Source organism: Betta splendens, chromosome 9 (assembly GCF_900634795.4).
Source record: "Betta splendens chromosome 9, fBetSpl5.4, whole genome shotgun sequence".
NCBI classification, from domain to species: Eukaryota; Metazoa; Chordata; class Actinopteri; order Anabantiformes; family Osphronemidae; genus Betta; species Betta splendens.
The window spans coordinates 8,287,204-8,414,668 of record NC_040889.2 but is presented as its reverse complement, the minus strand read 5'-3'; the positions used below and the strand labels follow the sequence as shown (position 1 = coordinate 8,414,668).

The 127,465-nt window shown below is 46.4% G+C and overlaps 11 protein-coding genes and 3 long non-coding RNA genes across 39 annotated transcripts in view; 9 read left to right on the top strand and 5 right to left on the bottom strand.

Annotated features, from left to right (window-relative positions):
- Positions 1–6,360: 6,360 nt before the first annotated feature.
- LOC129604641 (cilia- and flagella-associated protein 251-like) lies at positions 6,361–21,840 on the top strand. Its single transcript, XM_055511957.1, has 6 exons — positions 6,361–6,402; positions 6,449–6,532; positions 6,743–7,517; positions 9,673–10,296; positions 15,293–15,518; positions 20,516–21,840. Exons 1-3 carry the CDS (start codon positions 6,361–6,363, stop codon positions 7,469–7,471), a joined length of 855 nt encoding a protein of 284 aa, XP_055367932.1. The 3' UTR covers positions 7,472–7,517; positions 9,673–10,296; positions 15,293–15,518; positions 20,516–21,840.
- LOC129604638 (cilia- and flagella-associated protein 251-like) lies at positions 15,594–21,840 on the top strand. The gene is made up of 4 exons (XM_055511950.1): positions 15,594–15,692; positions 16,906–16,989; positions 17,188–17,962; positions 20,118–21,840. The coding sequence occupies exons 1-3, from the start codon at positions 15,594–15,596 to the stop codon at positions 17,914–17,916; spliced, it is 912 nt and encodes a 303-aa protein (XP_055367925.1). The 3' UTR covers positions 17,917–17,962; positions 20,118–21,840.
- Positions 21,841–30,921: 9,081 nt separating this feature from the next.
- LOC114861948 (uncharacterized) lies at positions 30,922–31,367 on the bottom strand. The gene is made up of 2 exons (XR_003786902.2): positions 31,255–31,367; positions 30,922–31,158 (listed from the first exon to the last, which is right to left on the bottom strand). It is a non-coding gene; the product is annotated as an uncharacterized LOC114861948 (long non-coding RNA).
- Positions 31,096–34,274, top strand: LOC114862458 (uncharacterized). Of its 3 annotated transcripts, XR_003786971.3 has the most exons (7): positions 31,096–31,230; positions 31,329–31,405; positions 31,585–31,698; positions 31,782–32,383; positions 32,506–32,621; positions 32,772–32,976; positions 33,744–34,274. It is a non-coding gene; the product is annotated as an uncharacterized LOC114862458 (long non-coding RNA). The 3 variants fall into 3 exon arrangements; XR_008695501.1 differs by having other exon boundaries at positions 31,585–32,383; XR_003786972.3 differs by having other exon boundaries at positions 31,585–32,383; positions 32,772–33,159.
- Positions 32,639–34,783, bottom strand: LOC114862459 (uncharacterized). 2 transcript variants are annotated; one of them, XR_003786973.3, is made up of 3 exons: positions 34,668–34,783; positions 34,520–34,555; positions 32,639–34,181 (listed from the first exon to the last, which is right to left on the bottom strand). It is a non-coding gene; the product is annotated as an uncharacterized LOC114862459 (long non-coding RNA). The 2 variants fall into 2 exon arrangements; XR_008695502.1 differs by having other exon boundaries at positions 34,627–34,741.
- On the top strand, positions 34,782–39,903 carry prdm4 (PR domain containing 4). Of its 2 annotated transcripts, XM_029162774.3 has the most exons (12): positions 34,782–34,921; positions 35,142–35,212; positions 35,383–35,498; positions 35,583–35,771; positions 35,889–36,656; positions 36,759–36,908; positions 36,987–37,105; positions 37,193–37,278; positions 37,669–37,796; positions 37,893–38,456; positions 38,653–38,821; positions 38,939–39,903. In XM_029162774.3, the coding sequence occupies exons 3-12, from the start codon at positions 35,384–35,386 to the stop codon at positions 39,255–39,257; spliced, it is 2,607 nt and encodes an 868-aa protein (XP_029018607.1). In that variant the 5' UTR covers positions 34,782–34,921; positions 35,142–35,212; position 35,383; the 3' UTR covers positions 39,258–39,903. The 2 variants fall into 2 exon arrangements, with proteins under 2 accessions (XP_029018607.1, XP_029018606.1); XM_029162773.3 differs by lacking the exon at positions 35,142–35,212.
- Positions 39,904–40,047: 144 nt separating this feature from the next.
- On the top strand, positions 40,048–44,984 carry tmem209 (transmembrane protein 209). Its single transcript, XM_029162775.2, has 15 exons — positions 40,048–40,400; positions 40,713–40,872; positions 40,971–41,029; positions 41,177–41,308; positions 41,397–41,626; positions 41,727–41,928; positions 42,005–42,180; positions 42,311–42,382; positions 42,461–42,557; positions 42,751–42,876; positions 42,958–43,055; positions 43,502–43,616; positions 43,726–43,823; positions 43,920–43,993; positions 44,108–44,984. Exons 2-15 carry the CDS (start codon positions 40,733–40,735, stop codon positions 44,160–44,162), a joined length of 1,674 nt encoding a protein of 557 aa, XP_029018608.1. The 5' UTR covers positions 40,048–40,400; positions 40,713–40,732; the 3' UTR covers positions 44,163–44,984.
- A 724-nt stretch (positions 44,985–45,708) lies between these two features.
- Positions 45,709–71,771, top strand: ahcyl2b (adenosylhomocysteinase like 2b). 4 transcript variants are annotated; one of them, XM_029160269.3, is made up of 17 exons: positions 45,710–46,118; positions 61,308–61,419; positions 64,406–64,549; positions 64,713–64,813; positions 64,912–65,014; positions 65,245–65,339; positions 65,571–65,677; positions 66,041–66,157; positions 66,242–66,305; positions 66,484–66,572; positions 66,663–66,733; positions 67,224–67,318; positions 67,537–67,635; positions 68,359–68,427; positions 68,515–68,593; positions 69,120–69,240; positions 69,329–71,771. In XM_029160269.3, the coding sequence occupies exons 1-17, from the start codon at positions 45,783–45,785 to the stop codon at positions 69,333–69,335; spliced, it is 1,809 nt and encodes a 602-aa protein (XP_029016102.1). In that variant the 5' UTR covers positions 45,710–45,782; the 3' UTR covers positions 69,336–71,771. The 4 variants fall into 4 exon arrangements, with proteins under 4 accessions (XP_029016104.1, XP_029016102.1, XP_029016106.1 ...); XM_029160270.2 differs by having other exon boundaries at positions 45,712–46,118; positions 61,311–61,419; XM_029160271.3 differs by lacking the exon at positions 69,329–71,771 and having other exon boundaries at positions 45,709–46,118; positions 69,120–69,244.
- Positions 71,772–72,848: 1,077 nt separating this feature from the next.
- Positions 72,849–87,708, top strand: strip2 (striatin interacting protein 2). 3 transcript variants are annotated; one of them, XM_029160254.3, is made up of 22 exons: positions 72,849–73,009; positions 75,957–76,026; positions 76,698–76,772; positions 77,581–77,715; positions 77,835–77,955; positions 78,515–78,583; positions 79,155–79,261; positions 79,331–79,458; positions 79,538–79,726; positions 80,083–80,133; positions 81,513–81,745; positions 82,236–82,301; positions 82,378–82,441; positions 82,555–82,626; positions 82,719–82,793; positions 82,894–82,991; positions 83,305–83,431; positions 84,194–84,294; positions 84,499–84,565; positions 84,659–84,763; positions 84,878–85,082; positions 85,481–87,708. In XM_029160254.3, the coding sequence occupies exons 1-22, from the start codon at positions 72,989–72,991 to the stop codon at positions 85,729–85,731; spliced, it is 2,430 nt and encodes an 809-aa protein (XP_029016087.1). In that variant the 5' UTR covers positions 72,849–72,988; the 3' UTR covers positions 85,732–87,708. The 3 variants fall into 3 exon arrangements, with proteins under 3 accessions (XP_029016087.1, XP_029016085.1, XP_029016086.1); XM_029160252.3 differs by having other exon boundaries at positions 72,849–73,099; XM_029160253.3 differs by lacking the exon at positions 80,083–80,133 and having other exon boundaries at positions 72,850–73,099.
- A 314-nt stretch (positions 87,709–88,022) lies between these two features.
- On the bottom strand, positions 88,023–89,184 carry LOC114861268 (MORN repeat-containing protein 2-like). Its single transcript, XM_029160276.3, has 5 exons — positions 88,987–89,184; positions 88,760–88,810; positions 88,571–88,677; positions 88,355–88,491; positions 88,023–88,195 (listed from the first exon to the last, which is right to left on the bottom strand). Exons 1-5 carry the CDS (start codon positions 88,991–88,993, stop codon positions 88,093–88,095), a joined length of 405 nt encoding a protein of 134 aa, XP_029016109.1. The 5' UTR covers positions 88,994–89,184; the 3' UTR covers positions 88,023–88,092.
- A 141-nt stretch (positions 89,185–89,325) lies between these two features.
- dhx57 (DEAH (Asp-Glu-Ala-Asp/His) box polypeptide 57) lies at positions 89,326–97,047 on the top strand. The gene is made up of 25 exons (XM_055511183.1): positions 89,326–89,466; positions 90,032–90,063; positions 90,150–90,314; positions 90,395–90,682; positions 90,786–90,989; positions 91,143–92,014; positions 92,099–92,283; positions 92,366–92,487; positions 92,590–92,785; positions 92,863–92,987; positions 93,080–93,213; positions 93,285–93,339; positions 93,422–93,633; positions 93,727–93,837; positions 93,944–94,046; positions 94,139–94,312; positions 94,396–94,596; positions 94,710–94,986; positions 95,064–95,159; positions 95,240–95,323; positions 95,406–95,543; positions 95,685–95,759; positions 95,840–95,974; positions 96,042–96,242; positions 96,389–97,047. Exons 3-25 carry the CDS (start codon positions 90,154–90,156, stop codon positions 96,530–96,532), a joined length of 4,293 nt encoding a protein of 1,430 aa, XP_055367158.1. The 5' UTR covers positions 89,326–89,466; positions 90,032–90,063; positions 90,150–90,153; the 3' UTR covers positions 96,533–97,047.
- Positions 97,048–97,094: 47 nt separating this feature from the next.
- On the top strand, positions 97,095–98,218 carry LOC114861269 (small lysine-rich protein 1). The gene is made up of 3 exons (XM_029160278.3): positions 97,095–97,215; positions 97,296–97,335; positions 97,442–98,218. The coding sequence occupies exons 2-3, from the start codon at positions 97,333–97,335 to the stop codon at positions 97,688–97,690; spliced, it is 252 nt and encodes an 83-aa protein (XP_029016111.1). The 5' UTR covers positions 97,095–97,215; positions 97,296–97,332; the 3' UTR covers positions 97,691–98,218.
- stmp1 (short transmembrane mitochondrial protein 1) lies at positions 97,859–99,022 on the bottom strand. Its single transcript, XM_029160279.3, has 3 exons — positions 98,863–99,022; positions 98,568–98,621; positions 97,859–98,328 (listed from the first exon to the last, which is right to left on the bottom strand). The coding sequence occupies exons 1-3, from the start codon at positions 98,875–98,877 to the stop codon at positions 98,257–98,259; spliced, it is 141 nt and encodes a 46-aa protein (XP_029016112.1). The 5' UTR covers positions 98,878–99,022; the 3' UTR covers positions 97,859–98,256.
- A 2,722-nt stretch (positions 99,023–101,744) lies between these two features.
- The window catches only part of cald1a (caldesmon 1a), a 224,633-nt gene continuing 198,912 nt past the window's right edge, over positions 101,745–127,465 (bottom strand). For 11 of the 17 annotated variants that reach the window (XM_055511184.1, XM_055511187.1, XM_029160257.3 and 8 more), the window contains 15 exons: positions 118,808–118,893; positions 112,967–113,104; positions 111,542–111,947; positions 111,427–111,459; positions 111,133–111,342; positions 110,465–110,577; positions 109,412–109,676; positions 108,283–108,420; positions 106,243–106,286; positions 106,026–106,101; positions 105,698–105,838; positions 105,526–105,621; positions 104,521–104,589; positions 103,868–103,904; positions 101,745–103,074 (listed from right to left, as the gene is read on the bottom strand). In XM_055511184.1, the coding sequence (XP_055367159.1) occupies positions 103,061–103,074; positions 103,868–103,904; positions 104,521–104,589; positions 105,526–105,621; positions 105,698–105,838; positions 106,026–106,101; positions 106,243–106,286; positions 108,283–108,420; positions 109,412–109,676; positions 110,465–110,577; positions 111,133–111,342; positions 111,427–111,459; positions 111,542–111,947; positions 112,967–113,104; positions 118,808–118,893 (1,866 nt within the window). In that variant the 3' untranslated portion in view covers positions 101,745–103,060. Of the gene's footprint in view, positions 103,075–103,867; positions 103,905–104,324; positions 104,377–104,520; positions 104,590–105,525; positions 105,622–105,697; positions 105,839–106,025; positions 106,102–106,242; positions 106,287–107,306; positions 107,393–108,282; positions 108,421–109,411; positions 109,677–110,464; positions 110,578–111,132; positions 111,343–111,426; positions 111,460–111,541; positions 111,948–112,966; positions 113,105–113,285; positions 116,079–118,807; positions 118,894–119,516; positions 119,674–127,465 lie in introns of those variants that run through there. The other 6 variants (XR_008695499.1, XM_029160265.2, XM_055511192.1 and 3 more) reach the window with 6 other exon arrangements.

The window sequence follows — 127,465 nt, the reverse complement described above, 5'->3', positions numbered from 1 at the left end:
GAAAAACGTCAGCCCCATTAGAAAACAGAGTGAGTAAATACATCAGACAAATACTTGAAGGGCATTTTAGATGTCTTTACCGTTTCCATGGTGTCACCTTCTGCAGCTAAAAGGACAGAAAGACAAAATATTAAACTACTGTCAATTAAAATGTATAAAAAGTAAAATGAAAACTTATCCCGACTAAACATCTTTATTTGCTTACCTTGCGCTTTTTTTTAACTTAATCTATAGAAAAAATATATTAAAACAAATAAAGTGTCACGAGATACAGTAAGTGGAACTTAAAAGAACAAATAAGAGTTTTACGTGTCTCCTCACCTCCTTCTCCTCGTCTCCCGGTGCCCTCATCTCCTTCTCCTTGGAAAACTGAATGTGCAGAAAGATGATTAATTTGTAGGATCACGTTGAATTTCAATGTAATACAAACATTTATTTCTACTCAACTCCTTCTTTTGACATCTTTGAAATTGTCACACAATCAAAATCTTGTACTCACCTTTGTCCACTGGACTGACAGACATACTGGTCAGTGCATCAGTATCAGTGGCACTGCTCCCTGTGGTGTGGAGCATGATTAGAACAGCACACAACCATGTGTCCCCTCCATAACACATGACACTGCAGTCCATCCTGCTCTGCCACTGAGGAGCTTCAGTGGGAGATGACATGTGTCCCTGGTGCCACTGTGACTGAACTGACCTATCGCTGTGGAGGAAAACACAGTAATAAACAAGATAGTTACCCTGCCAGACGCTAGGGCAACTTGCATAGCGGGGTCGACGGCCCTGCCAGGCGCTGAACTCAGCCTCCAGGGTGAAAGAAAAGTCCATCCAACCGCCATGCTAAACTGTAAACGCAGGGCCCCAGGGCCAGACGCAACCTGGGACAAGAACTGCCCAGCCAGACGCAAAGGCTAGTTCTCGGGGAAAATATTAGCATTCAAACTTGTATTCATCCAGAAAAGAAAGAAAGAAAGGTCCCGGCGCCAGACGCTACCAGGGACAAGAACTGCCCAGCCAGACGCAGGGGCTAGTTCTCAGGGTTTGGATGAATATTTAAAATTATAAAAGAAAAGAAATCAAGAAAGAAAGAAAAAAGAAGACAGTAGGATAAACTGGTCCTGTCAGAAACAGAGGCCAGTTATCCGTGAATGAAGAGGTGGCTGCTGCCATCCAACAATGGGAAAGACCAAGTTTACTGTGTGACACAGTGTCTCACAGTACAACATGGTCTTTTAGGAGCAGCCCCCTCCTCATCACTGTCCTCCCTACCTCTCCTTAGTGACGTGCTGCTGCTGGGAGCCTCCTCGTCCCCCCTATCCGGTACGTCCTCGCTGGTCCCGTCCTCGCTGGTCCCGTCCTCGCTGGTCCCGTCCTCGCTGGTCCCGTCCTCGCTGGTCCCGTCCTCGCTGGTCCCGTGCACTACAGAGCCTGAGTCCTGAATAACAGGATACAGGGAAAGGCCAGCATCCGGAACACAGCGCAGCTCAGAAAGAGCCACAATAGGTGGAACCAGAGGGGAAGGAGGAGGAGGTGAAGGTGGAAAAGAAGAAGAAACAGGAGAGCCTGGAGGAGAAAGCGAAGGAGCAGGAGAGCAAGAAGGAACAAGAGAATAAGGAGGAGGGGGTGTGGAAGGAAAAGAAGAAGAAGGAGGAAGAGGAGAGCCTGGAGGAGAAAGAGAAGGAGCAGGACAGCAAGAAGGAACAAGAGAATAAGGAGGAGGGGGTGTGGAAGGAAAAGAAGAAGGAGGAGGAAGGGGAGAGCCTGGAGGAGAAAGAGAGGAAGCACAAGAGCCAGAAGGAAGGGGAGAGCCTGGAGGAGAAAGAGAAAGTGCAAAAGAGCCAGAAGGAACAGGAGAGCCTGGAGGAGAAAGAGAAGGAGCAAAAGAGCCAGAAGGAACGGGAGAGCCTGGAGGAGAAAGAGAAGGAGCAAAAGAGCCAGAAGGAAGGGGAGAGCCTGGAGGAGAAAGAGAAGGAGCAAAAGAGCCAGAAGGAAGGGGAGAGCCTGGAGGAGAAGGAGAGGAAGGACAAGAGCCAGAAGGAACGGGAGAGTGTGGAGGAGAAGAAGAAGGAAAAAGCTCACAGTAAAGAGGAAGTGGTGTTTCCCCCCAGCTTGGTGGAACCTCACAGTAAGAAGGGGGTGAGTCCAAGTGAGGCACCTGAATGTCAGAGGTGGGGGGGACAACTTCCTCAACGTGGGAAGTGGGTGGGTCAAAGCGAGGCCGCCGACGTCTAGGTGGAGGTCTAGGTGGACGACCAAGCACAGCAACTGTGTGTGAAGGGTAAGAGAACAGACATTTGTAGCTCACTTCATCATCTTCATTCAAACTACAACAGGAGGCCCGTAACATCAAGCATCTAAACTGCATTTAGGCTCACATTAGCTGCGCTAACCATCTAGTAGTCAGGTTTCTAGCATGTTTTCACATGACAGGTAATGCTGCACTCAGTACAACAGTAACAACAGTTTTTAGCTCTTTAAAAGAACAAGCTCAGATGTCTTGTTTCAACGAGACATCTTCTCTACACTTGTCTGACAAACACACACATTATAGCTCCAAGTGGAAAAGTGTAGCACTTGGTAAAAAAAGTCACGCTTAGCAAGCTAACGTTGGCACCTTGTTGCCATGGTGCTCAAGAAAAGGCGCCAGTCGCCATCTTTATTTTGATCAAATCTTAAACGATAATTGGGGAAACTTCTGCCCTCAAAGCAAAATATCAACGTTTCCACCTTTGCTACTATATTCATGTGCTGTTACACTTAGCAATTTGTATCAATAACCTTTAATTTAGTGTTTAAATCGTTGGGCATCACACTGTACACAGTCACTAAGACACTAGGAGGAGCAGCTTACCTTCCGCCACCGGCTGCCACCGCTGTCTCCGTCGGCGTCTCCAACGTTTAAAACGTCTCCAGAGCTTCCAAATGGCCCACGGCAAATGGCGCTCCATTGCTGCTGCAAAATATCCAAAATGTATCAAATGTGTTGTTTTGCTGTCGATGTCTCCAAGTCCTGAGACAAATGTGTAAAATCGCTTGGCTGCACTTCTTTTATTAACTTATCGCCGGTTACCATGGTTTTGGCGCGCGTGCACGGACGCGCGTGCGAACGCGAGGGTGACGCAGGCGTCGAACAGCGGCCAGGAAGTCTTCCATTACTGCCCGCAGTGGCGGCCGTCCATCAGAGGCAGCTAAGCGTTCTCTGCTAGCATAAACATAGTCAGAATTTGTTGTCCCCCGTTTTGCTTCGTGTCATGTATCCGCTTGGTTTCGCCGCTCCAAATGTAGTATGTTATTGTATAGTTTTATCCAAATATATTTCAGCAGGCTCAATGAAATGTGCCTGACGCATTGAGAATCGGCAGAGCACGCTGCTGTGCTCTGTACGTAAAGAGCAAAGGTCAGTTGCGATAACCAATGAGATCTCGGGTCTGCGACACCAATTCCAATTATACGGCATTGTTAGCTCCGATTGGTCAGAAACCAAGTCAATCTTTTTCTTAATTTCCTGTTTATTCCTGCAAATGTGTTTCCGTGGCTACTGTACCACGCACCGGCATTTTAACGTGGACTTAAATTTGAACTGAATGTTAATGGAAGGTGTTGAAATTGTTTAGGGCTGTTTTGACAAAGACGTTTTATCTGAGAGCGGTTTTATTGGAACTTCGCGGCCCTGGACAGCTGTGTTCGGATAGCGAACTATGTGTTTGGTGCTCAGAGTAAAAGAGTGCGGTCCAGTGAATCGCCATTCGTTCATCCGTCATTTATTTTTTAAATTTATCAATAATATAGCTAGAGCCCAAAAAACTCACTCACTATCAACGCTACTTTGTGTTGTCATTACAAGGTGTAATCATGGAAATCTGCAAAAGAAATATCTAATATACAATAAACTTCCCATCTAACAATGGTTGTGCACGTTCACTGTATAATGTAGGACTTGTTAGTAGTTGAAAGTGGCATCTAATGCTAAAAAACAGTATTAGTTGTCAACTTTGGTATTCAATAAAATGGCTTTGGTTCCTAACGCCAGACCGTCACTAGTATTTCCTTGTTCATTAGTTCATGCATACAGCATTTCAAGTCAGCGTCATGTGACTAACCTGCTGCACAGATGTGCCCAGAATCTCCTGATGTTACCGTCCAGTTGGGAGTAGCTCACAGAAATGCAACACGCTGACACAAGTCTGTACGGCCGACAGCCGTTTGCACCGTCCACTACCTGATGTAGGTTACATGTTACTAAAGCATATTTCAACAAAGTTTTTAAAGCATAGAGGTTCAGAGAGGTCAAACAAGTAGCGCTTGCGTTTCAAGAAGGTCTGTGATGAACATCTGCACATGGACATTGAAGGCTCTCCTGTGTGAAATCATCAGGCTGTGATAGTGTTTTACTTCTCCCACTGATCTTAGATCAGCTTGTCTCCTTTTCCTAGAGATGAAGTCAGGAACTGGAGATTGTCACGAACCAGTGTGGACGCAACATGCAGTTACTGTACATCATTATTGTTGCAGACTCCCTAATTATCACATGTATTCAATAAGTTGATGTATGTAGTAAAGTGAAGTAAGGAAGAAGTTCCTATGGACAAATAAACCACCTGATTAGTGTTACAACACAATTCTGATCTCGGTCTGTTATTTAGCGCTTCATGAAAGTGTTACGTCATAAGTAATAGGTCATTATTTTTACTGTTTTAACAAACATATTTAGAATCTCACAGTAAAACATGAAGAAATACAAATACAAATGATGTTTAACATGGAACGTATTTATTACAATTTGTTTCAAATTATTGATGAAAATCACTCGTCTCGACTGTCTTCTGTTTAGAGATGGAGGCCAACACCGCTGATTATGTGAAGAGTCTCCCAAACCCAGCAGCACAGAGAAAGCAGTGACAAAGACACTTCCTCTATGTGGTTAGGACTGGGAGGCTCCCCTCTGTCTGGACCGGAGGCTGGAGGGAGCAAAGAGCTGCAGGAAGCTAGAAGAAACATCACAAACAGATGTGTTGTTAACTTTGTGATGTGAAGCTTATCACCACTTTACTACTCAGGTAAATTACTGCTCAGGCGATTACTTATAGCATTGAGCCTCCATAGACACGGGTGACAACTTCTCCTATCGTCCTATGCGGTCCTATCGTCGTCTCAGTTGCCACAGTTCTCCAGCCTCCACAGCTGCACCTGTCACCACCAAAATGAAAACGTCAGCCCCATTAGAAAACAGAGTGAGTAAATACATCAGACAAATACTTGAAGGGCATTTTAGATGTCTTTACCGTTTCCATGGTGTCACCTTCTGCAGCTAAAAGGACAGAAAGACAAAATATTAAACTACTGTCAATTAAAATGTATAAAAAGTAAAATGAAAACTTATCCCGACTAAACATCTTTATTTGCTTACCTTGCGCTTTTTTTTAACTTAATCTATAGAAAAAATATATTAAAACAAATAAAGTGTCACGAGATACAGTAAGTGGAACTTAAAAGAACAAATAAGAGTTTTACGTGTCTCCTCACCTCCTTCTCCTCGTCTCCCGGTGCCCTCATCTCCTTCTCCTTGGAAAACTGAATGTGCAGAAAGATGATTAATTTGTAGGATCACGTTGAATTTCAATGTAATACAAACATTTATTTCTACTCAACTCCTTCTTTTGACATCTTTGAAATTGTCACACAATCAAAATCTTGTACTCACCTTTGTCCACTGGACTGACAGACATACTGGTCAGTGCATCAGTATCAGTGGCACTGCTCCCTGTGGTGTGGAGCATGATTAGAACAGCACACAACCATGTGTCCCCTCCATAACACATGACACTGCAGTCCATCCTGCTCTGCCACTGAGGAGCTTCAGTGGGAGATGACATGTGTCCCTGGTGCCACTGTGACTGAACTGACCTATCGCTGTGGAGGAAAACACAGTAATAAACAAGATAGTTACCCTGCCAGACGCTAGGGCAACTTGCATGGCGGGGTCGACGGCCCTGCCAGGCGCTGAACTCAGCCTCCAGGGTGAAAGAAAAGTCCATCCAACCGCCATGCTAAACTGTAAACGCAGGGCCCCAGGGCCAGACGCAACCTGGGACAAGAACTGCCCAGCCAGACGCAAAGGCTAGTTCTCGGGGAAAATATTAGCATTCAAACTTGTATTCATCCAGAAAAGAAAGAAAGAAAGGTCCCGGCGCCAGACGCTACCAGGGACAAGAACTGCCCAGCCAGACGCAGGGGCTAGTTCTCAGGGTTTGGATGAATATTTAAAATTATAAAAGAAAAGAAATCAAGAAAGAAAGAAAAAAGAAGACAGTAGGATAAACTGGTCCTGTCAGAAACAGAGGCCAGTTATCCGTGAATGAAGAGGTGGCTGCTGCCATCCAACAATGGGAAAGACCAAGTTTACTGTGTGACACAGTGTCTCACAGTACAACATGGTCTTTTAGGAGCAGCCCCCTCCTCATCACTGTCCTCCCTACCTCTCCTTAGTGACGTGCTGCTGCTGGGAGCCTCCTCGTCCCCCCTATCCGGTACGTCCTCGCTGGTCCCGTCCTCGCTGGTCGTCCCGCTGGTCCCGTCCTCGCTGGTCCCGTCCTCGCTGGTCCCGTCCTCGCTGGTCCCGTCCTCGCTGGTCCCGTCCTCGCTGGTCCCGTGCACTACAGAGCCTGAGTCCTGAATAACAGGATACAGGGAAAGGCCAGCATCCGGAACACAGCGCAGCTCAGAAAGAGCCACAATAGGTGGAACCAGAGGGGAAGGAGGAGGAGGTGAAGGTGGAAAAGAAGAAGAAACAGGAGAGCCTGGAGGAGAAAGCGAAGGAGCAGGAGAGCAAGAAGGAACAAGAGAATAAGGAGGAGGGGGTGTGGAAGGAAAAGAAGAAGAAGGAGGAAGAGGAGAGCCTGGAGGAGAAAGAGAAGGAGCAGGACAGCAAGAAGGAACAAGAGAATAAGGAGGAGGGGGTGTGGAAGGAAAAGAAGAAGGAGGAGGAAGGGGAGAGCCTGGAGGAGAAAGAGAGGAAGCACAAGAGCCAGAAGGAAGGGGAGAGCCTGGAGGAGAAAGAGAAAGTGCAAAAGAGCCAGAAGGAACAGGAGAGCCTGGAGGAGAAAGAGAAGGAGCAAAAGAGCCAGAAGGAACGGGAGAGCCTGGAGGAGAAAGAGAAGGAGCAAAAGAGCCAGAAGGAAGGGGAGAGCCTGGAGGAGAAAGAGAAGGAGCAAAAGAGCCAGAAGGAAGGGGAGAGCCTGGAGGAGAAGGAGAGGAAGGACAAGAGCCAGAAGGAACGGGAGAGTGTGGAGGAGAAGAAGAAGGAAAAAGCTCACAGTAAAGAGGAAGTGGTGTTTCCCCCCAGCTTGGTGGAACCTCACAGTAAGAAGGGGGTGAGTCCAAGTGAGGCACCTGAATGTCAGAGGTGGGGGGGACAACTTCCTCAACGTGGGAAGTGGGTGGGTCAAAGCGAGGCCGCCGACGTCTAGGTGGAGGTCTAGGTGGACGACCAAGCACAGCAACTGTGTGTGAAGGGTAAGAGAACAGACATTTGTAGCTCACTTCATCATCTTCATTCAAACTACAACAGGAGGCCCGTAACATCAAGCATCTAAACTGCATTTAGGCTCACATTAGCTGCGCTAACCATCTAGTAGTCAGGTTTCTAGCATGTTTTCACATGACAGGTAATGCTGCACTCAGTACAACAGTAACAACAGTTTTTAGCTCTTTAAAAGAACAAGCTCAGATGTCTTGTTTCAACGAGACATCTTCTCTACACTTGTCTGACAAACACACACATTATAGCTCCAAGTGGAAAAGTGTAGCACTTGGTAAAAAAAGTCACGCTTAGCAAGCTAACGTTGGCACCTTGTTGCCATGGTGCTCAAGAAAAGGCGCCAGTCGCCATCTTTATTTTGATCAAATCTTAAACGATAATTGGGGAAACTTCTGCCCTCAAAGCAAAATATCAACGTTTCCACCTTTGCTACTATATTCATGTGCTGTTACACTTAGCAATTTGTATCAATAACCTTTAATTTAGTGTTTAAATCGTTGGGCATCACACTGTACACAGTCACTAAGACACTAGGAGGAGCAGCTTACCTTCCGCCACCGGCTGCCACCGCTGTCTCCGTCGGCGTCTCCAACGTTTAAAACGTCTCCAGAGCTTCCAAATGGCCCACGGCAAATGGCGCTCCATTGCTGCTGCAAAATATCCAAAATGTATCAAATGTGTTGTTTTGCTGTCGATGTCTCCAAGTCCTGAGACAAATGTGTAAAATCGCTTGGCTGCACTTCTTTTATTAACTTATCGCCGGTTACCATGGTTTTGGCGCGCGTGCACGGACGCGCGTGCGAACGCGAGGGTGACGCAGGCGTCGAACAGCGGCCAGGAAGTCTTCCATTACTGCCCGCAGTGGCGGCCGTCCATCAGAGGCAGCTAAGCGTTCTCTGCTAGCATAAACATAGTCAGAATTTGTTGTCCCCCGTTTTGCTTCGTGTCATGTATCCGCTTGGTTTCGCCGCTCCAAATGTAGTATGTTATTGTATAGTTTTATCCAAATATATTTCAGCAGGCTCAATGAAATGTGCCTGACGCATTGAGAATCGGCAGAGCACGCTGCTGTGCTCTGTACGTAAAGAGCAAAGGTCAGTTGCGATAACCAATGAGATCTCGGGTCTGCGACACCAATTCCAATTATACGGCATTGTTAGCTCCGATTGGTCAGAAACCAAGTCAATCTTTTTCTTAATTTCCTGTTTATTCCTGCAAATGTGTTTCCGTGGCTACTGTACCACGCACCGGCATTTTAACGTGGACTTAAATTTGAACTGAATGTTAATGGAAGGTGTTGAAATTGTTTAGGGCTGTTTTGACAAAGACGTTTTATCTGAGAGCGGTTTTATTGGAACTTCGCGGCCCTGGACAGCTGTGTTCGGATAGCGAACTATGTGTTTGGTGCTCAGAGTAAAAGAGTGCGGTCCAGTGAATCGCCATTCGTTCATCCGTCATTTATTTTTTAAATTTATCAATAATATAGCTAGAGCCCAAAAAACTCACTCACTATCAACGCTACTTTGTGTTGTCATTACAAGGTGTAATCATGGAAATCTGCAAAAGAAATATCTAATATACAATAAACTTCCCATCTAACAATGGTTGTGCACGTTCACTGTATAATGTAGGACTTGTTAGTAGTTGAAAGTGGCATCTAATGCTAAAAAACAGTATTAGTTGTCAACTTTGGTATTCAATAAAATGGCTTTGGTTCCTAACGCCAGACCGTCACTAGTATTTCCTTGTTCATTAGTTCATGCATACAGCATTTCAAGTCAGCGTCATGTGACTAACCTGCTGCACAGATGTGCCCAGAATCTCCTGATGTTACCGTCCAGTTGGGAGTAGCTCACAGAAATGCAACACGCTGACACAAGTCTGTACGGCCGACAGCCGTTTGCACCGTCCACTACCTGATGTAGGTTACATGTTACTAAAGCATATTTCAACAAAGTTTTTAAAGCATAGAGGTTCAGAGAGGTCAAACAAGTAGCGCTTGCGTTTCAAGAAGGTCTGTGATGAACATCTGCACATGGACATTGAAGGCTCTCCTGTGTGAAATCATCAGGCTGTGATAGTGTTTTACTTCTCCCACTGATCTTAGATCAGCTTGTCTCCTTTTCCTAGAGATGAAGTCAGGAACTGGAGATTGTCACGAACCAGTGTGGACGCAACATGCAGTTACTGTACATCATTATTGTTGCAGACTCCCTAATTATCACATGTATTCAATAAGTTGATGTATGTAGTAAAGTGAAGTAAGGAAGAAGTTCCTATGGACAAATAAACCACCTGATTAGTGTTACAACACAATTCTGATCTCGGTCTGTTATTTAGCGCTTCATGAAAGTGTTACGTCATAAGTAATAGGTCATTATTTTTACTGTTTTAACAAACATATTTAGAATCTCACAGTAAAACATGAAGAAATACAAATACAAATGATGTTTAACATGGAACGTATTTATTACAATTTGTTTCAAATTATTGATGAAAATCACTCGTCTCGACTGTCTTCTGTTTAGAGATGGAGGCCAACACCGCTGATTATGTGAAGAGTCTCCCAAACCCAGCAGCACAGAGAAAGCAGTGACAAAGACACTTCCTCTATGTGGTTAGGACTGGGAGGCTCCCCTCTGTCTGGACCGGAGGCTGGAGGGAGCAAAGAGCTGCAGGAAGCTAGAAGAAACATCACAAACAGATGTGTTGTTAACTTTGTGATGTGAAGCTTATCACCACTTTACTACTCAGGTAAATTACTGCTCAGGCGATTACTTATAGCATTGAGCCTCCATAGACACGGGTGACAACTTCTCCTATCGTCCTATGCGGTCCTATCGTCGTCTCAGTTGCCACAGTTCTCCAGCCTCCACAGCTGCACCTGTCACCACCAAAATGAAAACGTCAGCCCCATTAGAAAACAGAGTGAGTAAATACATCAGACAAATACTTGAAGGGCATTTTAGATGTCTTTACCGTTTCCATGGTGTCACCTTCTGCAGCTAAAAGGACAGAAAGACAAAATATTAAACTACTGTCAATTAAAATGTATAAAAAGTAAAATGAAAACTTATCCCGACTAAACATCTTTATTTGCTTACCTTGCGCTTTTTTTTAACTTAATCTATAGAAAAAATATATTAAAACAAATAAAGTGTCACGAGATACAGTAAGTGGAACTTAAAAGAACAAATAAGAGTTTTACGTGTCTCCTCACCTCCTTCTCCTCGTCTCCCGGTGCCCTCATCTCCTTCTCCTTGGAAAACTGAATGTGCAGAAAGATGATTAATTTGTAGGATCACGTTGAATTTCAATGTAATACAAACATTTATTTCTACTCAACTCCTTCTTTTGACATCTTTGAAATTGTCACACAATCAAAATCTTGTACTCACCTTTGTCCACTGGACTGACAGACATACTGGTCGGTGCATCAGTATCAGTGGCACTGCTCCCTGTGGTGTGGAGCATGATTAGAACAGCACACAACCATGTGTCCCCTCCATAACACATGACACTGCAGTCCATCCTGCTCTGCCACTGAGGAGCTTCAGTGGGAGATGACATGTGTCCCTGGTGCCACTGTGACTGAACTGACCTATCGCTGTGGAGGAAAACACAGTAATAAACAAGATAGTTACCCTGCCAGACGCTAGGGCAACTTGCATGGCGGGGTCGACGGCCCTGCCAGGCGCTGAACTCAGCCTCCAGGGTGAAAGAAAAGTCCATCCAACCGCCATGCTAAACTGTAAACGCAGGGCCCCAGGGCCAGACGCAACCTGGGACAAGAACTGCCCAGCCAGACGCAAAGGCTAGTTCTCGGGGAAAATATTAGCATTCAAACTTGTATTCATCCAGAAAAGAAAGAAAGAAAGGTCCCGGCGCCAGACGCTACCAGGGACAAGAACTGCCCAGCCAGACGCAGGGGCTAGTTCTCAGGGTTTGGATGAATATTTAAAATTATAAAAGAAAAGAAATCAAGAAAGAAAGAAAAAAGAAGACAGTAGGATAAACTGGTCCTGTCAGAAACAGAGGCCAGTTATCCGTGAATGAAGAGGTGGCTGCTGCCATCCAACAATGGGAAAGACCAAGTTTACTGTGTGACACAGTGTCTCACAGTACAACATGGTCTTTTAGGAGCAGCCCCCTCCTCATCACTGTCCTCCCTACCTCTCCTTAGTGACGTGCTGCTGCTGGGAGCCTCCTCGTCCCCCCTATCCGGTACGTCCTCGCTGGTCCCGTCCTCGCTGGTCCCGTCCTCGCTGGTCCCGTCCTCGCTGGTCCCGTCCTCGCTGGTCCCGTCCTCGCTGGTCCCGTCCTCGCTGGTCCCGTGCACTACAGAGCCTGAGTCCTGAATAACAGGATACAGGGAAAGGCCAGCATCCGGAACACAGCGCAGCTCAGAAAGAGCCACAATAGGTGGAACCAGAGGGGAAGGAGGAGGAGGTGAAGGTGGAAAAGAAGAAGAAACAGGAGAGCCTGGAGGAGAAAGCGAAGGAGCAGGAGAGCAAGAAGGAACAAGAGAATAAGGAGGAGGGGGTGTGGAAGGAAAAGAAGAAGAAGGAGGAAGAGGAGAGCCTGGAGGAGAAAGAGAAGGAGCAGGACAGCAAGAAGGAACAAGAGAATAAGGAGGAGGGGGTGTGGAAGGAAAAGAAGAAGGAGGAGGAAGGGGAGAGCCTGGAGGAGAAAGAGAGGAAGCACAAGAGCCAGAAGGAAGGGGAGAGCCTGGAGGAGAAAGAGAAAGTGCAAAAGAGCCAGAAGGAACAGGAGAGCCTGGAGGAGAAAGAGAAGGAGCAAAAGAGCCAGAAGGAACGGGAGAGCCTGGAGGAGAAAGAGAAGGAGCAAAAGAGCCAGAAGGAAGGGGAGAGCCTGGAGGAGAAAGAGAAGGAGCAAAAGAGCCAGAAGGAAGGGGAGAGCCTGGAGGAGAAGGAGAGGAAGGACAAGAGCCAGAAGGAACGGGAGAGTGTGGAGGAGAAGAAGAAGGAAAAAGCTCACAGTAAAGAGGAAGTGGTGTTTCCCCCCAGCTTGGTGGAACCTCACAGTAAGAAGGGGGTGAGTCCAAGTGAGGCACCTGAATGTCAGAGGTGGGGGGGACAACTTCCTCAACGTGGGAAGTGGGTGGGTCAAAGCGAGGCCGCCGACGTCTAGGTGGAGGTCTAGGTGGACGACCAAGCACAGCAACTGTGTGTGAAGGGTAAGAGAACAGACATTTGTAGCTCACTTCATCATCTTCATTCAAACTACAACAGGAGGCCCGTAACATCAAGCATCTAAACTGCATTTAGGCTCACATTAGCTGCGCTAACCATCTAGTAGTCAGGTTTCTAGCATGTTTTCACATGACAGGTAATGCTGCACTCAGTACAACAGTAACAACAGTTTTTAGCTCTTTAAAAGAACAAGCTCAGATGTCTTGTTTCAACGAGACATCTTCTCTACACTTGTCTGACAAACACACACATTATAGCTCCAAGTGGAAAAGTGTAGCACTTGGTAAAAAAAGTCACGCTTAGCAAGCTAACGTTGGCACCTTGTTGCCATGGTGCTCAAGAAAAGGCGCCAGTCGCCATCTTTATTTTGATCAAATCTTAAACGATAATTGGGGAAACTTCTGCCCTCAAAGCAAAATATCAACGTTTCCACCTTTGCTACTATATTCATGTGCTGTTACACTTAGCAATTTGTATCAATAACCTTTAATTTAGTGTTTAAATCGTTGGGCATCACACTGTACACAGTCACTAAGACACTAGGAGGAGCAGCTTACCTTCCGCCACCGGCTGCCACCGCTGTCTCCGTCGGCGTCTCCAACGTTTAAAACGTCTCCAGAGCTTCCAAATGGCCCACGGCAAATGGCGCTCCATTGCTGCTGCAAAATATCCAAAATGTATCAAATGTGTTGTTTTGCTGTCGATGTCTCCAAGTCCTGAGACAAATGTGTAAAATCGCTTGGCTGCACTTCTTTTATTAACTTATCGCCGGTTACCATGGTTTTGGCGCGCGTGCACGGACGCGCGTGCGAACGCGAGGGTGACGCAGGCGTCGAACAGCGGCCAGGAAGTCTTCCATTACTGCCCGCAGTGGCGGCCGTCCATCAGAGGCAGCTAAGCGTTCTCTGCTAGCATAAACATAGTCAGAATTTGTTGTCCCCCGTTTTGCTTCGTGTCATGTATCCGCTTGGTTTCGCCGCTCCAAATGTAGTATGTTATTGTATAGTTTTATCCAAATATATTTCAGCAGGCTCAATGAAATGTGCCTGACGCATTGAGAATCGGCAGAGCACGCTGCTGTGCTCTGTACGTAAAGAGCAAAGGTCAGTTGCGATAACCAATGAGATCTCGGGTCTGCGACACCAATTCCAATTATACGGCATTGTTAGCTCCGATTGGTCAGAAACCAAGTCAATCTTTTTCTTAATTTCCTGTTTATTCCTGCAAATGTGTTTCCGTGGCTACTGTACCACGCACCGGCATTTTAACGTGGACTTAAATTTGAACTGAATGTTAATGGAAGGTGTTGAAATTGTTTAGGGCTGTTTTGACAAAGACGTTTTATCTGAGAGCGGTTTTATTGGAACTTCGCGGCCCTGGACAGCTGTGTTCGGATAGCGAACTATGTGTTTGGTGCTCAGAGTAAAAGAGTGCGGTCCAGTGAATCGCCATTCGTTCATCCGTCATTTATTTTTTAAATTTATCAATAATATAGCTAGAGCCCAAAAAACTCACTCACTATCAACGCTACTTTGTGTTGTCATTACAAGGTGTAATCATGGAAATCTGCAAAAGAAATATCTAATATACAATAAACTTCCCATCTAACAATGGTTGTGCACGTTCACTGTATAATGTAGGACTTGTTAGTAGTTGAAAGTGGCATCTAATGCTAAAAAACAGTATTAGTTGTCAACTTTGGTATTCAATAAAATGGCTTTGGTTCCTAACGCCAGACCGTCACTAGTATTTCCTTGTTCATTAGTTCATGCATACAGCATTTCAAGTCAGCGTCATGTGACTAACCTGCTGCACAGATGTGCCCAGAATCTCCTGATGTTACCGTCCAGTTGGGAGTAGCTCACAGAAATGCAACACGCTGACACAAGTCTGTACGGCCGACAGCCGTTTGCACCGTCCACTACCTGATGTAGGTTACATGTTACTAAAGCATATTTCAACAAAGTTTTTAAAGCATAGAGGTTCAGAGAGGTCAAACAAGTAGCGCTTGCGTTTCAAGAAGGTCTGTGATGAACATCTGCACATGGACATTGAAGGCTCTCCTGTGTGAAATCATCAGGCTGTGATAGTGTTTTACTTCTCCCACTGATCTTAGATCAGCTTGTCTCCTTTTCCTAGAGATGAAGTCAGGAACTGGAGATTGTCACGAACCAGTGTGGACGCAACATGCAGTTACTGTACATCATTATTGTTGCAGACTCCCTAATTATCACATGTATTCAATAAGTTGATGTATGTAGTAAAGTGAAGTAAGGAAGAAGTTCCTATGGACAAATAAACCACCTGATTAGTGTTACAACACAATTCTGATCTCGGTCTGTTATTTAGCGCTTCATGAAAGTGTTACGTCATAAGTAATAGGTCATTATTTTTACTGTTTTAACAAACATATTTAGAATCTCACAGTAAAACATGAAGAAATACAAATACAAATGATGTTTAACATGGAACGTATTTATTACAATTTGTTTCAAATTATTGATGAAAATCACTCGTCTCGACTGTCTTCTGTTTAGAGATGGAGGCCAACACCGCTGATTATGTGAAGAGTCTCCCAAACCCAGCAGCACAGAGAAAGCAGTGACAAAGACACTTCCTCTATGTGGTTAGGACTGGGAGGCTCCCCTCTGTCTGGACCGGAGGCTGGAGGGAGCAAAGAGCTGCAGGAAGCTAGAAGAAACATCACAAACAGATGTGTTGTTAACTTTGTGATGTGAAGCTTATCACCACTTTACTACTCAGGTAAATTACTGCTCAGGCGATTACTTATAGCATTGAGCCTCCATAGACACGGGTGACAACTTCTCCTATCGTCCTATGCGGTCCTATCGTCGTCTCAGTTGCCACAGTTCTCCAGCCTCCACAGCTGCACCTGTCACCACCAAAATGAAAACGTCAGCCCCATTAGAAAACAGAGTGAGTAAATACATCAGACAAATACTTGAAGGGCATTTTAGATGTCTTTACCGTTTCCATGGTGTCACCTTCTGCAGCTAAAAGGACAGAAAGACAAAATATTAAACTACTGTCAATTAAAATGTATAAAAAGTAAAATGAAAACTTATCCCGACTAAACATCTTTATTTGCTTACCTTGCGCTTTTTTTTAACTTAATCTATAGAAAAAATATATTAAAACAAATAAAGTGTCACGAGATACAGTAAGTGGAACTTAAAAGAACAAATAAGAGTTTTACGTGTCTCCTCACCTCCTTCTCCTCGTCTCCCGGTGCCCTCATCTCCTTCTCCTTGGAAAACTGAATGTGCAGAAAGATGATTAATTTGTAGGATCACGTTGAATTTCAATGTAATACAAACATTTATTTCTACTCAACTCCTTCTTTTGACATCTTTGAAATTGTCACACAATCAAAATCTTGTACTCACCTTTGTCCACTGGACTGACAGACATACTGGTCAGGTGCATCAGTATCAGTGGCACTGCTCCCTGTGGTGTGGAGCATGATTAGAACAGCACACAACCATGTGTCCCCTCCATAACACATGACACTGCAGTCCATCCTGCTCTGCCACTGAGGAGCTTCAGTGGGAGATGACATGTGTCCCTGGTGCCACTGTGACTGAACTGACCTATCGCTGTGGAGGAAAACACAGTAATAAACAAGATAGTTACCCTGCCAGACGCTAGGGCAACTTGCATGGCGGGGTCGACGGCCCTGCCAGGCGCTGAACTCAGCCTCCAGGGTGAAAGAAAAGTCCATCCAACCGCCATGCTAAACTGTAAACGCAGGGCCCCAGGGCCAGACGCAACCTGGGACAAGAACTGCCCAGCCAGACGCAAAGGCTAGTTCTCGGGGAAAATATTAGCATTCAAACTTGTATTCATCCAGAAAAGAAAGAAAGAAAGGTCCCGGCGCCAGACGCTACCAGGGACAAGAACTGCCCAGCCAGACGCAGGGGCTAGTTCTCAGGGTTTGGATGAATATTTAAAATTATAAAAGAAAAGAAATCAAGAAAGAAAGAAAAAAGAAGACAGTAGGATAAACTGGTCCTGTCAGAAACAGAGGCCAGTTATCCGTGAATGAAGAGGTGGCTGCTGCCATCCAACAATGGGAAAGACCAAGTTTACTGTGTGACACAGTGTCTCACAGTACAACATGGTCTTTTAGGAGCAGCCCCCTCCTCATCACTGTCCTCCCTACCTCTCCTTAGTGACGTGCTGCTGCTGGGAGCCTCCTCGTCCCCCCTATCCGGTACGTCCTCGCTGGTCCCGTCCTCGCTGGTCCCGTCCTCGCTGGTCCCGTCCTCGCTGGTCCCGTCCTCGCTGGTCCCGTCCTCGCTGGTCCCGTCCTCGCTGGTCCCGTGCACTACAGAGCCTGAGTCCTGAATAACAGGATACAGGGAAAGGCCAGCATCCGGAACACAGCGCAGCTCAGAAAGAGCCACAATAGGTGGAACCAGAGGGGAAGGAGGAGGAGGTGAAGGTGGAAAAGAAGAAGAAACAGGAGAGCCTGGAGGAGAAAGCGAAGGAGCAGGAGAGCAAGAAGGAACAAGAGAATAAGGAGGAGGGGGTGTGGAAGGAAAAGAAGAAGAAGGAGGAAGAGGAGAGCCTGGAGGAGAAAGAGAAGGAGCAGGACAGCAAGAAGGAACAAGAGAATAAGGAGGAGGGGGTGTGGAAGGAAAAGAAGAAGGAGGAGGAAGGGGAGAGCCTGGAGGAGAAAGAGAGGAAGCACAAGAGCCAGAAGGAAGGGGAGAGCCTGGAGGAGAAAGAGAAAGTGCAAAAGAGCCAGAAGGAACAGGAGAGCCTGGAGGAGAAAGAGAAGGAGCAAAAGAGCCAGAAGGAACGGGAGAGCCTGGAGGAGAAAGAGAAGGAGCAAAAGAGCCAGAAGGAAGGGGAGAGCCTGGAGGAGAAAGAGAAGGAGCAAAAGAGCCAGAAGGAAGGGGAGAGCCTGGAGGAGAAGGAGAGGAAGGACAAGAGCCAGAAGGAACGGGAGAGTGTGGAGGAGAAGAAGAAGGAAAAAGCTCACAGTAAAGAGGAAGTGGTGTTTCCCCCCAGCTTGGTGGAACCTCACAGTAAGAAGGGGGTGAGTCCAAGTGAGGCACCTGAATGTCAGAGGTGGGGGGGACAACTTCCTCAACGTGGGAAGTGGGTGGGTCAAAGCGAGGCCGCCGACGTCTAGGTGGAGGTCTAGGTGGACGACCAAGCACAGCAACTGTGTGTGAAGGGTAAGAGAACAGACATTTGTAGCTCACTTCATCATCTTCATTCAAACTACAACAGGAGGCCCGTAACATCAAGCATCTAAACTGCATTTAGGCTCACATTAGCTGCGCTAACCATCTAGTAGTCAGGTTTCTAGCATGTTTTCACATGACAGGTAATGCTGCACTCAGTACAACAGTAACAACAGTTTTTAGCTCTTTAAAAGAACAAGCTCAGATGTCTTGTTTCAACGAGACATCTTCTCTACACTTGTCTGACAAACACACACATTATAGCTCCAAGTGGAAAAGTGTAGCACTTGGTAAAAAAAGTCACGCTTAGCAAGCTAACGTTGGCACCTTGTTGCCATGGTGCTCAAGAAAAGGCGCCAGTCGCCATCTTTATTTTGATCAAATCTTAAACGATAATTGGGGAAACTTCTGCCCTCAAAGCAAAATATCAACGTTTCCACCTTTGCTACTATATTCATGTGCTGTTACACTTAGCAATTTGTATCAAACACCTTTAATTTAGTGTTTAAATCGTTGGGCATCACACTGTACACAGTCACTAAGACACTAGGAGGAGCAGCTTACCTTCCGCCACCGGCTGCCACCGCTGTCTCCGTCGGCGTCTCCAACGTTTAAAACGTCTCCAGAGCTTCCAAATGGCCCACGGCAAATGGCGCTCCATTGCTGCTGCAAAATATCCAAAATGTATCAAATGTGTTGTTTTGCTGTCGATGTCTCCAAGTCCTGAGACAAATGTGTAAAATCGCTTGGCTGCACTTCTTTTATTAACTTATCGCCGGTTACCATGGTTTTGGCGCGCGTGCACGGACGCGCGTGCGAACGCGAGGGTGACGCAGGCGTCGAACAGCGGCCAGGAAGTCTTCCATTACTGCCCGCAGTGGCGGCCGTCCATCAGAGGCAGCTAAGCGTTCTCTGCTAGCATAAACATAGTCAGAATTTGTTGTCCCCCGTTTTGCTTCGTGTCATGTATCCGCTTGGTTTCGCCGCTCCAAATGTAGTATGTTATTGTATAGTTTTATCCAAATATATTTCAGCAGGCTCAATGAAATGTGCCTGACGCATTGAGAATCGGCAGAGCACGCTGCTGTGCTCTGTACGTAAAGAGCAAAGGTCAGTTGCGATAACCAATGAGATCTCGGGTCTGCGACACCAATTCCAATTATACGGCATTGTTAGCTCCGATTGGTCAGAAACCAAGTCAATCTTTTTCTTAATTTCCTGTTTATTCCTGCAAATGTGTTTCCGTGGCTACTGTACCACGCACCGGCATTTTAACGTGGACTTAAATTTGAACTGAATGTTAATGGAAGGTGTTGAAATTGTTTAGGGCTGTTTTGACAAAGACGTTTTATCTGAGAGCGGTTTTATTGGAACTTCGCGGCCCTGGACAGCTGTGTTCGGATAGCGAACTATGTGTTTGGTGCTCAGAGTAAAAGAGTGCGGTCCAGTGAATCGCCATTCGTTCATCCGTCATTTATTTTTTAAATTTATCAATAATATAGCTAGAGCCCAAAAAACTCACTCACTATCAACGCTACTTTGTGTTGTCATTACAAGGTGTAATCATGGAAATCTGCAAAAGAAATATCTAATATACAATAAACTTCCCATCTAACAATGGTTGTGCACGTTCACTGTATAATGTAGGACTTGTTAGTAGTTGAAAGTGGCATCTAATGCTAAAAAACAGTATTAGTTGTCAACTTTGGTATTCAATAAAATGGCTTTGGTTCCTAACGCCAGACCGTCACTAGTATTTCCTTGTTCATTAGTTCATGCATACAGCATTTCAAGTCAGCGTCATGTGACTAACCTGCTGCACAGATGTGCCCAGAATCTCCTGATGTTACCGTCCAGTTGGGAGTAGCTCACAGAAATGCAACACGCTGACACAAGTCTGTACGGCCGACAGCCGTTTGCACCGTCCACTACCTGATGTAGGTTACATGTTACTAAAGCATATTTCAACAAAGTTTTTAAAGCATAGAGGTTCAGAGAGGTCAAACAAGTAGCGCTTGCGTTTCAAGAAGGTCTGTGATGAACATCTGCACATGGACATTGAAGGCTCTCCTGTGTGAAATCATCAGGCTGTGATAGTGTTTTACTTCTCCCACTGATCTTAGATCAGCTTGTCTCCTTTTCCTAGAGATGAAGTCAGGAACTGGAGATTGTCACGAACCAGTGTGGACGCAACATGCAGTTACTGTACATCATTATTGTTGCAGACTCCCTAATTATCACATGTATTCAATAAGTTGATGTATGTAGTAAAGTGAAGTAAGGAAGAAGTTCCTATGGACAAATAAACCACCTGATTAGTGTTACAACACAATTCTGATCTCGGTCTGTTATTTAGCGCTTCATGAAAGTGTTACGTCATAAGTAATAGGTCATTATTTTTACTGTTTTAACAAACATATTTAGAATCTCACAGTAAAACATGAAGAAATACAAATACAAATGATGTTTAACATGGAACGTATTTATTACAATTTGTTTCAAATTATTGATGAAAATCACTCGTCTCGACTGTCTTCTGTTTAGAGATGGAGGCCAACACCGCTGATTATGTGAAGAGTCTCCCAAACCCAGCAGCACAGAGAAAGCAGTGACAAAGACACTTCCTCTATGTGGTTAGGACTGGGAGGCTCCCCTCTGTCTGGACCGGAGGCTGGAGGGAGCAAAGAGCTGCAGGAAGCTAGAAGAAACATCACAAACAGATGTGTTGTTAACTTTGTGATGTGAAGCTTATCACCACTTTACTACTCAGGTAAATTACTGCTCAGGCGATTACTTATAGCATTGAGCCTCCATAGACACGGGTGACAACTTCTCCTATCGTCCTATGCGGTCCTATCGTCGTCTCAGTTGCCACAGTTCTCCAGCCTCCACAGCTGCACCTGTCACCACCAAAATGAAAACGTCAGCCCCATTAGAAAACAGAGTGAGTAAATACATCAGACAAATACTTGAAGGGCATTTTAGATGTCTTTACCGTTTCCATGGTGTCACCTTCTGCAGCTAAAAGGACAGAAAGACAAAATATTAAACTACTGTCAATTAAAATGTATAAAAAGTAAAATGAAAACTTATCCCGACTAAACATCTTTATTTGCTTACCTTGCGCTTTTTTTAACTTAATCTATAGAAAAAATATATTAAAACAAATAAAGTGTCACGAGATACAGTAAGTGGAACTTAAAAGAACAAATAAGAGTTTTACGTGTCTCCTCACCTCCTTCTCCTCGTCTCCCGGTGCCCTCATCTCCTTCTCCTTGGAAAACTGAATGTGCAGAAAGATGATTAATTTGTAGGATCACGTTGAATTTCAATGTAATACAAACATTTATTTCTACTCAACTCCTTCTTTTGACATCTTTGAAATTGTCACACAATCAAAATCTTGTACTCACCTTTGTCCACTGGACTGACAGACATACTGGTCAGTGCATCAGTATCAGTGGCACTGCTCCCTGTGGTGTGGAGCATGATTAGAACAGCACACAACCATGTGTCCCCTCCATAACACATGACACTGCAGTCCATCCTGCTCTGCCACTGAGGAGCTTCAGTGGGAGATGACATGTGTCCCTGGTGCCACTGTGACTGAACTGACCTATCGCTGTGGAGGAAAACACAGTAATAAACAAGATAGTTACCCTGCCAGACGCTAGGGCAACTTGCATGGCGGGGTCGACGGCCCTGCCAGGCGCTGAACTCAGCCTCCAGGGTGAAAGAAAAGTCCATCCAACCGCCATGCTAAACTGTAAACGCAGGGCCCCAGGGCCAGACGCAACCTGGGACAAGAACTGCCCAGCCAGACGCAAAGGCTAGTTCTCGGGGAAAATATTAGCATTCAAACTTGTATTCATCCAGAAAAGAAAGAAAGAAAGGTCCCGGCGCCAGACGCTACCAGGGACAAGAACTGCCCAGCCAGACGCAGGGGCTAGTTCTCAGGGTTTGGATGAATATTTAAAATTATAAAAGAAAAGAAATCAAGAAAGAAAGAAAAAAGAAGACAGTAGGATAAACTGGTCCTGTCAGAAACAGAGGCCAGTTATCCGTGAATGAAGAGGTGGCTGCTGCCATCCAACAATGGGAAAGACCAAGTTTACTGTGTGACACAGTGTCTCACAGTACAACATGGTCTTTTAGGAGCAGCCCCCTCCTCATCACTGTCCTCCCTACCTCTCCTTAGTGACGTGCTGCTGCTGGGAGCCTCCTCGTCCCCCCTATCCGGTACGTCCTCGCTGGTCCCGTCCTCGCTGGTCCCGTCCTCGCTGGTCCCGTCCTCGCTGGTCCCGTCCTCGCTGGTCCCGTCCTCGCTGGTCCCGTCCTCGCTGGTCCCGTGCACTACAGAGCCTGAGTCCTGAATAACAGGATACAGGGAAAGGCCAGCATCCGGAACACAGCGCAGCTCAGAAAGAGCCACAATAGGTGGAACCAGAGGGGAAGGAGGAGGAGGTGAAGGTGGAAAAGAAGAAGAAACAGGAGAGCCTGGAGGAGAAAGCGAAGGAGCAGGAGAGCAAGAAGGAACAAGAGAATAAGGAGGAGGGGGTGTGGAAGGAAAAGAAGAAGAAGGAGGAAGAGGAGAGCCTGGAGGAGAAAGAGAAGGAGCAGGACAGCAAGAAGGAACAAGAGAATAAGGAGGAGGGGGTGTGGAAGGAAAAGAAGAAGGAGGAGGAAGGGGAGAGCCTGGAGGAGAAAGAGAGGAAGCACAAGAGCCAGAAGGAAGGGGAGAGCCTGGAGGAGAAAGAGAAAGTGCAAAAGAGCCAGAAGGAACAGGAGAGCCTGGAGGAGAAAGAGAAGGAGCAAAAGAGCCAGAAGGAACGGGAGAGCCTGGAGGAGAAAGAGAAGGAGCAAAAGAGCCAGAAGGAAGGGGAGAGCCTGGAGGAGAAAGAGAAGGAGCAAAAGAGCCAGAAGGAAGGGGAGAGCCTGGAGGAGAAGGAGAGGAAGGACAAGAGCCAGAAGGAACGGGAGAGTGTGGAGGAGAAGAAGAAGGAAAAAGCTCACAGTAAAGAGGAAGTGGTGTTTCCCCCCAGCTTGGTGGAACCTCACAGTAAGAAGGGGGTGAGTCCAAGTGAGGCACCTGAATGTCAGAGGTGGGGGGGACAACTTCCTCAACGTGGGAAGTGGGTGGGTCAAAGCGAGGCCGCCGACGTCTAGGTGGAGGTCTAGGTGGACGACCAAGCACAGCAACTGTGTGTGAAGGGTAAGAGAACAGACATTTGTAGCTCACTTCATCATCTTCATTCAAACTACAACAGGAGGCCCGTAACATCAAGCATCTAAACTGCATTTAGGCTCACATTAGCTGCGCTAACCATCTAGTAGTCAGGTTTCTAGCATGTTTTCACATGACAGGTAATGCTGCACTCAGTACAACAGTAACAACAGTTTTTAGCTCTTTAAAAGAACAAGCTCAGATGTCTTGTTTCAACGAGACATCTTCTCTACACTTGTCTGACAAACACACACATTATAGCTCCAAGTGGAAAAGTGTAGCACTTGGTAAAAAAAGTCACGCTTAGCAAGCTAACGTTGGCACCTTGTTGCCATGGTGCTCAAGAAAAGGCGCCAGTCGCCATCTTTATTTTGATCAAATCTTAAACGATAATTGGGGAAACTTCTGCCCTCAAAGCAAAATATCAACGTTTCCACCTTTGCTACTATATTCATGTGCTGTTACACTTAGCAATTTGTATCAATAACCTTTAATTTAGTGTTTAAATCGTTGGGCATCACACTGTACACAGTCACTAAGACACTAGGAGGAGCAGCTTACCTTCCGCCACCGGCTGCCACCGCTGTCTCCGTCGGCGTCTCCAACGTTTAAAACGTCTCCAGAGCTTCCAAATGGCCCACGGCAAATGGCGCTCCATTGCTGCTGCAAAATATCCAAAATGTATCAAATGTGTTGTTTTGCTGTCGATGTCTCCAAGTCCTGAGACAAATGTGTAAAATCGCTTGGCTGCACTTCTTTTATTAACTTATCGCCGGTTACCATGGTTTTGGCGCGCGTGCACGGACGCGCGTGCGAACGCGAGGGTGACGCAGGCGTCGAACAGCGGCCAGGAAGTCTTCCATTACTGCCCGCAGTGGCGGCCGTCCATCAGAGGCAGCTAAGCGTTCTCTGCTAGCATAAACATAGTCAGAATTTGTTGTCCCCCGTTTTGCTTCGTGTCATGTATCCGCTTGGTTTTCGCCGCTCCAAATGTAGTATGTTATTGTATAGTTTTATCCAAATATATTTCAGCAGGCTCAATGAAATGTGCCTGACGCATTGAGAATCGGCAGAGCACGCTGCTGTGCTCTGTACGTAAAGAGCAAAGGTCAGTTGCGATAACCAATGAGATCTCGGGTCTGCGACACCAATTCCAATTATACGGCATTGTTAGCTCCGATTGGTCAGAAACCAAGTCAATCTTTTTCTTAATTTCCTGTTTATTCCTGCAAATGTGTTTCCGTGGCTACTGTACCACGCACCGGCATTTTAACGTGGACTTAAATTTGAACTGAATGTTAATGGAAGGTGTTGAAATTGTTTAGGGCTGTTTTGACAAAGACGTTTTATCTGAGAGCGGTTTTATTGGAACTTCGCGGCCCTGGACAGCTGTGTTCGGATAGCGAACTATGTGTTTGGTGCTCAGAGTAAAAGAGTGCGGTCCAGTGAATCGCCATTCGTTCATCCGTCATTTATTTTTTAAATTTATCAATAATATAGCTAGAGCCCAAAAAACTCACTCACTATCAACGCTACTTTGTGTTGTCATTACAAGGTGTAATCATGGAAATCTGCAAAAGAAATATCTAATATACAATAAACTTCCCATCTAACAATGGTTGTGCACGTTCACTGTATAATGTAGGACTTGTTAGTAGTTGAAAGTGGCATCTAATGCTAAAAAACAGTATTAGTTGTCAACTTTGGTATTCAATAAAATGGCTTTGGTTCCTAACGCCAGACCGTCACTAGTATTTCCTTGTTCATTAGTTCATGCATACAGCATTTCAAGTCAGCGTCATGTGACTAACCTGCTGCACAGATGTGCCCAGAATCTCCTGATGTTACCGTCCAGTTGGGAGTAGCTCACAGAAATGCAACACGCTGACACAAGTCTGTACGGCCGACAGCCGTTTGCACCGTCCACTACCTGATGTAGGTTACATGTTACTAAAGCATATTTCAACAAAGTTTTTAAAGCATAGAGGTTCAGAGAGGTCAAACAAGCAGCGCTTGCGTTTCAAGAAGGTCTGTGATGAACATCTGCACATGGACATTGAAGGCTCTCCTGTGTGAAATCATCAGGCTGTGATAGTGTTTTACTTCTCCCACTGATCTTAGATCAGCTTGTCTCCTTTTCCTAGAGATGAAGTCAGGAACTGGAGATTGTCACGAACCAGTGTGGACGCAACATGCAGTTACTGTACATCATTATTGTTGCAGACTCCCTAATTATCACATGTATTCAATAAGTTGATGTATGTAGTAAAGTGAAGTAAGGAAGAAGTTCCTATGGACAAATAAACCACCTGATTAGTGTTACAACACAATTCTGATCTCGGTCTGTTATTTAGCGCTTCATGAAAGTGTTACGTCATAAGTAATAGGTCATTATTTTTACTGTTTTAACAAACATATTTAGAATCTCACAGTAAAACATGAAGAAATACAAATACAAATGATGTTTAACATGGAACGTATTTATTACAATTTGTTTCAAATTATTGATGAAAATCACTCGTCTCGACTGTCTTCTGTTTAGAGATGGAGGCCAACACCGCTGATTATGTGAAGAGTCTCCCAAACCCAGCAGCACAGAGAAAGCAGTGACAAAGACACTTCCTCTATGTGGTTAGGACTGGGAGGCTCCCCTCTGTCTGGACCGGAGGCTGGAGGGAGCAAAGAGCTGCAGGAAGCTAGAAGAAACATCACAAACAGATGTGTTGTTAACTTTGTGATGTGAAGCTTATCACCACTTTACTACTCAGGTAAATTACTGCTCAGGCGATTACTTATAGCATTGAGCCTCCATAGACACGGGTGACAACTTCTCCTATCGTCCTATGCGGTCCTATCGTCGTCTCAGTTGCCACAGTTCTCCAGCCTCCACAGCTGCACCTGTCACCACCAAAATGAAAACGTCAGCCCCATTAGAAAACAGAGTGAGTAAATACATCAGACAAATACTTGAAGGGCATTTTAGATGTCTTTACCGTTTCCATGGTGTCACCTTCTGCAGCTAAAAGGACAGAAAGACAAAATATTAAACTACTGTCAATTAAAATGTATAAAAAGTAAAATGAAAACTTATCCCGACTAAACATCTTTATTTGCTTACCTTGCGCTTTTTTTTAACTTAATCTATAGAAAAAATATATTAAAACAAATAAAGTGTCACGAGATACAGTAAGTGGAACTTAAAAGAACAAATAAGAGTTTTACGTGTCTCCTCACCTCCTTCTCCTCGTCTCCCGGTGCCCTCATCTCCTTCTCCTTGGAAAACTGAATGTGCAGAAAGATGATTAATTTGTAGGATCACGTTGAATTTCAATGTAATACAAACATTTATTTCTACTCAACTCCTTCTTTTGACATCTTTGAAATTGTCACACAATCAAAATCTTGTACTCACCTTTGTCCACTGGACTGACAGACATACTGGTCGGTGCATCAGTATCAGTGGCACTGCTCCCTGTGGTGTGGAGCATGATTAGAACAGCACACAACCATGTGTCCCCTCCATAACACATGACACTGCAGTCCATCCTGCTCTGCCACTGAGGAGCTTCAGTGGGAGATGACATGTGTCCCTGGTGCCACTGTGACTGAACTGACCTATCGCTGTGGAGGAAAACACAGTAATAAACAAGATAGTTACCCTGCCAGACGCTAGGGCAACTTGCATGGCGGGGTCGACGGCCCTGCCAGGCGCTGAACTCAGCCTCCAGGGTGAAAGAAAAGTCCATCCAACCGCCATGCTAAACTGTAAACGCAGGGCCCCAGGGCCAGACGCAACCTGGGACAAGAACTGCCCAGCCAGACGCAAAGGCTAGTTCTCGGGGAAAATATTAGCATTCAAACTTGTATTCATCCAGAAAAGAAAGAAAGAAAGGTCCCGGCGCCAGACGCTACCAGGGACAAGAACTGCCCAGCCAGACGCAGGGGCTAGTTCTCAGGGTTTGGATGAATATTTAAAATTATAAAAGAAAAGAAATCAAGAAAGAAAGAAAAAAGAAGACAGTAGGATAAACTGGTCCTGTCAGAAACAGAGGCCAGTTATCCGTGAATGAAGAGGTGGCTGCTGCCATCCAACAATGGGAAAGACCAAGTTTACTGTGTGACACAGTGTCTCACAGTACAACATGGTCTTTTAGGAGCAGCCCCCTCCTCATCACTGTCCTCCCTACCTCTCCTTAGTGACGTGCTGCTGCTGGGAGCCTCCTCGTCCCCCCTATCCGGTACGTCCTCGCTGGTCCCGTCCTCGCTGGTCCCGTCCTCGCTGGTCCCGTCCTCGCTGGTCCCGTCCTCGCTGGTCCCGTCCTCGCTGGTCCCGTCCTCGCTGGTCCCGTCCTCGCTGGTCCCGTCCTCGCTGGTCCCGTCCTCGCTGGTCCCGTGCACTACAGAGCCTGAGTCCTGAATAACAGGATACAGGGAAAGGCCAGCATCCGGAACACAGCGCAGCTCAGAAAGAGCCACAATAGGTGGAACCAGAGGGGAAGGAGGAGGAGGTGAAGGTGGAAAAGAAGAAGAAACAGGAGAGCCTGGAGGAGAAAGCGAAGGAGCAGGAGAGCAAGAAGGAACAAGAGAATAAGGAGGAGGGGGTGTGGAAGGAAAAGAAGAAGAAGGAGGAAGAGGAGAGCCTGGAGGAGAAAGAGAAGGAGCAGGACAGCAAGAAGGAACAAGAGAATAAGGAGGAGGGGGTGTGGAAGGAAAAGAAGAAGGAGGAGGAAGGGGAGAGCCTGGAGGAGAAAGAGAGGAAGCACAAGAGCCAGAAGGAAGGGGAGAGCCTGGAGGAGAAAGAGAAAGTGCAAAAGAGCCAGAAGGAACAGGAGAGCCTGGAGGAGAAAGAGAAGGAGCAAAAGAGCCAGAAGGAACGGGAGAGCCTGGAGGAGAAAGAGAAGGAGCAAAAGAGCCAGAAGGAAGGGGAGAGCCTGGAGGAGAAAGAGAAGGAGCAAAAGAGCCAGAAGGAAGGGGAGAGCCTGGAGGAGAAGGAGAGGAAGGACAAGAGCCAGAAGGAACGGGAGAGTGTGGAGGAGAAGAAGAAGGAAAAAGCTCACAGTAAAGAGGAAGTGGTGTTTCCCCCCAGCTTGGTGGAACCTCACAGTAAGAAGGGGGTGAGTCCAAGTGAGGCACCTGAATGTCAGAGGTGGGGGGGACAACTTCCTCAACGTGGGAAGTGGGTGGGTCAAAGCGAGGCCGCCGACGTCTAGGTGGAGGTCTAGGTGGACGACCAAGCACAGCAACTGTGTGTGAAGGGTAAGAGAACAGACATTTGTAGCTCACTTCATCATCTTCATTCAAACTACAACAGGAGGCCCGTAACATCAAGCATCTAAACTGCATTTAGGCTCACATTAGCTGCGCTAACCATCTAGTAGTCAGGTTTCTAGCATGTTTTCACATGACAGGTAATGCTGCACTCAGTACAACAGTAACAACAGTTTTTAGCTCTTTAAAAGAACAAGCTCAGATGTCTTGTTTCAACGAGACATCTTCTCTACACTTGTCTGACAAACACACACATTATAGCTCCAAGTGGAAAAGTGTAGCACTTGGTAAAAAAAGTCACGCTTAGCAAGCTAACGTTGGCACCTTGTTGCCATGGTGCTCAAGAAAAGGCGCCAGTCGCCATCTTTATTTTGATCAAATCTTAAACGATAATTGGGGAAACTTCTGCCCTCAAAGCAAAATATCAACGTTTCCACCTTTGCTACTATATTCATGTGCTGTTACACTTAGCAATTTGTATCAATAACCTTTAATTTAGTGTTTAAATCGTTGGGCATCACACTGTACACAGTCACTAAGACACTAGGAGGAGCAGCTTACCTTCCGCCACCGGCTGCCACCGCTGTCTCCGTCGGCGTCTCCAACGTTTAAAACGTCTCCAGAGCTTCCAAATGGCCCACGGCAAATGGCGCTCCATTGCTGCTGCAAAATATCCAAAATGTATCAAATGTGTTGTTTTGCTGTCGATGTCTCCAAGTCCTGAGACAAATGTGTAAAATCGCTTGGCTGCACTTCTTTTATTAACTTATCGCCGGTTACCATGGTTTTGGCGCGCGTGCACGGACGCGCGTGCGAACGCGAGGGTGACGCAGGCGTCGAACAGCGGCCAGGAAGTCTTCCATTACTGCCCGCAGTGGCGGCCGTCCATCAGAGGCAGCTAAGCGTTCTCTGCTAGCATAAACATAGTCAGAATTTGTTGTCCCCCGTTTTGCTTCGTGTCATGTATCCGCTTGGTTTCGCCGCTCCAAATGTAGTATGTTATTGTATAGTTTTATCCAAATATATTTCAGCAGGCTCAATGAAATGTGCCTGACGCATTGAGAATCGGCAGAGCACGCTGCTGTGCTCTGTACGTAAAGAGCAAAGGTCAGTTGCGATAACCAATGAGATCTCGGGTCTGCGACACCAATTCCAATTATACGGCATTGTTAGCTCCGATTGGTCAGAAACCAAGTCAATCTTTTTCTTAATTTCCTGTTTATTCCTGCAAATGTGTTTCCGTGGCTACTGTACCACGCACCGGCATTTTAACGTGGACTTAAATTTGAACTGAATGTTAATGGAAGGTGTTGAAATTGTTTAGGGCTGTTTTGACAAAGACGTTTTATCTGAGAGCGGTTTTATTGGAACTTCGCGGCCCTGGACAGCTGTGTTCGGATAGCGAACTATGTGTTTGGTGCTCAGAGTAAAAGAGTGCGGTCCAGTGAATCGCCATTCGTTCATCCGTCATTTATTTTTTAAATTTATCAATAATATAGCTAGAGCCCAAAAAACTCACTCACTATCAACGCTACTTTGTGTTGTCATTACAAGGTGTAATCATGGAAATCTGCAAAAGAAATATCTAATATACAATAAACTTCCCATCTAACAATGGTTGTGCACGTTCACTGTATAATGTAGGACTTGTTAGTAGTTGAAAGTGGCATCTAATGCTAAAAAACAGTATTAGTTGTCAACTTTGGTATTCAATAAAATGGCTTTGGTTCCTAACGCCAGACCGTCACTAGTATTTCCTTGTTCATTAGTTCATGCATACAGCATTTCAAGTCAGCGTCATGTGACTAACCTGCTGCACAGATGTGCCCAGAATCTCCTGATGTTACCGTCCAGTTGGGAGTAGCTCACAGAAATGCAACACGCTGACACAAGTCTGTACGGCCGACAGCCGTTTGCACCGTCCACTACCTGATGTAGGTTACATGTTACTAAAGCATATTTCAACAAAGTTTTTAAAGCATAGAGGTTCAGAGAGGTCAAACAAGCAGCGCTTGCGTTTCAAGAAGGTCTGTGATGAACATCTGCACATGGACATTGAAGGCTCTCCTGTGTGAAATCATCAGGCTGTGATAGTGTTTTACTTCTCCCACTGATCTTAGATCAGCTTGTCTCCTTTTCCTAGAGATGAAGTCAGGAACTGGAGATTGTCACGAACCAGTGTGGACGCAACATGCAGTTACTGTACATCATTATTGTTGCAGACTCCCTAATTATCACATGTATTCAATAAGTTGATGTATGTAGTAAAGTGAAGTAAGGAAGAAGTTCCTATGGACAAATAAACCACCTGATTAGTGTTACAACACAATTCTGATCTCGGTCTGTTATTTAGCGCTTCATGAAAGTGTTACGTCATAAGTAATAGGTCATTATTTTTACTGTTTTAACAAACATATTTAGAATCTCACAGTAAAACATGAAGAAATACAAATACAAATGATGTTTAACATGGAACGTATTTATTACAATTTGTTTCAAATTATTGATGAAAATCACTCGTCTCGACTGTCTTCTGTTTAGAGATGGAGGCCAACACCGCTGATTATGTGAAGAGTCTCCCAAACCCAGCAGCACAGAGAAAGCAGTGACAAAGACACTTCCTCTATGTGGTTAGGACTGGGAGGCTCCCCTCTGTCTGGACCGGAGGCTGGAGGGAGCAAAGAGCTGCAGGAAGCTAGAAGAAACATCACAAACAGATGTGTTGTTAACTTTGTGATGTGAAGCTTATCACCACTTTACTACTCAGGTAAATTACTGCTCAGGCGATTACTTATAGCATTGAGCCTCCATAGACACGGGTGACAACTTCTCCTATCGTCCTATGCGGTCCTATCGTCGTCTCAGTTGCCACAGTTCTCCAGCTACCCGCTGCCAGCAGAGGGCGCCACGCGCACAAGGCCCTGAACCTGCAGCTAAATGAAGTAAGGCCGAGAACGGAGTCAATGCCGACAATGTTTGACTCACATCATGTGACGTTGTCATGTCCGATGTTATTAGAGCTGTATTTGTTCTTCTGCAATTATGTTTATTACTACATTGAGGAGACATGTTTGTCAGTTTGTTAAATCAAAGACCTTTATTTCATTTTATTTTTCCACAGAACATGACTTTAATCACATTCTCACCACCTCTCCAGCTGAAGAGAAGAGCCGTTTGCACGACACTGATGTCTGACTAATAAAGATATCATATTGGAATTGCGACTTGTCAAAATGTAGTTTTAGTCTTTAATTACACTTTGAATTTGTCATAAATACATTACCGATATATGTAATGTGAAACTTGTCTATCTTATAGATCATCTACCATCTTCTGACCGCTTGCCACGTTTATAAAGCTCTGAAGTATTAAAACAACCGTCCGTTCAAACTGCAGATAAACCGCTCGGCAGTCACGTGACGTATCGACGCCTCTCGCGCTCATTGGTCACGTGATTCGGAACGCGCTCGAGATTCTGCTTGACGACACTTCCGCTTCAAAAGATCCACGCTGAGTCGAGTGGGAGGTCTCGAGTTGGACTTCTCCAGGGTCCTGCACCGTGCTTGCTCTCTGACAGACGTTTAAAAAAATGCTGCAAAAGTTTCTCTTCTGGAAGTGTTTCAACATTTGTTAGACACAGTGTGAAATATGAAGCTAAAGTTATTCTACACGAGTTTCATGGTTCAGTGTAATTCTTGTGATCAGACTGATCAATAACTACATAAATAACACGTGGCTGTTTTCTCTCCTCCACCTGAGCCTGGTTCTGGGTTATTAGTAATTTCTGGACGTGATCTATCCAAGAAGCTCAACTAAAACATGCTTCTTATGTGTCTCCTGCTGCACGGGTGCCTGAGCTTCCGTGGCTGCAGTTGTAACATGTCAGTAGAACTGAACTGGTCGTCTTTGACCCTGTCGACGTAAGTAACAGCACATTTCTCATTCTAAATGTCAAAAACCCCACATCACAGCAGCAGCTTCCGCTTTACTTCCTGTTCTCTTTAAATCTGACCATCTCTCCTCCGTCTCCTTCGGTTCTCAGCGTTTGGTCCTGCAGCTCATAAGATTCATGGTCATGAACAAAAGGACACACAAGTTTAGGGTCCACGTCGATCTACAGGATGAGGGGAGGTGGAGATTTGCAGCAGCCAGCAGAAGGTAAGGATGAGCTTCAGTAAAGAAAAGGCCCTTTTATTATAACTGTCTAATGACAATGACATTCATAGAAACAATCAGAAAGCAACTCATCAAATCAAAATGGAAGAACACTGAAAACACAGACTTGCCTAAGTGTTGCTCCTTTGGCAGGTGGATAGAAGACGGCACTGTCCTCTGGGTAAAAGGAGAATCAACACTAGAAGCATGATAAGTGAAGCAAAGGTGGGGGAAGTTTGTGCAGACAGCAAGGTGGCTAAAGAGCCGCCGCTGTCAGACGTCAGTGACAGTGATGACGGCATGTCAGACGGTAGCGACGTATCCACTGTGAAACAACTGACAGCAGTCAGGAAAAAAGGTATATTCAGCAAAGATGTTAAAGTCGTTCCTGGCAGAAAAAAAAGGTTGTTACGCATCAGCAAGAAGCCATATGAGGAACAGAGACGAGTCTGGTCTCACAGACCAGGAAATATACAGACTGAAAAAAAATTGGTTCTGAAGGTGAAACGTCATCTTAGCAATGATGATTAAGACCGCACAGGTTTGCACCTTTATTTAACTTATTTACTGGTTTTAGTGTCCTTTTGTTTTATTTTAGTATGGACACTGTTTGTTATGGACAAGTTTGAATGGAAATGGAGCCACAGAGGCCAAGAAATGAGCAATGCTGCTCGAAGTGTTTTGTTTTTACAAGAAACACTGATTTTGCACGGTGCAGTTGCTATGCAATGCTTTTATTTTTGTGCTGAATCCTAGTGTTTCTGATCAGTGCCCGTTTTGTGGGTTGAAGGAGACTGTTTCATGTTTTTATTAAATGTAGGAGACTTTCTGGATTTTTTGCTGTTTTATCTCATGTTTTTAGTTAGTTTGAGGTGGTTTTTGGTGCTCCTGTTTTTATTTTCCCCACTGGATATAGCATGTCTGAGCAAGACTATGGCTAGAATTTTTTTTAGTCCATAGATTCTCTGGAAACTTTTACAATGCAGTGGCGTCATGAGACTTACTCTGCCATGTGTCAATTTTTTTTTCATGAGCTGAAGGAGTGTGGTGTCTTGATTTTCGTTTGTTTTTAAACACATTGTAATCAAAATATCCTTTTATCTTTCTCTCTCCCTTTTTTCTTAGGTAAATTCTGAGCCATCAGTCAAGGAATACCAGAGCTGATGGAGTGTAGGGGCAGTCTTCTGATGACAGGTGCAGCTGTGGAGGCTGGAGAAGTTCATCCAAGGTTTCCTTGACAACAGAGACCAGATGATGACCATAGGACCCATAGAGACGTCATTATTTGTGTTTCGGAGGCTCAGTGCAGTAACTCGTCGCCTGAGCAGTAATTTACATAGTGACATAAAGTGGTGATAATCATAAACTGACAATGTAGAGGCATATGTTAACAATACATCTGTTAATAATGCTTCTTGCAGCCTGCACCTCTTCGATTCCTCCAACCTCCAGTGCAGACGAAGAGGAGCCTCCGGATTCCAACCACATAGAGGAAGTGACTGGATCACTGCCTCCTCTGTGCTGCTGGCTTTGGAAGCTCTTCAGCTCAATGTTGACCTCCATCTGAGCAGAAGACAGTCAAGGCGAGACATCAAGAATCAGTTTCATGGATATTGTTCTGATACAAGCTTCAATAAATAAATTTTTTAATGTTAACCATATACTTTTCTTTTTATTACTTCCTGTTTAAGTTCCACTGAGATTGTGACTATTTGGTAAAATAGTAAAAATGCTTCTACTGAGGATGTAACGCCTGCTCAATAACATGCTGAGAGCAGAACAATGTTGTAACACTAATCAGTTCATTTGTTTATATCAACTTCTTCCTTATTTCACTTTACTACATACAGTTCATCAATTTACTGAATACACATGTACCATAATAATTAGTGCGTTTTTACCTTAACATTCAGTAGACGTCCCACCAACAATCATGTCTGTTACAAGGAAAATGTTTTTTTTTAGTTTTACATTAGAGTATAGCACAGTACCATAAACATGAACGCACGCTACTGTAGCTGCCAGTTAAACTGCATGTTGTCAGCTCACACTGGGTCAGAAACCGTTACGATCGACGACTGCTGTAAAAGTGTTTGGTCCCCATAGAGCATCACTTGATTGTTTATTTATACAACCAGTTCAACCATCTCCACGCCCCCTCGCAGTGGCGCATGCGCGAAGCAGTATGCTGTCATGGCCCCGTTCAGGGACGTATTGTGCTGTTATGTTGTTGTTTCTACGGCGTCCGTTTACTGGGATAACTAGTGTAATTGCAATGATCCAACAACTTCGATCTTAATGAGGTATTCTTGCGCTTTAACCCACTTTAAAAACTAGAAGTATTTTCTGTTTTAACGATTGTAGTTAATGCTAAGCTAGCAGTGTGGTAACAGTGCTTGGTGTTTTCGCTGCGTTAGCTACAAACCAGCCCTTATAAATTAGCTGTAACTGTTGTTTTATCTGTTTAATTATTTGTATCAGAGTCTTAGCTCAAGTTGGGTTTATACTAGTTTTATTTTACAGGGAGTTAAACATTAAATACCCGTTCCACGCTATACGGTTATGTACTGATGGGTATCAGCTGTTGAATTCAGGTAAGCTAATGTGGCCAAGTCGTTACCTGCTGTGCTGTGTGATGAATATTGGCATATAACGTATCTACGATAATAATGTTCTGATCACATGTAGGAGACGATGTTCATGTAGCCTAGAAATCAAGCAAAGCCGTGTTTCTTAGTGTCTGTTGAATTGTTGTTTGATCCAGGATGAATGACATGAACCTAAGTCCTGTGGGCATGGACCAGCTGAGTGTGCCCTCAGTGAGTGCCAGCCACTTGGGTTTGCCCACCTCCCCGACGCACAACCCCATTCCCACTCCAGGTGTGATTTTACTTACAGAGCATCAGCAGCATGCTTAGCTTTGTTTATACATCTTTGCACATTTCTAATATTGATGAACTGCAGGCATGCCCGTTGCCATTCCAAGCCTTGGTCCTTCGTTGGGCTCTCTTCCTTCTGCTCTTTCGCTGATGCTCCCCATGGGTCCATTAAGTGACAGAGGGGTGATGTGCAGTCTGCCAGAGCGGAATTATTCCTTGCCACCCCCACCATACCCCCACTTAGAGAGCAGCTACTTTCGGCACATATTGCCAGGTAAGTTCGTGTTTGTTTTATAAACTAGCAGTATGGAAACTTAAGCATTTTTCAATTTTTTTACTGTTGCACATGAGACAAACTGCAGTACTTAATTTACCTGTTTTTGCTGTCTAGGCATCCTTTCCTATCTGGCAGACCGTCCACCTCCTCAGTACATTCACCCCAGCACTCTTAACATGGATGGGACTCTGTCAGTGGCCAGCAACAATTCTTCAGGTCTGGATCCCTACAGTGGCCCTGGAGGCCCCCTAGAGCAGGGCCTTGTTCCTATGGATTCCAGACAGGTTGATGGCCAGGGAGACCTCCACCAAACCGGAGCTCATGAATTGGACTCAACAGGATTGGCCATGGAGTCACGTGTCAGTAGCCCTATGACTCCTGACCGGATGGGAGAGGAACTGGCCTCTATGGATGGAGTTGGGGTGGTCGCAGTGTCTGACACCCAGCAACAGCTCGGAGGGGGCAGGCAGCCTCAGCCCCATGAAGGCCTCACTGGTGTGGACTCATCTGGTGGTGTCATGCCTCTCCATGGGCCTCCTGTACTTGAGCTGCCGGTAGTGATGGAGCCAGATCATATCGGGAGTCGGGTGGGCAACAATGGCGGAGGAGGAGCAGGACTTGGAGAGCAGCTCCACTCAAATGGGGAGCTGAATTCAGGAGTTGTCAGTGTGGTTCTAACTGGCTCCATGTCCAGTCAGGGTCAGCTGGAGCCAGTGTCTCTCCATGGACATTCTGGAATGGGGTTAGAGGCAGTAAATGTGTCCCCTATCACTGCAGAGGTGTCACTTGGTCCAGAAAGCAACCTTGTGCTGGTCAATTCCACCTTGCAGCTAGAGGATTCTACCTCCAACAAGGAGAACATGGTCACTGCCTACACCATCTGTGAGTACAACAGTAATAGTTCCTTCAGTCTTTAAGTATAATGAAGATAATTTTTAGGACTACCTATTTCACGCTCTAATAATCAATCTTCTGTTCATTCAGGGTGCACACTATGTGAGCGCTCATATACCTCAGACTGTCCTGAGCATGGTCCAGTCACCTTCATCCCCGATGCACCCATCCAAAGTCGGGCTCGCTTGTCTCTGCCACGTCCACTTTGCTTGCGCATCTCCGTGGCTGATGAACCTCTTGGTAAAAGAAAAAACAACAAAGGCTAAACATGAGCCTCTATCTTATAGCCTGATATTATATTGCTCCTTCCCATTTTAGGAGTTTTTGCACGGGATGTTATTCCTCCAAGAACCTGCTTTGGGCCAATGGTTGGTCAACACTGTAGCAATGTGGACCTCTCTGACTGGCCAGAGAAGGACACACCTCAAATATGGAAGGTCTGTTCAGTGGCTTTGGTTGCATTAATTGCCATATGCAGTGCACAACTGCATATAATAAAAGCCAACCTATTGCCTTCATCTCAGATGTACCACAACAATGTGTTGGAGTTTTGCATCGTTACAACAGATGAGAATGAATGCAACTGGATGATGTTTGTCCGCAAAGCAAGGTAAGGTTTATGGGTCATGTTCTGAGGAGGAAACGTGAGCATTTGGACAGTTTTTATTATCCACAGTGTTCTTTAATGACATTCATGTGATGGGTTCAACATCATTGCCAAGTAAGTGTAAACATTATTTTAGTAGGATTACATCAAAAAGAGTATGAGTAAAGTGAGAGACTGCATTAAAAGACTGAGTTGAACGTGGCTGTATTGAAGGCCTGAAAAGTCATCAGGGAGGTGTCTGTGGAAGATCAAATGTCTTCCAGCAAATTGTTAATTTGTTTTATTTGTGTTATTTTTTTAAAACACCAATAACTGTGGCCAAGACTTGATATTTAATGGATTTTCCATTTTAAATATTATGTGCATCCTTAATATGTGTATTTGTGTATTTAGGACCCGTGACGAGCAGAACCTGGTAGCATACCCTGCCAATGGTAAATTGTTCTTTTGTACAAGCATGGAGATTCACCCAGACCAGGAGCTGCTTTTTTATTACAGCAGAGACTACTGCAGGCTAATGGGTGAGATGAACATATATTGCCACATCTCCAGTATTAAAAGAAGCATCTCTGCTGACATCAGAATCTAATAATCAATGAACTGATGTTCCTCAAAAGGTGTTCCTCGGGTGCCTGAGGGTCAAATCTGCCAATGTGGCAAAGAATGCTCCTCTTTCTCTGAGCTCAAGTCTCATCTTGGCAGCCATAACAGCAACCACAGCCATAACCAACCTCCACACAGCCACAGCCCATCACAGCAGGAGCACTCTCAGCAGCAGCAGCAGCAACAGCAACAGCAGCAGCAACAACAACAACAACAACAGCAGCAGCAGCAGCAACAAGAACAGCAACAGCAGCACAGCCACCAAGAAGAAAAGCTAACCAACGGGACCTCGAGCTCCTCCTCCTCACCATGGCCCTCTCACACTCATGCTGCAGGACAGACAAGCAGTGAGAACAGCAGCAGTGGAAACTCTAATAGTACAGGGAGAGCAAAAGGTCAGGGCCACGTGCGCGAGAAGAAGTTCAAGTGCAACATGTGCTCGCGTGCTTTCATTACGTCCACTAAGCTCAATCTTCACTTCATGGGACATGTGGGGATGAAACCCCACAAGTGTGAATACTGTAGTAAGGCTTTCAGCGATCCCAGCAACCTCAGGATGCACCTCAAGATTCACACAGGTAACTACAGCTATCTATGAGACGAATCACATGAACCCTTACATTTTTTCCTCTGTCATCCTAATCATCCACATAAAAAATGTAATATACAAGTATCATATCAAGTGTAGTAAAAGTTTCTTAAAGATATAGATTTTACATGTCTGTATGCTTATGCTTTTAAATTATTTCCCTGTTTTCCTCATCTCATACTCAGGTCAGAAGAACTATCGATGCACAGTGTGTGAGAAGTCCTTCACACAGAAGTCCCATGTGGCGTCTCATATGCTCATCCATACTGGGGCAGAGAAACTCAAATGTGACCTCTGCGATCGAGCCTTCATCAGGAAACATGACCTGAAACAGCACATGTTCTCTCACACGCAGTATGTAACATTTTCACTATGTTCTGCATGAGCAGTTTGAAGGGTTAAACACCTGTTTTACTGTGAAATATATATGCTGTCACTTGATTGTAATACTGTTGCTTTATCCAAACACAGCGAACGCAGAATACAGTGTCCAAAATGCAACAAACACTTCCTTAAGACCAACCACCTGAAGAAGCACATGAACTCCCATGAGGGCCGAAGAGACTTTGTCTGTGAAAAATGCCGCAAAGCTTTCCTCACCAAATACCACCTCACCCGTCACCTGAAGATATGCAAAGGGCCCAAGATGGAAAGAGCAGCCCGCAAGGAGAGGGATGTTGATGAGGAGGAAGAGGAAGAAGAGGGGGAGGAGGATGACAACAGGGGCAGAAGAGGAGGAGAGAGACTGGTCGATTCGGCCAATAATGAAGACTGTGGTTTAGATATATAACGTCCTGTCAGCCCCTCATTAACAACACCGTGCCTCATAAGATGTCCTATTTATTTCCTTTACTAAGATACTGACGTTTACCTCTATTATTTTTGCCAAATATCTTTAAGTTTTTAACATCTCACGTAATCAGTGAATTTAATTGCCAAATTTTACACAATGAAAATGTAGAACTCATTTTTTTCACTTGCTGACATTTGAAACGGTGAATTTCTTTCTATATCACAAGCCAGCTGGTAAAGATCTGACTTCTCTAAAGCTATTTTTGCTTTTACTGAGGTCTTTGAATAGTTGGTAGATGGGGTCTATATATGGTAACCAATTACGTCCATTGTTGACTCCAATAAGCTAAGCCAATAATTTTGTGTGAAGGCCTAATGTTCATCATTGACAGTTAAGTTTTCTAATATAATGTCTTGGTGATTTGCCCTGGTCATGTCTAACTGCTAAATGGCCTGTACTGTGGCCTTTCTTTATTATAAGCAAGATTTTCTAATGTTTCTTTCATTTAAAGTGTTTGTGAATAGAACAAAGACACCTGGCATTAATATTATTTTCCTCATTATGTTGGCCAAATGTTTAAATCATGTCATAACTCCATCCTATTTTTTGCATATGGTTTTAATAAACAACATTTACATATGAACTACAGCTGATGACTGATTGTTAAAATGAACTAAACAGACAGTGCCACCACGTGGTCATAAAGATTTCAGTCTATTTAGGACTAAATGCAAATTAACATTATTATGTCAATGGCTAATAACTGCTATAAGACGAGAAGTTTGAATGTTAGTGGCTCGTAAGGTTTGAAGATAGAGTGAACCTTTATTTCAGACTACTGTGCACACTGAGCTTAAACATACTGTATATTTATATTTATGACACAGTTAAGCCAAAAGTGCGTGAGCCAATTATTTATTTTATTTATTTATTTATTTTATGTTGCTGAACTTTGTGCCATTAAATTTGTTGCTCTGTTTCTTGACAGTATAAGATTTTCGGCACTGTTTCCGGTCCGTGTAGTTTATTTCAAATTAAATGAGCTTTTATTATTTAGTTTCGCCTAAAACGGAAGAAGTGTTACAACTTCCGGTTAAGTACAAACTATGCAGCGCCTCAGTTGTCATTCAGTCCAGCGTGGTATGAATTTTTCTCATTTCAATTAAATGCATTTATATGTATTTGTTTCTTTGTATTTTTGCTTGAAAGTAGACAACTAAATTATAAATCGAAGGCATTCCCTGCAAATTTTGCTTCGTATGTAGACTAACCAACTTTAGCTAGGTAACTAGCCGTTTAGCTAGCAGCTTTTTAACGTTCCAACAGATGTGGTAAAGATACGTTATTCTAAAGTTACTAACAAAATGGCTGTAAGCTGTATGTGTTTGCTTTAAAGACTTTGGATTTTAAATGTGCTGTTTTGTGCTCGTTTTTTCTTTGTTATTTTCACAGCCTGAATTTATGATATAACCATGTTAACACCACCGAAGGAGGGAATGCCCAGTGTAATAGACAGGGCTCTGAGGATGAGGAGAGAGGAGCAGGCTCGACAGGTGGTCCTCGCCTGGGCTGTGCTCAACGTGTCCCTAGCTGGCATGATTTACACCGAAATGTAAGTTGTTGATGTTCCTCACTGGTTAACCATCTATCATCTTTTCTTCCCTTTTCAGTGCAATTGTGATGATCTCTTTGTTACTTTTTTTTGCTTAGGTCAGGGAAACTGCTGAGCAGATACTACAACATCACATACTGGCCAATTTGGTACATTGGTGAGGTTGCATTACATTTACTGTACATTTATTTTATTATCTCCTTTTCTTCTACATGAAAGCGTAAGACTTATCTACAATATTCTGTCTTCAACAATTGAATAAGTTACACTTGTTCTGTTTTTGTTTATATTTATTTTTTTACAGAACTTGCATTGGCCTCACTTTTTAGCCTCAATGCTATTTTTGACTTCTGGAAGTATTTCAAATACACAATGGCTCCTTCCACCATTGCGGTGTCTCCTGAGCAGCATCGTCTTTTGGGTCTTGGAAACACAAGTGAGTCTGAATTTTTAATGATTACATCCATACAAAGGTATGAATATGATAAATGTTAAGCATGGCGGCTGACCATTTTATCTTGCAGGCATTCAGGCTTCTCCTCCACAGAAGCCAGAGAAAAAGGAGACTCCAGCTCCAGCACAGTCATCCCCACTACAAGGCCAAAGTGTACTAAGTTTCAGCCCCTCTCGACCAGTCGCCACCAGCCCAAAGTTCTCTCCGAGTTGTGTGCCTGGGTACAGTCCTCCTCTTAGCAACCCATCCAGCCCAAATAGTGCAGGAGGTCATTTTTCCCCCTCGGTGGCGCTTGGAAAAGTATGTTATTATTTTGCTAAAAGTATTGTATTGAATGAGTAATAAATAATAGAGTAATAAATATGAACTCATTTTTGTGTTTGTTGTGTTTTTGTTTTAGGTGTTGAATTATAGTCCCTCACCTTCCTCTCCCTATCCCAGTAGTATTGGTCCAGCAGAAGGCTCTAGCCTGAGGGCTCGATACCGTACCTCTCCCTCTGTCTTTAATTCCCCAGGTAGCAAAGAAGACTACATGGAAGATCTGAAATGCCTGGAGAGGTTCCTCCGCACAGAGGAGGAGAAGAGTCATCGCAGCCAGCTGGGTAAATGCCATATATATGTCTATATCTGCCTGTAGATTGAAACCATCAAGAATGATTAACTGATGCCCTTTTGTAGGAAGTCCAGAGTCTGCCTCTCCCAACCATAGTCCAACATTTTGGAACTACAACCGCTCAGTGGGAGATTATGCGCAGAGCCTGAGAAAATTCCTTTACCAGCCAGCTTGTCGCTCTCAGGCTCCATCTGCCCACAAAGATGAGACTGATCTGGGCTCCAAACAGGCTGCAGAGGAGGTTTGTATATCAGTATTTTATGGTTTTGTTGTTGTACTATAATAAAATGAGACATGTAAAATCAGAGTTGAATGTATAATTTGCATGAAATTACATGTATAAAATTACCCTTCCTGTCATTTTGCTGCAGGTGTGGGCTAGAATCACAACGAGTCGCCCTGTGATAGACTGCATCGATAGCTGGACAGCAAAGCTTAGAAATGCAAGTGTTTGAACACGTTTATTCAAGAAAACCTGCTAGGAAAAAAACATCCTTAATTTGATTGATTGTCTTGAATAGTGGATCAGTGACACCATCTTGGTCCCCTTGGTGAAGGAAACGGAGTCTGTCAACAGCCAGCTTAGGAGGATGGGCTGTCCTGAGCTCCAGATAGGAGGTGAACCATCCAAAGAGTTTAAATTTCATGTATTGGATTTTTAAGCTTTTACCCCAAACAAGGATTAACATTATACTAGCAAAAGCTGTTATAATCTACTGTATACAAACATTTTTTCTTTTTTTTTTCTTACTATAATCACAACTTGGAGATTTTTATAAGTGTTACTAGTTCTATCACTTCTTTCTAACAGAGGCCAGCATTAGCAGTCTAAAGCAGGCAGCAGTGATGAAGGCCTCCTCAATTCCCACTTTGAATTCTATTGTCCAGTACCTGGACATTACACCCAACCAAGAATACATAGTGGATCGTATAAAAGGTACATAAATCTAAAACACATTTTTAATGTGAATTATGCATGTAAGTTGAAAGAAAAATCTAACATTTTCTGTCCCCTCAGAACTGGCTCACAGCGGCTGCATGAGCTCGTTCCGTTGGAATGGTGGTGGTGATCTAAAGAACAGGAAGTGGGACACGGACCTTCCTACTGACTGTGCTGTAAGTTTAAACACTACAGCGAGACACCGTACAGCCGGGTCATGTGTAAAAACATTGCCAAAAACACTAAATGCTATCTTTGAACTACAGCTTAAAAACCAAAGCTTCAGATCATTTTCTGAGGGACACTAAGAATATTATGCTTAGTAAAATGAGATGTAATTAGGTAGGGAAAAGTATCATAATAGAAACTTTTAATGTTCTTTGTCACAGAATTTAACTAAACATATAAAAACAATAGGTTTGTCTGTTTTTCACGAGAAGACAAGGAGCCGGCCCTTATATAAACATTTATAAAACTGTTCAAACACATGTAGTACTTATAAGGCTAGTATCTACTAAACCTTCACTGTAGGTCTTGTAACAGTCTTGGTGGCTTTGCTCATCAGGCTGTATATCTCAACTATCCTCATAGTCAAGTTGCTGTCTGTTATATATCTTTTCAGATCCTTATGCATGTGTTCTGTACATACTTGGACTCCAGACTGCCCCCACACCCAAAGTACCCAGATGGAAAAACTTTCACTTCACAGCACTTCAGCCACACTCCAGACAAACCTGGTATGTGCGTCAAAACATATAAAATGCTGGCAACGGCCAAATAGAATTTTAGTTTTCATGTTTGACTTCTTCATGATGTTTCAGTGTCACTGTTTGTTATAACTCCTAGATGTAACCAAGGAGAATCTCTTCTGCATCCACCAAAGTGGCACCACTCCCCCTCATTACCAGCTCATTTACCAGGGACACATATACAGTCTTCCAAAGGTGACAGCATAAGCGTCCAGGATTGTCATCTTAAGTCATAACAGGAAAAACGCCTTGTCTTTTTACTAATTTCTACCCATTTTGAATTTTTTATAGGGCAGGAATAACCTGTTCCACACCATCCTAATGTTCCTCTATGTCATTAAGACAAAGGAGTCAGGGATGCTGGGGTGAGTATTTTTATGCTAGAAGTCTATAGAAAATCAGCCTGTTTCAGTAGAATTTCAATTCACACAAAGTGACGATTGAATTCTGAATTAACCATTTGACTATTTTTTCTTCAGGAGAGTGAATCTCGGCCTTTCTGGGGTAAATATCCTGTGGATTTTTGAAGACTGATTCATCGTGTTTTACCTCCAGAAAAAACTGCAGGTGGATTTGACCCCAGTTCGTGCTTTATGACTTATTTGCTGGATAAGTTGGATAAGGACTGATCTTTCAGAGGCACATTTACATGCACAGTTGGGAAATTTCTTTTTCTTTATTTTATAGTTTGTCAGCATGTTGTATTGTTATTTACACAACAACACAAGTCTGTTTCACCGCAGTGTGCTTACAACACAGTGCAGAGCTGCATAGACATATTGTTTAATAACTGATTTTGTATTTTCAGAATGTACCAGCATGGCAGCCTTGTAAATAATATACCTCAGAACTGGTGGAAAGCATAGGGCTCGTACCATTCAACTTGAATGTGAATGACTCTGCGTGCGTGCTTGTATGAAATTCTGGAATCTTTTTCAACTGGTATGCTGGTTCTGTCTTTATTTGAACAAATGTAAGCTGGCCAGCTCCTGACATGCTTGAAATTACCTAAAGGAATTGGGCTTGTATAAAATCAGATGCAGTAAACTGTACAAATCATGAATATATTTCGTTTGAGAAGCATCCAAAATTCCAAAGTTATGATGCACCACACATGTATCAGTTTTGATTTTAATGAGGTGGAGCACAAATGGAAAGGTCCTAGTATCACTGAATATATTAACTTTAAATGAACTCCAAATGATACACTAGATTTTTGTGTACAATTTTGGATTTCAACCCATTTGTTACAATCCAGGGGATTTTAACCCTTTAATTGTATATTTGTTTTTTTAGTAATAGAATTTTATAAATGTCACATGAAGCTTGAATCAATAAAATGTAGACAGAAAACCACTTGAAGTGTGTTTATTTCCATTCCTCTCATGGTGTTTTTTATTATCATGGATGTCCACGTGGTGGCAGTGTACTTCATTATTTTATGATTTGACCTTACTTTGGGTCCCATTTTCTCATTACACACTGCGTATCTACCGCATGAGCATTGTAATGTGATGCAGGATGTTGTGTAGCCACATCAAATAAATAATTGCAAGCTGGGCAACAGTACTGACTAAGAATATCAAATATTTAAATAAATACGCGTCTGCTCGGTTGAGGGAGAACTGTTTTGCTAAAGCTTACCCTTCGCATTGTGCCATTCAAGCGGTATAAGATCATCCTACTGTGTCACAAATTTCCAATGTGAAAGTGAGACTTAGGGATACATTAAAAGAAAACACCGCGTTACTGTGTAATAATTAGAGAGACTGTCGCTTCTGTGAGGACAGCATTATCTAAATCTCGTTTGTTTTGTAGTTTGTCCTCTTTAATTACATACTACATTTCCCAGTATACACCTCTTCGAGCACCTTCCCATCATAGGAAATGTAGTCATAGAATGACTTTGGTTTGTGTTTTAATGCAAAATAATTAAAAAACTTAGTGTTTTATGTACCCTTCGCGTTAATACACGTGTTATAGAGATGAAGCGTTGTGTTGTTACTGTTATTAATAGCGCTTCACACGGAGGAAATTTTGACAGACGTCGTGGAACTACATAGACCATAATGCAATCGGCGGTCGTGGCTCCTCCGCTCACATCCGCTTGACTCGCTATCAGTGTTGGAAAAAGGACTTTGTGAAACTGCGGCGATGTCAGTCCAGGTTGTGGCAGCGAAAATGGCAGAGGTCGAACTGAAAGACGTCCCCACCGGCAAAGACCTCCCGGCTGAGTCCCCGCTGACACCGACGTCGGAGGGCAAGAGCCTCGGGAGGAATGACCCGCACGAGGCCGGTTCCTCTGCCGCTGCGTCCCCTACAGCGGAGCCCTCAGCGAAAGCCGGGGAGGGCAGCCTGGGTTTGCTCGCCCCGAACCCCGCGAAGATGCCGCAAGCGTCCGCTATGAAGCGCTCGGACCCGCAGCAGAACGGCGGCGAGGCGTTCGTGAATCGTGACGGTACCGTCGCCGAGGCCCCGCGGATGAAAAAGGCGAGTGAGACGAGGTTTTACTCCATTATTGTTATTATGACTCCCGGCGCGGAGCGGCGCGGGGACCCTGGCATTGTGTGGCGGTGCTAACAGGCTAACAGGTCAGCTGCGTTCAGCACCTTCTAAATGATGGGCTTTCGACACATGTTTACACGCTCATTTACACTGACACTGCTCAAGAGTTTCCAGCTGTTTGCGCCAGTTTTGAGAGAAGGCGCTTTGCTATGTTTGCACATTTTACTCCTAAAGTTTACGCCGGAGCTGGTTTGTAATTGTTTGTGTTTAGAATCATTCATAACAAATGCCGTTACTTTATATACACAACTCTAGTTCTAGTGAACGACAACATTACCTTTATTATTGTTTAGTATGTTTTTTTGCTTTACTGTTGTTGTTGATGTTGTTATCGTTGTCGTTGTTGTTGTTTATCAGCAGAAGAAAAGTCATTTTATTTTGGAGATACGTGGCGCATAATTACAGCGCAGTACTGAGACGTTCTGGATGATTATTGTGTGTTGAGAAAGAGCTTTGCTAAGGTACAGTGTGACCCTGTGAGGATCTGTGCCCCATGCACAGCTGCTTGAACCATGGGACGTTTGGCTGTGTCTTGGCTTACAGCATGTGGACCTCCCTGCGTCTCCCACAGCAGGCAGGCTGGAGGCTCTGTGTTTGTGATCTGACTTCAGCTCAGTGTGTTGGGGATATTCATCAGGCCGGGCAAACTACACGTCATCACAGATTCAGCCTTAAGTGATGCAGTGCCCCTCAAGCTGCGCGAACCCCTTTAATACTCCGTGATTTGTCTTTTAGAGGATCTGGGATTGATTTCTGTGAGGGGAGTCCCTGCCCTTGTGGTTTATTTCAGAGGTCAGGCTGACATAACATGTGTTTTTCTTGGTGAGCAAGAATCAAAGTGCTGCTTGGCTGTGCTCGGGCACTACAAATGCATATATTCTGTTTTCATTTTGCCAAGTCTTGATTGCTACAGACGTGAAGGTGGAGAGCAACGTTCAAGCAAAGAACTGTTTGATAAGGAGTGCTTTGAGCTGATAGCTTTATTCCTTGGATCTCTGATATTCAGAGTCTTTTATAGCCTTGAGTCAATGTTGTCAGATTGAGAATTTGATTATACATGTGTGTATGTTATGGTGTTTTCTGGTTTGGCTTTTAAACGTTTGTGTATTTGTTATTAAAAATGCAAATCTAGATTGTTTCACTCTTCCACTGCAAAATATTTGAACAAAAAGCAGTGAACTGGGTTATTTACTTTCCACCTTGGGAAAGGGTGAGACCTTAGGGCATTGCCAGTCAGATGGGATGCATTCAATACCCACATCCACGTTTAAGCTCTCGAAGATTATCCTGTCCTGTCAGATGATCCCTAAGGAAACCCAGCTAGAAGACCCACGGGGCAAAAGCCGCGTCGTACAGTGTGAAAATGGATGGCACACCAGCAGCAGCAGCAGCAGCAGCAGCAGCTCAGAGCAAATGGCTGAGTGTCCCTCAGACCATCAGGCTGTCAGGAAGCAGGCAGGTGGTAGCGGACCAGCAGCTGGTAGCACCCGGCCCAGAGGGTCCACCGCACTGGGGGGGGAGCGTGAACCCGGACCAAATGGACCGCGGCAGCCACATCTGGATTACTGAGGAGACCAAGTTTGCTCGTAGGAACATGGTACAGGCAGTTAATTTCCAAAAGGTTACAGGATGTGTGTCATTTTATATCTCGAAATGTCTGTTTTCAGCAAAATGTTGTTAAATATTTCAGTAAATAACATTTTTTACAAGAATAAATAACAACTCGTTGGTATAGTTCAGGCATTATGGTGCTTATGATTTCTTCTGGAACCTGGTGAATTTACAGAAATATTATCGTTTTATCTGCTTTTCATTAGTATGAGTAATGCAATGGATGTTCTTTATGCTACCAAAAGCTTCTATTTGTCAATTTGTTTATATATTCTTATGTAACAAGGAACTGAGGGTTCATTGAGAGTCAAAAGGGTTATATCTGGTTGTAGTGCATGCTGCTGTTGTTGTTTTTTCCTGTGTTCAAATAACGCAAAGATGAATACATTTGAGTAGTGGATAATAAATGCATCCTGGCCTTGAGCATCTGCTGAAATGCCTGCTGCTGTTAAGAGTGAGTGAAGCAGTGGGGTTGATGATGCAAGTATGCAGTGCCAGCAGTGTTAAGTGACTGAGTGAGTGGATGACTGGCTAGCTTTTAATCCATGCCTTTATCATGTCGCCACATGAGGGGATTAAAGGGACCTCTCCCTGCTGTAGCTGGGCCCAGATGTAAGCTTTGTGCGTCTGGTTGAATACCGCGTGGCTCGCTCCGCGTGTGTCCCGTAGCTGCAGGGCAACACCTGCAGCTAGGAGGCAATGAAAGGAGCAGGTACGAGTTCCAGCGGGCCTAGATGATGGCATCTTCTGCTGGCCTTGTGGCCAAGACTGCGGCAGGCCTTGTTTTTTAGCCTGATATTGAGTCACTAGTGTCACCCCACTGATGGATAATGGTGATGCCCTATTTTAAGCAGTCGATTCACCTGTTGAGCACACTGCCTCAACACAGTCCCTTTGTTAAACATTGTGGGGCTCACTCAAACAATTTTGGCCTTTCAAACAGGTTTCAAACAACCATACAGGGAGATATTTTTGAATGGCTGCAGAGAACACATGTTATCCCTCTCTAATAAAATGTTATGTCACCCTCTAAGCCTGTATTCTTGGTACTGCTCACTGGTTAACAGGCTTACAGTTACTAGTGGCTGCTCAGCCTGAGAGCCAGCCTTGTGAAAGGCTAAAATCAAACTGGGGTGTCTGCATATATTCTGGAGTGCTTAGTCTCTATGTGTTTTTGTGGACCTCTAGTTGTTTTCTCTCCCTCCATACAAAGCCTGTGTGTGTGGTGTTGTGTAGCGGTTTTGAGATATAAAAATAGGCAGGATATTGCTTGTTGACAGAACTTGGGCCTAAAAATAGTCATATAGTAAAGTCTGAGCCAAACGGAAGCCCTTGTCTATAACTGTATATCAGCATCTCAAAGGATAATTAGTCACTGCTCTGTTTCTTGTTTCCCAGTAGATGACTGTCTCATCTCAGCTGAGTCAGTTTGTTGTCATAGCCTCGCGCGCAACTTTTTTGGCGAATAACTGTTTGAGTTGTGCCTACGATGAACGCACATTTGCATTTAACTGCCATCTGCAAACGCTTTACCACGCTGAGCCCCAGTGTTTTTATACGTTCATAAACGCACCCGAGGAGAGAAATGTGTCAAGGGGATGTGAATTTTCAAAAGTGTCCCAAGAACTAAAGGAAGGAGGAAGAAGTTTTCTGTCCTTGTGAGTTGAGCTCAGAGGGCACGGGTGAGCAACGTACAATATTAGTTTAGAGAGGTGAGAATAGTGAGAAACCTGCTCGTTTGGCCAAGAACAATGTGTTGTAGAGAGAGGGCGTGAATTGCAACAGCTGCCCCGTTATGCCTGAACAAAACATGGCAAATGAGTTAAGATCTGATTCGAGGTCAGTGGAAAACCCGGGTTCCTAAAGGATAAGGAATTTACAACACATGTTCTATTCAATACTTTGACGTGTGTGTGATCACTGTGAAACTCTACCGAGCTGCACAACAAGGAACATGTCTCAAAGAAGATCCTCATCTCAACACAGTGGTGCTGTTGTGTGATTTAGGCACATCTTGGCCCCCACCGCGCCTTGAGGTATCAGTCACTTACTGAGCATGAGTAAAACTCTGGTACACTCCCTCCATTCGTCCTCGGATTACCAGGTCACAACATTTTGTATGTTTGCCTCCCTCACCCCCCTCGCTGGTTCCACTGGTCCTGTTTCCCTTATGTAACCCGGGGTAACAATGCCGCCTTTGCTGCGTGAGTAGTGCATCATCGGGCCTACTTAAAATAAACCAGGACGTCTTGAGTTACAAACCAGCCTCGCCACAGGGCAACTCTTGTTCCCCCTGTCGGTCTTTTTACAGCCCCAATGTGTCCCCGTAAAGTGTGACTGCTGCATCTGCGTGATCTCCCCGCGCAAGAATCTCAGCACCTCACAGCGAGGACGTGTGAAATCGCACCTCTCTAACCATCTTCATCCACGCCGCCGAGGCCGGCTCGCGGAGCCGTCCGTCGCTGCTTTACACCAGTTTGAGTTTCCGTCACCCAACAGGTTGCCAGATAGTCATCTCTTCGCTGTCCAGATGGGATTTTCTAGCAGCTACGTTGCGGTGCGGATGCAGGATTAAACTGAGGACGTAACACGTTAGCGCAGATTTCTTTTTTAAACGCTGTTTTGTTGTAGTCTGCCTTCGTCTCACGTGTGACATCTTTTAGCTGGCAGTGGTTATTTGTTTGTTATTTGAGTCCCAGTGTGTCACATGAGATGTTAGTATGTTAATCATGCTATGTTTGCATGAGTAACGTCAGTCAAATAGTCCAATGGCCAGGAGCACTTCCACTGGTCATGGCAGACCTTTTGTGACATTTCCAAACAATAGTTAATTTGGGTGGCTGCCATTATAAGTGAAGCTCAGGGTGAAAGAGAAGTGTATTGATCTGTTATCTTCTGCTTATGATTGAGCTGTTATCCCATGTTATATTTGTGCCAGTGTCTCTGTGTCTGCACTTCCCTGTCCATGAATGTACCACATGCATCTGTGTCTGTGGTTCCCCAGATGAAACTCATTTCCTGCCGCGTCATCGGAGCTGACAGCTCATTGAGTTGCACATCTCTCCATCTCTCCTGGCTTCGTGGAACAGTGAATAGGCAGGGGGGACCGAGTGCTCATTTTTCCTGGAACCCGTGTCTTCTCAAGAAGCCAGCGTGCTCTGACATCTTACACCTGTAGGTTTCGTTCCTAGTGAACAAGCCCGCGAACACCGGCCCTGTGTCTGTGTGTGTGTCCGTGTGTGCACAGCACCATGGCCACAAGCCCACATAGCTGAGTTTATATGGGGATCAGTAGATATCGCTGTGAACAATGACACTGGACTCGCAGCATGACGAGGAATGCGTAGCCCCATGTTGGAGCACTACTTGTGAACAAAGGACCAACATTGTGTTCAAAAAGTGCTGCATCACAAAGGAGTTCTCACAAATCCTGAAATGAAGCCTCACACACCCTCTGTCTGCTCCGCTTCCTATTAGCCAGGCCAAGGCACCGGCCTCTGCCAAGCAGACACAAACATAGAACAGCAGTCATACAAACAGACAAGTAATAATTTATGGTTAGATACATCCATTGTTCTGTGACACTGGGCTTCATTTAGTAAACGTTCTACTAAATTCAAGTTAAAAAGAAACATTAACAGTCGCTGCTTGCCTCTTTGGCCCCTGGACTTTGATCCGGCTGGCCTGTTCTGAAATTCCTCCATGAGCGCAATAAGATTCAATAAACCATAATGTCTTTGCACTTTGTGTATCATTCAATTGGATTCGGTGACCTTGAGCTTTTATCAAGAAGATTTAAAAACTCATCCTGTCTACTAACTTCACAATTCTAATTAAACACAGATCATTGAACCCATATTGGGTTTATTCGCACAATAAACAAGCGCCCACCCTTTCTGTTTGCTATTGATGTAGTTGTGCGTTCCCCAAAGGGGGAGATGCTATTTTGGCAATTCAACACAAAACGTGATTCTGGAAACTTGTTACTATTAAGTCATGTTAGGGTTTCAGTTTTGCTTTTGTTTCTTTTATTGACTGGCATTAACCATATGTTTTCAGTCCATTGTAAGGATTTTATTGACTGGGAGCTGCCTGATAGGAGTGACTAACATTATGAACACGTGTGCTCATGGAGATTGATGGTAGATCTCGGGATATGGAGAGATAGAGTTTATTCATCTTACTTCTCAATCTGATTAAAAGATGGATCCATCATTAGATCAGGTATCTTCTGTATTCCATTTTTTTCAAGATTTGAAATCCATATAGAGTAGGAAAAATAGATTTTTAAGTGATCTGACCAGTGGTAATGCTGATCACTTTGGTGTCATTGTGAATGGAGGTTATTTAACCGCCATTATCGGATGGGAACATTAAGCCTTGGGGCTCTAAACTGTGCTCTAGTTTGGTGTGCATGGGCAACAAGACCCTGTTACACAACTCTAATGTTTGTGTGTGCGTGTGTGCGTGTGTGCATGTGTGCGCGTGTGTGTGTGTGTGTCACCCTAGTTAGACTAGCACACTAAGGGATTTTATTTGGCATTTCAGAAGCAACCCATGCATCTGTAGCTAACCCACTCTGACTCAAACGAATAGGCCGAAACGCTTAAAGAGTGTAGCAGGGGTCGACAGAATGTTAGTTCATTAAAATGGTTTGCCTATTAGAACATCAGAAGCCCAGTGAAAGCTTAAACTGGTCCTTGAAGGACATGCGTAGCCTGAAGTCTTGGCACTCTCCCTCTATTCAGTGGCAGATTCGAAGTGGAAGGCATGTGAACGAGGAGGAAAACCCATCACAGAGAGCCCCTCTCTTTCCCTCTCACTTGTAAAGCAGGTAAGGCTTAATGTCAGTAAGCTCAGCTCCGACATTCATTGTTACCTTATGCTATCAGAGTCTCTTAGTGACAATCGGACCAGGGTTCTTCTGGCCAGGGCTCCGTAGCAGCACTGGGATTAGTCAATGACTCTGTAAAAGATGGAGATTCCCAAAATATTGGTTTTATATCCACAAAAAACTACCACCTGGTTTGAAACCAGTGGTTTTGCTTTGACCCACATCCCAAATTTATCAAGCGACAGCGACATACGCTGTCAGCTCTGCATCTGCATGAAGCCCCGCGCTCATTCACGCATCGCATGCTGACATGAGGGCAGCGCGTCGGTTGGATTGTTCCGGTGCCGGCCCTGAGTTGGCACAAAACACCTCTGCTGTATACTGTTAGCGGGCGCGTGGGCACGTGCTGTGCCACCGGTCATAGGCGAGCGCCGTAACTGCCGAGCGCGTGTGCAGTATGTGCATGGTCATGTTTGATGTCGGTGCGTGCTATTATTTACAGCGTGAGCACTTGTCTGTGTCTATAAATCAGCTGGAGCCGTTCTTGCGTCACAGCTCCCCTCTGGGCTGGACGCTGCTCTCTGATGTGCACACGCCACCTCACGCTAGCTGCCTCCTCCTTCCTCCTCCCCTACTGGCCACTGTGTTCGAGCCACGACTGCTGGAACCACTTTCCTATTTCGCGCCATCTTTCTTCTATATTTGCTCTGTATCTTAGTTGTCTCTGTTCACGCTGACCTGTTGCATAAAAAGGTTTTGTCTGTGAATAACACGTGTATCTTCCGGTGGAGGATAATGAAGCTAGATTGTGTCGAGGTCACAGGATCTGGCTCCTTTGAGTACAACGCAGAGGCAAGTAGTCTGCACGTGCGCTCGTGGAGACAGACGTGCACGTTGCTGTCGTGAGTCAGTTTGCTCCGCTGCTTGACACGTCTCTGCTTTCGCACACCAGAGGGCTTTGCTAAAAGCCAGATCTCGCCCGTCAGAGCAGTGCACCTGATTTTGAGTGTCTGGTTTTCCCTGAAGCCTAACATCATCATCATAGAAGTTACATGCTCACTCTTCAGCTTTTTTTTTCAGTGATTTACTTTATAGGTTTTAAGTTGGATTGTTAGGTAGAATTTCTTTCTAATATAAAAATCTTAGTGAGATCATGTCTTCCCAGATAAGCTTCCCACCCCATTAACCACTAATGAAATTAAAGCAGTATATACAGTAGGCGGTGAAATAGCAAAAGACTTAATTTGAGGTTGAATTCATGTCTAAACGACGCCTGCAGTCAACCAGGGGCAGCAGGACTTGCGCTTTGACAGACTGTCCTACACTTGAGTAATGGAAACTGGCTGGATTGTCATTGCATGTGTCAGTCAGCAGCAGTGTGCTGTTAAAAGACCAGGCCCCGTCTGGGAGAGCTGCACAGATGACTGTCCACTGCCGTTTGACTGTGGCTGCTCTGAAGCTCAGGTGTAGATTTAGGAAATAAACTAACCATCAATCCTAAACACGAAAACCCAAATGGAAATGAAATGTGTTTTTGTTCTTGTAATGAACCCAAGGCTGTCCTCCTTCTCTTTTTTTTTGTCCATCCTGATGCCGTGCGAGTTCACTGCGACGGCGGAGAATCCCACGCTGGCTTGTGTTTGATCTCGCTTCAATTACAGAGGCAGTAAAGTTGTGTAAAGGGTGAGACCGTGTATGCAGAGCAGTCGAAAGACAGGAGAGAAAAACAGGCACCTCCCTGTCTGCTGCAGTCTATTTTGGTTTTTCTTTACAAGCACAATAGTAATCCAAGGATAACACAGCAGAATAAGGCCCACAACTCATTTCATGTGCCGTCCTTTTCGAAAAATGTGCACATAATAAACTGTGGTTCACTGCTGGGTTGGCGTGTGTTGTGGCTGAAGGAGCTGTGGGGGAAATGAAGTAAAGTGGCTAAAATAAGGAGGGAATAAAGCACAAAGTGTGAGTCGTCGACTAAATGTTGAGCGTGAGACATTCGATGCTGTGATGTTTCTCTCGAGTCCTAAAAGGCTGCTTAACAAGGCCGCGTCTGCATTAAGAGCTGAGGCCAAAGGTGCAGGTAACGCAGCTTTATGCTGCTCCATCAAGTTTGTAGCAACGCTCTCAGACACATGGGGTTTATTTATGAGCTGCTTATGGAAGGTCTGATGGACAGTGGGAGGGATTCCAACAGAGTTAAGATGCACATGAACAAAATGAAAACGGAATAAATTAAGACTGGAAGTGTTGACATGCGTCCATGGGAGGCACAGGCTTTAGGTAGTAAACTTATTTTGAGCTTGTGAGTAACTACAAAACTGGCAAAAACATTCAAAGGTCTTTATTAGGGACTTGTAGGAACCAGTTTAGTAGTAGTTCATTTCCATATGGGACGTATAGTCTTGATGGTTATGATTTGCGTTTTCCATCTGTCCCAGGATTTTCTGGCATTAAAGGTCTGTGTTTCTCCTTAAATTGCTTCCAGATTGAGGACAGTTGTGGCATAAGAACTCTCAGGCTTTAGCTTTGAGGGTATTTCCACGTTATGCTTGTAGTGTTAAGCTGTTAACAGGACACATCCCTGTCCCCTTTCCTCTTTTTTTTCCTTTCATGCCAACACACACTTTTCCGGGGCTGCTGGCAGAAGCATAAAGCTATTAAAAGCCCGTTGGAACTTTGATTTGGGAGTATTCATCCTTGCACTTAGTCGATCTGATCTTCTCGGCCTCCTTTTAACTTTGTTTAGTCACCATCAGCTATTACACTGTGCTCATCGCGTGGAGCATCTAGCCTGACGCATCCAGGCACTATTGGGGCACACACGAATGCATCCCCGGTCTGTTTAGTCTCCAGTACGCGTGTGCGGCGCTCATCTCATGTCTGACTCATTCATGCAGCACGATGCTGACTGTGTCCGTCTGATACAAGGTTTCCTGGTCACTGCTACTGTCCCGAAGCCAAGCAGGTGTTGACACAACACTTAAAAAGCTGCAGTTGCAACTCACGTTTCCAGTTAACACTGAACTCTGCCACTGGTACATAATGCTTAGTTTCAGTCCAGTGGTAAATGCTGCAGATCATGATGACTCACCAGTCATGATCACTTTAACCACATATCTAAATTGTTGTCCTGTCCTCTCACTACCTTTCTGCAGCGATTAGTAGCAAACGAGGCCATTATGTCCACTTGGAGCATATAAGGCTGTTTTGTGTGTGTTCCTTGGCTGCAGCTCGCGCTCCGTTGCCAGCGAAGGTGGCTGGGTTCCTCTTGAACTGCCAGCATCCCACTGGCCCCGGTGGGGCAGGACTTCCTTCCCTCTTGTCCCTCTGGCTTTCCTCTCAAAGGGCCACGCATCAGGTCTCTGCTGGTGCGACCTTATTTTGCCTCCAGCGCGTCTCTCCCCTTCTCTCTTACATCACTAGGTAATAGATGTATAGCCAAATGGTTATTGTGAAAGCAACTGAGTGAAATCAACTCTGTAAAGTCTGTGGGGAGTTGCTTTTATGTAACAAATAAATAAAAATAGTTTGGGGAACAGCCATAGCCCCCAGGTCCTGTAATTCACACTATTACATGTTGATGGCTTGTTGTGATGTTAAACTAACAAGTGTTACAACTATTACTTAAAATGTGTTTTTACTGTGATTAATAGTGCTCTTACTGTGCAGGAACCCTCTACTGGAAAACATGGAAAAACGTGTTGTTATTTATATGTCGTATATGTCGTCATATTATTGTAGGTTCATCAGCATCAGGGTTCGTAGCTGCTGGCAGAGGTTTTACATTCATATAAACGCGAACACTTCCGACTAGGCTCTATTTCACTGCACATTGTGTTTGTCTCCAGGACTTCTATGCCATCTTTTTTTTTTTTTTTTTTTTTTTTTAATCTTTTACGGCCCTGTTCCCCACAGGCATTCCTACTTTGATCCTGTTAGACCAGGCAGCAAAGACTAAAACATGTTAAGTGCTGTATTACGCGTCACTTTGTGCAAAGATCTGTGTATTTATTTATTTATTTATTTGTTATGTTCAAAGGCATTTGGCGACAGATGACAGAGATTATGCATGAGTCTCTTTCCTGTCAGTCCCTGATTTTTATAATCATAATTTCACAGTATTGGCTTGACAACATGGGGAAATAGGCACACATCACATTTCCAGCAGTGACCTGGAGCCCACACGGCATTTCTTCTCAGGTGAAGGTGAAAGTGAAGTGCAGAGTTGAATGGGGCAGCGCGAAAATGATTTCTAGGAAATGAAACCGAATAGGCATCCAATTTTGTCCTTATGTCATCACATTTCACTTGTCTTTGTGAAACATCGTGGCTTCACAAAGAGCATGTCGGCAGCAGCGTCCTCTGGGAGGCTCTGTGACGCCGTTGCTCTTTGTCTCTCAGGATTTGCTGCAAACTGCTACTGTCTGCCCTGAGGCTGTAGGCCTGTTCATCTACTGCAGTCCAGCAACACAGCAGGTAGCGGGATCCGGCTTTCAGCTGTATGCTGGCTGCTGAGTTCTGGATAGATGGACGTTTATTTGCATCTTCGTCAACCCACAGAGCTCTATTAAGGTGTTTTTATCTTCTAGTACAACTGTAGTACAGACTATAAGGAAATGAGTGTCAGTAGTGAGGTTCAGGTGATGTGTTTATGTGTGCCTGGGACCTTAGGCTCAGCTGAAAACTCAAGAGGCCCAATGTTGTGCTGCTGCAGGAGTCTGCTCCGTCCCACGACCCACCGTGTTTGATTAGGATAGAGTTCCTTCCAACGCAGGACTGGAAACACACAGAAGGTTGAACCTCTTCTGGTCTGAAGCGGCTTCACGAGTTGTCAAGCTGTGCACGAGGAGAAGGCTCCTATGCAGAGTTTCGACAGCGTGTTTTTAAATGTCGGGTGCCTAATTCCGAGTTCAGGTTTCCAGCAGCAACCTTAAGAATGGAATTTTCAATAGGGACATGTTGAAACCCCGCAGTCCCCACAGCTGTGAAGACATAGCTGTATATCTTTAGCATCGCATTTCAGATGGTATCCATGGAGTTATAGCTGAGTCCACACACAAATATAGTGTTGCAACAATATGTCTTCATTAAACATTTACTTGTAAAATACCATGCTGTTGTTTTCTATTTATTACCCACATTGATCTGCCTCCTTCATTAAGAGCATGTCCATGTAAAATCTAAAGTCCATCCCAGAATGCTGGTCAGAATGCTACTACAGTAGTTGGTCACTTCCAGTTTCCCGTGTACCATCCTGAAACCTGCCCCAAAACGGTCATTCATGAGCCGACTGAGTCAGGCTTTGCTGGGAAGAGAACAGGCATGTTTAATCATCCCTCGCTGATTAAACCAGGGAAACGCATGCGATGTCAGGCCTGCGAGCCTCTGGTTATAAATGTTCAGGAGGTTTCATGTTTGCAGAATGAGTGACCTCACTGACGACGTCAGACTTGACCCTGACGCTGCGGTGGTTTTATGGAAGACACCCCCCCCCCCCCCCCCCCACCCTGTTTGTTGTCCAGGTCGCTCTGACGTGGTCTTACTACGAAAGGCTGCCTCTTGAACATGCGAGATTCAAGTTTCATACGTAAACACAAGCTCACCTGTAACCAAATCCACCCTCCTTGCATTGTTTTTTTGTGCGGCAGCGTCTCCAGCTCTATGATGATCTGCATGCAGCTCAGTGAGGAGTAGTATCTGTCCGACAAACATAAGACCTGCAGTTTAATTGTTACTTACATTATATCGGCACCGGAGCACTCCGACCTATGAGAGGTTTAAATCACAGGTCCTGATCGAATTAGGCTTCGGAAGGAAACATGAGGAGAGCACGTCACCTGTTGGGTCTCAGGGGGATGGAATGGAGACAAGCATATAAGCACGCGAAGGTACCGAGGCGGATTCACGCGTGTGGCTCTTTGCTGATTAGTCTTCTGTTTCCTTATATCTCTTGCCTCTTTCAAAATGCACTCGCTCACACCTTTGCACAAAAAGTATTTTGTGAGGCTGGGAAAATAATCTTCATAATTATAGACCTCCACACCTTGTCTGTACTTAATCACAGTTATGCAGTTCTTCTCGGTCATGTTAAAGCGTAACCAGGCGTCGTGTGGCATATTTGGCGATTGCTTGCTAAGTGGCCCCACACGCAGGGCTAGATCTCTCGTTTTTCCCTGCAGGTCCATGTGTTTCCAAGTTGACAGGTGAGCAGGACGAGCTGCTTCTGAAGCGTATAATGAGAGTCGCATACGCTACGTTTTCCCCCGTCGACCCCACAGGCTCTCCGCCCCCAGATGCCTCGGGTCCCACAGCATTCTGCGGCCCTGCCCTGCCCTGCCCTGCCAGTGTCACAGCAAATTTAGAGTCCTATTCCTGTATGTGGGTCAGCAGGTTAGCCACATACCATTGTTGACAGTTTCACTTAATCCTAGATTCTGCTTAATCATGTTGAGTAATATGTACAGAATCTACCTGGAAGCAGGCTTCTTCTCAGGTTTACTCAAAATAAATGGATTTGGACAAGCGATTAGATACTCAGTTAGAATGATACAGTCTGTCTAACTTAATAAAACAATCTGTCTTAGGCAGAAGTCATTCATCATAGCTGTTCAGAGATAACAGCCATTATCTCGTTCTGCTGTGGTTAAAACGCTGCCTGCCCGCCTGCTTGTCTCTCCCTCTGTCTTATTTTGATGTACACACTGATGTAATCTGCATTTCTCACTACTATTTCTCACTTCGGAATTAAGTGGGAGAAACTCTCCTTCCTGGTTTTCTGCTGTTTCCCTGAGCCATGACTCGTGTTTGCAGATGAGTGAATTGAGGCCCTTTTCCGTCTATTATTCACATGTCTTTAACCTCCCAATCAGTCTCCATCCATAATGCAAAGCAGCACGCGGTGAGGTGAGGGAGACAATGGGAAGGTGTTGGAGAGGAGACGACAGACACCTTGATGCTGGTTTATTCAGTCTCTTCTTGTGTTGCGATAGATTCATAGATCTGCATATAGTTTTTCCAAAATAGCTGCCAGTGTTTTGAAAAATGACCTTTTTTGTGTGTTGCTGAGTCATGTAGACCTTTTGCCCATGCAGCACTCTAATGTACTAGTAGAGGAGCAGAGTGTTGCTGTCTCCATTAGTTGGCCTTGGTGCCTGCTGTGCTGCCTTACATAAGGCACAAGCGTGGCCTTCTGTTACTTCAGGATCCCTCAGACATTTTTTGTTGTCATCCTGCTTGCATAGGTTGTTCACATTTAATGGTGACGTGCTGCTGCAACAAGCTACAGCACATTGACTTATGCTTCTGTCTGTGGTGTGCTTGCTCTCATTTTGTGCAGAAATAAGCAAACTGTCATTCTCTCTGGCAGCACTGCCTGAGCTGCCCGCTGCTAATCTTGCCCCCAAAAACATCCCCTGCGTGGATCCTCCCGAAAAGATGATGCAGCTCCAATTTCCCCAAGGCCTCTTTTTATATAAGGACCCATCTTTTTTTCCCCCGATGAGTCAAAGACTGGTCTTTGATAAACTAGAGAGAGGAAGAAACAATTCATTGCATTTTTCTATTATTATATTATTATTTTCTGAGCACATGGTTGGACCAGTTGGTACTGGTTTGAGGCCGTACAGGAGGCAGTGGGAGAACAGGTGCAGAAATGATCAGACGGCTTCTTCATTGGAGGCCTTGAATTAGACACGTGCTACAATCGGAACTGCGTTGCTCTCTCGCCTCCGCACGTGTGGCAGTGCTAAAGAAGGGCGGATGGAGAGGGCGCTGAGTCCTGTGGCTCGGCCCGGCTTTCAGCTAAAGACGACAGCAGGAACATGAGGCCTGGTGTGAGCAGATCCGCCGAGAATGCAGCCTCTGCAGCGTGAGCATGCGGTCGACACCGTCTAAGCTAACGCTTGACTGGAGGAGCGTTTCCAGCTTGTGAATAAGGAAAAACATTTCATCTTCTAACTTCTATTTGATAAAAAGCTTGTTTCCTCCTCAAGGACGATGAGGCTGAATGAGGAACGCCTGCCTTTTGGCTTCTTTTTATTTGTGAAGCTTTTCACCTCCTCCGTCCGAAGGCTGAGGCACTGGCACTGGGCATTACTCAATGACTTCCCTTCGCTCCCATGCAAAAAAAGCGCACATTTCATGTTGTTTTCACGACTCAGTGCACGCACACCCACTAGCATGCCTCGTTATAGCTGCACGGCTTTATTATGGAAATAAGTCAACCATTGATAATGTCTCATATAATCAGTACAGGGAGCAGGATAGCGGCGATGATGTAAGAGTGGAAACTTTATCACAGTCTACAAATCATGGTCTGTTTAGTGGCCGTCCTGTAATAAGCAGCCGAACACACCCCGTCCATTTTACAGATCCAGTTTCAACTGCTGTGGCCTTGGTGCAGGTCCATAAAAGCCTCCTTCATGTTTTTATCTTTTTAAAATCATCCAGACTCCAGGTTATGTGTTCTGTCACTTCTTATTATCCATGTCCTAGTTTGCAAATGAGTGGTCATTGAAGATACTGTGCGTGCGTGCGTGCGTGCGTGTGTAAAGCCTGATGATCATTTCCAAGGTGCCAATGCAGTGATTTATTTGAGTCGGTCTCGGTCAAGTCAGAGAGGAGTGCTGATCTCAGATCTGTGTTCCCCCTCTCCCACTGTCTCCACACAGCAGATCCAGTTTGCAGACCAGAAACAGGAGTTCAACAAGCGGCCTTCCAAGATCGGCCGGCGCTCCCTGTCTCGCTCCATCTCCCAGTCCTCCACAGACAGCTACAGCTCAGGTAAACGCACACGAGCACACCTGTTACGTTTCCCCCACATTTCTGCATCCTCTTAATAAACAGTTGAATGACCCGTGTCCTCCCCCGTCTGGGTCTCATTCCCACACTTTGCAGTTCATGTGCAACTGTGGTATCTGTATTATGGGATTAGCTGCTGGTGGTCTACCGGGGAGAGGGGCGAGAGAGCTTGGAAGTATTGGGTGTCATTTAAACCCAGTGGCATGGGAGACCTAAATCCCCAAACCTATTCACCACTGCAGTGGATGGAGACAAGGAAAGATTAGACCTCTCCAGAAGACTTCTGGGCACAGGGGGATTGAGTTGGTTGTTAATTTACAGCTGCAGGTGGTGCACATTCAACAAAGGTTAAGTACATAACTAAAGCAAAATAAGTCTAGCAGAGACCAGTTTAATGGCTGCAAGGTAAAAAATAAAAACATAAAGATGATGGATTTTGTCAATTTTTATGGCTCCTCAACCTGCAAAGTGATTGTGTTCAGCTGTCTGGTGCTCATGCTGAAAAATGGTGCACTTTCATTCGATGGAAGTGTTGTCCCTTAAGAGAAACTGCACAAATGTGTTTCCATAGCAACCATTCAGCCTCTTTTTAAAGGGAGCCCAAAAGCCCCCTGCTCAAATTTAGCCGTGATTTGTGAAAAAAAAAGGATTAAAGTTTTATTCAGCTGAATCATCTCGCCCACAGTACTTTTCCACCGTGTCCTAACACCTCCCGTCCTGTCAATGTGTCCCGACTGTTGATCTCTGACTGTCACAGAGGCAAGTTGTGCTGGTTAAATTTAAAGCTAGAGTTAGAAAATGGTTAGCCTGTCCAAGCCTGAGGGGAAGCGTGTGAAACTAGCCCGGCATTGTCCAAAGGTAGCAACTTGTCTACAAGCACTTCTGTGACCTGCTTGTTTGAAGAAACAATGGATTGATGATTTGCTACAGATTCCAGGGTCCAACTGTTACCCCCATGACCCGACTCCAGATAATGTTACTGAAGATGTAATGATGGATGATATTCCACTTCTTTCTTTTTACACTTTCCATGCAAGTGATGAGTAACTAAATCCATGTCCTCACCTTATATTAGGTGGACTGATCCAGTGAAGTGTTAGTTTACTTTGTCGTACTGGCTTTCTATCAAGTTTAGAAATGGTTTTAGAACTTTGCAAAGTTACATGTTTGAAAAAAAGCAATTTACAACAACAGTCAAATCCAGGAACCTTTTTATGCACATAATTATTTTTATAGACAGACCTAAATATTTGTGAACCTGTCCATTCAAAAGCGTGAGGTTGCCAGGCAACCAGTGGAGTGTCTACAGACTGCAGGGAAGCTAAGAAGCACACTGTGGTTTCCAAAATGTCAGACTGCTCCTTTATGTTTAAGGAGCAGTCAACCTTTCCTCCCATCATCACTGCACCGAGCAGCAGAGGCACAGGCTACAGGAGCAGCTTCATGATTGGACTCTCTTTGACTTCCTGCTGTGTTGTGGTCACTCACATGGCACGGGGGCCTTCTAGTGAGACCATTAACCTGATGAGTTAATCTCTGTCTGATATCTGTTTGGGCTAGGGGGCAGAATATGATGGACAACCAGATGGATGCCAGATGGACAAATGGACTTTCAGGCGGCATTAGCGCACAGCTGTGGCGCGTCCCTTGGGCCAGGGGTGCTAAAATCGCCCGCTCAGCACTCTTTCAGAGAAAAGATGAATTACGGAGTTCCTGTAACTCCTCGGCGGCTTTACACACGCCAGTCTGTGTTAGCTAGAACAAAGACGTCTGTCAGCAAGAAGAATTGGCCACAACAGTCTAATTTAGTTTATGACTTTATGAGTTTATAACAGGTGACGGTGATTGCTAGTGTCCTTTCTTGTTAGTTTGATTCTATTTAATAGTTATATATATTTATTTATTAACGCAATTAAATTTTTAATGCAATTACTTGGGCTACATATATTTCACTTAGTGAAAAAAACTAATTAAATGATTGGTTAATTAAGTTAATTAATCCCTTATCTTCTGGGGATGGACATAATAAATAAAATCCTTATATCCTTATACATCCTTCTGTTTTTTTGCCTAAGAGGCATTTGCTTGAACACTATCCGTGCCTTTCAGTATCGTTTATGTAGGTACCTGCCCACATGACCTCCAAGTTCTGTTTAGCTCACACTGTCCCCCACCTTCTCCTGCTGTCAGTACGGATGGGAGATTTTCCGTAAGATCCTGGATTATTACCTCCCTTTCTTTTTCAGGCCACGGTACAGTATGTTCTCTAAGTTCAGTGTTGCAGTTCTGGAACAGAATCTGATTCGATGTTGGATCCTGGTCGTTTTGAAAAGCCTGTAGGAGCGGTGCTGGCATCACGTACCTGCCTTACGCACAAAGGAACACACCTGTGCACTGAGTCATCCTGAGTCAACCTGAAGCAGCGCTGTGCTGGTGGCACTGGTGTTTTCACATATTGGTGTTCAAAAGATTTGTACTGTTTACTTTTCACTGCATGTTAGAAGGGAGTTCCTTTCGTTGGAGGAAATAGTTTTTGCAACAGCTTTATAATCAATTAAGCTTGCTGCTGTGCTGAATTAATGGCCTACCAAATTGCAGGGTTGAGGAAAAAGTACAGGCTTTATTCACAGTGAACGAGCCAAAGGCACATTGTGTTTGTTTTGCACTTTGAAACCTGAAAAGCTCTTAGTAAGTGGAAACGAAATCCTGATTACAAGAATTTTTTAAGCTGAAATGCTAAAGATTTGCTGATTTCGTGATGCTTTTGCTTGTTGCACATGCCAGTAAAGCCTGATGAACTTCACTGTAGGTAGCTACTTCTGGCAGTGAGCTTTGTGACACAATGCTTCATTGAGGAAATCATCAGGAGACATATCAAATCAAAAACGGAAATGATGCAGCCCCACAGAATGTCAGTTTTTATTGTCTTATTTGATCTCTTCATTGATATATATCTGCTTGTTTGCAGCGGCATCTTACACAGACAGCTCTGACGACGAGACATCTCCTCGGGATAAGCAGCAGAAGAACTCCAAAGGCAACGGGGACTTCTGCATCAAAAACATCAAACAGGCAGACTTTGGTCGCAGAGAGATCGAGATCGCTGAGCAAGGTAAGGAGCAACAGGTGGTTTGATGGGCTGGCAAGCAGAGACACGCAAATTGATCCCTAATTATGCAAATGCAAAACATGTCAAATGAACCCTGACTGTGCTTTTAGCAAGCCTAAATGATACAAATTTCTGAGCGATCCAGCTGATTGATTTCCCCTTTCAGAGATGCCGGCTTTGATGGCTCTGCGGAAGCGAGCCCAGGGGGAAAAGCCCCTCGCCGGTGCCAAGGTGGTGGGCTGCACCCACATCACCGCTCAGACTGCCGTGAGTTGCAGTGCAAAGATGCACACGCTCAGTCACAGCTCGACCCACGTAAATACTCTGTAACACTGAGCAAAGTTGACGCTCCCCTGTCTCCTCAGGTGCTGATGGAGACTCTGTCCGCTCTGGGGGCACAGTGCAGATGGGCAGCGTGCAACATCTACTCCACTCAGAATGAAGTCGCAGCTGCCCTGGCAGAGGGAGGTGTGTGTGTGTGTGTGTGTGTGTGTGTGTGTGTGTGTGTGTGTGTGTGTGTGTGTGTGTGTGTGTGTGTGTGTGTGTGTGTGTGTGTGTGTGTGTGTGTGTGTGTGTGTGTGTGTGTGTGTGTGTGTGTGTGTGTGTGTGTGTGTGTGTGTGTGCCCCTTTTACATCACTTTGCTTCTGTCTGAGGGTTTTGTTCCACAGCGTATGAAACACTACTCTTCCCTCTCTAGGTTTCAGCGTATTTGCATGGAAGGGTGAGTCAGAAGACGACTTCTGGTGGTGCATTGATCGCTGTGTCAACGTGGAAGGCTGGCAACCCAACATGGTAGCACCCCTACATTATTAATAACATCTGCAAAAACACCACAGTTTTTGTGACAGCCAGGTGTTGTTTTAAATGCTTGGGCGGGTATTTTTATGTTTGTAAGCTGTGGATAAATGTGCGTAAGAATTCACGTCAGACTGTGGCAGCAATAATGTTTTAAAAATAGTGCATTTATGATTTTATTGGTTAAAGGTTCTTAAAATTTCCACTCTCAATCTCTGATCGTGTCAGATCCTGGATGACGGCGGAGACCTGACCCACTGGATCTACAAAAAATACCCCAACATGTTCAAGAAGATCAAGGGCATCGTGGAGGAGAGTGTTACTGGTGTGCACAGGTAGGCGAGCAGCAAGTCCACAACAAATCCTCATTGTCATCATAAATAGCATCTCTGTAAAAGTATTAAATACTCAGTCTGCTTTGTGAAAACTCTTTTTTTCTTATTTTCATTTGGAATTAAAACCATGAGTGTAGCAGTCAGACACAGATGTGTGGTAGCATTGCCATCTAGTGGTGACAGCACTATTTATAGTTGAAATGTTCACTGTCATTTGTTATTAATTTATAAATAATTTCAATCTTAAAATTTACGTAACCACTGTTGAGAATAATGTGCACAGCCATCACTCACTGTGAGAAGTGATCTCTCCCCTGTCATTGTTTTTTTTATTTAGTTTGATTGTGTTTTATGTGTGTTTAGGTTGTATCAGCTGTCCAAAGCAGGGAAGCTGTGTGTCCCTGCCATGAACGTCAACGACTCTGTAACCAAGCAGAAGTTTGACAACCTCTACTGCTGCAGGGAGTCCATTTTAGACGGGTATAAAGAATAGAAGATAATCATGAGGGACAATATATTGGACTGCCAGTAAAATAATAGTTTTCAACTGTTTTTCCCCCTCAGCCTAAAGAGGACCACTGATGTGATGTTTGGGGGCAAACAGGTGGTGGTGTGTGGATATGGAGAGGTAAGGTTGACTCATATTCAAATATTAAACAGTCCTGAATAGAAAGACTCCATTGCTGTTGTTACTCTTACAGCACTAGGATTTATAGTTTCCTGTGTAAAGCGATCTCGCTTGTCCAGTTACTGACATGCATCATGCTCAGTTTGTCTTTATGGAGGTTGATGTTAATATCCCACAGGTGGGAAAAGGCTGCTGTGCTGCCCTCAAAGCCATGGGCTCTATCGTCTACGTCACAGAGATCGACCCCATCTGTGCCTTGCAGGCCTGGTAGGAGTCTTCTCATGTTTATTATGAATGGGTTCCACTGCTGACGTGACATCAGCCTGACGTTCTCATTTCCCATTTGCCCGAATGCAGCATGGACGGCTTCCGCCTGGTGAAGCTCAATGAAGTCATCAGACAAGTGGATATCGTCATCACCTGCACAGGTCGGTTCAGGATCAGAGGAATAGCCCATCATTAGTGCCCAAGTTCCAGCATGAACACGCAATTAGAGCAGAGCCGCGCTGTAATGCTGCCAGCAGGCTGTCTTCAAGGTGAACGTGCTGATGAACAAAAATAATAAGGTCCAATGAGATGCAAGGTGAGACAACCATTTGCAATAAACCCTATGAAGCAGAAATCAGACTTGTTGGTTGCCTAGTGAATTAATAATGCTGCTGTGGAAAAACCTGGGGCAAAATAAGTTACTGGTAGATTGAATCATTATGATAATAAAGGAACCCAACAGTTTTTTCACACGGAAATGAAGCATACAACGATTGATGCAGATTCTGCAGACTAGTGGTAGACATTCGATTTATATTCCACTTCTGGCTAAAAATGTCTGAAACACGAAACCTGGGGTTCCGTGGGTCAGTCCTAACACACTGTCTTAAACTTTATGCATCTGGCCCTGTTTCTTTTTTTCCCTGCCAGGCAACAAAAATGTGGTGGTGAGAGAGTACCTCGACCGCATGAAGAACGGCTGCATCGTCTGCAACATGGGCCACTCCAACACTGAGATCGATGTGGTCAGTTCCCAGCCAGCACCGACTCTAAATGCATTTTCATATTTTGTCTATTGGTTCGTATCAATGTTGTTAGTCAGAACGGTTGCATGCTGCGTTGTCCTGCTCCCTTATTAGCCTAGCAGAGCCACAAAAATGAATCGAAGAGATGCTGCTTTTGTTTCTTGGACGCATAATAGAGCAAAGGTTCCTCACTGGTTCATGTGTGGTTGGTGTTGTAGGCCAGCCTGCGCACTCCTGAACTGACCTGGGAGAGGGTGCGCTCTCAGGTGGACCACGTCATCTGGCCCGATGGCAAGAGGATAGTCCTGCTGGCGGAGGTACGTCCAAACGCTGGCATTTAACAGAGATTACTCTGATATGTTGTCGAGGATCACTCGCTTGTTTGTTATGCGTTTTCATCAGTGATGACACCGTAGAGTTACACCCAGTCACATCAAAGTCTATCAAAGGAACCAATTATGTAAGATTTTAAGGGCTCGTGCAGACTCTCATTAGTTTCACAATGTGTCAAAGCGTGACAGAGTGTGACAGGACCACACAGCCAAGCCGACGACTCATTAATGCCTTTGTCTGCGCTGCTCTTTGATCTGCAGCAGATTTTAATCATTAGAGCAGCTCCTCAGTCTTCACATCACTTCGGCTCCTCTGCCTCCAGATCTCACAGGGTCCCGAATGTTCTGAACCAAAATAGCATGTTATACTTTTTAAAATTCTAGTAAGGTAATCGACATGCTGATGCATCTTTTGAAACGGCATCTTCTTCTATGCGGCTGAATTGAAGATTCTAATGGATGCTGCTCATTCTGCTTTCATCATGCATCATCAGTGCAGCCGTTCTCTGGTCCCCCTTCTCCTGACTGCAGGCTGCAGAGTGTGTCAGTGTTGTGAACTGCATGTCTGCAGCACATTCACTCACTGCACTGCACTGCAGCATCTGAGATAACTACCAAAAATAACGTGGCTGGTACTGTTCAGTTCCAATGTTTGTTGTGGGCTACGCGGGTCCAACTTGAGCTTCGCTGCTTTTGCTTTCTCACCAGGGCCGTCTGCTGAACCTCAGCTGTTCCACCGTACCCACTTTTGTGCTCTCCATCACCGCCACCACCCAGGTGAAAATCTTCCCCCTCATTTATGCATAATTTCTGAAAAATGTGTGCTGTTGTTGCTGAGAAATGCCGCTTCTCCTCTCTGTTCAGGCTCTGGCTTTGATAGAACTGTACAATGCCCCCGAGGGACGCTACAAACAGGATGTTTACCTGCTGCCCAAGAAGATGGGTAAGATTTGTTTCTAGCTAGAACTGTGTTAATGGAATGAAGGCTCGTGGACATAATAACCTTGTTTGCTCCACAAGGAGCCACCATGCAAGGAGATGAAAAGATGACACAGATCAGGTTCCTTTTATCTCTATAGACATCACAGTCTCCCTGGATGGGCGCTTTTCACACTAAACAGGTCCTGTGGGGCCACATAGTGTGTAGCATGCTGTCAGCATCGCCTGTCACTTTTCTTAATGCTCCGTCGGTAAGCGCAAAGGGATAGACGAGAGCCAAATGTAGGTCATCCTTTCTGCGACTGCTGCCGCCGCAGCTCGCGCTGGGCCCAGAGCGGTGACGGAGGGAGAGAATGAAACGGCATGAAAGGGAAGTGTTGACATGAGAAAAAGTAAAAGACGAGACGAAAGCTCGTGGGAGAAAGAGGAGGATGACACAACGGGACGGGACGGGACGTTGACCGCTACAGCTTTCAACACACTCCCAAAGAAACGCTGACATGCCTCTCCTCCTCTCTGTTGCCTTCCAGATGAGTACGTGGCCAGCCTTCACCTCCCCACGTTCGACGCACATCTGACAGAACTGTCTGACGAGCAGGCCAAGTATCTGGGCTTGAATAAGAACGGGCCGTTTAAGCCCAACTACTACAGGTAGGAAGATGACAGTGGTGGTTTCAAAGATAGTCCTGTCTGAGGCAAATGTTGGGAGTCATCCTAATTCCTGTGCTCTCTCTTAAAGGTATTAGACCAGCAGAGGGATGAAATACCAGTCTGAAAATGTTCACGAATGGCACAGACTCAGAGGGTGAAGAGAAGGACAAGGAGGACGAATGGACAGAAGGGGTCAAGACACCTGCTTTATATTGGGGGGGGGGGGCTGTGAGCGACCCTGAGGGGCTGAGGGATGGGGCTTTCCCCTTTTGCCTGTGGCAGCCATTTTATTTCCATACGCTCGACACCAGTAACATTTCCTGTAACTCTCGACTCTGCGGAGCCTCCGCCACTAGCTAGCTCCCCAGCGGCCCTCGATCCCACAGGAGGCTTGACGTCATTCCACCACTATTGCAGTATCGCTTTCTCTTTAGATGCCCATGTGTGTGTCAAGCCGCATGTAAATGCTCCATCCTCCCCTTTCCATTGCCAGACCTTTTTATTGTTAAACTATTAAAAGCAAAATGATTAACTCTACTAAGACATGGTATATAAAACAACTTGATTTAAAAAAAAAAGACGACAACAATGATTACCTTTTTTCTACTTGTGATTGAGCTTTTGTTCTCTCTTGTGCGAGGGTGGGGGAGGGTTAGGTGGGATCTCAGGGTCCAATCATATCATATTATTTGATCGTTTCATTGCGATTCACCGCTGTGTCTGTTTTTAAGCATTTTTTATGACGTATTCTGTCCTTTTGCATCAGCCTGTACTTGGTCACAGCTTGTTTCGTTCTTTCTTTCTGGGGGTGGCGAGACTGGACCGTGACGGGCTCTTCCTGCCCGTCGCTTCAGCCGTCTCACTGGCTGCCTCGTTTTCGATTTCCGGGTGCTCACGCGACGCCAGTGTTGAAGTAACAAGTATTTATTTCAGGCTAGTGCGAGCCGACCGGTTTCTTTTCCTTTACCAATCATCATACTGTATTAGAAGCCCGTCAGGCTGTCGGAGGGGTTATACTGTATATTTTAGATATTTATATAGAAACAGATTTGTTTTCCTTTTGCTCTATCTAATATTGTGATTTTTGGGAAATATACATATGTCATCAAGATGATGCTAATGATATGTGTAATAAATGTACTCAAACCCAGATTTTTAATACTGTGGCAAAATACTTGCAGAGAAACCAAACGTGCAGTACTGTCCAGTACTTATACAGATTTCCTTAATCAGGTCCTCACTGAGAAGTATGGTGCTGTTTACATTTACTGTACTCACTATATACACAACACAACTCTTTGGTACCGACAGAGTCGAGGGGTTCGGGCTCAAACCTGAAATCTGTTTTAATGTATTACCTTTTTATCCAAGACTCACATTTACTATACGCCTTTTTAACGCCTTTTCCACCTGAGAGGCTTAAATCCCTCCGCTGTAATGGAACTGCTCGGCCGTCCCCGGCTGACCGGCGGAGGGGAAATTAGAAAGGACTGATGGTCATTTCACTTGGCAGCCGAGTGCACCCCCGTAGCTGCTCCACCTGTGCCCCTGAACCAATGAGTTTGTCTGCCAGCTCTGCTGTGAGAGCAGCGAGTCCTGCAATTCACTGTACTGGATATGAAAAACCAAACGGCGTCATTTCACCACACTTGAACTAATTGAGCACTTGGTCGATTTGAGTAAATGGTCTCCAGTACATTATATATTATTATATTGACTAGAATAGACTCAAAATGAAGGATGTCGGGTTAAAATTCGCTCTAACCTCATTTAGGTACTATATTGACCTGCGAGTCAATATCTCACTCTGCAGATTATCAACAACTGATCTCGTGTCCCAAAACGTCCAGGTCCTGTTCCACAGTTTACATAAATCCACGCACACCCGGTGTGATGCCCCATGTAGTGAGCAGGTCCGTACTGTGTCGCAGCACATCCAGCTTCGTTGTCGCGTCCCCTCGTGCTGTTGAGGGTCCACTGTCGTTGTAGCGTGACCTGTTGTCGGTGTGGTTTTCAAACCCGTTGTCTTAACTTTTGATTTTCCTCTTTTCTTCTTCTTCTTCTTTCTAAGCGAGTGGCTGTTAAGGAGCGAGTGACCTCTACCTCAGAGGTGATTATCAGTGGTGTGCGTATGTGTGTAAGTGTCGTCCGTGTTTGTGGGCTGTGGTTGCTTTGTGGACGGCTGCCTCAGGATCCTAGCCTGCGCGTTAGGGGGATGACACCTTTTGTTTTCTCATGTCGTCAGCCGTGAGCTGACCTACACGTGGGAGGGAGGGGGAAGACACCAGCATCATATATGTATATACGTACGATATACACATATGACAACCTTTAAAAGTATAGGAAGTCAAGAAAAAAAAGAATCAACTTCTTTGTGATGTTGTAAATCCTCACGCTTCAAAACTGGCAAAACTCTCAAACATGTTGAAGTTGTCTAATAAGGTTTTCTGTTTATGTTTCAACATTGCAAGTGATAATGGTAGATGAGCAATAATAAACATTCTGTAATCTAAATAAAGATGTAAAAGTGACCGTCATCCCGTGTGAATCTGTTCCGACCTCGCTCAACCCACATCTGTATGTTTGTTTGTGTGTTTGCTGGGGGAGAGGGGGCCCATGTGTGCAGCTGCTGGAGCCTGTCACAACACGGGTGATGTCGTCGTTGCCAAGGAACAGAACGCATGACAATACAAACAGAATAAGAGGTCAACATTTATTGTCATTGTTTATGCTCTATATGAATACATTATAAAAGGTTTAGATTTAAATCACTATATTTAGTGTGTATTTTATTTAGCGAGTGAGTGAGCAGCACTTCCTGAGTAGAAGGATTAAAACGTCTGCGATGTCCCTGCTGCTTAATTCACTGAGAAGTTTGCCCAATGTCACAATATGAACCCATCTATGTGTGGTGGTGTCCTTGTAAATCGCTTGTTCTATTTGATTTATACCCCAGTAAGTGGGAATGTCTAGACTGATTCCAGCACCAGTGCATAAGTTAAACGTGTCCTGCCCCCCACGGCCACGTGGTCACCTCCCAGCAGAAGCCTGCCTATGTGCAACTGTACAATCCAATCATGTCATCTTAAGTGGTTTCCACAGCCGTGTGTGTGTGTGTGTGTGTGTGTGTGTGTGTGTGTGTGTGTGTGTGTGTGTGTGTGTCAGCCTACGCACCAGACCCCATTTCCACATATCAATAATTAATTTGCTCCTCTGAGGGGCGGGTGAGTGGGAGGTGAAGAGGTTGCAGGGAGCCACCAACCGCACCTCCATCCAATATTTAACAACAGGAGGCCGACAAATTATGACGCAGACACATCTGGTTTCCAAAGACTATTAGAAACTCAGATTCCATGTAAAGTCTATCAGACATCTGAAGAAGGTATGTGGAGTAAATAAGCTCAGTTTAAATATGTGCCACTGCGAAGACAAAGTGACTTCATAGGTTATTTAAAACCGCCTTTGCCTCAGTGACTCACCGTTTAATACCAGTTCTGACTTATGCTCATCATGCTATCTGCCCTGGGTTGCCAGGTCCGCTGTCGGGACGAGTCTCTAACCCCGCCCTCTCGGGGCGCGCGGGGACAGCGAATCAAACGGAGTAAAAGGGGAGTAGCTGGAGGAGGAGGAGATCCTCAACTTGGGCTCCGGAGTCGGCGCTCCTCCCGGTGCGGAGCAGTAGTCAGGTCTCCGCCGGACCGACATGCACCATCCGCGCGCGCGGCAGTGAGCGGGGCGAGCGTGCAAGATGCAGGCGGAGGACATGGAGGTACCAATCATTAGTAACCTTAACGATAACGGCGACAGGCAGAGGCCGAAAGGGAAAGATGTGTTCAAGGATCAGCAGAAGGAGTCGGAGGTAAATGTGAGGCGTTTGTGTACTGTCCGCTACTACTGCTCATGGTATAGAAGCGCGCTGGGTGCGTGTGCGCGCGCGCGCGTGTGTGTGTGCGTTGTTGCTGGGGAGCTTTCGGGGCAGCTGAATGTCCTATACATGCACCGAGACGCCGTCCTGGCTCCAAAGCGTGCACGCCCCCAGGCACGCAGACACCGGGCTGTTATTTTGGCCACCGGCTCCTATAAATAACCCGCAGTAATCCTCCGGTGCAGAATGCAGGTGGTGAAATGTGACTGCTGCTGCCTGACCGCGCCGCCACTAGTCAACGCGATACGCGCACCTCGTGGGCTTATTATTGTCCTCGTGGGTCTGGATCTTGTCCTTCAGTCAATTGATTATGTGACACGAGCTGGTGTCAAGCGGGTTCGCTGAATGGGAAGGCGACTGGTTAATATTTCATACCATTATGCACGGTATGAATAACTGGTCAGGTCTTTAGGAGCATTACGTTTATATTTCCGCGAGCCTGCTTTGTAGTGTTGATTTATTTAATTACAGGCATTGGTTTTAATTACACTGTGGGCAATTAACTGCCAGTGTTTCTAAATATTATATTATTGTCTAGCCAACACTAAAACACTTGCTGTGGCCAGTTTGTGTTTTCTGTGTTAAATTGGTGTAAATGGAGCTGGATAATAAAAGCTACTCAGTAAACCCTCTAGGCTGCTTTGGTGTCGTTTCTGATTCTTCTTCTTGACATTGTGTTAGTCCCCTGAAATGGAAACATGCAGCCCGTAGTGTGCTGTGTTTGGCTAAACATAAAGCGTGACTCACGTTCAGTCTGGCAGTTAGTGTCCTGCAGCCACAGCGTGCCTCAGAGGATGATTGTGTGTTTATTGCTCAGCCTTGTAGGGGTGTAAGGAGTATCGCAGCGCTGGGTTGTGCGATGTTTTGAGTCTTGAGATTGATGGCAGACAGCAGTTCATGTGGGGTTTGAGCCTCTGGATGGATGCATGTGATGTTTAGTATTAGAGTATGTGGAGCTATAATATATAGCTGTGCCTCTAGAGTTAATAGAGTCTCAGTAATGCGCGTGTGTGTGTGTTTGAAATTGGTAGACTGAATTGGGGGTAATTGGAGCATATTTGTGATTGTGGGTCAGGGGGCTGGTAGTGGTGCATCGGGTGAGCATCCAGTGTCAGAGTCATGTGTTGATGCTGATGCTCTCTGGCCTCTGTGCACTTGAACTGATCAAGTGGACGTGAACCTAAAGTCCACTGGTGTGTGTGTGTGTGTGTGTGTGTGTGTGTGTGTGTGTGTGTGTGTGTGTGTGTGTGTGTGTGTGTGTGTGTGTGTGTGTGTGTGTGTGTGTGTGTGTGTGAGGAGTCTGTCTTGACATTGCCTCCAGTGTTTGCACAGTGGTGCAGAGTGTGGAGGAGCAGAAGCTGTGCCAGTGTGAGCAAGGACGGCTTTTGTTATCAGTTGGTGACAGAGAGGGAGAGAAAGAGAAAGGGATTGGAGAAGTGAAAGAAGAGAGACTGAGAGAGAGAGAGATACTGGAATTAAAGAAACACGTCAAAAAAGACTCTGAATGAATATATTGACAAACAATAATGATAAATGTCAGTTTTCAGGCTTAAACGTCAACTAATTTAGTTTGTGAAATGTTCAGTTTCGTATAAGTAGGAACGATTAGGATGAATGGAAGACTGTGGATGCATGTTGGTTGTTCTGTGTAGGAGATGAGATCAATGAAAAACACACATATCCAAAGATGTGCGCTCTCTGCATTCCTGCTTTTATATGGTACCTAAAGAGTGAATATTAGATTTGAACTTGAGCGTGTGTTGACGGGGAGCAGCTGATGGCATGAGTCTGGAAAAATCTAAGATTATGTATGAGAAATATGAATTAGAAGTTGTGGGTAAGGTCGCTGACTCCTCACTTCCTGCTTTACAAGTGCAGCCGTGCTTTGACTCGCTGTCATAACCCAGGTCTGGGCTGGAGTCCTCGTCGTTGGTATTTATAGCAGACGGCTGCTGACTCACAGCACATCCTTATTTACACAGGGACGTTTCACAGGGTTAAACACAACACATGCCAGTTTTATCATTAGCATTAAATGAACCTCTGAGCACTCCCATAGGAAGACTTCATATCCCTCAGTAATAAGGTAATCCTCCAGTCACCAGGCTTCTACTATCAGGCCTCTGTTTGGGTGAGTCATCAGTATTTTCAGATCAGGAGCTTCATTTAAATGTTGGGAGGTGTAATGTCACGCTTTGACTATTGCACATATGAGCTGTGTGTTTATTGTTAGACTAAATGTTCTACTTGTCTTCCTGGAGTGTGCGTCTGGTTCTTGTTTGTCTTGTTGCGCTGGATGCCAAGCAGCAGTCATCGAGCAGACCAACTCTATGGGGGTTGTTGTTTGCGTGTAGTAATAGTGTGTGTGTGTGTGTGTGTAATATTTAGGACATGGGAGTTTAGTAGCAGGCGCAGCCAGCGAACGTGTGACCTGTGACCCGTCTCCTGGACGTGTGCCAATCACATGGTGAGACTTAAGCCGAGCAGAGCAAGGCTAATCGGGCCGTGCCCACGTTCTGCCTCTGCTGACACTGTGGCTGTTTGGGCGCCAGTGTTGCCGGTGCTGATGGTGAGCGCCTCCTGCTGCTCGTCCCATCAGCTGTGGCTGCGAGCGGCGCTGGACGATCCAGCGGCCAGCTGAGACGCACACGCGGCCGAGCCAAAGTGTGAGCGCGAGCCTGGAGAGCGCGCGGGGGATGTGCGACCGCCACGGCAGTGGTGGTGCTGAAGCTGTGTGCATGATGTGAATGGCCCGAGGTGCTGGTGCTGTAACCCTGGCTCTGTTCCCCAGAGCTCCATGGAGTCGCCCAACCTGGAGTTCGAGTACGGGGACACGGACACGCTCACCGCCGAGCTTTCAGGTAAGGACGATGCCGGACACGCTGTGCTTCATACAGTAACAGCATGACGACACACAGAGACCTGCAGAAAAGCGCTTGTGCAACGGTATATAATGGAAAAGAGCAGCATTCTACATTGTGGCGAAAGGACGTCCATTTTCCTCCTCAGAGGCAGCAGATGTGCAAAGGCAAACAAAGAAGAAGCGCGTTGGTTTCAAGCCTAAATCACTGTCCTCCTACGTGTCGACAGGCGGCAGCTGATCTGCTTCTAGACACACACACACACACACACACACACACACACACACACACACACACACACACACACACACACACATACACAGCAGCTCTGTGGCGACAGCTCGTTGGACCCAAGGAGCGATGGCTGCTTTCAGAACAGGAGGAGCTGCACAACAACAGACGTGCATGAAACAGAGCAGCCTCTGAGGAGACAGCAGCTCAGTTTATGTTCTTTCTCTTTCTCAGAGACAGATTTTCCTAAATTGTATGTTCCATCACTTCATTTTATGCAAATGCTCCTATTGATCTATTCCAGTTATTCCTTCTAACTAGGGCGGTTTTATTCTCTTTCCGTCTGTCATGTTCTGTTCCCTTCCGTTTGGTTTTACTCTTCACACTTGCGTAATGTCCCCGCAGACTAGTCCGTTAATCGACCGCTCCTCTGTCCCCAGAGCTCTACAGCTACACGGAGGAGCCGGAGTTTGCCCTGAACAGAGACTACTTTGAGGAGGACTTCAAGAGCCACGGTACGAGGAGAGTGAGGGCGATGGTGTGTGTGTGTGTGTCACAGTGCTGGTTATCACAGCGTCTACTGTCACTGAGCCCTTTGCCTGTGGAAGCATTTGATTCATGTTTGGTGCCTAACTACACAGCGCGTTCTCCAACCATAGATCAGGCTTCATTAAGCTTAACGAGGTCATCAGGTGCATGAGTCTCTGGGACCATGAAGCTGTGAATGTCCGCTTGGCCCACACTTCATCTGCTGCTTCCTCTGCAAACGGAGTCACAACAAGAGCTTCTCTGGCTGCTGAGCGCTGCCTCTGAGCAGCTGTGTGTGTGTGTGTGTGTGTGTGTGTGTGTGTGTGTGTGTGTGTGTGTGTGTGTGTGTGTGTGTGTGTGTGTGTGTGTGTGTGTGTGTGTGTGTGTGTGTGTGTGTGTGTGTGTGTGTGTGTGCCGGTGCCCTGCTTCTTTTTGTAGAACAGTGCTGACATCGAAAGTGCTTCCGTCATCCTGGCTTAAGGTTGACGGTGAAAGTCACTGTGTCTTAAGCCGAAGAGCGTCTGAGTCGTTCGTGATGAGGCTGTGCTGCCTAATGCTGTCAGCTTAATCAAATGAAGAGTCTAAGAATAGGAGACACACACACACACACACACACACACACACAATCACTGCCAAAACCCATCTGTGCATGTATTAGTTCACATAACTTTATTATTTACATACACATCAATAATCTCTATTTGCTAAACTCCCAATAATGCAAGGGTTTGACTTGGCCGGACCATCTGAGACATGAAACTGACCTCGGCGTCTGGTTTTGTGTCCGTGCGGCAGCTCGGGGCAGGAGGTGGATCGAGCTGACGCTGGAGGAACAGAGGGCGTACGTGATGAGGCTGCTGGACGCGCTGGAGGTGACGGACCGAGACAAGAGGCTGAAGGTGGCCCGGGCCATCCTCTACCTGGCCCAAGGTGCGTGGGGTGGACACATCTGTCTCCAGCTGTGCCTGCCTGCACTGCTGCATATAGGATATAGTCAGTATGGGGAAAAAGGCCTTTTCTGGTGTTTATATGATCTCTTTTTGCACCAGGAGTGTTTGATGAGTGCGACACTGAGGTGGATGTGCTCCACTGGTCCAGACACAACGTCTTCCTGCTCTACGACATGGGCATCTTCACGGCGCTGCTGGAGCTGCTCAGCATGGAGATAGAGTGAGCGGCACACAGGGAGAGCAGCGGCGAAGCGATCAGACCAGTAACCCACAAATAAAAATAAAATCCTCCATCACGTATAAAAGCGAAACCACGTCCCTGTCACGTTACACTCGCTGCTTCCTGACGCCGCACGCTGTTTACTCTCAAATCTTACACCCGCTGTCGACGGCAACAAAGCGATGTCCCGGAATATAGCGGCACGGGGACAGCTTCTGTCGACTGATTGTGAGTCGACAGCTTCGTTGTCGTTACGTAAACCGCTCTGAAGCGCCGCAGCACAGTCTGTCTTATGAGCAGAACACACGCCGATCAGGCAAACACACACACACACACACACACACACACACACACACACACACACAAACACACACAAACACACACACACACGCTAACAATAAGTCAACACCCTGGATCACGTGTGTGTGTGTGTGTGTGTGTGTGTGTGTGTGTGTGTGTGTGTGTGTGTGTGTGTGTGTGTGTGTGTGTGTGTGTGTGTGTGTGTGTGTGTGTGTGTGTGTGTGTGTGTGTGTGTGTGTGTGTGTGTGTGTGTGCGCAGTAACAGCCAGGCGTGCAGCAGTGCCGTGAGGAAGCCTGCCATCTCTCTTGCAGACAGCACAGAGCTCAGGTGAGTAATCTAAGGCATCACTCACTGTCATGTGTTTTCTGCTTAACACAAACAAGGGCCCCATTCAATTTGGTGCCTGTTCATTTATTGTACCAGTTCTTGATTACAAGTGTCATTGCGGGCTTTTTTTTCCGCCTTTTCAAGCTACACACACACACACACACACTCTCTCTTTCATTCAGTCGCACCACAGTTTTCCCTGGTGAGCACAAATCATTCCTGGCAGAAGGAGCAGATTTGCACCTAATTACTGCCACAAATTTGGGACCATTATAGTTTCAGAGCATTTGGAGGTTTGTTGGACCAACAAAGCATTAACCGCGTAAAACCGCACACGACTTAAATGATTGTGAGTCGACTGAGCCTGTGACCGCTCTCCTCCGAAGCAGATTGCATAAAACAAGGCTTAGCTGCACTTAAAGCATCCATTGTCGCTCATTATCTCCTCCATTATCCCGTTGCTCTAGTACGCGAGACCTCGCAGGCCCATTATCATTGTTTATAGCACCAGTTTAATGTCCACCGCGCACATTTCAACTCCAGCGCGTGTGTGTGTTTCGGTTTCCTGCAGGGTGTTGCTCAGCATCATGTACCTGATGATGGAGACTGTCCGGGTTCAGACTGAAGACGACAGACCCGAGTGGACGGCGGCCAGAGAGACCTTCAAGAATGAGCTGGGTGGGTCGCGAGGCTGTCTTCACGTCTTTTTACACAGCTTAATATTAATGGTGACCTTTGACCTTCTAGGTTCTCCCCTGTATAACGGAGAGCCTTTCGCCCTGCTCCTCTTCACAATGGTGACCAAATTCTGCAGCATGAACGCGCCGCACTTCCCCATGAAGAAGGTCCTGCTGCTGCTCTGGAAGACCGTACTGGTTAGAGCGCGCTCACCGCTTTCACCACATGTCGTTTCCCCCGCCGCCGTGCTGAATTTAACGCCGCGCCACTGTCCAGTTCACGCTGGGCGGCTTCGAGGAGCTCCAGGAGATGAAGGTGGGCAGCCGGCGCCGCCTGGACCTGCCGCCGCTGCCGGAGGACAGCATCAAGGTGGTCCGGGCCATGCGGGCGGCCTCGCCCCCGGCCTCCGCCATGGAGCTCATCGAGCAGCAGCAGCAGCAGAAGAGGGGCCGGCGCAGTCGCAGGGTACAGGCCGCACGCACACACACACACACACACACACACACACACACACACACACACACCACTAACGCCGCATCCATAAAACACTGCCACCTGTTTCTTCCTTCTCCTCAGTCCCACAACTGGACCTTACCAGCATTCTAAATGCTAACTCACGCTAATATACCACTGTTTCATCGTCAAGTCTCTACTAAACCGCATCGACAGAATTCCCTCCTCCACTCACCCTCTAACTGGGTCAGTGCTGTAGTTCCCGGTTGGAGGTGGGCGATCTGGGTGCTGGGACGGCTTTGGGCCAGGCCCCTCGACTGGACTGGACCTCTGGTTTCTCATGGCCCCTCTTCCTTCTGTCCCTGCAGAGTGCCTTTGTTGATAGCTTGGAAGGAGACAGTCCCTATCCCAAGAAGCAGGTCTTTACCCACAAATTCCCTTGTTTCCTTCTGCATTTTCTCTCTGCACTGGGCTCGACCTCTTGCACCCCCCACGTCCCCGCCATCTGCTTTTTCCTCGCTCTCTTCTCCCTTTCGGTTATTCATCCCACCTAATCCTGCAGGGATGCACCAGAGCTGCTTAGCATGCAGGGTATTTACCCGTACAAATTAGTTCTGCATGTAAATCATCATCAGCATTGGCCTTTTGCAATTTAACGAGGACATTCAACAGATACGTTTACTGTACGAGTGGCTCTGGTGCAGCCCTTTTAGCCTTAGCTGTGCTAGCTTTATTAGCTTTACTTGTTTAGCATCAGTTGCAGGTTTACAGTCTTTACATTGTATTTCAGTGTGTCTATGTGATGACATTTCTTTCACTTTAAGCTATCTTTATTTTGTTCAGCATGTGTTTTCTTCTCCTTCCTCTCTTACATTCACTCTATTGTTTTGCTCTCCATCCTCTGGCCTGTCTTCCCCTGCGTCACCCTTCCTTCCACCTCTATTTCTTCCTCCTCCTCCTCTTCCTCCTCACCTGGGTTTGAGAGGCAGGGCTGACATGCTGGCTGTTGTCATTGGCGCTGCAGCCGCTCCAGACATCAACAGTTGCAGCCCCCCCCCCTGCAGTCATCACATCACTCCTGAGGCTCGCCTCCGACACCACCCTTCACCGTCGCCTGCGGACTAGGGGTCAATGTCATTAAAATGCATTCAGCGAGGAGGTGAACTGAGATCGCCACGGCCGCAGATCCGCCTCCGCTGGAGTTTCGCTGCTGGTTTCAGTTGACCTCGCTCTGTAATGGATGTCATTGAAAGCAGCTGCCCCCTAATCCCAATAGGAGCCCGCCAGCGTTACCTCCCACATACTGTAGCAGAGAATGGCTTCTCCATAGAGAATGGCTCACTACACGGTTTGACCTCCTCCTCTCCACTTCACCGGCATTCACGCGACTCCTCACTTGCCCGCGGTCCCAGCGTCGGCGCCCGCCACTCGCGCACCATGCATCGACCCGCTGAGGCTCGACTAACGGGCCGAGCGCTGACCCATGCCTGATGCTTGCAGTATCGCCAGTCATTCATTAGAGACACTGAGCGCAGTTACTGTGTGTGTGCTTGCGTGAAAATGTGTCGTGGTCGTGCACTTGAGTGTGTAGATAGTGTTGAAATGAAGTTTTTAGGGGCCTTATCAGGTATCAGAGGTTTTCACAATTGCTTTGACGCTAGTTTATTCAGTCCACATTGGAGAAATGTCATGCACGCTTTTGGTACTTTCATCAAGACGAGAGTTAAAGCAGGTGCTGTTTGCTGAACTGCGTGGTTTCACAGCGCGCGTTTGTCCCTCCGCTGCCTCTGCCCCCCAGCCCCTGGTCAAGCAGGACAGCCTGGACACGTACAACGAGCGCGACCCCTTCAAGAACGACGACGCCCGCGACGAGGAGGAGGACCCCGAGGACGGCGACAGCGGCATCGAGGGCGAGGTGGACCCCCTGGACCGCGACGTCATCATCCAGCCGCCGCCGCCGCCGCCCCTCCTCAGGCCGCCGGCGGAGCGGGTCAACTTCCCCAAGGGCCTCCCCTGGGCCCCCAAAGTCAGGTATCGACTGATGCACGGTGCTAAAACCTGAGCGGGGAGTCGATAGCATCGCATTTAAACCGGCTCTAATATCTATTTAATTCCAGCCCTTTTATTGGCCTCCTGCCATCGCGTCCGCTACAGTAGCCACCAAGGCTTTGGCTCCGGACCACTTGGCTGGCTGTTAGCGTCGGCTTCCCATCGATACAAGCTAGGATTAAAAATAGAGTAGAATATGTTCTCTCCCAGTTCGGGCTCCTCGCCATCGCCCCGCGGTCCGCTCTGCTCCTGCGTGCTCCAGGACAGTGTCCAGCCTGCCTCTTTAAGGGCCATTAATACAGCGTCTATTAGGAGGCAGAGCTGTTTGTAGCTGCAGTTTTCATCCGCTTCTCGTTAAACGTGTTCGATTTGGACGTCGGGTCGAATGCCCTCGTGTACGCCTGAGTGGGCGCGCGCCCTTCAAACACAACAGTTTGGCAACTTTTTCAGATAAATGAATGTTTCCCCACAGGGAGAAGGACATCGAGCACTTCCTGGAGACCAGCAGGAACAAGTTCATCGGTTTCACTCTGGGAAAGTATGTATTTCGCGAGCATCAGTGACACAGCGCCGCCGTCGTTCGGCTTTGTCTCAGTCGGGTGTTTGTCTTTTAGCGACACAGAGACCCTGGTGGGTTTGCCCAGACCCATCCACGAGAGCGTCAAGACTCTCAAACAGGTGAGAGGTGAAAGCGCTGCTCCGTCGCAAAATCATCAGTCCGCCCCTTCAAGCTGGCCTCCCACCGTCTGTCTACGGAGGAATCTGACCTCACGCCTGTTTTTCATCTGCAGCACAAATATGTGTCTATTGCTGAAATCCAGATTAAGAGGGAAGAGGAGCTACAGCAATGTCCAATGACTTTGGTAAGGAACTTTGTTTGCTGTGTTTTTTTTTTACCTTGATGATCATTTTCCAGCCACACGTAACGCGTGTCTGAATGTAAATTGTGCTGCAGGGGGAGGAGGAGGTGGAGGAGACTCCAGCAGAGGCTCTGTACCTGGGCATGCTTCCTAACCTCTCTCAGTACGTGGTGAGTAACTCATACATTTTTCAAAAGGTCACCGCCACTATATTTAGCGAAGCCGTAATCGGGCTGAATCGGGCACTCACACCGTGACTCTTGACCTCAGATTGCCCTGTTGAAGCTGTTGTTGGCTGCCGCTCCGACCTCCAAAGCCAAAACCGACTCTATCAACATCTTGGCCGACGTGCTGCCTGAGGAGATGCCGTAAGTCCAGCGTAAATACCGGCCGCGCCGCCACCAGCATCCAGAGCCGCACTCTGAGCTGTTGGGGATTCTTCATCATATCTTCCTTCCAATCTGTTGTGTGAATTTACTTATTTTATTGAACCGTGGCTCATTTGTGGTCATGCAGGATGTGGTCTTAGACTCTCAGCCAGTTATGCTCCCTGTAATTGTGTGTGTGTGTGTGTGTGTGTGTGTGTGTGTGTGTGTGTGTGTGTGTGTGTGTGTGTGTGTGTGTGTGTGTGTGTGTGTGTGTGTGTGTGTGTGTGTGTGTGTGTGTGTGTGTGTCTTCCAGTATCACTGTCCTTCAAAGCATGAAGCTCGGAATAGATGTGAACCGTCACAAGGAAATCATTGTCAAGGCCATCTCTGCTCTGCTGCTGCTGCTCCTCAAGCACTTCAAGCTCAACCATATTTATCAGGTTAACACGCGCACACACACACACCTCACCTCACAACCGCCATTATGCTGGAAGGTTATGTTCATCCCACTGGAATTGGAAACGAGAGATATTACAGATAATCGATTGCGGGAGCAGCTCGTATTGTTTCTGTGGCTAAAAAAGGAACATGGCTTCACGCTGCTGTAATGGCTCATCTGTTAAAGTAGCAGCGCCCTCTGCTGTCTAAACAGGGGATTGCACACAGATGTATGGCATTACAATGCAGCTGGAAGTTAATGTTGACAACCACTAAACACTTGTGTCTGAGGATCATTTAGCTGGTTAGAAAGGGGCAAAACACCAGGACATAAATACTAGTATATGAGCACAGGATAGGTTTAGCAGCGGAATTGCTCCTAGTTTTAATCTTTCTAAAGCTTCTTGGAATGAGGAGGAGGATCTTTATAGCCTCCACATTAAAATAAAAATCCCCCAGTTCGCGACCTTTTTCCCTCACACAGGAAACTCAGCAGAGACACAGGATTATCAGCCACTGGATTGTTTTTCTAATCTTCAATTCCTCCTAAATGTACTGATTCTTCCTTTCCCCTTTTCGCAGTGAGGTCATTAGGACCCTATTCTTTTTCTTGGCTAAATAATCTTCTGAGCAGATACGTTTCCTTCATTTGTGACCAGATGATGGCGCGAGGCTCCAGACAATGGACCGACCGCTTACATTGCAGCTGCTTCTTTCCTGCTCTGCTGAACTCAGAACTCACTGCCCCCCTCTTTCCATTGCAGTTCGAAATAGTCTCCCAGCACCTGGTCTTTGCCAACTGTATCCCACTCATCCTCAAGTTCTTCAACCAGAACATCATGTCCTACATCAGTGCCAAAAACAGGTGGAATTGATTTCTCTTACTCTGCATTCTCACTTGCATTATCATACTTCAGTCATACTTGCATTAGTTCGGTGGAGGAGATACAGAAGAACTAAGCTCAACATTTATAATCTCTGCAATGTCCACCTGAGTATTTTTAAGAGAATGAAAACCGAATACATATTTCTGATGCCCAAACCGTAAACATCCGCGTGGTCATTGCAGCATATGCGTCCTGGACTTCCCGCACTGCGCCGTCCACGAGATGCCCGAGCTCACAGCTGAGAGCCTGGTGAGCGAACGCACATGCGCCTGAGGCTAACTTTAGCGAGGTCCGCTTGTGTAGCGGTCGTCCTGATGCCACCGTGTGTGCGATCGCTTTCAGGAAGCGGGAGACAATAACCAGTTTTGCTGGAGGAACCTGTTTTCCTGCATCAACCTGCTGAGGATCCTGAACAAGCTGACCAAGTGGAAGCACTCCCGGACCATGGTGAGTAAATAATAAGTAGAATGAGATTTTATTTAAACTTGAATCAGGCTAAAAATACTCTGCTCTACACTGAGTTTCTCATAACGCCCCCCTTTGGTCCCATTCCCTTATTAGATGCTGGTGGTGTTCAAGTCGGCCCCTATCCTGAAAAGGGCGCTGAAGGTCAAACAGGCCATGATGCAGCTCTATGTGCTCAAGCTCCTTAAGATACAGACCAAGTACCTCGGCCGCCAGTGGAGGAAGAGCAACATGAAAACCATGTCGGCCATCTACCAAAAGGTCCGGCACAGGCTCAACGACGACTGGGCCTACGGAAACGGTGAGGAGCCGCCCCAGGACCCCATAATATACAGTGACTGTGTTAGCTGGAGGGGTTTTCGCTTTGCGTGATGCTGATTCACAGGCTGACCTAGAGTAGATGAGCTAGATGACATCCTTGCATCAGGCCAGGAGCAGGGCTTACGTATAGACAGTCCTCTGTTCCCAGTTCTGATGACTGTACTGTACGTTCATGTGTGTGTGACATTCAGTGCTCCGTCAGCCACTGGTGAACTGCCTAGATTCTGTTGCTATAGCAACAATAGGGGAGGGATGGGGGGACTTTTCAGGGTCACCGTCCCTTACGAGGGAGCGATTGATTTGTCTCAGTGAATGTTAAAGATTACATTTACCTGCAAACAGTTTCATTTTTCTCCTCCACCCTCCCGCTCGTCCCAGATATCGACGCGCGGCCCTGGGACTTCCAGGCGGAGGAGTGCGCCCTCAGGGAGAGCATCGAGAGGTTCAACAGCCGGCGCTACGACAAGAACCGGAACGGGGACTTCGCGCCCGTGGACAACTGCCTGCAGAGCGTGCTGGGCCAGCGGGTGGACCTGCCCGAGGACTTCCACTACAGCTACGAGATGTGGCTGGAGAGAGAGGTGTTCTCCCAGCCCATCCAGTGGGAGGGGCTGCTGCAGCATCCGTGACGCCTGGAGAGGGCGTCCGGAGCCGCTGGAGGACCCGCGCAGGCCTCGATGGGAGAGGGGCGGGGGAGAGCACAAGACCACAAGTCCAGCTTCCTGCTGTGAGCTCAGCACGAATAGACATGACACACTAGACTCTCATGTGCCTCTGACTACTGTGACGTGAGGTAGCGCTGTAGCAGGAGGCCGGTCACACTGCCCCCAGCGTTACTCAGCAAAGATGTCGCCCCTTTTACACGTTGGTGCTTTATTTATATGTGGTGTGTGTCGATTCACTATAAATCTTTTTTTTCATGAAATGATCTCTGATTATTATTTTTGGGGGATGTTTGTTGTGATGTGACCTGTTTTTTAAAGGCCTTTTGGAAACAATCACAGGGTCATTTTAATTGTCCAAAAGTTAGAATTGGACTAATTTCCTCTCATGGCACCAAAAAAAAACTATACCAGCTCAAAGATGATGGTTTGTGAAAGTCACAAGTGTTTGTGTGTGCAGGAAAAAATGTTTGTGTAAATGTATGAGGAGGATTTTGCAGTAAAGTATCGACCTTATAACAGGATCTCCTGTTCTCAGAGTTATAATCACTGACACTGTCATCCAAGATTGCAGTATTCCTGTTGGGATTCTTCTCAATCTGTCCGACAGCAGCACAAAATCACTGAGCCCCCTCACAAACGGTGCTGTTTTTTAAAAGGTCAACTGACTTCACTTTAATCTATCTGACAAAAGTACAAGATTTCAAACTTCCTTTAACAGATTTAATCAATTGCATTTTGTAACGATGAACAAATCTAGAGTTTGACACACACACACACACACACACACACACACACACACACACACACAGTTAAGCAATACTGTACCTGTATGGATGGTTCTGAGGGTGAACGGGTAGTGTCATGCATCCCGTGGGGTCCTTACAGAATGTATGGAGAGGATGAAGGTACTCTCAGGGGAGCCGTCGATGTAGAGAACGCTCTGAGCAGAAACACCGCCAGGTTCCCGGGTCTGCGCCCACGTGGAACGGACCAAAAGACATGTTTTTAATCAGAGGACTTTCTGCTTTAGTGCGACTTTTGTTTCAGTTTAGTGTCACTATGTCACAAAGGCAAATTAGGATCCATCAGAAAGCAGAAGCAGACTCTGTGCTTATAGACCCTAAATATATGAGCGCTGAATACGTTTTAGAAAAGCTTTTCTGTGACCGGGGTTTGTACCTGTGTCGTTTGCGTACCTACAACTCGAGCACAGAGAACAGGAAGCATGTGATTTGTTAATTTTCAAAATCCCTGTGACTGGTTGGAGTCACCTTTGTTATCTTTGTATATTTTTGACAGTCTTGTGCTTGTTGTGGAAATGTGCATGAGCGCTGCTACTGTATGTTTCGAATATCTGGTCACACTTTATTACGATACTTGGAATGGCTTTTCTTTCCATCTAGCGATGTTTCAAAGTGAACTCCACCCCCAACCCCACCCCCTGCGGTGTTTTCATGTTCAGGAAAGCAAAGTCTTTAGAAATGCTACTGTCAACAGGATATAGATTCTCAGGTTTATGCAGAGTATGTATCTCAAATGTCAACATAGAAGCTGTAGTGAAGAATAAATGTATAAAACCACAGAGTAATATTGCAAGAACACAGCCAAAACACAATAACTTGTGTCTTGATCAGTTGCATTTCAAGTACAGATGTTCGTTTTGTGTGTTGTGCCAAATTCCAGTGCCATTTTGTATTTTTATTTAAATGATTAACGCCCTCCACAATGTCTTTCATTCAAATCACCACTAAAGGTTTGCAATACAAGATGTTCTTTTCTACCTGGATATTGCACAATGAGTGTTTAGCATTGTATGGATGTTACCACTACTGTATATGTTTTGTTTTATATGTATATATACAGCATATACTCTATACTATGTTCAGGGTTATGTGCAATTACAGATCCAGAGAGGCATTATTAAATAAAAGCTCAAATTACTGTGCCAGTGTTCTCATTCACTCACCCACCGAAGGTCAAACTGACCACACACTCACATCGCACTCTTCCTGGGGCCAATGTTCCAGCAGTGTGGGAACGGGGATTTGGGGATTTGGCCTCTGCGCTCGGCCGGCGGTGGAGTGATGTAAAACCGCCGCAGACTCATCCTTCACCCTTGGAGAGTCAAGAGAGGGCGTGACCTTGGAATAAGACGTTTTGGAGCTTTATATAGTGAAGAAACGTAACTCGTTTTATTCTCATTACACAGAAATACATTGACGTGTGATGTTTGGATGCAAACAGAAGTATTAATATTAGGATTAAGTTTTTCTAATAGATGCAGACATTAGTGTCAGGTTCACACTGCTACATGACATTTCCCCACTAAATGTTGTGCTGCATTTTGAGGCCCAGCGCTGCTTTGCCATGGAACTGCCCCGTCCAAAGCAGTCCTCGTGCGTCGCTGAACACTCCTTCACCTTCCAGCCTAGAAATAAACACACAGCAGGTCCTTTTACAAAGACTCTCTCAAAAAGTGATGAATGCCTAACGCAGTCTACTGGGAGGACTGGTGCTAAACTGGCGTGAAATCGTGTAGAAGCCTGAATTGGGAGACTAAATGTGCCGTGAACGGATTCCTTTTTACTTGTTCTCGTGAAAGTGCCCTTTGTAAGTGGAGCCGTCTGGGAAGGTGTACGTCCCCGCGCCGTGGTACACGCCGTCTTTGAATTCTCCTTCATACAGAGCTCCAGAGGGATGCTGGAGGGTCCCTCTGCCATGCATCTGAGGGGAGGCAGGCAAACCACACCTATTCGTACCAGTGTGTACAGAAGCGGGAGGCACGTGCAGTTCCAGTGCATACCTTGTCCTCGTGCCACTCTCCTGTGTATTTGAGCCCATTGGCTGAAATGTGTCGACCGGTGCCGCTCCTCATCATCACTCCTGATGCAGATGTGCAGCACTCGCCCTCTGCAGAGAACAAGGGACAGGAGACCCTGGTGTGTGTGTATTTGTGGTTATATATTGAGTTGTAGCCATGTTTGTTCCTCACCATATCTGTCCCCGTTTGGGAAAGCGTAGGACACCTTCACACGTCCTTCTACTGTAAGGAAACATTTAGTATTAGTAATAGCAGGATCTCCTTTTGTCCGATACGATAGTGACGACGAAATACAATTAGAAGCACACAAGGAAAGCAGAAGGGGAGGGGAGCGCGTGCGCGCGCGTGCTTGTGCGTTGGCGTGTTAGCGAAAGCAGATCTCGAAAATCACACCCCACCAGACATCCGTGACAGCTTCCCTCAGCTGGCAGATGGCTGTCAGAACCGAGCTCCGGCCAAACGGCGACGTGAAAAGTCAACCGATGAAGAAGTTGTGAACGCGACACAAGTCGACTGTCTGCTCTTCTTGATCTTATCCACGGTGGCCTAAAAATAACCTGTTCCGAGTCCTCCCAAAAAAGCACGGCTCGCTGCGCGTGGGGACGAGCAGCTCGACGCAAACTCCTGTTGCCATGGTTACTATGCGTAGGGCGAAGTGTGTTTAAAAGCGCACTTTTAAACACATCTCGGGTTTCCTTACACATAGTTTTTATTATTATTTTACTTAAGCCACATTTAGTTTGGACCAAGTTTCTCTGAACCAACATATTTATTATTACGCTTTACTAAGCTCTAAACCGGAAAAGAAACCTTGAACTCGGAGTTATAACCAAAGAAGAAGAAGATTCAGCCCACCGGTGTGTGCACCGCTGCCCCAGGTTTGTTGTGAGTTATTAGGAAAGTTTTTGAAGTCACGTCACTTTATTATAAATCAGCTATAATATAGTCTCTGTGTTATCGTGTCGGTGTAAAGCATTTAACTTCTCGCCTTGCTGTTAAAGACGCTTCTGCGGCAAAGCTAACGTGTTAAATCAACTAAGGAGTAAGCCTGCTAGCCGTTAGCATGTAAGCTAGCAAGGTACTTGAAGCTGACTGACAGTCGTCCCAGTCGAGAATCGCAGTGTGCCTGAGCTATATTCCGCCAACGTGTAACTAGCCAGCGAAACTCCCTCCCAGTCAGTCGGGCGTGGAGTTGAAGGGGCATCGCCCACGCTTGGTCGATAGTCTTCATGCTCAGTTTGATTGCATAATTGTAGCCACTAGCGGTGTGTGTCAGCCACCATCTCATTGCTCGTACTTGAACCGGAGCGCCACAACGAGCCACCCCACAGCCATGTGCGGCTCGGTTCACTGCAGTGGATGTACAGTAGCTACCAGCTCCGCACTTCTGTCTCGTCTATCGAGGATTTATTCAAACGGCGCATCTGATGTGATTCTTTACAGATAAGTCGATCATGAGTCCACGCTGACTGCAGGTGAGTTACTTTAAACCAGAAACCAAACCGTAATGTCGCTGGAGGCTTGCCAGGTTTACAGTCTGTGTTCATGAATGTTTTCACAGAGAAATGAATGCTAGGAAAAGAGGTGGAAAGCCCAACAGGGGAGGGGGCAGATTTAACAAGCCAAGAGGAGGAGGAGGTGGTGGAGGAGGAAGAAAAGGAGGAGCTGCTTGCTGGGAAGATGGCGATGATTTCAGTGTTGATTTTAGATCTTCTCATTCTAGCAGGTATAGGTAATTTCAACATTTGAAATTTATCACTGCATACGGTTTCCCCGTGACCTCAGCATACCCTGCTTTCTCCCCAGACCCGGCAAGGGACGAGGAGGCGGAGGACGAGGAGGCGGCAGGGGTCGAGGAAGGGGAGATAGAGATAGAGACGGAGATGGGCACGGAAGACAGGATGAGAAAAGCAGTGGCAAGGCTCTCCCAAGGTCCCTGGCAAGGACGAGAACGTGCTCAAAATCAGGCGTTGGTGTCAGTTCAGAAGCGAGCAATGCGCCCTTGCAGAAGATCTTCATGACTAACGAGAACCAAGAACAACTCAAGGAACTGCTGCGGGAACTGCAGACCCAGGATTTTGATGACCCTTACGAGTAAGTACATTCTAGTCATGTAAGCGACACGACATTTGTTATCTGTTTAAAGCAGCTAATTGGAGTAGTTGGACATAAGTCATACATCTGTCTTTGCCTCCAGCGACTGCGATTCGGATTATTCAGGGGGAGATGAGAACGAGGAGGAATACGATGAGTTGGATCACCGCGAGGAAGGACAGTTTTGGACCACTAACGACGAGCCCGTGGAAAGAGCCGAGAGCCCAGCATCCGAGAATGAGTGCGACGACGAACGGCCTCCCCCCGAGCCCGTCATCTCCTTATTTGCTATAGGAAAACTATGCAGGTGATGAACATGATCTGTCATTTGTTCCAATACATTGTCAGTGTTTTTGCTGCTACTCTCCACAGTATTTCAATCGACATTTAGAAATATTTGAGTTGACATTCATTTTGTGATAGTGCAGTTTTTTTCCCTCCCTTTTCCTTGTTTCTTTAGGTACGGGTTTGACAGAGAGCGCAGCAAACAGGCGCTAGAGTGCAACGGAGGTGATTTTGGTGCAACTTTAGAACAACTCCTCCATCAGGTTTTCACCGAGCGCTTCGGCCAAAAAGCACTTTCTCCAGATAGCTTCGAGGGAGCGTCTATGGAGGAGTGCTTGAGTCAGAGACAGGAGGAGGCTCTGGCTCTAACTGCCATTTATGGCGAGCGCTTCCATGAACGCATCGCTAACACAGTGTGGACAGTGACCCTGGACCTTCCGTTTCTCTCTGATCAAACAAAAGGGCCAGTTGGTGGTCAAAGAGAAGGAGGTTCCGTTAAAGTTCGGGATGTCTGTAAATTCTACATGAAAGATCAAACTTGTCGGTTTGGGAGCAAATGCAAGTTTAAACATCAGCTTCCCACAAAAGGGTTCAGTCCCACAGACCCAATGGGCCCGAGCCAGCCCGGATTCAGCAGTTACTCTCCCCCTGAGTACGAACTAGAGGTCCGTTTCCCCAAAGGAAGCTGTTACCCATTTCAGCCACCTACAGTCGCCTTTAGCACCAATGACGAGTCCGTTGGGGCTTCCGGGAGGCTCAGCGTGACAGAGAGATTATTTGGAGAGGCGCTGGCTGCGGCAAAGAGCGGTGAACCCGTTGTTTACACTCTGATCACATTGTGTGAGGAAGAAGTTACTATGAAGGAACTGCTGGCCGTCAGTCATCACAAATACAGTTCCCCACCGCCTGTCGTGGTGATCTCGCCACCCCCTCTCACCACGGCAAAGACTAGAAGCGTGAGGAGCAGCGCGTCAGAAGAAAGTAGGAGTAGCAGTTATCACACCAACAGAAGGAGTCTTCCAACTACCAACCAGAGACCCATAGAAAGTGAGTGGCAACAATTATTCAGTTTATTTAACACATCGCCACCATGTAACAACCTAACAATGTTTAACATATGTGTTTATGTAGCCAAAGAGACAGGGGAGACAGAGGAGTCAGACGACAGAGAGGAGGAAGAGGAGGATGAGGTCGTTCCGGTCGAGAGTGAGAGTTATGTTAATCTGAGGAAGAAAACAGCGAATAAGCAGCACCTGAAAATGGATAACTTACTGCAAGAAAACGTCCAGCTCTGCCGGGAGTTCCAGAGGAAACGGGTAAAAGAGAACTACTGCGGCAGACTTTTGTCCCCTCTAATACGTATATTGTTACAAATTGAATTCTATTATGTTCTCCCAGTCATCGAGGCGCTTCAGGTCCATGCTGGAGGAGAGGAAGCATCTCCCAGCCTGGCAAGAGAAAGAGAATATTCTAGACCAGTTGGATAAGCGTCAAGTGCTGGTGGTCAGTGGGATGACAGGGTGGGTCATTCAGAGCAGTAATGACATATGGTTAGTTTATAAATAACTGTTTTTTACTGTACTCGTGTTACTAAGTTTTTTTTTTTTATAATTTTTGTTCAGGTGTGGCAAGACAACACAGATTCCGCAGTTCATTCTGGATGCATCTCTAGGCGGTCCAGCAGAGCACGTGGCCAACATCATTTGTACCCAGCCGCGCCGCATCTCTGCCATCTCTGTGGCTCAGAGAGTAGCACAGGAGCGGGCGGAGCGCCTGGGCAACTCGGTGGGCTACCAGATCCGCCTGGAGAGCGTGAGGGTGAGGATGCGTTTACGCTTGCGTTCACGAATACTCTGGAGCTCACAGGGTGAGACGGAGCTGTTGTTTTCTATCAGACTTCTGCCACCAGACTGCTGTACTGCACCACCGGCGTGCTGCTGAGGAGGCTGGAGGGCGAGGCCGACCTTAAAGGCGTCACGCACGTCATTGTAGACGAGGTGCACGAGCGCACGGAGGAGAGGTGAGAAGGAAAACATACTTTTTGTTGTTATAACTTGCATTTTGTGCACACATCAGGTTAAAGGTATTTCCCCTTTGTGCTTTTTTGGTCAGCGACTTTCTGTTACTGGTGCTCAAAGATCTCATTGTCCAGAGACCTGACCTGAAGGTCATTCTAATGAGCGCCACCCTCAACGCCAACCTCTTTTCTGAGTATTTCTACAACTGCCCCACCATCCACATACCGGGTATTTATCTGCATGTGGTCTCTGCTGCAAGGCGTAGAGCACCTTTTTACTTTTGCTTGCTTTTGTTTTAGGACGTACTTTTCCTGTTGACCAGTTTTTTCTGGAAGACGCTATCGCTAAAACCGGGTGAGGACATTCAGCTTCAGCCCAGCAAACATGTACATTTATATGTTTTTCTTCTCATCGTCTTCTTTATTTAATTCCTCAGATATGTCATCGAGGACGGCAGTCCTTACAGGCGCTCGGGGAAACAGAATACATCTTCCGCAAGCGGACGAGGGCACAAAGTCGACCTGAGGGACGTGGCGGGCGACTCGGGCGACGATTGGAACTTTATGTCTTTTTGTAAGAAGGACTTTGTGAAGGACTCTATTCCGGACAAGCAGCTCAGCCTGCAGGATCTCACAGTCCGATACAAAGGTAAACAGTTTTTAAGACGTTTTTAAGTTTTCTTGTCTTCAAACAAAATACCTTAGATAATTTGTAGGCTTTTTTGTACGTGTTTTGGTACAGATAGTAAGAAGTCTGTGCTGAAGACCTTGGCTGTAATGGACCTGGACAAGATCAACATGGACCTGGTAGAGAGTCTCCTGGAGTGGATCGTAGAGGGAAAACACAACTACCCTCCAGGCAATAATGATTGAAACAATGCATACTCACAGCTGTCCAGATGTGTTCTGAACACCTGGACTGTGAGGGTTTTACTTGGCTCATCTTTTGCGGTTTCCACGTTCAGGTGCAGTGCTGGTGTTTCTGCCAGGTCTGGCCGAGATCAAGGCGCTGTACGAACAGCTCCAGTGTAACAGGATGTTCAACAACAGGGGGTCAAGCAGGTCTGTGATGGGCAGTCTGCGTGTACTACAATATGTTTTGCTTCACTTATTTTCAGTGTGAATTTACCGAGGATGCTGCTTCTCCTCTGTAGGTGCGCGGTGTACCCACTTCACTCAACTTTGTCCAATGAGGAGCAGCAGGCGGTTTTCAGTCGGCCTCCAGAGGGCGTCACGAAGATCATCATCTCCACGAACATTGCAGAGACCTCAGTCACCATAGACGATGTGGTATACGTAATCGACTCTGGCAGGATGAAGGAGAAGCGGTACGTCTCGGCTCCAACCATTACTCTGAACGCAGCAGGAATTTACTGTGCCTCAAAGTCAGTATTTTGTGATTTGTTTGCAGGTATGACGCTTCTAAAAGCATGGAGAGCCTGGAGGACTCGTGGGTGTCCCGGGCGAACGCTCTGCAGAGGAAGGGCCGTGCGGGTCGTGTGGCTTCGGGCGTGTGCTTCCACCTCTTCACCAGCCACTGCTTCCATCACCAGCTGGCGGAACAACAGCTGCCCGAGATCCAAAGAGCGCCCCTGGAGCAGCTCTGCCTCCGGTACAGCCATCTGTCTGCCAGTGTCCACCCCAGAAAAAACAGCAAATAAGAGCTACTGGAATATTTGAGGGTTTTCAGAGGCTTGATCTAATTTCACACTCTCTCTCTAACAGAATCAAGATCCTGGACGCGTTTGCCGAGCAGACCTTGGAGTCCGTCTTCTCCCGGCTCATCGAGCCCCCCACCGTGGGGAGCCTGGACGCGGCCGAGCGGCGCCTTCAGGATCTGGGAGCTTTGACGGCGGACGAGAAGCTGACTCCGCTGGGCTACCACCTGGCCTGCCTGCCCGTCGACGTGCGTATCGGCAAGCTCATGCTGTTCGGCGCCATCTTCCGCTGCCTCGACCCGGCGCTCACCATCGCCGCCAGTCTGGCCTTTAAGACACCGTTTGTAAGAAACCCCTCACCACATGCGTCACTTATCCGAAAACATGACAGACGCTTCATTTGCTTTGTTTTGTTTTTAAGGTGTCGCCGTGGGATAAAAGAGAGGAAGCCAATGAGAAGAAACTGGCCTTTGCAGTGGCCAATAGCGACCATCTAGCTTTGCTACAGGCATACAAGGTACCGAGCGGGTCTGCGAGTAATAGTCATCACGGTTTTAGATATGAAAGATAGCAGGATGCCTCCTCTGTGTCCTGCAGGGCTGGTGCTCCGCGGCAAAGAACGGCAGCCAGGCCGGCTTCCTTTACTGCAGGGAGAACTTCCTCTCTTGGCGAGGGTTACAGGTCAGGTGCCGCCTCCTCTTCTCTCTTCTCCCACAACAAACGCTATTTGCTTTTTAACCTTTCATATGTGCCTTTTGCGCAGGAGATTGCCAGTCTGAAGAGACAGTTTGCTGAGCTTCTCTCTGACATAGGCTTCATCAAAGAAGGACTGAGGGCCAGGACTATAGAGCGCATGTGCTCCAAAGGCACCGACGGCGTTCTGGATGCTACCGGCCCCGAGGTAAAGCAAATTCAAACACAAGAACAAGTTATTGTTTCGATCTCAGTTGCACAGAACGTGCGTCGTAGTCCAACGTGACGATTTCTCAGATGTGGGGTTTTCTTTTCTCATTAGATTTAAACTCTTTTTATTGCTTTCCAGGCCAATCTGAACTGTGAAAACATCCGGTTAATGTCTGCCATGCTTTGCGCCGCCCTCTATCCGAACGTGGTGAAGGTACATTTTCATTCTCTCAGTAGTAAGAGTAAAGAGAGTATTCTGTGGACTTTACATGTACAAGCGTGTGCACACTATAGGTCCACGCTCCTCAGGGCAGTTACAAGATGACCAGTAAAGGAGCCATGAAGATGCAGCCCAAAGCCAATGAGCTCCGCTTCACGACCAGGAGCGACGGCCCCGTGCACGTGCACCCCTCGTCCGTCAACTACACGGTGAGATGATAAAAACGCAGAGACCTTTGCCTCCACTGCAACATCGTGACTGACGTCTGTCTTTCAGGCCCGTCACTATGACAGCCCGTACCTGGTGTACCACGAGAAGGTGAAGACGAGCCGCGTGTTCATCAGGGACTGCAGCACAGCGTCCGTCTACCCCCTGGTGTTGTTCGGAGGTGGACAGGTCAGCGTGGAGATGCATAAAGGAGAGTTTGTCATCTCGCTGGATGACGGATGGATCCGATTCGCCGCCTCCTCTCATCAGGTCAGAGACCAAGTCATTTGACATTCAGTGTTTTAAATGGAAAAGTAGGGAACAAACCTCATTCTGCTAATTCTGTAGCTGCATAGGGCATTATGTTATTGTTTACAATAATAAAGAAAATAAAACTGGCACTGTGTGTTTTCCAGGTTGCCGAGCTGGTGAAAGAGCTGCGCTGGGAGCTCGACCAGCTTCTGGAGGACAAGATCAAGCAACCAAGCATGGACCTGTGCAGCTGCCCCCGCGGCTCCCGCATCATCCACATGATAGTCCACCTCATTTCTACACAGTAGTCATGCTGCTGGACAACCCCCCCCCCCCAATCCAGCACATCCCTCTGCCGTCATCCGACACTGTACAGTATGTTTACATAAGAACAAAGCTACAGTATTATTGCAATTGTGCACCACAGACTTTTTTACAATGAACTTTGCCTTTAAATGAAATTATGCAGGAAATTGTCACAGGACTGCACGATGCATTTGATGTCAACATTGTAACTTGTTTACAGTGCACTTCCTTTGTTGTGCGCCATGTGCGTCACACTCACAGCCGAGGTTTCTCGGGTCCATATTGGATGTCTTGTACTCACAGTAACACGATGTAGATATTTATTTGTAAAAGCACGGTCGAATGATCCAAGAGCTTCTGCACGGTTACACGTACTGTACCTAATTTAATGTCACAGGGATGCATAACCTAAACTTTGTAACGTGAACGCAAGGGCTTTGAAATTCAGGAATATTTGGTGAAGTTGCCAAAGAATAGAAAAGCTCATTGTCAAAAATAAAGACACTTAAGACACCAACGTCGCCTGGCTCTTGCTTTTTCCAACCTGCTCTTTGTTTGGTTTAGTGTGAATTCACAGGCAAGCAGCCAACCCTCTGTCCAGTTTGTCTCCATGACAACAGGAAATAAACAAACAGGGTATCATCGAGACATTCGAAGCCACTCTCTGGTGCCATGTCCACAGCCGGTAAGACAGATCTCTCTCTATACATATATTACAGGCGTTTAACCGACAGGTTTATCATAGCATCTTATGTTATTTTACAGATAACTGATCACACCGGATGCCACCTGGTGTTTTACAATGGTAACATCTGATTTGTTTTGTCTGACGACCCTTTGGCACTTTTCAGCAACGAGTGTGAAAGAATCAGACGTAATTGTATTAAACCTGTTTTTTTCTTATTTTAAAGCCACCCAAATCCAACAAATCAAAGTCCAACAGGTCCAAGTCCACTAAGAAGACCGGGAGTCAAAAGAGAACTAAAAAAAGATCCACCAGTGCCAAACCCACAGACGTGGACCTCCTCAGCCCAGCAGCTATGGAGAACGTCTACTACATCTCTCACAACGCGGTCGACTGTTTGCAATTCAGAGGCTTCGGGTCGCCCAAGTCAAACAAAAAGAAAAAGAAGGGAACCAAGAAAAAGAAGAAAAAGTAACATGCATGTTTGCCAAAGGCCTCAGCAGCAGCACCATCAGGTGGAACGATGTGTCATTTCACACAGCGAGGCTTAGACGAAGAGAAAACCGAGAAAGTGCAGTAACACGGACAGAAATGGAAGAAACACATTCAACTTTTGTGCCAGTAACACAACCAAGCCTGTACATGTATTCTCAGCAACTTTATTATACTAAAGATTTACAATTGCATTCTAGAACGTTTGAGAAAATATTGACCTGCTGCAATGCAAAAGAAAGGCAAGAGCATAGAATATTCATTTTCATTTGGGAGGAGATTAGAGTAAAGGTTCAAACACCACAGTGCTCTCCTGGACATCCCCAGATCCCCCTTGTTCTATAAATCCAGTCTTTAAACAATTTAGAACATTTGGCTACTGTCAAACCATGTGGAAGGCGCAAAACAAGCTGTTCCAGGCACGGTCAATATTCTGCAGGTACACTTCCTGTATTTCCATAAATGTACACGCATTATACAATAACTCTGTGAAATAAATAGTTTATCTGCAGAGTCCGTCTTCTTCTGCCGGTAACAGTCGTTCATCGCTTACTCCGGAGGCTTCTTTTTGGCCTCTACGTCCTTCTTGAAGGCCTCGATTTTCTTGGCTATGTTGGGAACCTGGAAGAGGGGAATGCGGTACCGTCAGGCCAGTCCGAGACACACGAACCACAACAACAGCTATGCAAAACTAAATGGGAGTCGCTGGACCGTTACATTACGCTGCCGTTGTTTTAAGTGTGAACGGCAACCTGCGTAGGTCACGTGCACAGTCCTACACCCGCCAGACGGAGTAATAGATAACAACTTTTACTAACTTTGGAGTGTAAAATGGGAGTGGATTTACTAATTAAACTTACCTCATAGTTTTGCGCGAGGTACATCCCCACAACATTACCCAGGGTAAAACCGGCCTGCAAGAAAGAATAAGATATAGGATAAAAGATATAAGCGACACAACAACAACTTACGTTCATTCGAGGCAGCAAGTGCTCGGATGTTGTTGTCACGTTAGGCGACAGAAGAAGTCAATAAATTAGCTGTGCTAGCACACGAACTAGCTACAACCGTGCTAAGGTAGCGCCAGACGGACAGTGGTCTCTCAACATGACGTCGAACACGGACGTGGGGGTTTACTGAGTCGGTAGAACTCACCAGGAACTGTAGCATAATGGTAAAGCGAAGTCTCTACTGGAATATGCTCAACAGACTAAAAAAACAAGCTGTAGGAGCAAGCCAGCTGTTTGCCTGCCGAGATAGCTTGCCGTTTACGTCACGCGAGAACTTCAGTCCCACTATCGCGTGATTTCAGACGCGGAAGTTGTAGTGTTGTTCTGGAGATCGACCAAAACGCGTTTATTTAAATGCAGGAATATGTATACAAGTAAAAGTCTGCCCTGATAAGGACACATGGGGACAGTCCGGCCTCGTGCAGGTGGCCGCTGGTAACATCCACACTTTCCTATCGTAAAGGTATAAAACAAAATCTCAGTTGTAAATATTTGAACTGATATTAACTGGACTGTGACTGTTGACATGACTGTGTTTGTGTAGTATTGGAGAGCTGGTTGCAGTATCGGCAGCTGCCACTAGATGCCGTGACATCTATGACACCTCCCACGTAAGTCTTATACTTCTAGTCATTTAGTTTAACAGGCAAAGCCAGATGCAGAAACAGTGGGAACAGGCAGCGTGTACCATTCTGTGCAGAACTGAAACAGAACATGTACCTACAACTCACGTGTTTCTTAAATGCTTTGACCATTTGAGTTTAATCCACTTCATGTTCGACAGAGTTTCCAGAGTGTTTTCTAGTTATTTAGTTCAAATCAACTATGTCCTGTAGCTTATACACAGCCACTAGTGCTACTGTTTAATTGTCATAGTTCAGTGTATTTGATGCAGAGGTTAATTTCCCAAATGTGGAATCAAGGGAACAAAGTTTAATTATTCCAAACAGTTATGCTTTATTTATGTGTAGTAATTTATCTTGTATTTTTTGTATGTTGTGCATTTAATAAATTGTATTTAAAATATTTAGTATTTGTATCTTGTATGTAATACTAATAGTAATTATATCTAGTGTATGCACTTGGCATCTGGTACCCTGTATCCATTATCTATAGGACCTTGTGTAAACCACTTGTCGAGGAGGTGGATTCTCAATTTCAAATGCATCAACAAAATACACTTAAGATTTTATTTTTCTTAATACAAACACTTGATATCTTAAGTGGGTTCAATCTGTAAAGACAAAAAAATAAAGTTTAGTTTATTACACAGAAAAACAAAATCTCATTTTAACATTAAACTTAAAATAAGAAGAGAAATTAAATGGAACTAAAGATTAGTATCAGAATTATTGTACAAGGAACAATTTAATTGAACTCTACTTACTTGCAGGCACACTGCAAAAAAAAAGGATGACAGCAACACGAGTAGCACCTCAGCTAAAGGAGAGAACTGATACAGATGTTCACTGTGTGAAATCCTTCAGTATAGGTTAGTGTAGCAGAGAGTCTTTGGTTGATCTGTCTGCTTCCAGTCATCTGGTCAAATGGGATGAAAGACAAAAAGGTTTGTTAGCACTTTGGGGATGAGGAACGAATAGATTCACACTTTGAAACTACCCTAAACATCTGCTGATGACTGAGTCATAATTAACGTCTCAGTCTAATACATGACGCTCAAGATGTCAAACAAACTTGCTGATGAGTGACATTTAAAGATTTGGTCGCGCACGCGCACATCAGCCGCCTCGTTAATTAGATCATTGACTTGAGGAAGCAGGTGCTGCTGTGTAGTTGTGTAGTTGAACCAGGGATCCTACCCACTGCAGGCGCATAACAGTACCTCCATTACCACCAAAGACCCAACATCAAGACAACTGTATACTTTGTTCATATCATGCAAGGTGTACGTTTATTGAGGGGTTGAACCACAGACATCTATGACCTTAGGTGCAAAACATTTTCTCTATAACAAAAATGCAACAGAGATACGTCTTCGTATTCAATGTATATGATGTACTTGATGGGACAAAACATACAAAAAATATGTAGTGAGGGTTTGAACCAGGGATTACACCAAAGACAGGACCATGTCATTTCCTCTACACCAAAGACACAATGGAAGAAAAAAAGAGTCTAGTTCAGAAATGGCAGGTACTCAAGAGGACAAGAGACTGGATTCAAACCAGCAACCTGTAAAACAATGACGAGAACCAACAACATTGAAGTTTAAAGTTACTCTACATACGTACAGCTTTTTTGGACAACCCTGAATTGATTAGATCAACTTTCCGAACAGCGCTGAAAAGAACAAGTCTTGGATTTGAACCAGCAACATTTCTTTGTTGCACTCAATATGATAATGTATAAGCAACACAACCAAAGTCGGGTTTGAACCAGGAACCTTTCTTGCCTGAGTTACTGACATTTCCTCTACACCAAAGATGCTCATAAAGACGCAATCATACTTTGTCTATATGATGGACTACCGTAGGACAAACAGGAAAACATTTTATTTTGGGCTTAAACCACAGATTTCTTGAACCAGTATTTTTTTTCCCATCATAGGTACTATGTTTTGCATTATACTAAACGCACAACAAAGATACAGCTTCATATTTCATTTATATGACGTACTCAATAAAACAGTTTATAAAATCCATGATCCATATGATCCAGCAACCTTTCTCATCATGGGCACCTAACATTTCCCCTACATTGAACACAACACGGTGATATGAAGGAGGTCAGAGTTACTTACATGACTGCATTCCCAGGAAGCTGCTGATGACGTCCAAACCAAACCAAGAGGCCAAACGACGAATTGGCTGCAGAACAAAGTACGTGAAATTATGGAACAAAAATAATCCCAATCGGATCTTTATTGCCAGGAATTTGTCTTTGTGTCAAGTGCAAATGCATGTTTACTACATAGAGAAACATGATGTTTTTTAATGGAGAAAATGGGATAAAATGAAGTCAAAGCGTTGTATTATGCTCAACAGTACAGAAGGAAACACAACTACGTGGAATACCTCAATGTCTTTATTGCTGTTGTTCACTCAAAGTTACAATGTTTCCAACATCCATCCAGTTGCTAACTGCCCGCTCCGGTGACATTGCAAGTGCTTTTACACAGAATACATGTGGCGTGCTTTGCAGAGGTGTAGCGCTACACAAACAGCGTGGACCCGAACAAACCATTATAATAGACACCGGCTTATAAAAAAACAAACAAACCACAGAAACACTATTTTGACACCACGAGTGAACTCCCCTGCTCCTGTCGGGAGCCGTGGAATGTGATTGTCAGACTTTGGAGCAGCGAGTCAGTTGCAGAACCAAAGGACTGAGATCCAGAAGGCACACGCCGTCGCCGTGTGTCGCCACTGCACTAGTCATTTCTTACACACCGTTGCACAGTTTGGCCCTCGATTACACAATGACCGCTGACACGACACAGACGCACTGTTGAAGGTGGCTTCAGAACAACGTTGTAAAAAAAACTGCTCGAAGAAGCAAAGGAGCGTTGGGCGCCTGCCTCTTGAGTGGAATGTCTAAAGGTTTTAAAGTGATCAAACAGGTACAAATGCTAGAAAAAAACACCCACATAAATAGAAAGACACGGGAGAATACAAAAAAAAGTCATAACGGCGCTTGGATCCAAGAGTGTATCCAAGGATCCACAAAAAATACCTTTTGTAACGAGTATACAGACGTTATATAGGATGCGCTATAATAACAGATCATATTCAACACATCAGGTGCTAACATACATTACTCAGACCGCTGCTGGACTACTGGTAGGACGTAATACAAGTGAAATCGGCTAAGCTCTAGACGTGCTTATATTTCTATCCTGCACTGGTGAATGTTGATTAAAATAGTAATGTGTGAAGCTTTTGCTTTAAATATAAATTAAAAAAAGAGAGATGGAAAACGGTCTAGGAGGGAGATGACTGATTTCACCCATCGCTCTCTCTGGAATGTAGAAACCTCACGGCACGGACTACGACAGACACGTCTACGTTTGTTAGTTTTGCAGGATCGGATGAAGTAAATAGTGACAGTAAGTACAAAAGTCCCAATTTCACAGCATTTGTTTCAATTAGAAAGCAAAACAATTGAACGTTACACACAACAAAAATCATTGTGCAAAGGCACTACACGACCCCACAAATGTGGTCGGCCTTGTCCCTCCGGGTTCCTGGGCCGGGCGGGGGAGGGGAGGGGGGGGGTTCTGGTCCCTCTTGGGACTGTGGTTATTATTTGGTTCTTAAGACAAAATCAAGGAAGAGTCTTGGATTGTCGTGTTCCCCGGGTTTAGTGGTTCCTCTGGGACCCTAGTGTCCCATACCTGGTGATGGGAGACACACAAAACACATCTGTTATAGGTGCGTCGCAGGAGGAAGAGGCACATCCTTCATATTAGAATCCTAAATGCAAGAGAGCGAGAGAGAGAGAGAGTCAAGTCCTGCAGCCAGCATCCATTTAAGGACATAAATCTATACCGAGCCCCTGCCATCCTCAGAGTCACTGCGCTAATCTCCATAGCGTCAGCTATTAATGTGACAAAGCGCCTTGGCACCAACGCGACCTTTATCGCCCACAGAGGCAGCGCTGCGGCCTGAGCGGCACAAGTGGACGTGCGCATTAGTGGAAAAGCTGAGGGGCTGAGCGGCGTCATGGAGGTGAAAACCTCGAACAGGCAGCCTATTACACAGACACGCGTGGAAGCCTCCGAAGCTAAAGCCTCCTCTCTGCCCAACGGAGGGAACAAAGGGATGAAGAGGAGGAGGAGGAGGCTGCAGTTCAGTTCTGATGCTAAAACGGTGAGCGATGCTTAAGTGGCAGTGGAGCAAAAGGCCGAACAGGAAACTAACAAAGACGACGTTAAAAGGTTGCACCGTTCAAAATCGTACATAACATCGGAGCTAATCCGACACTTCCAACCCCGCTGGAACTTAAGCTGCCTGACAACCGTGGACGCTGACGTGCTTGTGGCTCAGCGCGTCCCACCGTTAAAGCGGTGCATCGACTGGTTCGTTCAAGAACCGAAAAATGGGAAAGTGCGCTGTGGCTGGACTGGGACCGAGGCGTCATGGCTCCGCGTCCCCTACGCCGGCCGGCGGCTTCCGCGTCCAACTCACCGTTAGCTACTGATTTGGTCTCTCCTCTGCCTGCCACCTGCAAAACAACAAGACGGGACGTTAACAAAGTGGCAAAGAGGCCGAAAATGAGAGAAACGCTGCCCTCGCTCCAGGAGGCGCTGGTGTCCCATGATGCACTGCCTGAGCCTCCACTGACATCACAGCGTAGCACGGAGGGAGGGAGGTGTGTAGTTATGACAGTCCTGCTCATCTTCTAGTTGAAACAGTGGACTTCAACGCCACGAACACAGATCTCTCTGTTATAAGTCAATTCGTCTTTCCTGTAAACACTTTCTCCATTAGCGCAGTGAGCAGCAAACAGTGGTTTGTGCTCGTCAGAAGCGGCGGTGATGCTATGCAGCCATTTGTGGTTCAGTATTTGACTAATGCAGGAGCCCTGAAAACGGCGTGACGGCAGGCTGTGAGAAGCGTGTGGGGAAACAACAGCAGCCTTTACCTCTCCAGGCTTATTCCAGACTGACCGGCGAGGTCGACTAGCTGTGAGAATTCTTCAAAACAAAACACATAAAAGTGACTGTTACTCCTGCCGCTGCCTCGCTGGGGTCAAAGGTCAAACAGCGCTTTTACAGTTGACCCTGCACAATTACAGCTTCACCTACACACAATCCAGATGTGCAGCTCAGACGGCTCACCTTGGTTGTAGGCGCACCTTTGTTTTCCCATAGACTCCTCTTGTTGGTGACATCAACAGGTTTCAGGTCCTGTCAGACAAAAAACAGACAACGCGTGTCATTTGGAACAGAGACACGTCCGTGTTGTGGGACAGAAGAGCAGCTGAAGGAAGGAGAGCAGAGGCTGACGGTTCCTCTCACACGTGTGAAGAGAGGCAACTGCGGTAAGCGTCACTGTGGTAAACCTCGTTCTGATGAGAGCCCAGCAGGTGGTGCCAAACGTCAGCAACAAAGCCTTGCTTCTGTGTACGTCTACTCTGTGTACTGTGTGCGTGTACTCTATGTACTCTCTGTGTGCATGTACAGTACTTTGTGTACGTGTACTCTGTGTACTCTCTTTGTACGTGTACTCTCTGTGTACGTGTACTCTGTGTGTGCATGTACAGTACTGTGTGTACGTCTACTCTGTGTACTATCTGTGTACGTCTACTCTGTGTACTCTCTGTGTACGTGTACTGTCTGTGTGCATGTACAGTACTTTATGTACGTCTACTCTTTGTACTCTCTTTGTATGTGTACTCAATGTACTCTCTTTGTACGTGTATTCTGTGTACTCTCTGTGTACGTGTACTCTCTGTGTGCATGTACAGTACTTTGTGTACGTCTACTCTGTGTACTCTCTTTGTACGTGTACTCACTGTGTGCGTGTACTCTCTGCGTGCATGTACAGTACTTTGTGTACGTCTACTCTGTGTACTCTCTTTGTACGTGTACTCTGTGTACTCTCTGTGTACGTGTACTCTCTGAATGCATGTACAGTACTTTGTGTACGTGTACTCTGTGTACTCTCTGTGTGCGTGTACTCTCTGCGTGCATGTACAGTACTTTGTGTACGTCTACTCTGTGTACTCTCTGTGTGCGTGTACTCTCTGCGTGCATGTACAGTACTTTGTGTACGTCTACTCTGTGTACTCTCTGTGTACGTGTACTCTCTGTGTACTGTCTCCGCTGGAGCGGCAGACCTACCGCTGGCCTCGCTCCCGGCGCCTTGCAGCTCTCGGGGGTTTTGTTGAGCCAGTCGTTGATGCGGCCCGCCACGCCCGTCTTTATCACAGCTGCTTCCTGTTTGGGCAGGGGTCAAAGGTCAGCAGAGCCCAGCGGCCGCAGTCGGCCCGTCTGCCTGCGCCTCGCCTCCTACCTTGAAGGGGCTCCCGCCGCCTCCGGCCGGGCCGAACGCGTTGCCTTTCTCCCACATGCTCTTGATGTTTCGTATGCTATCGGTGACGGGGGGCAGGTCTGCGGCTCCGGGCCGAGGGGACCGAGACTCCTTGTTCTCCCTCTGAGGAGACATGGTTAGATAGAGGATCAACCTGTCAAAATAACAGCTTTCCTATTTGTCCCTGGTATCTCTTCAAAGTGCACTGAGAATTATCACTGTGTTGTTCTGGGCCTGCGCTTAGGAAGGGCCTCTGCTTTCACTTCTCAACAATCCACTTATGGGACATAAGCCTCCTGCATTTCCTGACCTGCGCGGCCGAGGTGTACTGCTCCAGCCGGTTGTCTATCTTGGACACCGTGGGAGAAAGGCAGCTCTTCACCGCGCTGCTGGGCAGGAGCGAGCTGTTAGTCTACATCACATCCAAACACGGCTCGTGAATAATGCATGACTCCGGGCGTTGAAGGTGGGAATTCACCTTTCACCTCCCGTTTAAACGACGGGACTCCGGTGAAGCGGATTCTTACCTTTTCTGCGCCGACTTGTTCAGGAACTCTGTCCTCTCTCCAATCTGTAGAGAAACGTTAGGATGAGGCCGGGCTAGAAATACTGCAGACATGCTCTACATCCTCTCGCTAAACTCAGAACACACTGCATCTGGCTACTGACTATCTAAAACAAGCTCTCCTTCTGTCAAGTGACTGTTTGTGAGAGTTCTGATGAGAGTGAGAACACGCATGCACACACGCACACGCACATGCACACACAGAACACCCCACGGCAGCTCCTTCCAATCTGCCTGTAGACTGTGGGAATCTCAGAGCCTGGTTCGTGATGTATGAGAACAGGGCTAAATACGGAGGCCACGCATGCGCTGCAGAGACAGTCAAATAAACATGAAACAGACAAAGGAACGGACAGAGTCTCTCTCTCTGCGCTCAGCTGCTACCGAGTTCCCAAAATACTCGCCAACAGGAAATTCCCCATTCTCGCACGCGTGTCACAGAGCTGCAAGCGTCCTGTCAGCCCTAACGGCTTGGCTCTGTCCTCCACACACAGCAGCCTAATGCAGGCAGGCCGGCCGGCTCCTGGTGCTCGCTGGGGCGGTGCCGGCCTCTTCGCTTTCTTTTTAAATATCACAAATTTGGGATGAAACTGCCTTGAAACGGTTCATTCTGATCAACGTCTGCTCCCAGAAGCTTCCAGCAGCTGTTTTAAGCAAATACACAGAGAACAGCTGAAATAAAGGAGTAAATGTTTGAGACAGTGGGGCTTTTACGGCTTGATGTTTCCCACGGGAGCTGGTAAAGACCGACAATGTGGGAGCAGAAAGAACACTGCCAAATAAATGCTAATGTTCTCAGGCGGCCGGTTCGATCGGAGGCATCTGTCAGCGTTGTGTGGTGACGACCATCAGGCCCGTTGAATCTCACCTTAGAAGAGTTAAAGACGGCCTTCAATGGCATGCACCTGCACTCAACGCACTGCAAACACCACACACACACACACACACACACACACACACACACACACACACACACACACACACACACACACAGGCCAAGCCGTGCAGACACGCAGGTGTACCTACGGTGAACGTGACCACAAAGTACTGCCGGGTCTGTGGAACCGGGGCGGCGGGGTGGGGAACCACAGTGGAACCGCGTTATTCTGAGACTGACCGCAAACAAACACAACACTTCATTCAGATCGGAGCCGACACAGTTGGGACGCGCAGATGGATATTACCGCTAACTGTCGCTAATTCGATTTTCTCCCCTGGCTGCGAATCTCCCTCAATTTCCAGAGTGTGGGAGTCGACGTTTGGCAACGCCGGAGACGTTTATTCGCGTCTGAGCTGATTAAACGTTCCTGCGCCGTGACAAAGGTTTATCTTAGGATGAAGTTGGGGGGGAGTGCTTCTTTCTTGAGGCAAACTGAGTTAAAGACAAAGCAGAATTATAAAGTGAACAGTCACATAAGTCACAGGACAACGTGCCAGCAGCCTCAGATACAGCTGCTGGAGGTGAGAGGTGCCCATGACGGTCGGCTGGCACGTAATCCCGCTAAATATTAGCTCGAGTTTTGTCGGATGAGGAGGATTTGCACGTTGCAAACACGACAAGGCGGGAAAAATGCACCGTAGGCAGCGCTGCAGCTGTTACAGCTGCTTGGTGAAGAACTGGGCGACTGCTTACGGCAACGACCCCAGTTCACCTCGGCCTCGTGGAGTCCTAGGACAGAGCAGATCGCTGTTCTGTTTGGGTCATGCAGTGACCCGGTCCCATTTCTGCATCCGTCCTGCTGTTGCTGTTCTTATCTCCCACCTCTCCCTCTCTCCCTCTCTCTCTCTCTCTCTCTCTCTCTCCCTCTCACCTCAACCCAACCGGTCCAGGCAGATGGCCTCCGCCGTCTCCTGGTGCCGCTCAAGTGCAACAGGCTGGGTTTCCTATGACGCTTACACTGTAAAGTGCCTTGATGCGACTTGTGTTGTAAAAGTCAACGGATCTGAATCGGTCATGACAGCGTTACAGGCGACGGGTGCTGGAGCGGCTGCAGACACTGACCTTCAGAGCGGAGCCCCGGGGGCTGACGCACTTGAACGGCTTGTCGTCCCCGTCCGGCGCCTCCTCCCCCTTCTGCCTCTTCTCGGCCGCCTGCGCCCTCCTCCTCTCGATCTCCTCCTTCATTTTCCTCTTCTCCTCCTGACAGAGACAAGGTTCGGGAGGCGAGTTCAGCGCAAGCTGCTACTGGAGCGAAATGACGAAGAGGAGCCTGACCCATTTGTTCGGGCTTCGTTTCATCAGCGCGTTTGTGGACGACTCTCTTGACGTCGGACGTCTCTTGGTAACGACTACGCTTACACTGAACCATATACAACTGTTGATGCCGACATACGTGCATCCTGTTGCCTGGAAACCAGCGGACGCACTCTGACACAAGTTGTATGTCTTTATATTAACAACAGTTGGAAAATTTACTTGATGTACTTAATTTATACATCGAAGCGGGTCGCGGCCAAATTCAATTAATCGCAGTGTATCCTTCAGGACAAAACCACCATTTTGGAAAGCCGGCACACGCACGCCACAAACTCTCTTGTTTCCTCTAACAATTAATGTATGAAGCGTTTGTACTGTATTCAGGAGAGGACTGGTGCTTGGCAGAATATCAGCCCTCTCCAGTAGCCTTGCCTTGGTTAATTAGTCTCTCTGTATCTCTGGGCCATCTTTTAATTACAAACCAAAAGGCCTCATTAACATCACACAAGAGGAGAAGAACAGGGGAAGATAGCGAAGAGACAGGCCACAGCGTTCGGAGCCAAGATCAACAACGGCGGCCGGTCGCCGTGGCAGCGAGGAAGCGGCGGGGAGGGGAAACGAATGGCGCCGCGCCACCGGGCGCAGGTGTGGACGCGCGGGCGGCACGGGGTTATCGCGCGTCACATACGTAAGCGTGAGGCCGTAATGAGAAAAAGGAGACGACGCACGGACGCGCGAGACGGGACCCGTATAGATTGAGCTGCGATAGCGAGCGGCGAAGGAGACGAGCGATAAGGCCGGGCGGCGATAGGGGGTGATGCATGGGTGTCACCTCACACGGGAGCAGAGGCTGAATCAACAGGGAGCGCAGTGAAATGATGAATCACATGAAGACGCGGAGGAGCCTGAAGCTTCACTAGGGCTGAACTCCTACCTCCTCCTTGGCCTTCCTCTCCTGCTCCTCCTGCTTCCTCTGCCTCTCCTCCTCCTCCAGCACCTTCCTCCTCTCCTCCCTCTTCCTCTTCAGCTCCTCCAGCTCCGCCTCGGCCTCCTGCTGCTTCTGCCGCATCCTCTCGAACTCCTCGCTCTCGGCGTCGTCGCGGCGGCGCTTCAGCTCCTCCAGCTTGCGCTCGGCCTCCAGGCGCGCGCCGTCGTCCTGGTCGTCGCCCGCGGCCTCGGGGGAGTGGGCGCTGCCGCGGCTGCGCCGGGAGCACGGAGGCAGAAACACAGGGTTAACGCCTGGCATTTGAGACGCCCTGAATATTTAAACACACACACTCTGAGACGCTGGGAACCACGGGGCACCTCTACAGCGTCTCGGGCTTCATTCCGCAGGTGACCCGCATCAGAAACCCATCGGTGCTGTTACGGCTGAACGCGGAGCACACGCAGCCTGTTTACCGCTTCACATATGCCTGTTTCAATTAGTTTACAGACGCCCCAGGCGACGTTGCCGCGTTCCCGCTCTGACGCGAGCGGCACGCGGCGACGGTCTAATTAAACCGGCCGCTCGGCAAATGGAAACACGGCAAACTATTATTACAACAATTACGATTTCAAATCCAGCCTTTTCATAATAGGATCCCATAATATGAGCAGAGCAGGTGCCCAGGACCTTTTTCTATGGATTAGTTCATTTTTTCTAATTCAGGAAAGTAACAGAGATCTGTAGTTGTTAGTTGAGTTGATCTTTTCAGCTGACCTTTGTGTCAAGAGTGTCAAGTTACTGCAGTAGTTCTTCACGACTGCTTCAGTGCAGAGAGTCACGACTGGCTAAATTATAAAGCAAGCGCTGCTGTAAATAGAAACAAGGTAGAATCCCTGTGGTCTATAACCGCTACGCTTGTTCGTCGGCACATTACGAAACTTCAAAATACTAAATACTTTTACACACAGTGCAGTGTTTTGTGAATTATTCATCACAAGTGTGGATCGCTGACTCTGGCCTCGCGGTGAGAACCAGGTGGCGTCCCGTCTCGTCTCGTACCTGAGGGTCCTCTCGGGTTTCCTGTGCTGCTTGGGAGCCGGCTCCTCGTGGGCGCCCCCGTTCTGCCTCCTCTGCTCGTCCCTCTCCCGCCCGGACCCGCCTCTCTCGCTCACCTGCAGCCACACAGAGACAGCCACCAGGGGGGCGGTGAGCAGTCTGACAGAAGGGGGGGGGGAGGCACAACCAGAAGACAACGGCACGGGACATCACATCGCACGCCGTCCACTCCAGAACGACTGCACGCACATGGGATCAACCTGGGAGTGGCTCTGTCAAATGTCTTTCTGTTTTTTATAGTCCAAGCGCCATATTTTAGCAGTGGTTCTGTTCTGGAGTGGCGTCGCTGGGAGGTGACGCGTCGCCGCTGAGGTGACAGACGTGCAGAAAAGGGGAAAACCAAACCAAGACTGTGAGCACTCTGTGCAGCAAAGCGTTACCGTTGCCGTTGAAACCCTGTAAACGCAGGCTCAGTTACCACCAGGCTGCAAACGGTGCAAACCACGCCGTGATGACACAAGGCGTCCGGGTAAATTCAGCGTCAACGCCAGGGTCGGTCGCCCCGCTTAAGGCGCTTTCAGGGAGCTCTATGGTTACGGGTGGAGACGCTGAAGCTACCCAGACTCTGGACCGTCACAACTACACACACATTCTTACCACATGTATGATACCTCATTATCCTCTGAGTGCAGTGTCTCAGATACCCCATTGTCCTCCTCCGTGTCATTTCCTAGTGACACAGGTTTGTTCTCTGATGAATTACATAAATGGACAGTATCGTCCTCCTGTGATGCTACTGCACATTCCCCGCGCTCAGAATCTGCTGACTTAGCCTGATCTGAACGCTCGGTGGCTACTGAACGTGTTCCATCACCGAGCTCCTGAGAAAAAGGGTCACAGCCGTGGTTGTGAGACATAAAAGCCCAAGGATGAGCACCAGGAAATCACTGAATCAATGACCGTACCTCGTTTGGCATTTTAGGCTCTTCAGCTGATTCCTACAGAAACAGGCGTGACATTTCAAGGACCTATCGACTACGGAAATGTGATATTATGCTAAAATAGATGCAAAACAATCACCTGTTCTCTAAAGTAGGCTCTCCTGGGCTTGTCCTCCAACTCTTCCACCTTCGGCTCCTCCTCATCGATGCCCTCGTCTGCCTCCTCCCCAGCCTCGGGAGTGAGCTCCTCCTCCTCCTCCCTCTGCTCCTCCTGCACCTTCTCCTCTCTGCGCGAGCTGTACGCGAGCGTCTTCTCCTCGTCCTCGTCGTCGCGGTAACGACCCCTGCGCCTGCCCCTCTCCTCGTCCTCGTCGTTCTTGTCCGCGCCCTCTGTCGCGGTGGGCTCCGTCTGCCTCTGCCTCTCCAGCGCCTCCTTCATGCGCCGCTCGCGCCGCTCCTCGCGCTTGGCCATGCGGTCCAGCAGGGCCTGGTCCTCGTCGGCTCCTCCACCGTAGGAGCTGCTCATGGACACGGTCTCTGTAACGCTAGAGAGAAGCAGACAAACATGTGACTGTGGGGCCTTCGGATGCTGCAGACGCCTTGAAAGCCGAGAGCCATAGCTGTTCAGGAGGGAGTTCATTACGTTCAATATATTATCTGTTTTATACATACAAACCACGTTTGTGTTTGACAACTGTTACACTTTTCTGACAAAACTGTCTGTAAAGCCCTCTGAGACACATAAGGGCTGCATAAATACAAGTAATATACACTAATAATGTACAAATGCAACAGAGTGACCTGTTTAGAACAGGATCTCTAATGAAGGGAATACAAAACCACCAAGTACACTGAACAAGAACACGGAATCGTTTTCTACAGCTGTTGGGAAAAAACATTCTTTTATACTTAAAGCATATACACATGCTTCCTTTGTGCAGCCAAAGTAAAAACATGACATCAGTGTTCTACGCTGAGGTCAATGGGAATCCATCCATTGGTTACTGAGTCCTCTCAGTACACCGTGCGCATCTCTCCAACCAGCGTGACTCAAACTATTCAGACCCAAACGTCTGGCAAACATTATCCTTGCGTTTACACAATCGACAATGGCCGTCAGGACCTGCCTCGATGTCCTCCTGCACAATCCCCTCGTTGTTTGACCGGCCCAGGATCTATCTTAGAGCTCATAGACAGGAAACATTCATAACCACAAAGAAGGGCCTGTGTTACTGGATGTCAGAGCAACCCACTGGTTCCACTGTAGCCAAAAGATGACTGACCTCATGGTCTCAACGCATAGAAACTTCCATTTAGTCCTTTTGTGTCCCTGATGGACGAGTGTGACATCACAAGCTGGCTACTGACAGCTGTAGGCGACGCTTAGTTCACTCGCCAATGTGAAACAAATTAATCATTTAACAATGGCCAAAGTGAGGCCAACTAAGCAACATGGCTATAAAGTATTTTAATCACAAATGCTTTTAATCTAAGAGAACATAATGAAATCATACTATTAGAGGTATGCGGCATTATGAATTATTAATTTCTGTGGCGCTGTTACCTGTGGCTGTTGGTCAGAACCAGGCTCTCCGGCTGCAGGCTGGGCTCCTCGCTCTCCCTGCTCCTCATCCTCTCCTGGCGCGCCCGGCGCCTCCTCTCGCGCGCCGCCTCCTCTTCGTCATCGTCATTCCTCGCCAACCTGAGGGCGTCAGAGGAAGAAGAAAGGGAGAAAGTGATGACGCAGAGACATTTTCTATTTTCCCCCATCTTTAACTTCCTGCCCTTCATCTCCTCCTCCTCTTCCTTGTGCAGCTTTACAGTTGGAGACTTCAAAGTGAGGCAATTCTTTAAATCGACTGCAATCATCGCGGTGACCAGACCTGCTGGAGTTTCTCCCTCTTTCTCTCCTGTTGAGCTGAGCTGTCAGCTGTGCGACAACTAGGACTTCTTATCTTGGCTGCAGTTTTCACGAGCTGATAAAACCTCTGTCCAGAGACTTCGCTTGGCTTAGGGGGAAAAGACACCAAAGAGTTTCAGGCCCGCGGTTCTGGTTAGTGTCTCACGCATGCAAAACAAGCACTGGCCTCTCAAAAATCTGTTTCTATGAGAAATAAAGATCACATTAAATATAGAGATTAATTTTATTATGGGTGGAGATAATGAAAAAAGGCTGAACAATATAAATCAATTTTGTATCAAATTGCGTTAGAAACATTTGTTTTCTAGTGTTACTCTTCAAAATAAAGCTACATTTTTCTTACTAAGACTTTGACATAAGGCATATACTTTTGTGTTAAACACTAAGACTTCCTTCATCTTAAAGTCAAATCAATGCAACAAAGCTAACATCCATGACCCCCCTGGCAGAAGCCAAAACAGACCTGCAGCGGATTATCTGGGTCTTTATTAAATACAGTGGGGGCAGCGGGTGTGGCGTCTGAACATGACTCCACCGTTCCCAGTGCTCTCGGCAGGGAAGCTACCGTATATTTATGTGCTTACGTTTGATTGGAAGCAGCGTGTTCAGGCCTTTGTCTGGGGCCGCTCCTGATCGTTGTGGGCGCTACAAGGGACGATTAACGGGACGTCTTTAAATCAATTCCCCGACTGCTGTGCTTCTCACATCTGCGATCTGTGTCGCCCTGACTAACCTTCCCGTCGCTCCGTCGCCTACGTGTCTGGCTCCTTAAAGGCACAGTGCGGCTTTCGGGGTCGGCCGGCCGGCGGTGCGTGCTGGTGCATGTTAATTGCGGTGCGTGTGGTGGTGCTGTGATGAAGCCGCTCAGCTTTATGTGAAGTTTTACAGCTTGTGAACGCTGTTTTCCCTCTTCCTTTACCTCCGCTTCACCCCGGCCTCCCATTAACTGCTCTCGCATGAGGAATGTTGTCATAACAGAACAGATGAGCCAGTTAACGCCCAGGCTAGACCTGTGGGACGGTGACATCAGTAATTTCAGGAAATGCTTACACGTGTTCAAATGAGATAAGATAACATCTGCAACTACTGCCAAAATTAAGATTCAAACTACACTTTGAGAATTTTGCATTACAGTATCAATAATGTCAGCAGATTGACTTCCGGTCTGGAGGTTTTATTTTGTAGAGTTCATTTCCGAGTGCCCTGTCCCTAATTCTTTACGTGTTCATGTGTAATTAGTTTTGCCTGTGTGTTTATAATTTTCCTGTGTAGTCTGTCGGCTTATTGATTCTCTTAATACGTTTTCATTTTGTTTCTGTGACCAAACCAAGTCAAGCCAGGTTTACAGATGAGCGTATCCTTTTGAAGGCATCCTTTTTGGGATGATCTACACTCACCAATCACTTTATTGGGTACCTGTGCTGCCTAATTCAATCCAGTACGTAGATTCTGCTATTAATTGCACTTTTACAAGGTTATAATTTTTAAATATTTAGGCTGAGTCAACGGGTCATTATCCTATTTTTGGTTGCTATATATTTAAAGGTTTCAAAATATTACAGCACCAAGCTGTAACAAAACCCCAGCTCCTGTAGACACAAAGTTACTGTATGGGATTAAATGACACTTGTACCCACAGAAAAAATGTGCAGCAAGAGTCTAATGGAAAATTGGTAATAATCTTTGTCTAATCCAATGTTTTATTTAATTGGTATTTTTACTTTTTATCTTTTTACTGCATTCAAAATTGTTTTCCTAAAATTATTTGTTCTACTCATGTTTCCATTAGCTTCCATTAAGTTTGTCTGTAAAAAGCACATCAACCGGTGTTTAAAATGCCACACTCCTATGTTGTTTATATGAACGCCAGAAAAAAAAGAAAAGTGAAACAACCGACTCTGCTCCCCAAGGATTGTACTGTCCCAGAAACAGCACCAAAAGTCATGAGAACGAGAAAACGACAACTAAGAATAGAATAAAGAGTTTTTGGTGGATGTGACGATAGCGACAATCTCAGGGTTAAAGATTCCTCAGTAGGAGAGAAGAACAAAGTCCTAAAAGCTGAATTAGCATTCCTGTCAATCACAGGCCTGGGTAGGAGATGCACACGCAAACAAAGCTCCCCCCACTCCAAACTACTGGCATATACAGTACAGATATGTGAGAAGAGAACTGAAAGGGAAAGGGAGGAGGTAAAGAACAGAAAATAGTACTTGAAATGGAGAGCGAGGATATGGTGGAGAGGTGGAAAATGAAAAACGACAATGGAAAGGGCCTGAACCACGATGGAAAAAAGAGTAATGAGCAGATCTGATCGGAGAAGACACCTTTTCCTGCACAGTCGCAGTCACGAGCCTTCAGTGTGCGTCAGCAGCTACGGAGACTACGAACTGAAACGGAAACCAAAAATCTGCTACACATAAAGACAAATTCCACTTTTCTTGAGTTTACATGTGCTTCATAGTACAGTAAAGCTAATTTAAGCAGGAACTCTGCATACACAAGACAATGGGCGACTGCTGTAACGCAGGCCCTCGCCGAGCCTATTAGGGAGAAATATGTCCAAATATTTTCTTTGCGGCCAAATATCTCAGAAATGTCAGTGAAAACAGTTTGGGAGAAGCCCATGAGAAAAGACTTCTTCACCCCTCCTTTGCAACAAAAGGGAGGGGAAAGAGGAACGCTGCTGTGAACAGAGGCGAGTGCAGCGCCGAGGAGGAGGGAAGGATGGAGAGGGAGGAGGAAGGAGGGTGGGGGCCGGCGCTGTCAGAAATGCTGACCCATTCCCACGCTGGCCTCTGGGCCGCTTCCCTTCCTACTGCCGGCCCACAGAACCACGACCAGCCCCTCACCCCCCCGTGCCGCTCTCCGCTGGGCCGGCTCCAAGGATACAGCCCAGATACAGTTCCCCAGACTCGGTTCCTCGACCTCGCGGACGAATGAGGTGCCGCGGCAATTATTTAGAAGGTAAATATCACATTTCAACAGCTTTTGTGCAAAGTGCAGCAGTGAAATCCGCTCCATAATCGCACAGATCCAGTCTACGTGGAAAGTTGACACGCGGTACGTGGCTCAACCGCTCCCTTCCTCCGCCTCGGGTTCTGATGCAGGACAGCGCCGGGGCCGGGGTCGGGGCCGGTCCGGTCCGGTCCGGTCGCCCAGGGCGGGGATTGTTTGGCACAGCTCATTCGTAGAGGATGGGTGTAATTTCCTCTGCCCTTCCTGGTCTCTGGGGCAGCGGGACCAGAACAGATGTAGAGAATAATAAAGAGAACGAGGAGGAAGGAAGCGCTGAAGCTTTAGGTGTCAGGCAACTGAGGCTTGAAAATGATGATGGATAAATGTGAAGAGAGGAGGAGAAACGGAAAAGAGAGACGTGCTCACTGTACTTGCTCCTCTGTTCTATTCCACCCACATAACATATAAATCTCACTAATAACTAGGTGTGTACCTTTGTTTAGGTTATTGTCGGTTTGTTGTAGTTACAACTCACCGTCCCCAACGTCTCACAAGAAACGTCAGATTTCCAGGATTACTGTTTTCATTTCGCAGGAATCACACGAGAGCCGGGGACGACAGAGACGGTGGGATGATGGAGACGGGAACTATAGTACAAAGCTGACGTAAACACCCTTTGGTCATTGAACCCGAAAATTCCACATCCATGTGCTGTATTTGGGAAAAAAACCTCAGAGCTAGAAGACTTCCTGTGTGACCCACAGGGAACACACACAGATGAACAGGGAAGTGGGTGCTGACCAGTACTGTATGCTTTGTTACATTAATGCCACTTCACTGCACTTGTCACCAACTGTCACCAAGTGTGGAGTCGCACAGTAGTCAGCTAGCTTATTGTAAAAGACACATTTCCATATACTGTATTTACCCACGAGCAACAGCAAACTGCATTCGTTCGACGCCACAGACGGTGCCATACCTGTACAGTTGCACTATTAATGTGGAGCTAATGGACAATTACACACACACACACACACGCGCACGCACATGCACGCACGCACGCACGCACACACACACCTACCTGCCCACAGAACCTCACTTCCTGTGCACATGCACACATGCACAGACTTAACATAAGACCCTCACACTGCTGTGTGCTTGTAGGACGTGGCCCGTACAGACCTGGCCAGCAAACACTAACAGCCAAGGCTTGGGCATTCCTACAGCCCCACGCTTTCTCTGCACTCCCAGCGCCGGCTGAAGGGAGGCCGGGCCGGTGACTCGACATGTGGTTCTGACTAGTCCGACCACAGGGGCGTGTAAATATTGATTGTTTCAATATATTGGCAGACATGGAAACAATGTAGAGATGTTATCCGTTATAAATAACAGGTTCAGCGTGTCGTCTGCCAGCTGAAATGACTGCTGCTACGACCAAACAAACAGTCACGAACCAAACTCCCGCCGAGCTGAAAATGGAAATGGTGAACGTGTTTACATCTCGCTCCATTTCGCTCTCGGCCCGTTCTCATGTCTTCCCCGTTGGATCTTCTCGGTTCAGTTTGTGAGTAAAAGGACCCTTGCACGGGTACGTCTGCATTAACCCCCGTACTGGTATTCTGCTGGCAGGCACGTCATTGTCAACGTCTGGATGAATGACCTGACCGACTTCCATTACCGATTTTATCTCCATTATGACGGGCATTTTCTTTTAGAAGAACATTTAACCTTGAGCAAAGGGGCTTTTCATCCCTAAAGTAAGAGCTGCTCACTGTTTCATAAAAAGCAATTATCAGAGAGAAACATCTACGTATTTCATAGTGATCAGACTTATGTCTGCTTGTTTTTCATCAGTGATGGAGAAGCTGGCTTTCATAAAAGGCCTCTCACAGATACATCAAACAGGCGAGTAACCTTGGCCACTATCTGTATTCACATCTACCTCATCCTTAATTGAAAGGGCCGCGGCACAGATGAAGAGACTTTTGTAAAAAGCTCCTATAAAACGCCTCCTTGGCACGCTGTGTATCACGTTCTCACAATAAAACCCCCCTTTTACTATTTCTGATTACTGCACTTGGCGTGTTACCACTCATTCAATTTGCTGAAATGAACTTTAGTTTAATCAATTTCCTCCATTGCATCAAAGAGAGTTCACAAGGCCATGGTATCTGGGAGAGAAAATTGGAAAGTGGGAGGGAGGGCATGATTGAACATTCCCACTTAAAGGTCATCGCATTACTTATCAGATTTCTTATCAACCCTTTTTTCTTAGAGTCGTGGCTGAGGAAGCCAATATTTGCTGAACGATGGTTTTAAAGACCTAGAGGAGGGACGAGGCCATTAGCGCCAGCGTGCTCCTCCTCCGACTTGGCGAGGCCTCGTTGGGCAAACCCACGGTGCTCTCAGCTTCACAGCTGCGACACAGTGAGATCAGTGCAGGTCCAATGTGGCTGCCAGCGCAACACATCTACTGAGGAGAAGGGACTGTTTAAACACCGCAATCCTGAGAGAAGCGAGTCTGACCGTTCAGCCTCCAGGCGCATCTCCTCCCGCTTCTGCCTCCTCAGCTCCCGGCGCCGCTCAAAGTCCATTTCCTCCATGATCGTGCCCTGTGGGATGACACGGTCAAACACAAACACGTTAACTGACTTAGAGCAAGGAAAACGGGACACAGAGAAGAACGCGCTTTCCTGCGAGCATCTTCAGGGAGCAGAAATATTAATGCATCTAAATAGCAGATTTAAAAGTAGGAAACATTAATATCTCAACATAATCAGCGTTTAGTCTCTTTTCTAAGTGTGTGTTACTGTTTCAAAGCTCGTCGACCTGCTGACACCACCTGTGTTCAGACCACAGGCCCGACCACGACTCTGAACTCGGCGGCAAAGTTTGAGAGGGGGGGGCAGGAAGTCAACGCAACCACTCAAGAGCAGCTCCTGCTAAAAATACCCGGCTGGGGTACGTGACTGACAATGCCGTTAGCGCTGAGACCACCCAGGAGCTGCTGAGCCTCCCATCATGCATCTATGATCCCGCTCCGCCGCCACCGGCGCCCATGTGCACAGAAGTGAGAGGAAGGGATGGTTCCCAGAACAAAAGGCCGGCCTTCACTACAACCTGGTGATTTATGGCAGAGCCTCAGCAGGAACTCAACAAGTGAGGAACAACACAAGATGCTTTTAAGCGCAGCAGGACAAATCTGGAAAAAGTACAGCAACAGCGTCTGTCGTACCTTGAGTTACCCTTCCAGCTCTGCCTTTTCCTTCACACCATTCCAGCTCTTCGTGATGTCTTCCCCAAGCATGTATACAGTACTGAAGGCAGCGGCTTCTAGTAACACTCTCCCACAGTCTGGCGCCAGCCGACAGAAAAGCCAAAAGCCTTTTCTATCCCCTCCCTGCTAGCTGTCCCTCCCTCCTCCTTCCTTCTTTCCCCTGAGTCCCCTCTGCCTCCCCCCTCCACCCCCGGTCTCTCCCTATCTGTGCTGCTAACTTTTCCTGTGCTGTTTATCGACATGTCAGCTCGGTTAAACTCCGTGTTGGGACGAGAGCAGCTTCCTGTGTGCCGCGCGCGCGTTTTCTGCCTCATTCCTTTGTCCAAGTGGAGCACGGGCAGGACATCTGTATGCAGGTTGCAGAACTAGGGTTTGCATGCGTGACTTTGCAATCCTAGGCACAATAATGAGCATGCAGATGTGGACAGGAAAGGGAGCGAGTTTCCGAGGGATGCCCCCAAAGGCTCGCTCGCCCTCCTGCATCCTTTTCATTAAGTCTCCTCCCCCCGTGGTCCCATATAGTAAACACAGTGACTTGTAGCGAGGAAGCGCTGTTTTAAATACCACAAAGATCCAGTCTCCTTGTTTAGATGCACGGTTAGTGTCATTTGCAAAGATGGGGAGGGGGCGATTGGCACCTGGAGTTGGTGCTATTCATAAAAGTGTAATTAAGACAAAATGAGAGCAATAACTAAAACCGACAAGGCCTCCAAACATCAGCGGCCTAATCGCATACTTCTGAGGACCAACGACGCCGAGGGAGACAAAGTTATTAGCGCTGCAGGCCCGGCAGCATAAAATGGACTTATTCTTGCGAGTGATGTATGATTTATGCTGAGGCGACTGCGTTTTCATTAGATGTTCAGTTTTTGTTATACATCACTTCAAAGACAAGCAATTAATTCTTAAACAGCGATCACTGGGTTTATCAACGAGCTGATCACAGGTTTAATTATGTGCTTGTGATGTGTGAATACGGTTTGTTCAATTAATCCGAGCCTGAGCGCGACTCGGCCACGTTGCCTCGTCAGCAGAAAACTGTTATCGCTGGACGGACCACCCACGTGCTGCAAAGGGCCAACAAAGAAACCAGACGGAGAGAGAGAGAGACAGCGTTCCATAAAGTTGAGCAACCAGAAATCACAAGTTTGTGACATTTTCCAGAGTTTCTACAAGTTGAGCCTGTCTCAGCCTGTCGAGCGTAAAGCCTCTTCTTCCTTCCTGACTGCTGCCGGCGTCCAGATAGAGGCTCGTTCTGCCTCGATCCTCCTCTCCTCCCCCTCGTTCTCCTTCCCCGTCTGCCACAACCTTCCACAATGGCTATAATGACACATTTACCAGTCAAATTACTACCTGTCGAGACTGCCAGACCCTGGCACAGAACCCAGCGTCTAAGTGCCAGTGTCTTAAAGAGCCTTAAAAGCCAAGTTGATATTATCCTGCCAGCCACTGGGATTACACCATCCGACAATGCCCCTACATTCTCACACAGTCTTAGGGTTAAAAACAGCAAAACAATGGGCCCCTATCAGCTAAACGAGGCAAATGTCTAGGAGCTGAGCCGTGGTGCGTAATAAGTACGGGCCAGAAATGGATCTATATTGGGCCCTGGTGAAATGCTTCTAACTCAGCCGGCTTAGCGTTCTGTGACAGGAGAGGCTTTTGGGTCAGATTCACAGCAATCATCCGCTCCAAACCTTTTAGACAAACACATTAATCTCCACATTATGGCCACGGAGCTATGCAAGGAATGCTCCTATTTACCCACTGGTTCCAGCAGACGGGACGTTAAAGACCCTCCGCATTATACGGTCACATGCCAGTTATAAGCGACTCCTCGACATCGTGTGAGTGAAGGGAGCGAACGCGGTGATAAACGATGAAAACACTTCAAATTCGCTCGTTATGTTCTCACCAGCTGAGAGGTCCGCGAATGAGGGAACAGTGGTTGCAGCTGGTGGTTGGAGGAGTTAGCATTTAGAGGAGCCTGAGTGCATTAAAGCTGCAATAACAACTTATCTTACACATTTTCTAATAAACTACAGGAAGAAAAGGGGGACTAGACATCAGCTGTTCTGGCGTCTGGGACTCATACAGGCCCAGACAGCCCCTGATATAAACTACTGCTGCTTTAATTAACTGTAGCAGCACAAATCCTAGCGTGGAGGTACATGTCAATATAAGCTAATACTAGGGCTGTGCCTAGAATGAAGCAAAGACAGTCCTGCTGCTCTCCTCTCGGCCTCTAGAGGAACCCATTCATCTCAGAAGAATACAGGTCAAATGTCCGGCTGTGCAGGAGCCAGGTGAAAAGAGGCATTCGGGTAATGTGAAATGTGAAAGCAGCACGGACAAAGGGCTCGGCCTCTCCAGCCTTTGCATGAATGACAGAACGGCTCTGCCCGCCTGCTGCGGCGCCTGGTATGTCGGAGATCCCACCAAGCTCATCTTTGAGTTTCATTTACCACTTTAGCATAAAGACACTCCACTGCTACAGCGAGTGTGGTCTGACTGCTGCAAAACAATACGCAGTTCAAACAGGAGAAGAAACGTCTGAGAGCCAAAATAGGCACTGAGCGAAGCGACCCCTGTTTAAGCTTTGACATCAGCTGCGTTCACCTACCGATTTGTTTCCAACCGCACAGAAAATGTAGGGCTGCGCCCCATACTGACAAATCAGAGGCTTTTATTGTCGCAGCGGGAAACCAGCCTGATGCATAGAGCTCGTCTCTGCCTCGCTACTGAAATGTCTTTGTCTAACAGGCTGAGCTTTGAGAAACTCTGGTGGTTTCTCTCACAAAGAATGTTGACATTCTGTGTTTCACTCAATTTAGAACTAGCTCTCATCACCGCCTTCTTCTTCTTCTGCCTGTTTAAGCTGCAACAGGCTACATACGTTAGACTGTGGAGGGGAAGGAACCTACTGAAGCAGAGCCGGTCAATTAACCTCGTTAAGCAGCACAGGACACACTCTGGTGTGTAGGAATACAGTAAAAACTGCTTCACAGCTCCACTAGTGGTCAAAGCTGGGCTGTAAAAGTAGGAGAATGTGTGAATAGAGACAAGTACAGAAATCTAGTGGTTCAGCCTGCTCTATTATATACTGTCTGTGTACTTTGGCAAAGTAAAAGTCATCTTTTTATGATTATTTTATCACACAGATAAAGCATCTGTAGTAAAGCGGGGGAGAGTGATAGCGCGTGCCTGTAGGTAGTGCTCGCTAACAGCTGTTTTGGCTGAGGCTCTGGGGACAGTTTGAGTTGGGTAAACTGAACGTTTTCTGCAGGGGTAAGGAGCCTCCTGAGATCCGCCTGACAGGGCGCTTAAAATATGTTCAGCCTGCGCCGCATCATCGGGAGCAGTATTTACCAAACAAGATTTACATTTCTTCATTTGTGCAGCGTGTGTGAGTGGAAAGCGCTTCGGCACGGAGGGGGGTAAAACGATTGGTCACCGCCACGCGCTACATGCACGCGTGTGAGATCCATCACCACCTACAGCGCTGTGTTTGGAGAGCTGGCCCGGTGGTGGCGGTTCTCGTCTCACGCGCGTTAGCCCGTTCACAGCTCCGGGATGCGGTGGATGAGCGTTCATCAATGCACTGGAGATTCCTGCCGCGGAAAGGCCAAGAATCGCCTTCCGTCTCTGCTCGTCCCTCTCTCGGCTTCGTCTGTCATCTTCCTCCGCCTGCCGTTCAAAGCCTGACTCCTATTTTACTGTAAAATATTTTAGCTGAGATTGTTCATTCTTCCTCTCTCCTCCTCTAACATACACTGTTTTCTGTTAGTACAGACATAAGTAGGAATAAATGATGATGATGGAACTACTACCAACGCTGTTGCTTGTATCCAGCAGTGCTTGCTGAACTTGCCTTGGCATAATGAAACCAACCTTCAATAAGTAATTTATATTTAGCTGAAACAGCGACTCAATACTGGTTTCAAAAGTAAAAATCTTTGACATACTCATTTTTACTGGGTTGTGATGTCTTGGACCAAAATCCAGCAGGGGAGGGAACAGCTGCACAGCACAATATGTGATGAGCTGCCCCATAAAGACACACAGGGCTGGCTACGAAGCAGGCCAAGCATCAGCATCTGCGCGTCACGGCGTGAATAACAGCCGCTGGAGCCTGTGTTGTGGAGCGGACGTCTTCAGCTGCAACTATATATCCTGGGCTGCACAGAAAACAGCCAATCTCAATACCATCTGCTTTCCACTCGCGCTCAACCTCCTCCAAAGCAAAATTTTTTGAAAGTGTGGCTTTGGCATCGCAATGAGGCAAAATTACACTGAGCGCGAGCAAGTGATATTCACAGGCAAACCTGAGAAACGGATGCCACTGCGGCGAGAGAAATGCAGCGCCAACATTCTTGAGCGTTAAGGCGCAGAAATGGCCCGGGGACCCTGAACGCCTCGCATGCGCTGTCATAAGTGACCCTGGGACAAGGTGATCGGCCTCCAGCTGTGCTGACTGGAGGGGGAAAACAGCCAGGGAGGGGAAACTGAACATCGATGTAGGGAAAAGACCTAGAGTTAGAAGATGTCAACTTTCCATTTGGTGAAGAAAAAGGAGACTCCTACATTCCCAGACAATGGTTCGCATTCCTTAACACCTCCCAGTGCCCTGTGAATCATACACACTGAGACAAAAACACACACCCAGCCTGACTGGTCCTAGTCCTCTTAAACACACACACACACACACACACACACACACACACACACACACACACACACACACACACACACACACACACACACACACACACACACACACACACACACACACAGGAAAAACCTCTAATGCGTTATATTTTATAGGCTGCTAGCAGGATAAACTACACTCTGCTGGGATTAACCACAGTTTATCACCCAGCGAGTGACTATGTAGCCGACAGTGGCCCGACATCAACACTGGAATGTAGAATATTTTTAAACATATGTGAACGAGGGGGAAGTCACTCAACACATTTTGATTTCAATTTTGTAAACTGCCATTATTGCATGGAAGTATGTGACCGCATACTAAGGCACACCCACATCAGACCAGTGAGAAAAGCCAAGATCAGGGGTTTAACGGATAATTTACTACAATTTACATTTGCGTTTTTTTGGCTCGTTGTGCGAAATACGCCTTCAGCAGCTTAAATGAAAAGATCAATACGTCGTGGCACATAAAACTCCATTTTAGCTTAAATCCCTAAAAGGGGGAACAAAAGAGGACGCACACTGAAGTTCCACTACAGTATTTGTTGCAGCGTTCCCAGATTTTAGTAATTACTTATCAAAGCCAGTTGAAACGATGGCCAAACATTCCCCAAGTGTTCTAATCGAATTAGCCCTTCAGAGTAAAGCCTGCATGACAATATCTTACTTTCCCAAGCAGCATGATTTAATCTTCACTTACTAACAAATAGCGTGCATTTAATTTCTCTTTAAAAAACGATAAGTCCCGTTTGGAACAGAAATTATGGTTTGATACGTTCGAAGCTCGTGCTGCGCTGATAAAGACGAACGACTGGCTTGACGAGCATTCTTCAATCCTGTGTTTTCTTTTGCCACAGCCAGTGCGATAACCTCGCTGAACTTTGAGCACACTGTCATCTGTCATATATTTAGACCGTGACTCACAGTTCTTTTAATACCGTCCCACAAATGGACGTGAGTTCTGCGCTGTTCATCGCGCTTCAGCCCTGAATGTGCAACAACCTCTCCTCTTGTGCTGGAAACACCTGCACAGCCACAACCAGCGTTTGTGCGTCCTCCAACCTCACGCCTGAAGCGAAGGAAAGCGCGACGCCAACGTGCCGCGTCCATCATCTGATACTCACAGCTTTTCAGCAGGTTTCGCCCCGACAGACGCTCGACTCGAACTTCAAACGCACCGTCTTTATTCTCGATTTAACTGGGATCGGGCTAAACCCAGCTTCAGCGGATTCCGCAGTCGACCGCTAAACGCGAGTCGGCGCGTTCTCATTTGCCAGCTGTTGATCTAATTCACCAAAATGAAATAAGCGCCTGAGGAGAGTCCACACGGCAGTCGGCTGCAGATCGCTGCGAACGCTGAGCTACTGTCAAATGTCGGTTTGAGACGGGAATGTTGCATTCGGAGTTTGAGTCTTGCTGCTCCGATCATCAGTAACACAATAAAGCAGCAGCTTGAACCAATACTCCTCCTCTGAAGTCTGAAGTCTTAGGACTTTAAAAGACTGGCCCTGCTTAAATGCTTTTAAATGCTTCACCCACAATGCAGTCGAATTGGAGAAAGGGCATTCCAAAAAGTACAAATCCCACACAAAATAGGGATGTTTGTACAGCATCAAAAGGCTACTGCTCACTGGCAGCGCTCCATATGACCAAATATGGAAGGAAAAAATGCTGCCTTTTCCCGTAACCAAACTGGGAAAAAAGAGAAAAAAAAGAGAGAAAAAAAAGAAAAAAAGGAAAAGGTTTTCTTGCTTGCTGGGTTGCACAGCGAGATAGAGCTCTCCCACTGGCTCCACAGTGGCCACAGAGCCGGCCCGTCTCACAGCAGCGTGACCCGCGCTGATGTCGGACCTGCCGCGACATCTCGGCCAACTTCGTCGCGAGCGGAAGCTTTTTGGCCGCGCCGGCGTTTTGCTTTTAAACACACACAAAGGCCTTCTTCACCTCCTCACATGAGCTCGGGGGTGCACTCTGTGCCGGAGGACCCCCCCCCACCACCACCACCACCACCAGCCTCAACCTATGGTTGGTTTATCTGGTCCTCGCTACATGCAGTGGCTCTGACATTTTCCTGCCATCATCATCATCATCATCATCATCATCACGCTGAAGAAAACCCCCCGTCCATGTGGGCATGTTATTTCACAGGAAACTTATCAGATGATCTTGGAGTGTGTGCGAGCTGTGGGGCTCCGACCAAAACTTGTGGACGGTGGAAAGAACTTTGCAGCCAGCCCAGAACAAAGCAATAAATAACAAACACCAGAGCTTCTGTTTTCACTAAAGTTTCCCAACGCTTGTCTTTCATCTCACTAGCACCGTTTTACACTTTATTTATGCTTGCTCACCTCTCGCCAAAAGGTTTATGAGACATTAAGTTACAAAGTATATATTTGTTTATGCTTGGACAGAAGTCATATCTCTAATCAACCATATTAATGCCTTTGCATTTATTTAATGTACTGCCTTAAAGTACAGGAACGGGACGACTTTGTGCCTTTCACATTTACATCCAGATTTTGGCTAATTAGCCATAACTACTTTATATGCAAGTATGTATAACAAGGTTATCAACCCGTCAGTGGGTTCCTCCGATACTGAGTATAAAAATGTTTTTCTTTGGGTAATTATCCTGCACAGACTAATGAGGTTTAGCATCCGCTTGCTTGCAGTGGCGCCTATACATTACTTACTTAATACCATTAGCATCCTGATGTTGTTACTCATTGAGTTATGGATGTTAAAACCATCAAATATCCCTTCTGAAGACAGCCTAGCTTTTATAAAATGGAATCTCTGCATCGCTGCCCAGCAGTGATCAAAGTGATAAATAAGCCGTCCTGTCTCTTTCTTCCCCTGTTTGCTCAGGATCCAGCCAGTTTCAGTTTTCAGCACTGCAGCCCTCTTATGTAAGCGTCTCTTTGAGAAAAAAAAACGCACATCAGACATTCTGCTGCAATACACAGAATGTTAAATAATCTCAATAAATATGCACCCCCTGCGCTTGACATGCGATATTAACAGTCTGTTGCGCAAATCCACAAGGACGTTGGAGTCAAGCCTTCATCTGAGATCAAATCTGCTTTCAAAACATACATGCTACGACGGAGACCATATCAAAATTAGACTTTAATGGTCTCAAACAAGGCCAGACAAAAATGATAAATAAATAAACATTTTCCTTGTCATTTTCCTGT

Coding starts and splice junctions, on each gene's coding strand:
- LOC129604641 (XM_055511957.1), top strand. CDS start 6,361: ATGAAGAGGTGGCTGCTGCCATCCAACAATGGGAAAGACCAA. Junction 6,403..6,448: donor CCAACAATGGGAAAGACCAA/GTTTACTGTGTG, acceptor ATGGTCTTTTAG/GAGCAGCCCCCTCCTCATCA. Junction 6,533..6,742: donor CTCCTCGTCCCCCCTATCCG/GTACGTCCTCGC, acceptor GAGCCACAATAG/GTGGAACCAGAGGGGAAGGA.
- LOC129604638 (XM_055511950.1), top strand. CDS start 15,594: ATGCGGTCCTATCGTCGTCTCAGTTGCCACAGTTCTCCAGCCTCCACA. Junction 15,693..16,905: donor CAGCCCCATTAGAAAACAGA/GTGAGTAAATAC, acceptor ATGGTCTTTTAG/GAGCAGCCCCCTCCTCATCA. Junction 16,990..17,187: donor CTCCTCGTCCCCCCTATCCG/GTACGTCCTCGC, acceptor GAGCCACAATAG/GTGGAACCAGAGGGGAAGGA.
- prdm4 (XM_029162773.3), top strand. Junction 36,909..36,986: donor CGTGGCTGATGAACCTCTTG/GTAAAAGAAAAA, acceptor TTCCCATTTTAG/GAGTTTTTGCACGGGATGTT. Junction 37,797..37,892: donor AGACTACTGCAGGCTAATGG/GTGAGATGAACA, acceptor GTTCCTCAAAAG/GTGTTCCTCGGGTGCCTGAG.
- tmem209 (XM_029162775.2), top strand. CDS start 40,733: ATGTTAACACCACCGAAGGAGGGAATGCCCAGTGTAATAGACAGGGCT. Junction 42,181..42,310: donor CCAAACAGGCTGCAGAGGAG/GTTTGTATATCA, acceptor ATTTTGCTGCAG/GTGTGGGCTAGAATCACAAC. Junction 42,877..42,957: donor CATAGTGGATCGTATAAAAG/GTACATAAATCT, acceptor CTGTCCCCTCAG/AACTGGCTCACAGCGGCTGC.
- ahcyl2b (XM_029160269.3), top strand. CDS start 45,783: ATGTCAGTCCAGGTTGTGGCAGCGAAAATGGCAGAGGTCGAACTGAAA. Junction 65,678..66,040: donor AGTGTTACTGGTGTGCACAG/GTAGGCGAGCAG, acceptor ATGTGTGTTTAG/GTTGTATCAGCTGTCCAAAG. Junction 66,306..66,483: donor TGGTGTGTGGATATGGAGAG/GTAAGGTTGACT, acceptor AATATCCCACAG/GTGGGAAAAGGCTGCTGTGC.
- strip2 (XM_029160252.3), top strand. CDS start 72,989: ATGCAGGCGGAGGACATGGAGGTACCAATCATTAGTAACCTTAACGAT. Junction 77,716..77,834: donor CATCCTCTACCTGGCCCAAG/GTGCGTGGGGTG, acceptor TTTTTGCACCAG/GAGTGTTTGATGAGTGCGAC. Junction 84,566..84,658: donor AGCTCACAGCTGAGAGCCTG/GTGAGCGAACGC, acceptor GATCGCTTTCAG/GAAGCGGGAGACAATAACCA.
- LOC114861268 (XM_029160276.3), bottom strand. Junction 88,678..88,759: donor CCCAAACGGGGACAGATATG/GTGAGGAACAAA, acceptor TGTTCTCTGCAG/AGGGCGAGTGCTGCACATCT. Junction 88,492..88,570: donor GAGAGTGGCACGAGGACAAG/GTATGCACTGGA, acceptor GCCTCCCCTCAG/ATGCATGGCAGAGGGACCCT.
- dhx57 (XM_055511183.1), top strand. CDS start 90,154: ATGAATGCTAGGAAAAGAGGTGGAAAGCCCAACAGGGGAGGGGGCAGA. Junction 92,488..92,589: donor GTGGTCAGTGGGATGACAGG/GTGGGTCATTCA, acceptor ATTTTTGTTCAG/GTGTGGCAAGACAACACAGA. Junction 96,243..96,388: donor TCGCCGCCTCCTCTCATCAG/GTCAGAGACCAA, acceptor TGTGTTTTCCAG/GTTGCCGAGCTGGTGAAAGA.
- stmp1 (XM_029160279.3), bottom strand. Junction 98,329..98,567: donor ACCTCGCGCAAAACTATGAG/GTAAGTTTAATT, acceptor CCCCTCTTCCAG/GTTCCCAACATAGCCAAGAA.